Source organism: Marmota monax, unplaced genomic scaffold, assembly GCF_021218885.2.
Source record: "Marmota monax isolate L192 unplaced genomic scaffold, Marmota_monax_Labrador192_F-V1.1 WCK01_AAM20220418_F8-fsc00205, whole genome shotgun sequence".
Classification (NCBI taxonomy): domain Eukaryota; kingdom Metazoa; phylum Chordata; class Mammalia; order Rodentia; family Sciuridae; genus Marmota; species Marmota monax.
The window spans coordinates 727,016-869,197 of record NW_026692417.1 but is presented as its reverse complement, the minus strand read 5'-3'; the positions used below and the strand labels follow the sequence as shown (position 1 = coordinate 869,197).

Here is a 142,182-nt window from a genome sequence, read left to right as displayed (position 1 = left end):
AATAAAATCAAAAGTTACTGCAGACAAATATTGCACAGAGAAAACTCATGTTTGTGTATTTGTTATATTTGATCCTCTTTGAAATGGCCACACAGTAAATATAAATAAATATAATTTTTACACCAGGGAATTTGCAGATTTTAGTTCAATCAAAGACACATTTTTGCCATGATATAATTATCCTGAGTTCCTTTTGCTCAACATGAGTTTGTTAGGGGCTGCTTTTCTTTTGAGTATTAGGGATAAGAAATACCAGTTGTTGTCTTCAAGGGAGGATGAATCCAGTTTTAACAGATGCCCAGTTTAGGAAATACCAAACACAGCCCTTTCAAACAGAGTATTGAGACATGGATTTTAAGATGTGTTAGATGATAATGGAACTAGACTATGCTCGCTTTTAGATTAATAACTGCCGGAGGAGCCAAGAATGTAGACCCAGCAGCACCAAGCCAGTATTTGGGTAAAACAACTTTACTGTTCTAAACCTCAGTGTATTTGCCTATAAAATGGGAGATTCTGACTAACCTGTGCCTATGGTCTCCTAAGTGGTTAATATCCTTGTGATTCCATGGACAATATTCTGACTGTCTTAAAGGCTATGTGGATTTCCACTTTTCCTTCTCCCCAGCAATGCTCCTGTCTACAAATTCAGAGTAGTGGCCCACACTCCTAGAATTGGAGAAGGTGGCATCTTCTCAGAGTTCAGAGGTACATGGTCCAGTCTGTAGCTCAGAACGGATCCAGCTCAACATAATGCTCTAGATCCTTATATTTTCAATTTAGATCTTGAGTGAGTCCCTGCTTTAATGTCTATCTGTAACAAGGTCCTATCATCCCCAGAATCTCCTTTCAAAGCTTCCATTCTTTCTTAGGACATTCAGCTCTTTTTCTTCTTTTAAAGGTGAGATAGAATAATTTTTGGTCATCTCACGCTCTCGGTAAACTTTTCTGGACCTCCTTTCTCTATTTTTCCTTCATTGTCTGCTGGCAGAGCCTGGTGAACTTTGTGGATAACCTCTCCTTCTGGGATGCCCAGCTTCAGGGTAACAATATTGCCTGGAGTTTGGCTGCTAAAGACTGAGGACACATCCAATGTGGTAAGATCCCCATGATCTTTCAATGCTCTGAGAACCTCTTGTTAGAACTAGACCTTGAGGTCTCATCTTGCCTTGGGACATAAGAAAAGACAGGATGCAACTTGTGTGGAGTTTTATTGGCTACAAACCAGATGCGCATTGATGGGAATCCGAAGACCGTAGTTAGGAAAGCAGAGTTTTTATCTTGCAAACTCATATTTTTGTTTTGAAAAGTTCAACAGTATATCAAGAGCATTATGAGGAGAAAAAAAAGTTTCTGGAGTTTGATAACTCCAAGGATACCTTTTAAGACTCACCCATAGGTAAGGGCTTTCCATAGGGGGGAAATAGTTTTTACAACAGGCAGAAATTATATTGGTTTCACTCATGCTTTTGGATCTCATTCACTTGAGAAAGAACTATTCTTCCATTGATGCTCTCCTGGGTGATGGCCTTGATCTTTGGAGCTGTAGATGCTGAAGGAGAGAGCACCAGAGAGGTCACTGCCTTGTTTTCCCCCATTTGAACTATACTCATTTTCAGTCCCCTGCATGCAGTCCCTTGTGCCTTCCAAAATAATCACTAAACAATATGGTGGGCTCTGCTGCAGTGAACAGGGATCTCACCAAGGAGGATTTTCCCTCCACCTTCTGGGAACAATATCACTCTCTGGAGATCAGGACTTTCATTCTGCGTGTACCTGATATGGAAGCTCGTCTCTGGCCACGAGCATCTGAAGAGTGCTTTCTGTTTGTGCAGGTTTTGTAGCTCTCACAGTACAGATTCTGTGAGTTCACAGAGCACTAAATGCCATTTTGGGATACGCATTTTAGGAAGCATGCCATGTGATTCCGGGGAGTGGCGGGGTGAGAAACTAGGGCTGATTATCATGGCCACTGTTTTCAAAGCTATTTCTTATTTGAATAAGTACCTCACTGACATTTCAATAAAGCAATTCTAGACCACTGGGAATAGCTGAAATTCTCAATAGAGACACACCGGAAACTTTTGCTAAAATCAAACTTTTCCTACAGCAGATTGGGTTATCCCACCAAGTACTGAGTTTCCCATCCCTGGATGTGCGGAAGGAGAGGCTGAAGGACCATCTATCAAATATTGCCAAAGGGCAGCCATTAGACTAGCTGTTCTGAGATGGTTAGTCCAACTCTAAGGAATTGCTCACATCTTAGAACAATTTTATCATGAACTAATTAGAAAGTGCCACTTGCTGCAGACTGGGCAGTCCTGAAACTTTTCTGAGAGGTATTAATGAAAATCTGAGAAAATAGGGTTTCCAAGTCAAAGATGTTTTGGACTATTGAATTAAAGCAAACCTTTTTGATACTTCTTTTTCTTCCTTGTTCCTTTTTTCACCTCATAGCAGTCCCTGTCCCATCTTTAACATACTGAAATGCAACCTGACTATTCAAGAAGAGGGTGATGGTGCATAACATGCCCAACCTTATCTGGCCATAGAACATGTCTTTCATAATACACTATTCAAACCTCACGGAGCACTAGTGTTCAACTGAAGTGAGTTTGAGAAATGATGTCTTAATTTCCTAGGAATTTAGTAAACAGACTCCATCACTTAACAGAGACAAAATACTCTAAATTATTCTTTTACTCTACTTCACTGCTTATAAAGAACTTTGCATATACTGATTGAGCATCCCTTATCTAAAAATCTGAAATCTGGAATGAGCAAAAATCCAAAACATTTTAAGCACTTGACATAATGCCACAGTGGAAAATCCCACACCATAAAACTTTGTTTGGTAAAACTTACTTAAAATATTGTTTAAAATTACCTAAAGACCATATGTATAAAGTATATGTGAAACACAAATGAATTTTGTGTGTAGACTTGAGTCTCACCAACGTATCTCACTATGTATATAGAAATAGTCCAAAAAAATATGAAATCTGAAACACTCTTGGTTCCAAGCATTTTAAATAAGGGATACTCAAACTGTGCACTTGTTGAGGACATAGGAGAGTTCCCTTTGTTTTGTATTACTTAATTTGTTAAGGTCTTTGATAATTCCTGGCTATTTGGGAGCCAAATAAAAGTTGAACACGGGACACTTGGGAATATACCTGAGGATCATGACAACTTAAAGAGTGGATAAACATTCATTTTAAAAAAGCAAATTCAAACAATGAAAGAATTCTTTTTACCTTTCATGCTTGATTTCGATTCTTCCATCATCCTGTTAAAGTGAGAAAGGTTAAAGCTCACATTAGTATTAATAGTGGTCATAAAACCTTGGGATGAACCAACTTCCGTTGCCTGCTTGTAACTTCTCAACTCTTTGATGAAGGTAATTGAGCTCCACAGTCTCAGGGTCATGAGTTCACGTGAGAACCCTCCTCCATCCGGAAGGCAGTTGCCTGCCCGCAACCCTGGGGTCTGGACAAGTCTTCCAAACCATCTCCTCCCTCCTTTCAGCCTGCTGAAGTCCTGGCCTCCACCAGGGTCTCTTCCAGAGTCTCAAGCCAGGAACCCTTGAACTTCTCAGACTGGGCAGTTTAGTCCAATGACATTTTATTTATGTATTTTGAAAACCCCCCCTTTTTTTTGGATGGTGGTGGGGGGTAATAAAATGTATGTGTCCCTCACCCTCTTTCCTTCTCTCTCTCTCTCTTTCTTTCCTTTAAATTTTGTAGTACTGGGGATTGAACTGAGGGGTACTCTACCTCTGAGCTATATCGCCAGCCTATTTTATTTCATTTTTGAGACAAGGTCTCACTAAGTTGCCCTGGTTGCCCTTGAACTTGTGATCCTCTTGCCTCGGCCTCCTAAGTTCTGAGCTTACAGGTTTGTGCCACTCTGCCTGGTTTGTATGTGCCCTTTTTATGGCCAGCTGTTGTTTCTTGGATCTGCCAGACACATCAGATTGCAAATCTAGATATCTCTTTTATCAATCTTTTCCTGCTTTCAGACTGAAACATTCTCCCTTCCCTCTCCTGTCCTTTTAAGCCAAAATGTGTGCTTTCCCACTGGGAAACACAATAGTTCAAACCATGGCTTTTTTTTTTTTCCCCCTAGAGACTTTAACATCCTCATTGAAACTGTTCTGAATGCAAATCTTAGCACCCAGGGAGCATTACTGACTAGTTCCCATTTGTTGCTTAATAAAACAGAACCTAGGTATCTAGAACATAGGTATCTTCTAGAAAAAGTCAGCATTAGCCCTTTTCCTCTAGTAGCCAAATGTGCACACACATTTGCACACATGGGTACCACAGGCCTTTTGCACATTCCTCTCCCGCCAGCCTTTGCCTCACCCGTTGCTCTCCCCATCCAGGAGCTGGCGGTAGGTGGCAATCTCCTTCTCCAGGTGGGTTTTGATGCCCAGGAGCACCTTGTATTCACTGTTCTGATGCTCCAGGTCGTGGCGTAGCTGCATCAGCTCCTGCTCATAGTGGGAGATGATCTGCTGCATGTCCTGGAGCTGGCAGGAGTACCGAGACTGGGTCTCCGACAACATGTTTTCCAAAGCAGATTTCTGAAAGAGGAAATGATAGTTCTTTTGCTAACTGGCTGATGACTTGATAGATCCATCAGCGTGGGCCTGTTGAGTATTTAGCATATGCCAACCAGTCTGCTAGGTGTCCTGGTAGCTGCTGGGGACACTGAGGTGAGAATCAGGTTGACTTACAGGTTTGGGGCTTGGGTGTTGGGACTTTTGAAGTCATTTTCTGTCCATAAAACCATTTTACCAGGGGGTCCTGGCCAGTCCCCTGCACTCCTGGATGGGTGATGGTTTAAAGTTCAAATTACAGATGAACAACAAATAATGCTTTTGGATGAACATTTCCCAAATATTGATGCAATATTACATGGGACAAGCTTCTACATAGGAAAAAACCTGTGTTTTTCTAACATTCAAGCTAATCGAAGTGTCCTATATTTTAACTTGGTATATCTAATAACTTTGGTCTCAAGTAATGCTTTCTGATTCTCACAGTGGTAAAAAATTATCATTTTTGAGGAAATTTCAGAACTGCAGAATGAAGTTTCTGGGCCAGATTATGAAAGGCTGAACTGAAGTCCATTTTTTGGTTTGGATTTAATACCGGCTCTTCTGGAGCAAGTTTAATCTTGAAGAGAAAATTGTAACTGCATTGGATTCTCCCACTTTAATGGCTACTTAATTTTCAGGGGGCCCTTAATGCTGCCTGGATAAGAAACCATAGGTTTCTAGTGTAGTCACTCTCTCTCCTCCCGGAGCGTTATTTCCTTCCTTCTTCTCTGTCCTCAAACCTCCCTTCTCTCCAACCTTTCTTTCAGTCCATGAACTCACTCACTTCTCAGAATCCTTGAGGAGATGAAAGCACTCAGGAGAGCACTCCCAGAGTCTCCTGCCGTTACTTCCAACCACAAACGTGAATCTGTGTCCAGGGACTCACTTTCCTCCTGTTGTGATGCATGAACTACTTGTGCTCCGTGATCTCCGCAATGGCCCGCCATCTTGCCTGTTAGATGCTATTCTCTGCTCTGTTCGATTATTCTCACCTTATATCAGATATCTGCCTCCAACCATCATCCAAACTAATGGAAGTGTCCTATACTATTCTTCTGTTGTTCTTCACCTACAGCAAAGTTCTTCAAAGAGTTACCTATACTAACTGAAATGAAATTCCTGTCTGTCCTGCTCCAAGGTAGCATACAAAGTCCAGTGCCATCGTGATGCCTCTCCCTTCTGCCCTTCTCCCATTTACTCCCTTAATTTTCTCTTCTCTTCTTTTCATTCAGTCCCTGTAGCCACACTGACTTCTCCACTGTTCCTCCAACCTATAGGACATACTTGTGTCTTCGGCGTTTGTTGTTCCCTTCACCTGGAATACTGACCTTAACCCCTCCCATAGCTACATAAACCACCTCCTTATGTCTTTCCGGCCTTTATGCAGCCTGTCACCCAACAGTAAAACCTTTCATGACTACCTTGCTTAAAATGGCAGCTTTCCTCTCTGCCACTTCTAGCATGCTTCATTTCATTGTTGAGATTTTTTTTTCCACCTAACAAGTACCTGTTTTGATGATTTGCCCATTTATTGTCTGGATGAAGGGTGCTGACTCCTTCATTACCAAGTCCTCAGATTTTAAAACAGTATCAGATAGGAGAACGAATGACAATGGTCTAAATGCTTCTCTGACCTCAAGAGGTTGTGGTGAAATGATGTGGGTTAAAATGTCAAGAAAGCTGCAAAACACCATGCCCCACATACTGCTGAGCTCATTATTGTCATCTCAACAGTGGCTATTTTTAGGCTCCGCTCACCATCACTGATTCATAAAACGTGACTTCATTTACCATGTGCACCTGTGAGACAAATGAACTAAGTATGGGCTCTTAAGACGGAGAAGAGAATGGCACTCTGGAGTTACATTGATGAATGATCAGATTTCAGTAGGCTATGAAGGGAATCATAGAATTTTGAACGATTATGACCCCCCTTACAATGCATTTTATGAAACTATAAAGATGATAGAAATGACTTAGACATGGTAACTTATAGTTTGCTGGGTGATAAGACAAATACATAAAGAATAGAGCAGTACTTTGGAGTTGCCAAGCCTGGATTTGCGACCTATCATGTTGGCATTGGAATTTCTCTGTGTTAGAGTTTGGGGGGTTAGCCTGGTTCTAAGTGGAGAGAGCACTGATAGAGATTTTGGGGATCTGGAGTCCCTATTCTTCTAACACCACATCGTTTCACCACTGTTAATTTACGAGTTGTTGACCAACTTGCTTAACTGCCTAGAGCTTTGGCTTCCTCGTCTCTAAAATGGAGATGCTAAGACCTACCTAGAAAGGCTAATGTGAGGATTAACAGCACTTAAAATAATGAGGCACCTAGCCTGACATCTGGCACCATCTGCACACTATAAATGAAGCTCTTATTATCATTCTCATCATGAACAATTTGGATGGAGAGTAGAGAGTGAGAGATGTCCCAAGGGGAGTGGGGATGTTGGGGCCCAGGAGAGAGGTGGAGGAAGACTTTGAGGAGGAGGTGGTACAGGACCCAGGTTTTCCTAGCTCCCACTTACCCTGTTGTGCTGTGTCTGCAGGTCAATCTCTAGGGCCTGGAAAGTGCGCTTCAGCTCGTGGATGTCACTTGGGCTGCCCTGCACAGCAGCTGGACTGCCTGTCTCTTGGGATAGGGCCGTTGACTGTGAGACCAAACACAGGCAGAGGCATCAGCATGGGGGCCACGTGGAATTGAACCTCTGGGGAGTCTGGACACCTTTCATTTACCTGTTCTTTAAACCAAGTATCCAAGTCTTGATGCTTCTTCTTTATGATAAGCTCATATTCCTGCCTCATATCCTCCAAGACCTTGATCAGATCTTCTCCTGGAGTTGTATTCACCTTCACATTGACATTGAAGTCATTTGGCACATGATGATCCCTCAGTTCCTGTTTAACAATAGAGAAAAAAAAATCAACCAGCTATGCCAACCAGAAGGCTGGAATTTGTGTTGATTGGCAGAGGTAAATGGATCTTGAAAACATTTCAGCTGATGTGGTTGCTACACTTTTGCGGGTGTGGTTTGATTTCTCAATTATCGTTGATGACAAAACATTATTTACTTTTTCCCCCTAATAATTTTATAAAATAAAGAATAGCACAGACAGGTAATCAAATGTCTTCTGTAATTACTGACTTAATCTCTGTTGGAAAATATTTCAGAAACAATTATGCCTACATAAAATATTAGTTCCTCTGCAGGAATTGTTCATTGGTGAAGTGATTATACAGCTAAGCAATGGAATATTCTAGGTTTTAGACCAAAGCTTTTGGGAAGCAGTTCAGTAACCAGAAGGTGGAGTTCAGTAATTGAAAGGTGTAGAGGCTTCTAAGATCTCTGTGTATGCTTCTGTAGGATTTCCTAAAAGCCAAGCAGCTGTAAGAAAGGTTTAATTAATAATCATCGTCTAACCAGCTCTTAGGAAACTGGGCTCTTTGATGTTCGGAAGCAATTTTGTTTGCCAAAAATGGGGATTGTTTTTCTATCATTTTATCAGTCTCAGGGACTTGAAATGAATGGTAATTCTTTAAAAGTCAGCTAAATACTTCCGGAAATTGGGATCCTTAATTTTTGCCATTAGTCATTTTACTTTGGTTCATAGCAGAGTCTCTTTATTCTACTGTCCCAAATTTGCCGCATGTTTGGCCAGTAAAGTTCAGCCTCACACATTCATTCTTACAGTATCATATTAACAAAAGGGTCAAGGTAAACATTGTGTGTTAACAAAACTGTTGGCCAAGTCATCGTTAATTTTGATTGCATTTTGGTGGTTGTGTTTGACATCTGGGTAGGTAACCTTGAAACTGGAAAAATGAGGTACTCATATGATTCTTCATAGTTATTTGGGCATAAGGTCAACAGGACTGGCATTCAGGTGGTTTCCTCTTTGGTTATCGGATCACCTTGAACCGTGCAGGGAGAGAGCTCAGCTGAGCACTGGGGGTCCCTGGGCAGTCCTACCTGTTCATGGTACTTCTTCATAAGGATGAGCTCTTTCCTCATTCCCTCCACCTCCTGTTCCAGGTCTGTTGTGACAATGGTCAGATCATCCAAGGTCTTTCGGAGGCCCTCAACTTCAATTTCCAAGTCTTTCTTAAAGGAGTGTTCATTTTCATACCTTTGGTTGGAAGGAAGGGAAGAACACACCTGTTGTTGGAAGGCCATGGGCTTGGTAAGGATCTGCCTTCGTTGAGACATGAATATCTGACTTTTTAGGTTTAATCAGAACAAATGAATGCACACAGGATGTCCTCTGTATGTCGATTTCACACTCCACTTTTCTATGATAGTGACTCAATGTCCATTTTTTTTATTGAGTAAAGAGAAAAGAATAATAAACCGCCATACGCCCACCACCTATCTTGAGCAATGGTCAGTATTTTGCCAACTTGCTTCATCTATATTAACTGCTATAGTTTTTCAAAGTGAATTATAGACTTACAGACATATGACATTTTTAACCCTGTATGCTTCAGAATGCATCTTTCAAGAAACCTTTCAAAAGTAAGCATAATAACATTATCATACTTAAAATGAATAACTCTAGCATCACCTAATTCTTGGTTCATAGTCAGATTTTTCCCCTCTATACTGTGTTTTATGTCTGGTTTGTTGAAACAAAGGTCCATTCAAGTACTGTACACGGCATTTGTTGTCATTTCAGCTTTTAATTATAACCCAGTGAGATTTCAGGTGTGACTAACGGCAAGGTGAGTTTTCCTTTTGGAAAGGAAATAAACAAAACCCCACAAAACCCTGTGAAAAAGGAACTTACTTGAGACTGAAGTCATCCACTGCCATTCTGGCATTGTCGATGAGAACAACCATCTGAGCATTGGTCATCTTGCCGTCCACTATCTGGAAAACACGCCCCAAGACTTTTTTCAGTCTGGCAGACCCACAACTGACAACTGCATTTCTTTTCTTTTCTTTTCTTTCTCTTTTTATTTTTGGCATCAGAGATTGAACCCAGGGGATGCTTTACCCCTGAACCACCCCAAGCCCTTTTTATTTAATTTTTTGAATTTGGAGACAGGGTCTCACTCAGTTGCTGAGGCTGGCTTTGAACTTCTGATTCTCCTGCCTCAGCTTCCTGAGTTGCTGGGATTACAGGTGTGCACTACTGTGCCTGGCTCTGACAGCTGTATTTCTGCCCTCTCATTTCCTGGGTTTGTGACTTGTCAGCAGAGACAACTTCTTTTTCCTCAGTGGAACAATGAGAATCAAATCAGCACATATTTACTGAGCACGGACTAGGTACAAAGCACAGATGATTTGTACAGGACAAGATCTGCAGCTGGTTTCGCCTTTTTTCACATTGAGTTTTGTCAGGCTGGGGTTGGTGCAACTGTTTAAAGAATGGTTTTGGAAGAGGAAGGATGGAGATTGTTCAGAATGTCTTTCAGCTTTCAGTGTGATGAACAGGTCTTGTGGTTTTGCTTCCGGTCCCTCATGAGGAGATGTTAAAAACAACTTAGGCTCTGAGTTGTTTCTTATTGTGAATATTAGCTCCACTCTCCTGAAGCACAATCAGTGATGATGATTTTAGATGCCCATCATTATTACTTGTGATATGTTCACATTTCCCATCAGTGTTATTGAGCAACACTAACCCTGATTTTAAATGCATTCATTATCATAATCACATGACATATTTTTTCCCCCCAGAGGGCTAAAGCCACGTACATAATTTGCAGGCATGTGTCCATGTTTTTAGTGTAGTCCATCATGAGAATGCCCCACTGGTAGCTATTAAAACATTAACTGAACTAATTCTTTACCAGCTAATGAAGATGCTTAATAAGCTTCTCTGGGGTTAAAGCTTCCAGTTAAAGACTTTCACTAGATATTTAGATAGATTTTGTTTGCTTTAAAAAATGTTGTTGGAGGGGCTGGGCTTGTGGCTGAGTGGTAGAGCGCTTGCCTAGCACGTGAAGACACTGGGTTCGATTCTCAGCACCACATATAAATAAATAAAAGAGCTACTGACAACTAAAAAATATAAAAAAAAATTGTTGTTGGAGGTGTTTGCTTGGACAATTGTGATATAGTGTGTTATAATCATAGAAATAGTGAACATTTAATGTATGTCACTGTCCTTGGGGAAATGGAATGGAAGATAACCTCATTTTTCCAAAGTATGCTACTATTTTGGTACCAAGTGTTAGCCAAGTATTGTGCCCAAACTGGTTCTTTCTGTCTTTCTGACCACTCATGTGGTCTTGGGTGAGACATTTCACTCCCTGTGCTTCAGTTTCACAATTTGTTAAATAAGAAGTTTACACTACAAATAGGTGACCTTACTTGCTCTAAACTTCTACAGTTTAGTTGGAGTCAGAGAATCCTGTGAGATTTCCATTGTATTTTTACAGCTAATCCCTTTATTTAGAAAGCATTTTCTTAGGACAAAACTACACCTCAATACAAAGGTACCTTTTAAAACTCTGGTCCTATTGAAAGCTCCACTGATTACTTGGAATTTGGGATCATGAATGGACAATAGGTGCCTTCAGAAGTGGTGAGAACCCGGGATCTGCACTCCGAGTGCAGACCTGGGATTCTGCTCCAGCACCAAAGTAAGTTTGGCTGAGCCTCAGTTTCTTCATCCATAAAAATGGCAAGAATAATAGCCACTTCATCAAAGAGTCATGAGAATTAAAAGGTATTAAACAAAATAATGTTGTAAAACAGCATATTCCGGGCATATTACATAGACACTGAAAAATTAGCTGTAATGGAATTAGTTCAGAAAAATATCAATTGTACAATTTTCTTTTTATAATTTTACAACTTTTATAATTAGAGTCGATGTGTGCATCGGACAAAGTGTCAAGTTTTATGAGTTGCGACACATCCTCCAACTTTTGCTGTTCGTGGTGGACATTGCCAGGCTGGCTCCTCACTGAATTTCTTTTTTCCCTTTGTGGGATTCCAAATGGTCCTATGATTTTTTCTTTTGCTCTAAAAAAGGAAACTGCAGATCTTTCTTTGTCTCCCGTCCACAGTGCTCCTTTGTCACATCCTTTTCTTCTACGACCCTTACTCTTTGCATTCTCTAAACTCATGCAAAATGAGGAATAACTCCATGCCCCAAAGCCTGGGATCCTGAGGTAAGCCTTATTTCCTGTGTGTTGATTTATTCTATCTGACATACTCCTAGGACAACTAGGAAATTTTGCTTTATATATAACACAGAATCAGAAAAACTAAAAGACCACAGGCAGGTTTATTTGACTTTTCTGAGTTAAAGCAATAATATATTCATTGTAAAACCCACCAGCTAGCATTATCGTGGTTCATGAATGTAGGCTCTGAAATGTACTTAATATAAAACAGATTGAAAACTATTTTCCACGATCCAGGCTTACTAGATATGGTAATACAATATGCCACTATTTCTGAGACATCCTCCATGGTCATAAATGGATGAGGATGGATTGAGAAATAATACATGAGGCACAGGTTTTACATTGTATGTTGTAATAATCACCTGGCTTCTCCCCAAAGCCCTGAGTTCATTCTTTTAAAATCTATTGGTGTGCTAGCATAACATTGTTGCTCCAGGGTGTGTGATCTCCCAGGGAGAGGAAAATAGAATTTTTGTCCATAAACCAAAATGTTAAATATAGCACCATTGAGAATCACTCAGGAAGTTTTATGTAGACTATTCCTAGGAGTATGTCCCATTCTGTGTTTTAAAAGGATTGGATTAATTTTTGAATTCAACATCTTATAGGCTTTTTGAGTAATATTTAACACTCCAAAGTGGGGCAGAGTGCTATATCTACTCGAGTATTTCATTAAATACCAAAATAGTGCCAAACTCACGTTACTGTGGGATCTCTTTGGGCCAGTTTCCTCACTTGCAGATGGGGTAAGTCAGGACAGAAAGCATTGCTTTCTTCAAAGCTGGAGGAAAATGCATCTTCAGAAAAAGTCCAGAAAAGAGTGGAACTTGAAGCTGAAGAAGCTTCCTATTTAATCTTAAAACCCAGAATTCTGGGCCATCTGAGGGTGGACTAGTTGCTCCCTCCTCATAATCACACCTAATCACTTTTCTTGATTGTATTCTAAAGAATTTAAACACTCAGTCTCCGTCTCCTTCAGTTGAAATAAAAATACCTGCTTCACCGAGCTGTGATGATTAAATGAGATGCATACAAAATGTTTTGAATAATAATGCAAATGTGATGAATTTTACTTATTAGTAATATCTAAACATCAGTTTTGCATGAGGTCGGCTAGGCAACCCCAGGATGACAAGGAAATCATGAAGCCTTTGCAAACAGATCTGAGTTAGAATCCCACTCTGCCTCTTGCTAGCAGCTACTTCACTTTTATAAGTTTTAGTTTCCTAACAGAGCTCTGTCAGAATTAAATCAAATGACATGGACAATCCCATCATTGCAGAAAGCCCTTACCACAAATATGTATATCAAACACTCAACACGATGCCTGGGGAACAAGAAGTGCTCACTAATTGTTTCCCTCTCTCCTCTTCCTTTCCTCCCTTCTCTCTTCTGTTGGCTAATATATTATGTGCTCACATTTCTTCTGGGACTCATGTCCTCAGCTCTCCAATGGCAAGTATCTTCTATTCCCTCTCTTCTCAAACCAAAGCAACTTTAATAAATGAAAAAAAACATGAGGAGGACTGTTGAGTCACCTTGTTTTTTTTGGTAAAGACAACCATATACTATATAGTTAAGGTAATTACACAGTCAGTTATTAGGCTGATTATTCAATAATTAGGGTTCATTACAAGGACAGATTTATATTATCTTGATGGGTCCTTTCTACATGCTTGCAAGGATGACTGAGTGTTGGGAAATAACATGGTATAAATATCGGGAGCCTGTGATGCCCTTCCTGGGGGAGGTTAAGTCATGATCTTACAGGGATTTTCTGGGACTGTTTTATATAAGAGGGAAGTTAAGCAGCTTTAAAAAGAATAACCGGTAAGATGACTGGGTTCCCTCTACTTCTAGCCAAGTGACCCAGAACTCATGAGTTTGCTTTTCTGATGTTTGTTTGACTCGTTATTTACTTATTGAAGAATGTCCATACCCACCCAACTCTCGTATTTTAAAAACTATGCCCATTTTACTATTTTCTCCTAGCAATATCCTATTCTCCGAACCATGAGTAACTTTATCATCTAGCAACCCCCTCCCCTGCAAAAAAAAAAAAAAAAAAAAAAAGAATATTCAGGGACGTGACGATGATATATCTGCTAGTGGAGTGACGGCTTTTAGGCATGATCTCCAAAAGAATGTAACTCAGCTTTCTGTCGGTGGATCGCCACACTGTCGCCAGGAATTTGAGGTGGAGCAGAACTGATGTAATGAGAAAGTAAATATTCTCCTGTGCCTTGTGTATGGAGCGTGCAACCTGCATACCAGCCCTTATCGTTACGGTGCCATTGTTGATCATAAGTGATACAGCACGGGTGGCTGGCTGCCTCATTTTGTTTTCTTGGATTTTTTTCTTATTGTGTGAAATATCAGAGTCTCACTTTTTAAAAAGTCTATAACACTTCTGTTATTTTGTCTGCTTCATTTTCTACGTAACCGACACATAGGAGATCATTTATACCAAAAAGACTTTCCCAAGTCCATATTTAAGGTCTAATAAGAAGATAGCCTCAAATATCTTTGTGAGCAATTGAATCACTGCTACTTTCTTGGAAGTTGTCTTTTGTGCTGATTTTTCCTTGCCCTGGCGGTGAAGCCCCACCTGGAAGCTGCAGGGTCACACAGCACCTTACCTGTTCCTGCAGGTGGCTGATGTTTTCCTCATATTGGGAGTAATCCTTCTGGCTGTCAGGGTCTCTCTGCTGATGCCACTGCAGGATGCAACTCTCCAGCTTCATGTTGGCCTCCTCCAGGGCGCGCACCTTGTCCAGGTAGGAGGCCAGGCGGTCGTTGAGGTTCTGCATGGTCTCTTTCCCATTTCCACTTAGGAGGGACCCACCTTTGCCAGACCCCCAAGACCCTCCAGGAGGCAGGCAGCTTGGTGTGGCGAAGGAAAGGGAGATGTGGGCACCCCCCGCGCCACCGTGCATGCTGGGGGCCCGGGGGAAGCTCCCGGGCCGGGTCCTGGCACCTCTGGGGCCATGGAGAACGGCTGAAGGGGTTTGGCTAAAGCTGCGGCTGGAGTTCATGGTCCCATCTGTGTTTGGGGCTGGGCTGGGCTCTGCTCTGTTCTGGTCCCTGGCTCCACAGAACTGAGCCGCCCCAGACAGCCCTGGATGGTTTTATGCCCTTTGCTGTGGGAGTTCCCTTCTCTGACAACTGTACCAGCAAGATCATATCATTGTGCAACATGTGTTTCCTCTTGGTCAATCCCAAAGTGCCCTCGGGCCAGCACACACTGTTGTTGTTTAGAACCACATCAATATACCAGTTTGCTTCCTCCCTTCCAGTTGAACCCGGGAGGTGTGGCCCATGTCATCAGGTGGGTATTTGTCTCAGGTGTCCTTCTAATCTCCCTGAGGAATTTTTCCTTTGTCCCATTCATCCGAAAAAGGCCAGATTAAAGCCCACACTCGGGGTATTTGGTAGGGTACAGGTTTTCTTTTTTATAAAGGAGACATTAAGAGCGCTGGCACCCCCACACACACCCAGATAAACAAATTACCTCTAAAACAAGAGTGAGAGAGATTCATAAAGGTGGTTCCAGATTGGAACTGAGTCTCAAGTCCTAGGAAAAAAAAAAAAAAAAAACTACGCATGCTGAGGAAATAGAGATGGCTCTGAATATCTGATTCCTTTGTGACAGTTGCTGTTTGATGGAAAGTAATTTCAAAGGAATCACTCTTCAGAACAAACCTTCAATTATAGTCGTAATTAATGAACGAATGACCGAGCCTTCCACTTCCAGTTGCCTTTCATCCCAGCGCACCTCTAAACCAAACAACTCTGGCCTCTGCCCAGGACTTCCCTTGAACCCTGGGAGGAACAGCTGATGGCAACTGCCTGATAGGCCTGTCCCTGGCTGAGCCCTGGAAGGGTTGGCGTCTGTGCCTCTGTGACCTGCAGAGGGGGTGGCGGAAAGCAGGAAGCATGCCTTGGGTTGTTTGAATGCTTGGGGAATCTGCCAAGGTAAAGGTTAGGAATGAACAAAGACGTAGTCTGGGGGCAGGCGCGCTGGGCTGGTTACTGGTGACAAGATTTAAAAGGGACTTAAGAGTAAAGGGTTGGCATCAGAAGAGACGTTAGTGTTCCTGGTTTCTGTGCCACTGATTTTACAGAAGAGGCCAACTGAAGCCCAAAGGGGGATATGTCAAGGGAAATGTTCAGTTAGTGGTAAAGCCACAGTGGGATTCTGCCATATGGTGCTGTTGCTGGGTCGAGTCACCACGGGGTCCTGTATGGCACTTCTCTTTCACAATGATAATGGGACTTCCCAGGGCACGTAGCCATTTGCTATTCTTTATTTAATTGTTACAACTCTTACTGTAGCCAGGCAAGTGTTATTGTCCCCATTTTACAGACAAAGAATCAGGACTCATAGAGGCAAATGATTCAGAGCTGATTTGCAGGAACAGTATAATGAGCACAGAAATTTGTAGGTGTCACTACCTTGGTTTGTGCCATCCCCTCAGCCTTAAAAGTCACCAACCCCTGCTTTCCCGGTAGTTCAAGGGTTACCGCCTTTAACAACCATTTTCTGAGTTCTCCTGCATGATTTGGATGACCCTTATAGTAGGATACAGCCTCATTTGGATCCAAGACCCTCCAGTGGAGGAGATCCACTGGGCCCAGCCACCTCCTGTGTCTGGACTGGGTCCAGCCCTACTCTTCACCGACCACTGTGTATGCCACATTTGTTACATGCCTTCTGGAAAAGCTTCAGTCTTCCATCTTCTAAGCACCCAAGTCTAGTTTCTTGGGGCTGTTTTATAAATGGTTGCTAACTCTGTCATGATCTTTTTGTGATTGAGGTTTTAACTCAGGACCTCAAATGCCATCACTTCTTACTCCTGTTAGGAGTGTGAATTACAGAATCAGAGGGAAAAGCCTCTCTCGGGAGTGCACAAGTCATCCACCAAGGCCATCTTTCCAATTGGAAATAAAGCCATCAAAGCCCACAGCTCTGCGCCTCCTGCTCCTGCAACAAAACCTACCAAGGAAAGTTCTCTGGATTGTCCTCATCTCACTATATACATGATGGACAAAAAATGTAACCATGACTAAAAGAAGCTTGGGGAGTGACTGTGGCCACTTGCATCTCTGACATGAGGAAAAGACCAAAGGGAGTGGTTTGAATTGTGGTTTTTAACATCTCCTGCAAAACTCAGGCCGAATTTAATCCCCATCATTAGGGGTTAGGAGGTGGGACGAGGTGGGACCTTTAAGAGATGATGAGGTCATGAGGGCTTTGTCTTCACGGACGGATTAATCCATGAATTAATGGATTAATTGGTTAGTGGGTTATCTTGAGAGTGAATCTATCATAGAAGCCAGTCTGGCTCTGGCTCTTTGTGTGTCCTTCTTGCTATGTAATAGCCTGAATTGCCTCAGGACCTTGCAGAGAGTGCCTATGGATAAGAAGCCCCTCCCCAAACACGGCCTCTCAACTTGGGACTTCCCAGTCTCTGGCACTGTAAGATACAAGCATCTCAGGTATTCTGTTATAGCAACAGAAAACTAAGACAGGGAGATATGATAAAAGTAGAATAAATAAGGGAAACACAGAGATTGTTGGAGGTGTGGTAGGAAGTTATGTTCTGATGGACATGAAAGGTTCCTGATTGCTGGTTTTAACTCAGGGTTGTGGTTGCTTCTGACTCCTGTTGCCATGGACCCAGCCTTATGAAGGAGAATAGACACCCCAGTCTGTGCAAGGGTCAGGCTGAACTCCTAATCCCTAAACTCTCACCAGAATCCACAATGAAAACCCATTACCTCCCTGATCACTACAGGCGTGTCTGAAAGGCAGTGACTTATTAGCCCCATAAATTGGCCCACATCTCATTTTATGTTAGTGTGTGGGAGTTTTGATTTATAGGAGTAGACCTTGAGCAAAATGTTTCTTGTATTATACAACAGGACCAGGGTGGGGAAAAACTAGTGGTGAAATTTGAGAGGACTGGGAGAGACAATCTTTTCTAGTTCTATTGCATAACAATTTTCCTTTTAACTTCTAATGTGTGGGATGCCATTGGATTTTAAAAGAAACAAAACCTTTTTTTTTGTTTTTTGGTAAAAATAGTAATGCTTATTATAAAAATTCAAGCAACATATGAAAGTGCAAGAGAAAAGACTTAAAAACAAACACACTGATTCCTCTACACAGACATAACCATTGGCAAAATTTGGTGAATATCATTTCAGAGGTACTCTCTATATGTCTATTGCAAGACACATGCATAGCTAGAACAACTTTAGAAAAATGAGCTCCTACAGTTTATTTTATTTTATAGTTAATTAAAATTTTTAACTGACAAGAAATGAAAATGAATTCATATTAGTTAACTCTTTACTATAGAAGTTTAAACTTTCATCACATTTCTTTAAATTCTAAGTTTTTAAGAAGAGTAAAATGATCTATAAATTTCAGTATTTGTTGACTCTCAGAACTGGAAAGAACATTAACAAGTTATTTGTTTTGTTTTCATGTTTACCAGCAAATTTTTTATTGATTTTAAAAAAATAAACAACAGCGAAATGCATTACAATTCTTATTACATGTATACAGCACAATTTTCATATCTCTGGTTGTATATAAAGTATGTTGACACCAATTCATGTCTTCATACATGTACTTTGGATGATGATATCTATCACATTCCACCATCCTTGCTAATCCCCTGCCTCCTCCCTTTCCCTCCCTCCCCTCTTCCCTATCTAGAATTCATCAATTCCTCCCATGTTCCCCCCTCCCTACCCCACTATGAGTCAGCCTCCTTATATCAGAGAAAACATTCAGCATTTGTTTTTTTTTTGGGATTAACTAACTTCACTTAGCACTTCTCCAACGCCATCCATTTACCTGCAAATGCCATGATTTTATTCTCTTTTATTGCTGAGTAAAATTCCATTGTGTATATATGCCACATTTTTTTATCCATTCATCCACTGAAGGGCATCTAGTTTGGTGCCACAGTTGAGCTATTGTGAATTGTGTTTACCAGCAAATTACTGAGCCTATTTTTAAACTATGTTGAAAGAACTCAAAGGATGAAGACTCCCACTGCATTTTCAGTGGATGTCCAACATTTAATCATGATTTTGTTCAATGAGCATTTTGCCCATAATATAATTTTAAGATTTTCTTTTTTTTGCATTTCTGAAGAATTCCAGCTGTTTCAGAATCCAAGTGATATCTCTTTGCATGATTTTCCTGTTAAAAAATTTATAATTTTCACATTCAATTGATTTTTCTGATGAATCGAGGTGTCATCATGAAAAGGGAGTAGGTATTTTGTAGGAGAGGTGGGGTGGTGAGAGAATAAATGGGGACATGAGCAGGTGTATCAGAGGAGTCCTGTTGGCAGTTAGTTGACATTTCCTGAAGCACCGTCTGCCTTTTAAAGACATTAAATCCATCACAGAAGCATCTTATAAGCACCCTGTTTTTTTATAGTGACAGAAGAATAGCCAAAATAATCCCCAAATACATTTTTACTGTGCATGACATTTCAGAACAGATGAGTAGTAGATCTTTAGGCCAAATTGCTACGTCATTATCCTATGACTTGGTGGGTTACATAAAAAGATAAAACATTTATAGAAATAAAACACAGAATCTGCAGCAATACCAAACTGAGCATTTTTTTGTGTGTGCTTCAGTTTATCAAACTATGGCCAAGTTAAAAAAAAAGACTAACCAATTTTCTCATATTTGTATTTATCCGGGAAAAAAGAGATGACAGAAGATTTGAGTTGATTAGTGTTACACTATACTATAAATACTATAGTATAGTATTTCCTAGGAGGAAAAGGGTCAACTTAAAGTTGCTTGCAAATAGTTTTAGTATATAGGAAATTTGGGTAAGTCATATGTTTCAGGAAATTTGTCATTATCTTCTAGATTTTCCACTTGACTGGAAGATAAATTTTCAAAACAGTTCCTAATGATCCTCTGGATTTTGACAATGTCTGGGTGATACCTTCTTTTTCATCTGTAATTTTGTTGAATTGCATTTTCTTTCTTTTGGTTAGTATGGCTAAGGGTTTATCAATCTTGTTTTATCTTTTCAAAGAACCAACTCTTTGTTGCATTGATCTGTTGAATTTTTTTATTATCAATTTCATTAACTTTGGCTCAAATCTTAAGTATTTCCTGCCTTCTTCTAGTTTTGAAATTAGTTTGTTAATACTTTTCTAAGGCCTTGAGATGTGAAATTAAACTGTTTATTTGGGATCTTTCTGTTATTTTTGTTTAGGTGCTCAATGCTATAAACTTTCTTCTCATAAGTGTCTTCATAGTGTCCCTGAGATTCTTGTATGTTGTATCTCTGTGTTCATTTGTTTCTACAGTTTTTAAATTCTTCCCTGATTTCTTTTCTGACCCATTCCTCATCAAAATATGTTAATCAATCTCCATGTGTTAATATGGTTTCTGTTAGGATGCAATTTTGATTCTTTTGTATTTGCTAACACATGCTTTGTGTTCTAAAATATAGTCTAGTTTGAAGTGAACTTCCTTGTTATCCCAGTGACATTATTCATGTAACTAGAAAATAAATCCTAGAATTCATATAGAAGAATAAAAGCCCTAGAATAACCAAAGCAATACTGAACAATAAAAGTGATGCTGGGGGCATCACAATACCAGATCTCAAATTATATTATAGAGTTACAGTTACCAAAACACCATAATATTGGCATCAAAACAGACATGAAGACCAATGGATAGAACAGAAGATACAGAGACAAACCCACATACTTATAAGTCATATGATCCTTGACAAAGGTTCTGAAAACATATATGGGAGAAAAGACAATCTTTAACACATGGTGCTGGGAAAACTGAATGTTCATATGTAGAAAAATGAAACTAGTTTTCTTTCTCGCACCCTGCACAAAAATTAACTCAAAGTGGAGCAAAGACCTAGGAATTAAACTAGAAACACTGGTTTAATTTAAAACTTCTAGCAACTGCTAGAAGAAAACATAGACTCAATACTCCAACATATTGACACAATTACTAGCTTTCTTAGTAAGACTTTTTAAAGCTCAAGAAATAAAACCAAGAATCAGCTGGGCGCAGTGGCATACGTCTGTAATCCCAGTGGCTCAGAGGCTGAGGCAAGAGGATCGTGAGTTCAAAGCCAGCCTCAGCAATTGTGAGGTGCTAAGCAACTCAGTGAGACCCTGTCTCTAAATAAAATACAAAATAGGGCTGGGGATGTGGCTCAGTGGTTGAGTGCCCCTGAGTTTAATTCTTTGTACCAAAAACCAACCAACCAACAACCAAAAACCAAACCAAACCAAACAAACAAACAAAAAAAACCCCAACCCTCTCTCCCCACAAAAAACCCTCCAAGAAACAATAAGTGGGATGATTTTAAATTAAAAACCTTCTGCACAGCAAAAGAAACAAGAGCATGAACAGATCCTACAGAATGGTAGAAAATCTTTGCCAACTTCAACAGGAGATTATTATCCAGAATATACATAGAGCTCAAAAAACCCCTTAACACCCTCCCCCCAAATAACCCAATCAATGAATGGGTAAATGAACTAAAAAGACATTTCTCAAAAGAAGAAATGAAAATAGTCAACAAATGTGAAAAAATGTTTAAGATCCCTAGCAATCAGAGAAATGCAAATCAAAATTATACTGAGATTCCATCTCACCCCAGTTAGGACAACAAGCATCAAAAATACACATAATAATAAATGCTAGGTAATATGTGGGGGAAAAGGTACATTTACACATTATTGGAATGGCAAGTTAGTACAACCACTTTGTAAAGCAGTTTGGAGATCTATCAAAAGACCAGGAATGGACCTGCCTTCTGACCAGAAAGAAGAAAAATCAGCATCCATATCAATATTTATAGCAGTAATCAAATTATGGAACCAGCCTAGGTATCTATCCTCAATAGATGACTGGATACAGAAAACATGGTGTATATACCCAATGAAGTTTTGTTCAGCAATCATGTCATTTGCTGGTAAATGGATGGAACTGGAAAACATTATGCTAAGTGAAATATGCCAGACTCAGAGTGAATGGCTGAGTGTTTTCTTTTGTGTGCAGAAGCTAGAGAGAAATAAGGAATTAAAGAAAAAAGGAGAGGATCTCATAAAAATAGATGGGAGAACAGTGGAGTAGAAGAAGGAGCGGGCAAGGGAGGAGGGATGGGAGAGGGGAGGAATAGAAGAATGAAATGAACCAAACAATGTCATATGCATGTATGAACCTATCGCAGTGAATTCCACTTTTATGTAGGACTCTAATACACCAATTAAAAAATAAATCAATTAGGGGCTGGGGATGTGACTCAGTGGTGGAGCAGTCCCCTCGCATGTGCAAGGCCCTGGGTTCAATCCTCAGCACCACATAAAAATAGATAAATAAGATAAAGGTATTGTGCCCAACTACAACTGAAAAATAAACATTTTTTTAAAAAAATAAGTCAATTAAAATGGTTTAAGATCATATGAAGAATTTTTATCAAATGGTCAGTAATGATACAGCAATGGTAGGGATTTTTCTTAGTTTGATTTTTAAAAGCAAGAAAAAAACTTGAAAAGGGTCAACAAGACCTTATAAGTGAACACCAACGAATAGCACTGGGGAACTTTAAGAGTTAGGAAATTAGAAGAGGCAAAGATATTAGAATAATGGAAGAGAAAGCAGATATCAATCCAATAGGATCTGTATTCATAGAATCCAGTAATTGAAGTCTTTATGAAGGTCCAGATTAGTACAGTTCTAAGTGACGCGCGCACACACACACACACACTCACACGTACACACACACACACACTCAAGAAAGATGCTTACTGCACATACTGAATGGCAAACCTCTGCCTAGTAATCTCACCACTTATTCAAGGCTCTGGCTGACTCATCTCCGATTTCCTATCATTTCCATCTTATGGCAGGTCCTCTATAAGTGTTGGTTAAACTTGGTCTTGGAAACTATATATAGCAGAGATGGATTGTGTGGATTAGACTTGATGAGATAGAATGAGAAGAAAATGAAGATGAGTCTGAGCATTCCCAACTGGGGGAAAAAAATCAATGTAGTACTTTCATCTAAGCTGAGGTTCTATCATGGAAACCAATGGGTAGACCTTGAGAAGTTCGTCAAGCCTTTAAAATTACATGCAGAATTTTTCTCTGCCTGTCGGTCTTTCCCTGGGTTTTTGTTGACTTCAAAACAGTACAACATTGAAAAGGTAAGGATCCAGTAATGTAAACTTTAAAGGCTCCTTTCTTCTGTTGGCCTTTAATTACCAATTAAACATTTAGGATTTTCATGTTTTATAGGAATACAATATTGACCATGAAATAAGCCACTTTTGCAAAAATGTGCTTCACGCACTTCATTTTACTGGCAAAGAAATAGAAACCAACAGAGAAGAAGCAAGAGCACTTGGGTAGAGCTGGGATGCTTGCCATCGTGCTGAGGTTGAACTCTTTATTCCCTCTACCCTTGCTTTTTTAAGCCTTAGAAATGATGCTTTATGTTCACTAAAGTTTTTACTCTTGTGAGATATTTATTCAAGCACCTGTTTATTTGCAAATGGCCAGCTATATTTATGTTATTTTGCTTGACTTTTGGTACTGGGGATGAAACCGAGGGGCATTTTACCACTGAACCACATCCCCAGTCCTCTTTTATTTTTTTTAAAATTTGGAGACAGGGTTTTGCTAAGTTGTCGAGGCTGGTCTTGAACTTTTGATCTTCCTGCCTCAGCCTCCTGAGTCTCTGGGATTCCAGGTGTGCACCACTGTGCCTGGCATGGCTAGCTCTGCTTAAGATATTTTTGTTGCTTTTTCTTCCTACCTCCAAACTATCCATTTTGTCTCTAAATCTATGGTTGATTGAACTCCATAGTCACACACATAATTTGAATTAAAACCTTCTAATTTAGTTCTTTTAATTATTAATTTTACTGAGTGATTTCTGGGAACACAGAGGCTAGTAAGACACACCCTGCTTTTAAGGATTCTTTAGTGTCTGGATTGAAGGGTTTCATTTGCTTTGCTCTCTTTTCTTTTATTTCACCCTAGTTTTAGTATTTGCCAAATTGCCTGCCATATGAGGGCTTGGTCCATGGTGCTCAGCAACAGGTCTTCACCCATTTATACCTTAAATTCAGAATTCAACTTGCACCATCATCAACAGAGAAAGCCTTCTTTTCCTGGTTGTGGAGGTCTTTTCACCTGTGGGCGATGAAGTCATCATTTGAGTGACATATTTGTCACTCTATACCTGGACCTCGCCTTGGAAGAATAGACGGGCCTATCCCATGATACTGGGAGCTGAACCTCTTTTATCATTGCTGCCTTCACAAAAGGAGGCCCACTCCTTTCCCTCTCCCAGTTTCCTTCCCAGCCGACACCAAATGCTTCTGGGAAGGCAAGCCATGTTGCAGCTGGATAACTTTTGCAAAAAGACACCCTGCCTTAAGCCTGGCTTTAGAAAGACCCTTACGTCCTTTTGTGCTACCTTGGCCAGCCACCAGGCCTATTGGGGTGATTTTGTTCATTCGAGAGGACAGCAGAAAACCAGATCCCCATTAGTGGGTGGGGAGTGCTCTTTCTGCAAGTCTGAAATGGTTTTCCTCTTCTATGGTCTTAGTCCAATGTACGTGATAGGTAATCAAATAAATCCCTATACAAAAGCTGCTGTCATCCATAATCCTTGAATCAACCTGCATGTTAGCTTTAGTGTTCACTGGGCGTTACTTTCCTTTTCTTTTGTCACATTTTTGAGTAACAGTCGTGTTGGTTGGCTGAGGTGTCATCTCATGCAATTTGCTAAAATGCTGTCCTTGTAGGTTTTGCCTTTAATCTGGCATTCCTGTGGTAGCAGGGCCAGGGTATCGAGGGCTGTGGGAAGGTCCTGCCCCCACGGCCCTGCCATTCTTCCCTAAGTGACAGTTGTTGGTGTTTCAACCATTTATTTGTTTGATTCACCAAAATGTTGCTTATTAAAGGTGAAACCTTAATCTCTGGTTCACCCGTTCATTCATTGGTTCAACATTTTTTGAATATTCATTCTCAGTCACTGCGCAGAAAGAGCAAGGAGAAAAGCCAGATGAGATGAAAAGCCAGCAATGCAGGGTTGTTCCAGGCCTTCTCAGGCCTGTTGTTCACTCTGACCTTCAACAGAGCACTGAAGGAACATCATGGAGAGGTTCTGAGCAGGAGGGCTGAGCCACCAGCATACTGATTGTTCAAAAGATAGCCTTGGAGAAAAATCAATGAGGACAGGAGTATGCATTTGGAGACAAGGAGGAGGCTACTGCACCTGTCCAGACAGATTGTGATGGTTTACTTAACATTTTTTAATATATGTTTTTTTAGTTGTCAATGGACCTTTATTTTGTTTATTTATATGTGGTGCTGAGGATCGAACCCAGTGCCTCACAGATGCCAGGCAAGTGCTCTACCACTGAGCCCCAGCCCCAGCCCCTACTTAACGCTTTTGGTAGAGGAATGGCATAATAACACAGGCACGATGTGAGAGTGGTAGCTTCGCATTAATTATTTTCCTCCTGTGAAAAATGTCAATAATAAAATTCAATTAATTATTTTTATAATGTGTACATGCTGCAGTTGTCTGTTTGACAGGATTGTATAATAAACACAGTGTTAATTATGCTCCCAAGACTGTATCCATTTGATAACATTCCCTGATCAGTATGCTTTGAGATGGGAAGTAATCAGATATTTTGCTAAAGTGTTCTTTTTGTTCAAGGTTCTCACCTTATTTTATGAACAAGTAACTATTGTAGACTTTTTTTTTTCTTTTAAATAGATGAATGAATTAAAACAGCGAGAAGAGGAAAACTTTCCTGAGCTTGTCCTGTGGCAGAGGTGTGGGGGAGCCCGGGTTCCAGGTGACTATGGGCTTCCTGTTTTATCTGTGTGTTTGTGAAGGTTCTCTGTGTGTTTATAGTTCTTGCACATTTGCTTCTAAATGCATCTTTTCTTTCCTTGAGTGTATTCTTTGGTTACCTATTTCACTGCTTATAAATCACTAATCATGGATTGACTTTTATTTTGAGAAACAGTTTTATGATTTACATTTCTCTCTTTTGGTTAGGAATGCTTGCTTTTCAAAACTCTGTACTTCTAGTTTCAAAGATTTATTTTCTTTTTAAAAACCACCTCCCTGATGACTGCTCTACATCTAGGTTGCAGAGCAGGATTCTGGAAAGAATTTGGAACTGGGGGCTAAAGTTACTGCTTTGCCATTAACCCACCTGGAAACCTTAACCTCTCTGGTCTCAGTAGTCTGATCATAAAAATGATAATACTAATAATATTCCCTGTAATTTTACAGGAAAGATTATCTGTAGGAGTTTATGTCTTATAAACATAGTTCATGTAAAGGTCAGTGTGGATTATGTTTGTTATAGTTAAAGCTTCATCCCAGGGTTTCATAAACTGACTTCCAGACCACTCACGTATAATCGAATCAAGTCTTTATTGAAGCACACTGGTGGTGGCTGACCAGAACATAAAGCTGTTCCCCTGATCAGCCCTGAAAAATTGTAAGGGCACTCCTTATAAGCCTGAAAACTGCAAAAGGGATGTTTGGGGGTCCAGCCAATGCAAGCAAGCCAGGTTACAGAAGCAGGACAGTGCAGTCAAGCAGAGGGAAGCCTAACCAATCACAGTTAGCCCAGTCACCCCAGTTACAGAAACAGAGCCCCATTACCCTAGTTACAGAAACAATACCCCATTAAGTAGTTTTGTGTTCTTAAAGGTTTCTGTAGCAAAAGGAAAAGAACATCTTGCCCCGGTCATGACCCTTCTACTTGGCATGGTTGTTCTACAGGATGAAGTCATAAAACAAAATGGAGTCACATTTGCTTCTACTATCACATGTTGATGCATGTTCTTGTTATCAGACTTAAGTTCAAATCCTGACTCTTTCATCTACGACTCAACTCCTTACTCCTCAATTTCTATAACTATGAACTGAGATTAAACCTCATCTCTTATAATTCAATGGTAGAGCACTTGCTTAGACTGCACCAGGCCCTGAGTTCAATTCCCAGCACCAAAAAGAAAAACAAAAACTTAGACAACTAATTTTGAGTTCCGGCAATGTTCATTGTAAGCTTCAGAAACAAAACAAAACAAACAAATACCAAAACAAAACATCATCTGATGGTGTGAATTAAAGCAGATAATCTATGTGTTATACTCAGTGGTTTGTTAGTTTCCTACCACTGTGACAAAACACCTGAGATAATCAACATAAAAAGACAAAAGTTTTACTTTGGCTTATGGATTCAGTCCATGGTCACTTGGCTATGTTGTTTTAGGCTTGTGGCATCACAGTATATGACAGTGGTAACACATGGTGGGGGAGGCTGTTTAGCTCATGGTGGCCTAGAAGCAAACAGAAAGAGACTGATGGCCCAATATTTTCTTCAATGGAATACTCCCAATGATCCTATCTTCCAGTGGATTTCAGAGGTACCACCATCTCCCAGTAGCACCATAAACTGGCAACCAAGTCTTTCACACTTGGGCCTTTGGGAAAATCTCCAGACCTTAACTATCGTAATGGTACTATTATTAAATTTTTGTGTGTGTATTACAATATCTATTTGTTATATATTTGAAAAAACTAGGAGAGATAAACTTGAAGGCTCCAGCATAAAGTAATGATAAAGAGATGGGAATGCTGATTATTCTGATTTGATTATTAACATTGTATACATGAATTGAAATATCATATTGGAATCCACAAATGTGTCTACTTTTTTTTTTCTGTGGTACTGGGGATTGAACCCAGGGCCTTGTGCATGTGAGGAAAGCACTCTACTAACTGAGCTATGTCCCCAGTCATATATATATGTGTATGTGTGTGTATGTATGTAAGTATAACACACACACACATATATATACACACACACACACTTATTATGTGTTGATTAAAATAAAATAAAAATCCCATATTTTTCTTTGTTCTGGACTTGAGTATAAATTGCTGGGAAGATATGTTTATTTTAAAATTGTGGGAGCCTTTTAAATTCTCACTTTTCTATATAAAATTGTATCCTTAGTTTCAAATTTCTTTGTTTTGGTGTATTTTATTCTTACTGTTTCTATGTTCTCTGTTTAAAACTATTTTTATTTTGGGATGAATACTATTTACACTTGGAGAAAGTTACCAGAGCATTCCATATGGTATCTTAAGTGGGGCTTAGGGTGGAGTGGAGCACAGTGAACCAGCCCTGCAGCTCTTCCCTAGCAAGATTTGACTTTGCCTTATTTCTTCTGAGCAGGTGAAATCCATTTCTGCATGACCTTTGTTAGATCTTACTCCCATTCTCTCTGTCTTCCTTATTTTCCCATGGACATGCCTCTTTATTTTCCTCCCCATAAGTTCTTTCCTTTCTGTCCCAGAATTATAGGAGAGGTCAGCGGAGAGTGGCCAAAATTGGCCTGAGGGACAGAATCCTAACAGCTAGATGTCTTTCTTTCACACTGAGCTCACAGCAAGTCAATCAGTGAATAAATTCTTACAAAGCGCACATTGGTTAAAAAAAGAAGAGGCAGTTTTGCTTGATGGTTAAAAAGTCAGGGTCTGGAGTCCCACAGTCCTGGACTTGGAACCTGGCTCTGTAAATAACTATTCGCACGTCCCTGGTGAATTATGAACCCCTTGTACCTCATGCTCCTCATCTGTCAAATGAGTAGCTCTGTAGAAAATGCACAGAGAGCACATGACACTTTGGCACAATGTAAGTGCTCAGTAAATGTTAATTGTTGTTATTGTTGCTATAAAAAGATGATCCCCAGAAGGTTATAGAGTATGTTTACATCTTCAAACTATTAGTTAAGGTATAGTCTTAAATATATACTATCCTTACATCAATTGTATTCCCTGAGGCTTAAAGTACAACACAGAAACTTAATTGGTTGGTGGATTTAAATACCCATGTCCTTGTTACCGGGCACATCAGTCTTCAGGTTGAGTCTTTGGTGTTTTACAAAGATAATATATGGAGTGTCTCTTTCTCTCTCTCTGGTTTTCGTTTGGTTTGTTATAAGCAAGTGCATTAGGTAGAATGATGGTTTCCCCCAAAGACATCCACATCCTAATTTTCTAGACCCTCTGAATAAGCTATGTCAGGTGACACAGGAGAATTATGGCTGTAAATAGAATTAAGGTTGCTAATCACCTGGCCTTAAAATGGGAAGATTATCCTGAATCATTCAGGTGGGCCCTTCCTCTTTCTTATTCTGTCTGTACCCCAGTGCAATCTCAAATGTCTTTAAAAGCCAAAGAAGAAAGTGGAAAATTCAGATCACGTTGCAGGAGATGTGAGGAAGGCAGAGCTCAGTCTACTGAGATTGCTGACTTGGAAGATGGAAGGAGAACATCGCCAAGCATGAGGAGCAGCCCCTCGGAGGTGGACAAGGCAAGGGAATGAAGTCTCCTCTAGGTCCTCCTCCAGGAAGGAGCATAGCCCAGAGGATTTCAGCCCTGTGAGCCCTGTGTTATGCTTCTGACACAGAGAGCTGAAGGATAATAAGTAAATTTGTGCTGTCTAGAGCCACTCAGTTCCTGGTAGTTTATAGCAGCAGTAGAAAATTAACACAGCAAGTGCATGTAATGGGAACTCCAGCGATTGGTTTTTGCTGAAGATTAAATACAGATGAACAGAATATTTTTCCATGTCATTGGTAAGACATATTTTCAACACACATATTTAATAGGAATCTTTATTAGTAAAGCAGCAAAGATAGTTATAGTGAATATAGTTCCTAAACCCTAAATTAGCCAAATTATAGGTGTTTTTAAATTTGCAAATTAGTTTATATAATAGACTTCATAAAATCATAGAGTTTTAACTCACATTGAATTAAACACTTAATTTTTATGGAAAATAAAAAACATTACACTGAATTAAGGCTGTTCCTGATAGTCCACAACACCTGGGTGCTGTAATTGGACAGGATTGAACGTCTTTCAGTTACAGCCCAAGTCTCTCGCTCTCCCCTGATGGAGTCCTTTGTCCCCAGCTCTTGAACTTCTCCATGGACCTTCCTTTTAGACTGAGCTGCCTGATCCCCAGGTTTCTTCATCACTACTGTTCACTACACAGGCTTCACATCATCAATATGGACAGATGGTGATGCAACGGGGACACTGGACATGGCCCCTGTGGTTCTGCAGCTACAGGACATTCTGCTCCACCTGGATGAGCTTCCAACGGCCTCTCGGCTCTTCCCACTCAGGGCGACAAGAATAGAACTATTTTGCTTCTTCCTCTTCCTTGTTCTGTCTGTGCCTCGTTCACAGACAGTATCGTCTATTATCCTAAACTTAACACGTTGGATTTCACTTCTGATCTCCATTCCATCCCTGTAACAATCTGTAGCCGTTCTTAACAGGGATCCTGGGGGTGGACTTTGGATATCTCATCCTATCACTCTTGTGGCCTGTTACTCATGGGAGAGATCAAAACCAGAAAGTTGCTTGCTGCTTTGACAACCTACCATTGTTGATGAAGCCGCAAGTTGTCCATTGGAAACAAGGATACCCTGCAGCTATCATTCCAACCCTGTGCTCACCGTGAATATGAGTAGAAGTGAGGCCTATTCTTTCTTGATGTTTCTCCACGTAAGACCTCTTGGTTTTACATCTAGTGGGGCAGAACTATACAGTGCCAATATTCAAACAATAGACTTCACATGAACCCAATGACATGAGTGCTGCAGTTTGACCAAGATGAGGTGGAGATGCTATCTAGTTAGGTCATCTGGTCTCCAGGGCAGAGCTTCACAGGGGGATACTCTTTTGTGAGGTCTGTCTGCAGGCTGGTGGGTTCAGAGCCCTATTTCTATTGGTGCACCAGAAGCAAAGAGATTCTCAGGAGCTGACTCACAATAACCTGACCTTTAAGTGCCAGAGGGAGGATCCAGAATGCAAATGTGCTAATACCGAAAGATGATCCATTCTGCCACTATAGAGTTTCCATTTGCAAACCAGAGCATCTTTGTTATATCTGAGAATTATAGAAACCAAATTGAAACAGGAAGGTTTCTGGAAAAAATAGGACCAGAAGAGAGATGTGAGGTCTTAAGGAACGAATCCTGAAGAGCTGCTCTGGCCCTACATGTACTGATGTGACTGTGTTCAGCCCTGCTTCTTCCTGGATTGGGCTATATATATAAACACTACTGAGTTGTGTCTTTAGGGCTCATTTTCTTTAGAACTCGGTGACGAGCCTTGATTCTTGAACTCTTTATGTCTTTGATCATGCTACAGACATGACATAATCAAACTTGAGTGATCACATTAATGACTGGGCATCTGGAGTGTGGTAGATAAGCATTGGTTCAAGTTCTGACCTTACCATTTATGCACCATGTGACACTGAGCAAGTTACTTCTGTAAGCTTTGGTTCAGTGGCTGGTGAAGTGTGAATCATAATAGTATGACAGGGAAATTGTGAGAGTGGAGTGCAATTATTCATGTGAAACCCTTAGTATGATGTCTGAGCCAAAAAGTTCAATGCATTTTTGATTGAATAGAAGAAGCCCTGCTCTTCCTAGTTCTGGCCTTAGAAGGCACTGTGGTTTCTGCATGTGTCTGGTAATTCTGATCATGAGTTGGCTGTACCATGTTAACACTGAGAGTTTTGTAGAAGCCTTCCTGCTGGTTTCTCCGCGGACCCCTAACCAGGCCCCAGGGAACACTGGGGCCACAAAGGACAAAAACAATAAATAAAATGTACTGGTAGAAGGGCCAGCAGTCCTATCTGAATTATCCTGTCATTTGCGTTCTCTACAAAAATGATCCTTCCTGCAGGACTGATGTCAAGCTGGTCTCCCTCCTCCTCTTGGTGCCGTCTTCTTCTTATTGGCTGCCCCCAAAGAGCAAAGGTTGATACATTATGGAAAGGTCCTTTCCAACTGAGTTCCATGACATTTTGGAAAACAAAAGTCTTTGACCTGCATGTGGTTTTTTACTTGGGGCTATTGTATGACTCCATTTTCTATTAAAAAGAAAGGTTCTAACCTTGATCTGGTGCTTTTGTTTGCTATTAAAACAGCTTTGGATGACTCCTGCCATTTACAATTGGCTCATGTGGAATAACTCATTAGCTCGAGTGTGATTCTTTTTCCAATTGAATGTAAGCTTCTCAAAGCAGCACAATGGCCTCTTACTACCAGTGTTACTGGGTGCCAGTCCTGCTCTTGGAGCTTTGCAGTCATTAATTAATGTCATCATCAAACCCTACGAAGCAGATGCTATTAATAGCTCCATTTTGCAGATGAAGAAGTGGAGCTATAGAGGTTAAGTCATTTGTCTAATGGAAACCAGACAGTGCTGGTCTACATTTAAGTATTTGTTCTCAATCAGTACATGATTCTGTTTCTTGGCCAGAGGGGGGAAAACAGTTCCTTTTTTTCTTTTTTTAATATAGTGGAGATGGAACCCAGGGATGCTTTATCACTGAGCTGTATATACACAGTCCTTTTTATTTTTTTTATGTTGATAGAGAGTCTTGCTAAATTGCATAGGGCCTCACTCAGTTGCTGAGGCTGGCCTCAAACTTGTAATCCTTTTGCCTCAGCCTCCCAAGTTTCTGGGATCATAAGCTTGTACCACCAGGCCTGGCCTTTTCTAGCTTTTTTCTAATGCTTTAGTTCTGGACTTTCTGGATCACTTGATGGAGAAAAGGAGAAAATTATACTCTCCCTTTTCCCCTGAAAAAACAAAGTCCTGTTTGATAGGTTGTTGTTTTATCTGCCTTCTACCATCAGACTTCTCTCTGTAACCACAGAGGCCATCCTACAAGGCAGGTTTATGTATTTCTCGAACAGTGACGGTAAAGGAGGAGGGCACTTATTATTTTTTTTTCTGGTGGGTTAGTGAAAAACGAGCCAACAAACAATCCGCAGCTGACACGGAGAGAAGACACTTGTACTCTTACTTAGAGTTGGGGATAGATAGTTCTCTAAAACCAGCTGCATAAATTGAAAGAAATGAGCTCAAGATAACAAAAGATAACAAAAATCTGTTCAGAAACTTTCCTATCATTGACACCTTCATTGAGAAGTTTAATAAACATTGGCATTTTACACATTTTTTCTTACGTGAATGTTAAATGGTGGCTTATGGCTTAAAGGTATTGGCTAAGAAAACTCTCCAGATATGATGCTCAACCTGAAAGGTTAATGGCAATTAGAATAAACCTATTCAATGTTGCCAAACAGGGTTGTTCCCATTTGTACGGGGTGCGTGGGTTGTCCCCGGTAAGCCTGTGACTCATGTATGAACACACTGACCAGATATTTCCAGCCAGCCAAATAGGCCAAGGATTCATTTCCTATAAAAGACATTTGATTATAGTGTTGAAGCAGGGAACGCTTGGCCAGGCTTTCGTGCACCGACACTAACCCACGGCTCCACACGTCGCATGCCTCAGCCTCCACCCTGATGTGGATGGTGCTACTCCCTCCTCTCCAGGACACTTCCCCTTTCTCCTGAAACTTTGCATTTTTCTCCTTCCCTTTCATTTAGAGGGGACATTTTCTTTGAAAATAACTTTTAATATGAAGACTTTGATTTGAAATCAAAATGGACGGAATGAAGATGAATCTCTTCAGCCATGGACAAGTTCATGGCTCCCTAGAGGAAGATGCATCCCCCCATTGTCTGATAGGTAGAAATTATGGGAATTAATCCTAACAGCGTACAGTAGTGGCTTCTCAAAAACATCCATTGACACCATTTCCTTGCCTTTGAAAGGCACTGGGGTGAGGGGTTTGGAGGATGTCACTTTGGGTGTCATTTCATCTTTGCGGATGTAGAAGATTAGACACAATAAGGTGGGCCCCATGACATTAGCACTTACAAGAGAAACTAAGGATATCAGAGCTGGAGAGTTCTGTGATGAGCACTCAGGGCCCAAGCACAGGGAAGCCAAGTGATGCTCCCGAGGACTAGAACCCAAGGTCACTGTCGGGTGAAAAGAGAACTATATTTTCTCATCAGTCATCATGGTTCATGGTTCAGTTACCTTTCTCTCTGGGCTCTCTGGTTTCTCTATCTATGATATAAAAAAGGTTATGAGCTGCCAGCAAAATACCTAATACTAAAACTCACTTAATCTCTGCATTTTGGATGAAGAGAATGATTAGTGGCAATAGCCTAAAAACTTCTCTTCTTGATGGCATCTCACTAGAAGTAGTGACAAGCAATTACAGAAGAGTGCTTTGAAAAGCAGTCATTGCTATTGTGGATCATGTCTGTTTGGGGAGACTGATTGATTATATGTCAGGTGTTAAGGAAAACAAAGTACTTAAAATTTAATTTCATTATGGTGTGGCATTTGACGAATTATTGAACTTCTCTCTGTCTAGCTGTTTCATCTGTTTAATGGGACTGTTAATAGTAGCTACTTCCTGGTGGTGGTGTGAGGGTTAAAGAATTAACAAAGTTTGTTAAATTATTGATTATTATTGATTAACTCCCTTTCATAAACAGGCAGATTGACATGTAGAGGGGGAGCTATCTGTAAATGTGATCATCTATGAGGCTAGTGACAAAATCTAAAAGAGACACTCAAAAGGAAGGGTGGATGCTGTATACATATTTGGAAATATTAGAATGCATCCCATTAATATGCACAATTTATATGTATTAATAAAAAAAGATGAGAAAAAAAAGATGGAGTCATCCAGATCTTTATACCAAAAATCAGTTGTCAATTATAAAGCAATAGCTTTGAATGCAGTGTATGCTCCTCTGTTGGGGAGTTTTGTTAAAAATTGGACTCCCAGGTCCCACACCTGGTAATGCGAATGCAGCAAGTCTGGCATACCTCTCAAGGATCTGAATTTTAAAGCTCCCCAGGAAATGTGACTGCAGGTGGCTTCTGGATTGCACTAGGGAAGTCCAGGAGGGAAATCGTGAAAGGGATTACCGCTAAGGAACTCTTGAGGAAAAGTTTCTAGGCCGTGTTGGAATTGATGCTGAGAGGTTAGCATGGAGAGGCCACTTGCCCTGTGCCGGAGGAGCGGGCATGGGGGCAGTTAAAGGGCAAGAAGCAAAGGGTGGTTATCTGTGTATTTGGGAGAGTTGGAAGCAGCTATGACATTAGGGTGAATCAACATGAAGAAAGACAAAGTCTAGAAAAAATATCTCCAAAACATCTCTTTTGTTTAGAAATGTAATTATGGACTCTCACAGTGAAAAGCAGAGAAAGGATTTGAACTCAAGCTTCAGAGACCATGGTGTTTCCTAATTCATGGCTCTTTTGAGCTGTGCTAGAATTATACTCGTAGGGAATCCTTTGTCTCCCACAAGCCTCTTTTCTACTCCAGCTGCTGACCTATGCTGAACTATGTAAAAACCCTTTAACTCCCTCCTGTGGCTATATAGGATACTTATTTAGTTTCCTGGTAAAATCCAGACTCACATTGCCTTGAAAAGATTTGGCCACATGTAGACAAGGTTCTGCAGATGGGTTTACATTCTCTTATTCAAAGAAGACAATTCAAAAATCTATAAGCCCTTGAGAGGCCCATTCCCTCGTGACTGTGCAGTTCATAAAAACTTATTTTTATTACAGAAGGGATGAGGGATACTTTGCTCTGAGTGGGTAGAAGATGCCAAATTTCTGGGATGAACTGATAATGGCATTGCTGCATCAGCCTAAGGTTAGCCTGAGTCCACTGACCCTTCTATCTAGTTGGGATCAGAAGCTCAAAGCAGGTTGAGCAGCTCTGACCTCTTGCCAATTAGTTTTCCAGTAAGTGTTGATGGTATGTATCAGGATCCACCTGGCTTGCAATGCTTAGAAAGGAGGAAGATGGATGGAAATGACATATGTCTGGCTTTTAATTTAGGGAATAAGGACTGCTTTCTGCATAGCACCACCACTTTGCAATATTCTGTCATTATCCCACTTAATCCTATCAGCCACTTTTTAGATGGGGCCCAGGTTGTAAAGTTCGTTTTACTCAAGATCATACATACAAAATGGGTTGAGACTCTGTACCATGGTTTCTAGTTCAAGTTCTTGGCTCTTTTCCATATTTCCATCCTGTAGTCTGAGATAATATGCACTTAAGTGCTGACTGGAGGTACTTTGCTCATTTGGATGAGAAATCATCAATAGAAAAGAGTCCATTCTGGGAATTCTGCATTCCACTAGGTTAGTGTGAGTTGCTACTTGTCTGGAGGAAGTAAATCTCTGAGCTGTGAGTTACTGTAAACATCTTTGATGTGGGCACCAGGCATCAACTGACATCTGATACTTACCCTAAGAATTTAAAAAATGCTTTATTGAGTAGAATTGTAGGCATGATCACAAGACATCTTGTTTTGTCCCCCACCCTCCGAAGCTAAACACTATTAAAACTCTCAAATCATGACTGGATAAATAATTCATGAAGAAACAATTTTAAGAAGATAATAATGAATAAAATTATGTCCAGAGCTGTAGCTAATAGCAAAGCTTATTTAAGATCACATTTGTCTAGTGCTTTTCATCAAACAGCAGTATTACATAAACAATTTCATTTGCTCTTCACAACAGCCCTGTGAAGTAGGCAATTTCTTTCTCTAGGAAATGAATCTAAACTGTGCAGGGTCACAGTTGGGAAATGGCAAGTTTAGAACACAAGGCCTTTGGGCTCCCCATTATATGTTTGATTTGGAATTATTTGCTAAAACCTCCAAAAACGTCTCATTTTTGCAGGGAATGATTTACATACTCTGAGCTCTGCTGTTAAGAAGCTATGGTACTGGCTAGTACATAAATAATACCTTCTCACAGTGGGGTTCCCTGGTGCTTTCAAGTAGCAATGATTCACTATTGATTTTCTGCAAAGCTTGTGAATATCAAGTCCATTTATCTCTGATGGATAGATTGAAGCAGGAATCTAAGCTATTTTTTCATGATCACCCATCGGGGGTTATGTCTTGAGAGATCCAGCTACATGGCCCTTCTCAAACAATCAGATCAAACTCCCATTCCCTAAAGAATAGAAAGAGAAAGAGTAAACATTTAACGAAAGGACCCAGTTTCTTCAAAATTATTTTTGAAGAAATAGCTCTAGATTCATTCATTCCCCATAACTATTTCTGATTCTCAAAGAAAATATTTGGAGAAGAGCCTAATGGTTCACAAAGTTTTAGAGAACATGGACATCTTCAAAAATTTCCTGGGGAGGGTCAAGTATGTCAGTACCTATAAACAAAAAACTGAGGCAGCAGAGTTCAACAGGACCTGTGATTATCTATTCAAGGAAACTAAACATCAAAGATATTTTTTTCCTTATTTACTCTGTTTTTGTATAGGCTTCTTTCTATAGCCACAAAAGGAGCTTGGAAGGGAAGGTTGTAGCTTTTCACCTTAGTGTGCCAATGGCCAAAAACAATCCTGGAACTTGTCTGACTGGCTCCAAGGAGGCACATAAGTAAATAAGGCCTGAGTAAACAAAAGAAAAACCTGCCAGTTCAACACCTGGGGAGTCAAGCATCATAGGCCATCTTCCCCGAGGAACTGGCTAATCCATTCCCACCCTTCAGATGAATGCAAAATGTCCTACCAGAGAAATGTAATTTATTATCACGTTGGCAGCAGCGACTTAGGGAAGGAGTGGAATAAAAGACACTCTATCTAGTGATGGCGACCCGCTGTAGTAGTAAGAGACTAAGTACCTTAAGGGCCTGGGGAGTTCTTAAACCTCTCTGGCAGGAGCAGGTATTGGCCTTTCTCTCATGAATGGGGGTCCTTTGCATCCCCTTGGGCCGTTAGACTTTGGCAAGTCTGGGGATGAAGCAAGGCTGCACATGTTCATGAGAAGAAATGACCTTCCCATCCTGAATCTCCTTGGTGATGGTGCATATTTTAACCAGTATCCGGGACGGGGGTCCACAGACGTTGTACCGCTTGAGTATCCCATTAGGGGCTGAGGATGTGAAAACTGGGGCGGTGCATTCCACGGTGCTGGGCTTGGAGGATGTGCAAGTGGAAGGCTTGCATTGGGTGGCACACGGGTTACAGGGAAGCCTGAGGAGAAAACAGAGTTTTACCTATGATTGAGAAAGAGCAATGATGGCTATGAAGAAAAATGGGGGTGGGCAAAGTTTTCAACAACTTGTCCCTCAAAATAAGTGCTTCCAAGTGTTTATTCATTTTCTGTTGTAGTCAGTGGAAGAAAAAAAAAATCAGGTCAGATCCATTGGAAAACAGCATCCTAGCTTGAGAAATATTATGTTAAGTAAGCTTCCGATATGGCCAATGTCAGAGCATCACGGGACTCATACTGCAAGGGAGTCAAAAATTGTGGTGGAGTCCAGCTCTGTCACTTACCAGCTGGTGACCTCAGGTAGCTCAGTTAACGCTCCTGAGCTTTAGCTTTTCATCTGCAGAATGGACATAATGGGAACTAACCTCACAAGATCAACAGTTAAGGATCAACAGATAAGGAACAAGTTGAGGAACAGAAATGAATCAGATATTTTTCTCATGGGAAGCTAGTCACATTGCTAGTGGTGATTTGCATCCCATCTATGGGATCTTTAGATGTGGAATCTTCAAAGTGCCTTCTGGGCCTCTATAAATGAATAGTTTTTAGAGAATTGGAGTAGTAAACAACTAACAGTAAACACCTTTTGTAATACATGATCTTACTTTGATAACAGGAGGCACTTTGAAATATTAAGGTGATGAAATCAGTTAACATTGTGCTAACATGATGGGGACATGCCTGTTTGGAGAATGCTGTGAGCTGGGTGCAGTAGCGCATGCCTACAATCCCAGCAGCTTGCGGGGCTGAGGCATGAGGATGACAAGTTCAAAGCCAGTCTTAGTAACTTAGGCCCTAAGCAACTTAGTAAGACCCTATCTCAAAATAAAAAATAAAAATAAAAAGAGCCCAGTAACCACCCCCCCAAAACAAAAGCACCGTGAACAGAGCTCACTGATGTGATGAGTTGGGGCAGGTTGGTGTCCTTTGCAGTTTCATCTAAGCATGCATTTGTGTTCGTCTGGACTGAGTGACTTCAAAGTGTTCATATTCCAGGTGAGTTTTTAATGGGTTTGTTAGCTTATCATCATTTTAAAAATACAACTTAAAAAAAAAAGATGCTGAAACACACCTGTGAATATACTGCTATTGGCATTAAGAACCAGCAGCTGGATGCAGTAGGGGTTTCAGCTGGGGCGGAGTTTCCCCAAAGAGACCAGGGTTGTCTTGTTTCAACTTGGCAAAGTCAGGCATTCATCTCAGTGGGTGGGGGGGGCAGTCTGTAACAGTGGCTAGCAATGTACATCTTTGGGAAAATCCCTTTTTATCTAATAATTTTTAAAACTCTAAGAAGCAAAGGAATTAACTTACATACTGGTTCTTCAGAGCAACTCAGTTCAGCCTATACCTCAAGTTTGGACTAGGTTATAATTGTAGTCTCGCAGGGTACAGCTTAAGACAGTCTGCATTCAGAGCTTCCCAGCACAAGCAAGAAGCTCAAAGTGCAGTCCCCTGGATACCTGTGGCAGTACATACATTGTGCATTTTAGCATTTTTTCTCATACAAGTTGTTTTCATTTTACTTACTTGCAGTCTGAGCTCTCCAGAAGGCTGCGGTATGTGGCAATCTCACACTCCAGCCGGGACTTAATATCCAGCAGAATGTCATATTCCTGGTTCTGTCTTTCCAGGGCACTGCGGATCTCTGCCAGCTGAGCCTCCAGGTTATGGACCAGACTTTGGATCTGGGCCAGCAGGGTCGTGTAGCGGGCCTCAGTCTCTGTCAGGATGCATTCCTGGGAATCTCTCTACCAGGGAGGAGGAAAAGAAAAGTAGGATTTACAATGACGACTCCTTTAAGCCCAGGTCATTGTTTAAGTCATTGAAACCAATGATTTCTTTGTGATACTGGTAATGGATCTCCAAGCCCTTTTATTACCTCCTAGCCACATAAATCTAAAAGCAAAATGACCAATTATATTAAAGCTTGTTTTCCTTTATCATCCCCCCACACATACTCTTTGTATTTATTTCTCTTCCTCTTATTTTTGGACCACCTGATAATCTCCTACCACATTCTGCTACTTGTAATAGAAAAAAACAAATTCAACTCATTGCACACCCAGGCATTAAAAATGCATCACCTCCCAGTGACTTGGGAGGCTAAGGCAGTAGGGTCACAAGTTCAAAGCCATCCTCAGCAACTTAGCAAGGCCCTTTCCCAAAATAAAAAATAGAAAGGGCTGGAGATGTGGCCAGTGGTTAAATGCCCCTGTGTTCAATCTCCAGGACAAAAAAAAAAAAAAAAAAAAGCATTATCATGAGATCTCATTCAGTAAGTTCTTATACTGAAAAAGGTAGTGAAAAATGTTTAACCATAGACATTTCCCTCACTGGATCAATTCCTTTATGTAAAACAGAAGTTGAAAGTTGGATGAGTAAAGTTCTTTGATTGTGTAAACCTATGAATAATGGTGGGATTTTTAAGTTTTAGTAACCAAATATTTATACTCCAGTTGTTTTTTTGTTTTGTTTTGTTTTTAGTTGAGAAAACTGAGGTTTGAGAGGTTAAACAAGTTGCCTAAGATCATATGACTTTCAGGTTACAAAACCAGCGAAGGGCCAAGTCTTTGTAATACCTTTCATAGTTGGTCATTTCAGTAATTTCTTACATCAGAGAAGCATTGTAATGAGGCGGAAGTGGTATTGGCTGTGGAATCTGAATTGTGGGTCAGACTCATTTCTTCTGCGACTTTGGACAGATTACTTGCTGCCTTACAATCTCGATGTCTTAATGTGTCAAATAGGAGAGAGGACATTTATTTTAGATTCTCCTTGGGAAAATCACCTTAGCTCTTAGAACCTCATCAGTCAAGTTGGATAATAATTATACCACCTCCCTCATAAGATTGTTTTATAATTCTAATATGATAGCTTATAAAAATGCTTTGCATATATAAAATGCTTTCCTAGTGTTTTCCAAAGTGTACTCCATTATTACCATGAAAAACTTAAAAAAAAAAAAGAAGGTCCATAGTAAAACAAGTTTTGGAGTGCCCAATACCATATACCCCCTTTTTGGAGATTTATGGTGTATATCAGCTTGTTAAAGGCTTATGGGAAACCAGTATGTTTAACCTTTGTTTAATTGAGCATTTCCCCCTTTTTTGACTAAGAAGTCCTTTCTTAGCCATAGACCCTTTAACCAACAGAGGAGCTGTTCCGAGGGGCAGAGTTTGGGAAGCACTGTGGCAGACACACAGGTGCTGCTGCCATCCTTGCTGAGCTAGGCTTGGTTAGCATGCTGGGTACCATTCGGTGCTGGGCCTGTAGTTCCACCTCCAGAGCATTCACAGTACGTCTCAGTTCTGCGATTTCCTTCTGGGAGCACTGCTGCTGTTGAGAGCTGGTCACCACTTGTTGATTCAGCTCCTCCATCTGAAACACAAAATCCACGGGGATTTTGGAAGGAAAACACGACCCACGAAGGGCCCTTGGAAACACATCAGCTTATTGCTTTTTGACTTTTCTACTCTGCCTACCTGGGTGTTGAACCATTGTTCCACATCTTTACGGTTTGTCTCCATGATGGACTCATACTGACATCTCATTTCTTGTAAAATCTGGTTTATGTCGACAGAAGGGGCTGCAGTTACTTCAATGTTGAGTCTATCCCCAAGCTGCCCCCATAAGGAGTTGATATCCTATGAAAAGAAAAAGAATGTGAAGTTATTTGGTGAATAGATGACCTTCTGATGTCTTTTTTTAACAGCAAGAATTCAGTTTAACTGCATCGATCTAAATTACAGTCCACAATAAAGGAATCAATGACTTATAGTAGTATCCATATGCCGTAAAATTATTTACAGCTATTTCAAACATGACTATGTATTCAAATATGTGCAAAATTAAAAGGAATTGACTAATAAGATTAGAGTTTCAAAAAAATCTAGATAAATTCTAGGGATGGGTAATGGAGGTAGCAACATAGAGGTGAATTGATAACGAGAGCCCATAGTCTCTATGATACATATATGGGCTTGTACGAGTTTGACTTGTACCAATTATAGGGAAATTGTAACATCAGAGGATTTTCTATCCAAGTGGCTCCAGATATTGTGTAGCAGCCAATGAGTTTGAGATACATTGAATCCATAGTGCATGAAGGAGCAGTTGGTATTATCAGGGCTAAAAGCCTGAGTAATATCTAATGGGAATGCCCTTTGTCAAGCACAATTCAAAGGAACTCATGCTCATTTTAGAGGCTTAGCATGTATTGACCCTCTTGATCTTTTTCTAACCTCTTGGTGACTGTTTTTGAGGCAGAGTAGCTCCTCCTTCAGAGACTGCACTCGCGCCTCCAGGTCAGCCTTACTCAGGGTCAGTGCATCCAGGATCTTCCGTAGGCTGTTGGCGTCGGCCTCCACGAGCTGGCGTAGGGACACCTCAGCTTCATAGCTTCAAAAGCCAGACATGAAAAGAAAGGCATTAAAAAGAAGATGGTGCCAATCCAGCCAGGCAGAACTCCCTTCCATGTTTTTCTCTGGGCTTCTCATTCATTCTATTTCTATGGAGAGTTTTATTCTCTTTAGAAGTGAAACCATCTGATAAATATCATTTGATACATATCATACTTAGTTATTATGCCTAAATTAGTTGGCCAGAGTGATGCTACAGTGCTATTCTTGGAGATGAGGGCATTTATCCTTCTTCCTCTGCCCCTAGAGGCAATGCAGTGTTAGTAAGAAGATATTAGGGTTAGGGGTCAGGGACTTGCGTCTACATTTTGGCTGTTTGCTTTTGTATAGGTAACTTCCTCATTACACCAGTTTTCTTACCTTAAACTGAATAACAGCATATTATCTATTTTACTAAGCTGTTACGTTTTTACTAAACTATTTTACTAAGCTGTTATCATGTAACCAGCTGTTAAGCATGTAATCAGATAGTTCTTATGTTAGAACTGTAGGTCCTACATATACAGGTGAGGGTTACCAATCTTAATTATTTACTGAATTTTCAGGTCTCTTTGGAGCTAGTGCCAACATGCTCTGGAGTAGGAGGCTTAGTAGACATGGGAATAATCGTACTGGGATTGCTTAGGTCCGACTCAGGGGTAAATTTTGTCATTGTGACAGTGCTGGGTGGGCTTACTTGGCTCTCAAGTCATCTGCAGCCAGTTTGGTGTTGTCAATTTGTGAGACCAGCCTGGAATTCTCAGCCTTGGTACACAAGATCTAGAATTAAGAAATTGTACACACAAATGAGACAAACACCAGGATCTCCTTCTTTTAAGAACCGAAGAGGTTGTGTGTGTTTCAGTGAATTAGGGGAAGGCAAGTTAAACTTTTTATAAATCTCCAGAGCTATGTTCAAGAAGCTTGGGAGATTTTAGAAAAACAGAGGTTTTGTTATTTTCCTAAAAGATCAGCAAAAAATTACATAAGTAAGAACTTTTGCATATGTTTTTCTGTTAAAAATATAAAATCTATCCCAAATATGCCTAACACACCACAACCCATTAGAATATGAATTCCATGAAGGGAGGGATATTTTTAGTTCACCCACATTTTTTTTCAGAACCTAGAACAATGTCTAGGTGCTCTGAAAATATTTAAAATATAAAACTGAATGAACCCAGATGTGTAGTAACAGCAGCATATCACTCCGAATAAGAAACTTAGGTATCGGAACAAATGATTTGAATAATGTAAAGATGATAAAAGGAGCATACGAGGAGAAAAAGGTGGAATGGTTCCAACACGGATTAAAAACTAAACTGTTTAGAAACTTACTAAGGAAAAATTTATCTTTTAAGAGCCCTGCTTTCTTATTTGTATCAAAGAAATGGTAACCACTGGTTGTGAACCTGATTTGGTCCTGAGCTATCTAGTTATAATGGTAAAGCCTATCTCTGGCAATAGGAAAAACTCTAAAATCTGAATGTTAACTCAAGTTGACAATTAACTCAAGAGCTTTTCTTATTCTTCAATAAACTTTTTTTTTTCAGCATAAAAAGAACTAAAACCGCTAAGGCTTAGCAAATAGCCATTGCTTGGAGACCGTCGATTCACAACTTGGTTAAACAGATGGCTGGATCTTACCTTCTGCTGGAGCTCCTCGATGGTGGTGTAGTAGGACAGGTAATTAGGACACAGGACAGGGAGCTCTTTGTCACACTCTTCCTGGATTCTACACTCCAGTTCAGCGTTCTCTCGTTCCAGCATTCGCACCTTTTCCAGGAAGTTAGCAAGGCGGTCGTTCAAGATCTGCATGGTCTCCTTCTCGTTACTGTTGATACCTTCACCCATCCAGCTGCAGTCATCCAGAGACGGATGGACACAGAAGTTGCTTATGAGGTAGATGGGGGTGCAACAAAGGCGATGAGTGGATTGGCAGACCTGGCTCTGGGGAGTTCTTGGTATGTGGCCAGTTGATTGGCAGCTGTTGTTAGCAGACATGGTCCTAAAATTTGTAATCCCAGAGCAGTTTTGGGGTGGGGTTGAAGAAGAAGTAGTTGTTCTAGATCCCTCGGTATCCACAGCGTGTATCCAGCTTCAGTTGGTCTCCTAGTCTGTGGTCACTGGCTCAAGCACCCTCGACTGAGTCTAAATCCCAAGCTGTTGGCTGTCTCCTCTTTGAAGTGCTTATATAGCCTTCCCTAGAGGTGGTGTCACAATAGGTGGGATGTTTTGCTTTCTAATGTTTATATCAAATCCCATAGGAACACCTCATTAGTCTGCTTTTTACTTGCCTGAGAAGAGTTACTTGTCTCATAAAATGGTGCATTTAGGCGGTTACTAAGTTATTACCCATCGCAACTACTACGTGTCATTGGATCCAGAGCTTCACATTGTATCTTCAAAAGGAACTGTCGTCACAGTCCTCACAGCATCCATTATTAAGCAGGTGTGAGTATATTAGGTTCATTAAATCCTCGTTGACCTCACCCCCTGGAATTGACCGGGAAGAAGTCCTTCCTTCTTTTCCTTTCTTCAGCAGAAAAAGGGAAACTATGAATATCTAATAATAATCAGTGAACTTAGAAAATAGGATTTTATCTTGTTCTGTCCAGCTGATTTTTCCACTTTCATTGTTAGGACATGGTAAACATGGATTAAAATGTTAGTCTTAGATAGGCTTTTCAATTTTTTCTTTTCTTTCAGTGCTGGGGATTGAACCCAGAGACTCGCACATACCAAGCAAGCACTTGATCACTGAGTGACATGGCCAGCCTTTAAATCAGGCTCTTTTTAAAGGTCATTGGCAAATTAGTGTTTTAGCTTTCTAGGTAGAGTTTGAATGTTAACAAGATATTTCTTGGAAGAGACTAATTACTTTTTGATTATCCAAAGCCCACACTTTATAGCACTTTTAGTGCTCAGTGTTTGCTGGGGTATACCATTATCTTACAATTATCACTGCTGTTGGTTTATGTTTGATGTTTAAATATGATCTGTAGGGAGGTATACGTGTTCTTTCTGAGTATTTTCTTTAAAAAGTTACTTGATTCTGAACCTTTATGGGGGCTGGAGGGGAGAATCCTTCTCTTGTCTTTTTCAGCTTCTAGAGGCTGCCCATGTCTGCTGGGGTTCAGACAGGTGTCTTCCAAAGGTCAGCCTTTGGTGCTAGTGGGAGGTGATTCAGATACGAAAAAAAATGAATCATAAATGTGTTCAGAGAAAATGCAAGATAATTATTTTATGAATATGCAGTCAGAAGGCCTTTCCAATAGTGACTCAAGATGGCACCTGTAAGAGGTGGGGCCTCCTGAGAAAAAGCTAGGTCACTGGGGGCATCCATTGGAAAGGATATTGGGACCCAGCCTCATCCTCTCCCTCTTTCTTTGCCTCCTGGCTGCTATGAGACAAGTAGTTTCCTCGGCCAGATTCTCCCACCACGATGTACTACCTCACCGTGGGTCCCAAAGCAATGGAGCCGGTTGACCATAGACTGAAACCATGAGCCAAAAATAGGCTTTTCCTTCTTATGAATTGTTTATCTCCAGTGTTTTTTTGGACAGTGATGGAAACTGTACACAACATCTTTGGCTTGTGACCCACTTCCATCTCCAAAACCAGTCAGGACTCCTCCAGTCCTTCTCACATCACATCATTCAGACACTTCTGCTTCCCTCTTACACATTTAAGGACCCCTGTGACCACATGGGGCCACCCAGATAGTCCAGTCCAATCTTCCTCTGTTGTCCACTGATTAGCAACTTTATTTCCTCTTTGCCATGTAGCCCCCTAATTTTCAATAGCATCCACACATATGAAATATGTAGGAATAAATTTAGTTAGAAAGGTATAAGATTTATGTAAATACTATGTTAACATAGACTGAAGGACAGAAACCTAGAATAAATAGAAAGATACATCATGTTCTAAAATGGAAATACAGTATTCATCATTATAAAAATATCAATTGTCTCTATGTTAACTTCAGTCTCAATAATGTATTAAGATCTTCCCAAAATAGATGTCATTTTTTTTCAACTAGACAAGATCATTCTGAAATTTTATGAGGAAAACTGAAAAATATGAATAATTAGGAAAATTCTGAAAAAATAGTCCTTTCAAAATATTAACATATATTTTGAAACTTCGATAACTAAGATAGTACGATATTGATGCATAAATTGTTGGGCAGACCAGACCAAAAGAATAGACTTAGAAGTCTAGAAAAAGACTCCCAAACAGGTTGGGATTTAGTATGTGATAAACAGAACACTTATAAACAAAGGGGAAAATGTAGACCTTCATCTGTGTTCTGGGGATGATTCCACACCACTCTCCAGGGTGCAGGGAATGTAGGAATAACACCTCATGCCTCATAGCAGGACAAATTCCAGGTGGATCCAAGACTCAGATGTGAAAAAATGAATGTGTTCAGAGAAAACACAGGATAATTATTTTATAATTTTGCAGTCAGACTTTTCAAAATTGACTCAAAAGTAAGAAATCATAAAAACTGGACAAATGTGACTACATAAAATAATATTGATTGAACACAATCGATAAAATTAGAATACAAGATGAAAACCCGGGAAAGAATATTTGCAATGATATTACAGAGAGTGACCAGAAAGAAAATACAAAAGACACTTAAAATAAGAAATAGTGCTTAATGTCACTTGTAGGAAGGAAGATGTGAATTTAAACTATACGGAGGTATTATTTTATTTTACACCTTTCACATTAGAGAAAAATAAAAGGTTGTCAACAATCAAAATGTTTGGGAAAAATCAAAGTTTGGTAACAAATGTATTGCTTGTGCATAAATTCATGCAATTACTATAATGTTACTATAATTAAGACAGTGTGATATAGACATAAATATTGGCAAATAGATCAAAGAGAAAGAATATAGGGTCTAGTGGATTTTTTTTTTTTTTTTTTTTTTTGGCAGTGAGAATGAGCCTAGGGCAAGTTAGGCAAGTGTCTACCACTGAGTGACATTCCCAGTCCTTTTTATTTTATTTTATTTTAAAAATTTTGAGACAGGGTCTCATTTGCCTTGACCTCAAACTTGTTGATCCTCCAGCTTTAGCCTTCTGAGTAGCTGGGATTCTAGGTGTATATACATTGGGTGAGTTGATTTTTGACAAGTTCTCAAAGCAAGTCCATGAGAATGAGAAAGCCTTTTCAACAAATGTTGCTGAATCAAATAGGTGATTGATCGCATAGGAAAAATCACATCTTGATCTCGACCTCACCAGTATTTAATAATTCTTCTAATTCGAGATGGATCACTTATGTGTGAAGTTTGCAAGTTTAAAGTTTTTATAAGAAAGTATAGAAGACTATATTTATAACCTTGCACTAGGCAAAGATTTCTTAGCACATGGAGGACACTGTTAAAAACAGATTGGACGTCATCAAAATGAAAAACTTTTGCTGGTCAAAATGAGTAGCTAAGAAAGCAAAAAGGCAAGGCATAGATTGGGTGAAAGTATTCTTTCTCTCTATATTAACATAGAATATAATAAAGTTATTATATAAAAATTGATTTAAATCTCTTCTGAGCTTCTCAGTATATTTATATTGAGAGTTTTAATCTCTTTAGAAGTAAAAGCAAGGACTAAATTTATAAATATTTATATATAATATATATACATTTTCTATCTATCTATCTGAACACACACACCTGACAACAGAGGACTCTTCCCAGGACCCAGCAATTTCATTCCCAGGTATCTGGCCAAAAGTAATGAGTATATTCTTACCCCAAAGACTCATACAAGAATTCTTATGGCAACTACATTCTTAATAGCACCAACATGGAGCTAACCCAAATGCTTATAAACAGGACAGTGGATCAACAAGCTGTGACATATTTATTTAGTGTGGACTAGTACTCAACAACAATAAAGAATGAGCCACTGCTGCTCACAACAGCATGGAAGAATCTCAGGAATGTACTGAGCTAGAGAAGCCAGGCACAGGAAATACAAACAGTGTGGTCTTCGCTTACACCAACCTCAAGGGCAGGAAGACTTGTCTGCAGTGTTGGGCATCAGAACAGTGCGGGAGGTGGGTTGACTGGAAAGAGCATGAAGGAAGGTTGAAGGCTGATGTTCTACATCTTGACCTTCTATTCTGCTTTGATCTGTGTGATGATTATAGGAGTGCGGGTGGGCTTCAAACCTCACAGGACTGTGTACTTTCAATTGATGCATTTTATTGTATAAAAATTAAACCTTAATAAAGTATAGTTAACCTTAAAATTAAGATCTAATGCAACAGTGTAGCTACGTGAAGCTTCACTATTTTGTTCCTATGCTTAAATTCTAAATTGATCAAACATTGTCATGAAAAATGGAAAAATCATGAATGTGCTAAGAGAAAATGTGGAATTCTCTTGAAATTGCAGAAAGAGGAACATCTTTTCAATAGCAATTCAGAATAAAGGAACCATAAAAATTGATGAATTTGACTCAATAAAGTAATAGTGTTTGAAATAGTTCATAATCTCAAAAATGTATAAAAAAGACTGGAAGGATATTTGTAATAATGTTAAAAGTCAAATGTTTTACATTTTATGGTTATTAATAATGATAGCTATTTTCTTCTGTATGCCTTTATGTGTTCCAGAAATTGATTGGATCATTTTCAGAATCAGGGAAAAAAAAAGACTGAAAATCATTCATGTTCCTGTATCTTTCTATCTTTTCACTTTCCTTCTCCTCTGGCATCTCACAGGTAAGGTTGTTTCTTTCTTTTGCTACCAACTTCTTTATTTGTACCATTGATTTGATTCCTTATGATTCCTTCAGGGCCATGATTCATGAATTATTATTACTATTATTTTTATTTGATACCGGGGATTGAACCCAACCACTGAGCAACATCCCCAGCCCCACCTCCCCTTTTAATATTTTATTTTTGAGACAGGTTCTTGCTAAGTTGCTTATAGCCTTACTATATTGCTGAGGCTGGTTTTGAACTTGTGATCCTCCTGCCTCAGCCTCCTGAGTCCCTGGGATTATAGGCATGGACCACTGTGGCTGGTATGTTTAATGAATCATATTCCCCTTTTCTTGCCTCTTTCATTTCTTCTTTACTCTTGATCAATGTTTCTTTCTCTATATGCATGTTTTCCCCTAAAATATGTCTTATCTATAACTATGAAACACTTTCTGCATGAAGACAGCTTTTGCCTTCTTTTCATTACTTAACTTTTTGATAGAGCAGTGGGTGACCTTTATTTTTCCACTGCCCACTCATTTGTTAATTTTTTTTAAAGAGAGAGAGAGAGAGAGAGAGAGAGAGAGAGAGAGAGAGGGAGAGAGAGAGTTTTTTAATATTTATTTTTTAGTTTTCGGCGGACACAACATCTTTATTTTTATGTGGTGCTGAGGATCGAACCCAGTGCCGCGTGCACGCCAGGTGAGTGAGCTACCACTTGAGCCACATCCCCAGCCCCATCATTTGTTAATTTTTTGGCAATCTGGCTATCCTGTGGCCATTGCACATGGTTTATCTTTTTTAATTTTTAAATTTGTTTTAGTTAGTTATACATGACAATAGAATGCATTTATGCACTTGGATATATCCTACATAGATGGGATATAATTTCTCATTTTTCTGAGTGTACATGTTGCAGAATCATATTGGTCACACAGTCACATATATACATACAGTATTGTCTGTTTCACTCTACTATCTGTCTTATACCTACATCCCCTCCCCTCCCATCACTTCCCTCTACCTAATCTAAGGTAATACTATTCTTCTCTAGTGCCCCCCTCCTTATTGTGAATTAGCATCTGTATATTACAGAAAACATTTGGTCTTTGGTTTTTTGGGATTAGCTTATTTCACTCAGCATGATATTCTCCAACTCCATCCATTTACTGGCAAATGCCATAATTTCATTCTTTAAAGCTGAGTAATATTCCATTGGAAAAATATATATATTCCACATTTTCTTTATCCATTCATCTATTGAAGGACACCGAGGTTGGTTGCATAGTTTAGTTATTGTGAATTGAGCTGCTATAAACATTGATGTGGCTGTATTACTGTAGTATGCTGATTTTAAGTCCTTTTGGTATAAACTGAGGAGTGGTATAGCTGGGTCAAATGGTGGTTCCATTACATGTTTTCTGAGGAATCTCCATACTGCTTTCCATAGTGGTTGCACCAGTTTGCAGTCCCACTTGCAATGTATGAGTGTACTTTTCCCCCACATCCTTGCCAACTTTTATTGTTGCCTGTATTCTTGATGATTGCCATTCTGACAGGAGTGAGATGAAATCTTAGTGTAGTTTTGATTTACATTTCTCTAATTGCTAGAGATGTTCAACACTTTTTCATATATTTGTTGATCCATTGTATTTCTTCTTCTGTGAAGTGTCTCTCTGCCTTTGGCCTGGACAGAGCCTTCTGGGAAAGGGGCTGTGCAGGACAGAGGAAGAGGGCTTTTGGGATGAGGGTTAGAGAGGGAATCTGCCTCCACAGGTCCAGCAAGGGCTCCATGAATGGCAAATAAAGCCATGTGCTGCAAAAAAGGAGATTTCAGCCAATGATGCACTGAATGTGTGATGGTGGTCCTGCAAGATTATATTGGAGCTGAAAAGGTCTATTGCCTAGTGACATTGCTGCCTTCGAAATGTCAGAGCACAGAGTGTTCCTCATGTGTTTTTATGATGCTAGTGTAAAAGACCTACTCCATTGTTAGCCTTATAAATTATATTACATACAATTATGTATAATATAATAAACAGCTGTTGCTGGTTTATGTACTATGCTGTACATTTTATCATTATTTTAAAATATGCTTCTTCTACTTACAAAAAAAATAGTTTACTGTACACAGTATGCTGTGCTGCATTGGAAGCAGCCTCAGATCTCACATTGACTGCAACTTTTCATTGCATCAAGGGACCATGTTGAGTGATTGCCCAATATCCTCTAAATTTGTGTAAGCACCCTCTATGATGTCCATGCAATGACAAAAATCTCCTAATGACGCATTACTCAGAATGTATTCCTGTCGTTAAGTAGCACACGGCGATACTGAATACACACTATGAGGAGCAAGAGTCCCATGAGTCATGGATACTTCTTGCAGGTAAGGCTCAAGGCCTGTTTCTCATGGGAGTCCTCATGGTGGGCTGTACACAAAACCTAGACTACAACACTTTTGTTGTTGTTGTTGTTGGCTGTGAGTGGTGATTATAATTTTTATATAACACCAAGTGCTAAAATTATTGGCATCTTGTTAGGTGAATTATTAGTGCCATGAAAATATTATATTCTTAACCAAAGATTAGGACTTTCCTAAATTCTACTGAATGAGGTCTCATTATTCTACCAGGAAGTGCAATTGCCATTTCAACACTTGACAACTCAGAGGAATGCCTACTACATATATCCACATGGAAAAAATTGAATTTTCTGCAACCTGGAAAGCTTTCAATGATTGAAACTCTTGCTCTACTTATAATTTATTCTTGGTTTGCCATCATCATCAATTGCTTTGTTGTAGATTGGATAAAACTAAAGTATGGGGAATGAGATTGATCACATTATGTTATATGCATGAATGAATATGGCATATTGAATCCCACTATTAAGTATAATTATAATGCATCAATAAAAAAGGTAAAAAAACACTACATAGTATACAGTGATGTAGATTCATATCAATAATAATTTTGATCCATAGTTTTCCAATAACCAAACTTAAAACATATATTAATTGGTATATAAATAAAAACACATTATATCACTATTAAAGTAGAAATATATCTAATGGCCTTAGTATTTTAGAAGTTTTAAATTACTGCTGGAAGGTAGAAAGGAAAGGTCATTTGGCTTGTCCAAGTGAAGTATGATCAACACAGTTTTGCCCCCAACCTTAAAATCATTAGAGTGGGTACATAACCCAAGAACATGTCAGATTTGGAATTAACCTGTCTTTAATGTAATCTTTATTATAATACTACACAAAGATAGCTGTAAGGAAATATAAGAACTCCCTAAGTGGTCATCTAATATTAAAGAAATTTTCCTATTTTGATTCCACTTTGACTTTACATAAACCTAGGCTGAAAATAATTCTGACTGACTATGTACAAAAAGATAAATTGACTATGCAAAATATCATACGTAATGGATGGTAGCTGTGGTATTTTTTGATAAGAAGCTTGAATAAAGTTCATTGGAAATGGATATATGTGCTGAAAAACTGTTAAAGAAATACTTTTGCTACAATCTTAACACCAAAATAAACCATGACAAAGTCAGAGAGCAGGAGTAGACTGTACCTCAGATACAGCATTAATCTCCAGGATATATAGAGAACTCAAAAAAAATTAACAACAAAAATACAAAGTAACCCAATTAATAAATGGGCAAAGGAACTGAACAGATACTTCACAGAAGAAGAAATACAATTGATCAACAAATATATGAAAAAAATGTTAACATCTCTATCAGTTGGATAAATGCAAATTAAAAGTACACTGAAATTTCATCTCACTCCAGTCAGAATGGCAATTATCAAGGCTACAAGCAAAAATAAATGTTGGCAAGGATGTAGGGGAAAAGGTACACTCATAAATTGCTAGTGGGACTGCAAAATGGTACAACCACTCTGAAAAGCAGTATGGAAATTTCTTAGAAAACTTGGAATTAAACCACCATTTGACCCAGTTATCCCACTCCTCAGTTTCTACCTGAAGGATTTAAAATCAACATACTATAGTGCCACAACCACATCAATGTTCATAGCAGCTCAATAGCCAAGCTATGGAACCAACCCACGTATCTATCAACAGATCAGTGGGATAAAAAATGTGGCAGATATACACAATTAAATATTACTCAGCCTAAAGAAGAATGAAATTGTGGCATTTGCTGGTATATGGATGGAGCTGAAGACTATCATGTTAAGTGCAATAAGCCCATCCCCAAATACCAAAGGCTGAATGTTCTCTCTGACATGTGGATGCTAACTCAAAATAAGTGAGGAGGAGAGAAGAATAGAGATTCACTGGATTAGACAAGGGAGAATGAAGGGAAGAGAGGGAGGATGGGAATAGGAAAGATAGTAGAATGAATCAGACCCAACTTTCCTATGTTCATATATGAATACATGTTTAGTGTAAGTCCACATCATGTACAACTACAAAAATGGGAAGTCCATATATGTATGATATGTCAAAATACATTCTACTATCATGTACATCTGAAAAGAACAAATAAAAAAATTTAAAAAAAGAGAACAGGTGGCAGAGATGCCTGCGAGATTTATGTGGTGGAACCTTTCAAGTGACTGGGTTTTATGATTTTGGTAGCACTGTACTATCATATTTTTTCCCAATTTAATTATTAGTGGAATAATAGTGTTTGAACAGTATTTCACGGGTTTATTTATCTGGAAAAAATTTATTTTGAGTATTTTCACAACTTTTTAGAGCAACAGAATGATATGTAAAAATATCTAACATACAATTTTAGGTCTGAAGCTTAACTTTGCTTTAAAACTGTATTAACTTATTATTAGATGCTTTATTTCTGAGTACTCAGGAGATAGAAATAGAAAAATGAAGAGAATTTTTCTTTAGTTTGCTACTGATTTTTTAAAAAAAACTTTTAAATTTTGAAATAAAGATTCATAAGAAGTTGCAAAGAAGGTACAGCAAAATGTCACATGTACCTGGTTTCTCCCAATAGTTAAATCTTATTCAATTATAGCACAATTGTAAAATCAGAAGATTGACATTGAAACACTGTGTGCTGAGTTCTATATAATTGTGTTCATATTTGTAGATTCATGTGGTTTCACAGCAATCAAGATATGGAACTAGTCAGTTGTACAAAGACCTCTCTCATTCTACACCCAGTTCATTTCCATCCCTATGATTTTGCCATTTGAGAATGTTATAGAAATAGCACCATACTGTATTGACTCTTTAAGATTTCCCCTTTTCACTCAGCCTAATGGACATTTCAGTTGTTTCCAGTTTGGGGCTCTTCTATTATGAATAAAGCTAATTGTGAACAACTATGTAGCTTTTCAAACTCTTTGCTTTCCCTCTAACCTGCATCTTTACATTGGAAATGGGTTTCTTGTGCAAAGTTTCATGCAGTTTGGTCATGCTTTTTCATCTATTCTGCCAATCTCTGCCTTCTAATTGATGTATTTAGGCCATTTCTATTTATTGTAATCTCTGTTATTTAGGGCTTATGCTTACATTTTTGTTTCTGTTTCTCTGTTTTCTTTTTTCTGCCTACCCTTGGGGTTGAATGTTTTAGGATTCCAGTTTGATTTATCTACAGTATTTTTGAGCATATCTCTTTGAATAGAGTTTTTAAGTAGTTGCTCTAGATAATATAAGATATATGAATAACTTATCACAGTGCACTATTGTTGGTATTTTTATCAGTTTAAATGCAGAAACCTTATCCCTTTTACTGTACCCCATTTTAATACAAACATCTTAACATTTTTCTATACATATATTGAGAACCATTTCAGGTGCTATACTTTTGCCTCAACTATGAAACACAATTTATAAACCTCAGAAGAGAAGATGTATTTATATTATTCATATTTTAATTGTTATTTTTTCTCCTAATATTCTAATATTCTTTATTTCATCATTGCATTTGTGTCCAGAGGACTCTTTTTATTTATTCTTTCAGGGTGGGTCTGCTGGTGGCAGCTCCCTGTGACTTTTCTTCACCTGAGAATATCTTTTTTATCATTCTTTTCTGAAGGATGTTTTCAGAGGGCTTTTCTTTCAGCACTTGAATAATTTTGTGGCCCATCCTATTGGTTTCTAGGATTATGGTGACAAATCTGCCATCATTTAACTTGTTACCTTCTATGGTAAGTTGTCATTTCTCTCTTACTCCTTTCAGGATTTTTTTTCTAATTAGCTTTAGTTTTCAGAAAATTGTCCTGGTATATCTTGGTGTGGATTTCTTTGGATTTCTCCTTTTGGAGGTTGGCTTAGTTTCTTGCATCTGTAGGTTTTTGCCTTTTGTCAAATTTGGAAAAATTTTAGGCTTTATTTCTTCTAATCCATTTTGTGCTTTACTCTCTTTTTCCTCCTCTTAAAGTTTCTGATGACATGAATGTAAGATCTTAAGATATAGCCGGAGTTGCCTGAGATGCTTCAGGTTTTTTTTTTTTTTCAGACTGTTTTATCTCTGTTTTTCAGATTGGATGATATCTATTATTCTATTATAAAGTTCACTGATATTTTTACCCCACTGATATTTTCATTCTGCTCTTGAGTCCATTGACTGGGTTTTATGATATTTTTCAGTTAAGAAACTTCCATTTGGCTCTTTATATCTTCTACCTCTTTGCTGAGAATTTTCTACTTTTTCATTTGCTACAAAAGTTCATTGAAGTATTACTTATTGAAGTATTTTTATGATGGCTATTTAAACATTCTTGCCAGATAATTCTAACATCTTGTCATCCTGGTGTTGGACTCTATTGATCATTTTTATTTTTCCTTTTTAAGCTAAGTTTCCTGATTCCTAGTATGAAGAGTGATTTTTGATAGAAACCTGCATATTGCGGTGTCAGGTTTTGAGACTCTGGCTGTTGCTTTCGGTCTTCTGTTGCAGCAGGTCTCGCTGACATTGCTTTGGTAAGGGAAGGTGGATGCTGCTTCACACTGGCAGATGGGAGTAGAAGTCCAGGTCCTCCACTTCACCTCCTTTGACATCCAAGGGGAGTGCTCTGCACTATTGCTGGGAGGTATAGACTTCAGGCTCCTCACCTGGTCTCCCTGGATAATATTCCTGGATGGGCTGGACAGGGTGTTTCATTACTTCTTTAGATGTGGCTTCCGCTGATACTGCATGGTGTGGCCTTGTTACTGTGACTTTCCAATAGGCCTCCTTTGACATCACTCAGTGGGGAGAAGTGCCTCACTGCTTCGAGGTGGTATTAAGTCCAAGGTCCCCAGAGAGTCTCCACTATACCTTGGTGGCAGTGGGTCTCAGAATCTTGTAGTGGGAGTGAAAGTCCTGAATCTCTCCACTCAGCCTTCTCTGTCTCCACTCTAGTGGAGGAGTTTGGGTGCCCTGCTACAGCCTGGTAAGGATGGAAACCTACACTTCTTCCTTGGCCTTTCCTGGTGGGGGTTGCAAAATGATTTTTTTTTTGGTGGGGGCAGTGTGTGGTATTTGGTTGGGTAGAGTGGCAATTATCTAAAGTTTTTCTGCCTTGCTAGGTGACCTCTTTTCTGGTTCTTTAGCTAGTGAGAGAAAGCTCTTCTTGGGCATTTTTTTTTCTCTTCATCTGTACCTTTTGGTGGTTCTGGGTGGTTGGTCTCTGTAGCTCCCACTTTGGGATAGAAGAGGAAGGAAATCCAGGGATCACATCATAAGTGTGGTTCCTTGAACCTCAATATTATCCACTTTCCAGAGTTCTTCTTATAATTGTTTTATATGTATTGTTGAGAGTTTTTTTTATTGTATTCAGGAAGAGGACTAAAGAAATGTATGTGTATCTACTTCATCTTTCTGGAAGTGAAAATTCTCGTCTTTGCTTTTTAAATGTATGAGAATAATTATTCTTAAAACCTAAATGTCCAATAACACAGCAGTGTACTGTATGGTATGTTATATGCCTACCAAAATGATGGCCTCAAGACAATTTTATTTTTTTATTAGGATTGAAAAATACTTAGATAACATAAGTGAAAAAAAATGTATGCATATGTAAATAAGATTACAACTAAGTGGAAAAACCAATTATAAGGATGGACTTGAAGTTCCCCAAAATATTGACAATGGATGTTTAGGGAATGGAATTGTGAATGTTTTACCCATTAATATGCCCTGCCAAAAATTTTTTTTTTTGATACTGGGGATTGAACCCAGGGGTGCTTAATTACTGAGCCACATCCCCAACCCTCTTTTACATTTTTTATTTAGAGAAGGGGTCTTGCTGAGTTACTTAGGGCCTCACTAAGTTTCTGAGGCTGGGTTTTGAACTTGAGATTCTCCTGCCTCAGCCTCCAGGGCCCCTGGGATTACAGGTGTGCACCACTGCATCCAGCTTAATATGCCAAATTAAAAAAAGGAGAACCTAATACTTTTACAACTAAAAATAAAATAAATGTAATTTATTATATTTTATTTCTAAATTCCCTCTGAGACAGAGACATACAACTGTCTTTGAGGACATGCAATACTTCACATTGATTAATCTATTTGTATTTGACAGAGTTAAACATATTTTCAGCCTGGTTTTATGCAAATTCAAACCACAGTACTGGGTTTAGACAATTCTCTTGCCATCTAGTGGCTATTATATCCATGGCAACAAGCCACCCAACTGTACTTAAGGACCCCTGGGTTCAATTGCTGGTTTAAAAAAAAAAGAAGAAGAAGAAAAGAATTGCAGAAACTTCTGTCAGCAGTCTCTCAGGCCAGGGGGCTGTTTTCAAGTACTTACATGTTAAAGGAATGAGACACATTTTATTTGGAGATTAGCAAGAAAGCTTTATGAGCTCTAAGAATACCACAAATCGCTTAAAGGAGAGGAAATGATAAAATTTACACCAACGCTGCTCACAGGATTTGGGAGCCTTCTGACCTTGTGTTTCTGGTCTGGATGGCCCATCTCCTTCCTCAGACACTGCTGGCTTCCATTCTTCCATCTACCATTGTTGGGTGTTTAACGTTCAAACACAACAGTTTTCAACTGTACAAATGAGATATGCTGAGCACGGCTCACAAGTGTTGTTTGCAGTGGATATTGTAGAACAGGGGTTACAGGCCAGCCTGGGGAAAATCAATTTTAAACTGGGCTTAACAAGGAAATCTTGGTACAATGTAACTTAGACATGTTACATTTTGCCCCATGAATTACATTCTGTAGAAAATTCCTTACGGCTTAAACCTGTTTCATGGCAAGACCCAGAATGGTACTTCACCTTCACCACAGCAGTGGCTGTTGAATAGTATTTAATATATTTTCTTTATTTTGCAAATGTCTTCGAATGCATGTTCCAGATTTCCCTTTAGTGGAAAACGGGCAAAGTAATACCCCCAGCATGAAATGTCATATATAAAATTTATCCTGCTTTAGAACATCAAAATGTTTTAGGACATATCCACTGTCATGTGCTTAGCTTCAGGCACTTTTCCTCACTCTTTAAAGAACCCTTGGCTGGCCCCGTGGTGCATGCCTGTAATCCCAGTGGCTCTGGGCTCTTGAGGCTGATGCAGAAGGATTGTGAGTTCAAAGCCAGCTTTAGCAAAAGCGAGGTGCTAAGCAACTCAGTGAGACCCTGTCTCTAAATAAAATACAAATAGGGATGGGGATGTGGCTCAGTGGTTGAGTGCCCCTGAGTTCAATCCCTCGTTATCCCTGCCCCCCCTCAAAAACAGAACCCTTAATAGATTAAGGAGGTTTGACCTTGGCCTGACCTTGGGGGAAACAGGATTGTCTATTTTGGCCTCTTTGTGACTCAGGGAGATTTCATGAGTGACTGTGGAACTTGCCTGCTGTCCTCGCTGTCCAGCAGGCCCCGGTACGTGTTGATCTCGCACTCCAGCCTGGCCTTCGTGTCCAGCAGCACCTCGTACTCCTGGTTCTGCCGCTCGAGGTCGCAGCGAATCTCTGCCAGCTGGTTCTCCACGGTATCAATCAGGCCTTGCATCTGGGCCAGCTGGCTGCTGTACTGGGCCTCGGTTTCTGCCACAGTGCATTCCAGAGATTCTGTCTGCAGAAGGAAAATATTGTCAAGAGGATCCTGTCTACAGTCTCTGGGGCCAGGGGCACTGTTTTCAAGTCCTTGCTATGCCCTCTTCTAGTTTTATGACTTTAGGAAAATTCGTCAGCTTCGTGGAGCCTAAGTTTCATTCTGTCTAAAATGGGGAATGTGAAGTTCCTACCTCATGGGAAGGTTGTGAGGATTACATGAGATAATATGTGGAGAGCACTTAGAACAGTACCTGGAACCTGTAGAAGTACCTAGGGCCTGTAGAATCATCAGCTATGAATTCTACCTCTATGACTACTGCCACCTTGGACTTCCTTGTGTAGCTTAAGGAAGATTGCCAGGATTTGGGAGGAAAACCTTGAGTTTAGACTCCTGGCAGGGAGGGATGGTATAATGTGGTTAGAAGAGAAGAGGCTCTGGGTTTGAAACCCTTGGATTTAGCTTCCTCTTAGAAGTGGAAGTGCAGGAACTCACACATGCCTGTAATCCCAGCGGCTTGGGAGGCTGAGGCAGGAGGATTGCAAATTGAGATCAGCCTCAGAAATGTAGCCAAGGCCCTAAGCAACTTAGCAAGACCCTGTCTCTAAATAAAATATAAACAATGACTGGGGATGTGGGTCAATGATTAAGGACCCCTGGGTTCAATTGCTGGTTTTAAAAAAAAAAGAAGAATTGCAGAAACTTCTGCAAATTTTTTAATTTGAGCCTCAGTTTTCCTCATCTGAGATTGGGTTAGTGAAATCTAACATTATGGTCCTATAACATTATGGTGAGGTGTAAGCCGCACTGTGTCTGTCATCAAATGAATGCCTGCTATTATCCACGTAGGCATTCTCTTGGGGCTTAATGTAGCACACACTGTGGTTGGTACTTGACTGGAACTGATGCCTGTGACCTTGACTGCGTGGTATTCTTGTGGCTTGGGTGAGGTGGGGCGGGGTGCAGTAAAGGGTCAAGTTGAGGTGTGGATCCCAGGAAACTTTGCCATAGTTGTAGGATGAAAAGTTAGAAAACTATTCTTTGTTTTAGATGTGGTGGAGAGCCTGAAGAATTGTCCTTGATTAAAAGAGTAAAAATCCATTGTCCATTGTCAGGCTTAATTGGTTAATTGCTCACTCTGCCCTGACTCCCTTCTCTTCCTATCTCTCGAGGTGCTGTAGGATTGTGCACAGGCCCAGAAGGGAAGGGCAGGTACATTAGTGGGGCAATACAAGCTGATGACATGTCACCTTTGCTTCCAACTGGGTTGACAGTGGTACTTAGGAAAGGCGAGGAAATGCTATCCTTGTAAATTGGAGATCCAGACTGCCCCACACACTGTTTGTCTCTCCCTGGGGTTGGGTAGAGGACATAATTTCTTAGGGCAAAACTGACCCTGTGTTTGCCTTACGCACCAGGTTTTGCTGGGCTTGCAGCTCAATTTCCAGGGTGTTGGCTGTGCGTTTCAGCTCCAGTATCTCTGTCTGGCAGCCCTGCAGCTGCTCCACGCTGGACTGCTGCTGCTGATTCAGCTCTTCTGTCTGAAACACAGGGCGGGTTAGAGAACTCCAGCAAGGCACAGCTCTGGAAGCTGACCCTGTACTGCTGTGGGTGCTGACCTGAACGGAGAACCATTCTTCCGCGTCTCTGCGGTTGTTGGCCAGCACCGTTTCATACTGACTTCGCATCTCATCCAGGACCCTGTTGAGGTCGACGGTGGGGGCAGTGTCCAGCTCCACACTGAGTCGGTCTCCGAGCTGTCCTCGAAGCAGGTTGACCTCCTGAAAGCAGAGGTGGAATAAAGGATGTCACGGAGTGGTGGGGGAGGAAAAAGCTAATTGGACAACTAATGCCATCCCATTTCGGTTTTTGCTTTTGTGGATGAAGGTGTGGGCTTTTGAATCGGGTTGCCTGGGCTGACTCTCTTTTTGCTTATAAGTACCTCTGTTTCTTCATCTATAAAATAGCTGTAACAATTATCTCCTTTCCAGAGGGTTATTGTGAGATATGGAAGAGTTAAAGTATATAAATAACTTCTAAAGTAAAGTATATAAATAAAGTATATATAGTATATATATAGTAAAGTATATAAATAACTTCTAAAAATCCTGGCACATAGAAAGGTCTCAATAAGGGTTAGTTCTTCTTTTTTAAAAAATTTTCTTAATATTTATTTTTTAGTTGTAGTTGGATACAACACCTTTATTTCACTTGTTTATTTTTGTATGTGGTGCTGAGGATCGAACCCAGGGTCTCTCAGTGCCAGGCGAGCACTCTATCCTAAGCCACAACCCCAGCCCCTCAATAAGGGTTAGTTCTTAATCACTAAGCATTGTTCAAAGAGAAAATATATTTTGTTACATCAGTTTTTCATTTGTAAACTTCATCAATATGAGGTAACATACTCTTTTATAATTTATTTTATAATTTAAAAAAGTTTTAAAACACAGAATATTGAAAAACACGGGTCCAAATATTGCATGTCTCTTGATCCCCTTTTCAGAATGGGACTTCACAGTCTATTATCAGCCCAATTTTCATACCAAGTGGATTGGAGTTAGGGGTGGCATCTAGCTGCTAAGGAGAGCCACTTGTGGGGTTGGGGTTATTCACTCTCTCCAGAAAAGCAATGGAGAGGAGGAGTTGGTCTTTATCTCTGGAACTGGCCAGGGGTCATGCAGCATGTAGTGATGCACATCTACATTCAGACCTGGAATGATCAGATGCGTATGAGAGAGCCTCAAGGAGCTTTAGTCCAGTTTAAGCAACATCTGCCCAAGTTCAACTTAGATACATAAAGCTGGGTGCGTTAGTGCATGCCTGTAATCCCAGTGGCTCGAGAGGCTGAGGCAGGTGGATCACAAGTTCAAAGTCAGCCTCAGCAACTTATCGAGGGAGACCCTGTCTCTAAGTAAAATATTAAAAAAGGGCTGGGGATGTGGTTCCGTGGTTCAGTGCCCCTCGTACCAAAAATAAATAAATAAATAATAAACTAAAATAATTCAGATACACGAAACTTATCAGTTTAACTTTGTTACTCTGAGTCCTTCAGCCATATCACTGAAGGACTCAGAGTAACAAAGTTAAACCATTTTCTCACCTCTTCGTGACTTTTCTTAAGGCAAAGGAGGTCTTCCTTCAAAGACTCCACATGGGCCTCCAGATCAGATTTGCACAGGTTCAGCTCATTCAGGATTCCACGCAGGCCACTGATGTCCGTCTCTACCAGCTGGCGAAGAGACAGCTCACTCTCATACCTGTTATAGCAAGAGAAAAACATGAGCACTTACCTTGCTATGCACTGAACAGTGTTGGGTACACCAGTGAGTGAGGCAGGGGACCCGGGAGTCACTCGCCATTACATCCTTCACATCCCAAATAATGGTACGTTCAAGATTTTAAAGCATTCTCAGCTTAAAAATATTATGCAGAAAACATTTTGGGGGAGAGCTAGATAGAGGTAGAAGGCAGGTGGGGAGAGAGATCTTTCTATTATTATCAAATTAAAATTCCACTTACTTTGACCTAAAATCATCAGTGGCCAGTTTGCAGTTGTCAAGCTGTACGGCAAGTCGAGAATTCTCCGCCTTTGTGCATAAGATCTGAGAAGTAAGTTGTTATGTAAGTAAATGCTTCTTTGAAACCTGCATATCTCCTCCTTTAACAATCATGCCTTTCATTATCTTATAAAAGTCTTTGTAAGAAGGTATCCGATTGATTGGCCTGCTTTTCTTATTAGCCATGTGACTTTGTGGAGAAAAAAAAAACCTCAGTGCCAATTTAGCAACAAAATATAGAAATACAAAGTTTTATTTTTTAAATGATCTAAGACTTTCTGCAATATTCCTTGCTAATTGAAAACTTAGTTTTTTTTTTTTTATTAGTAGTTTGTATCATGACTCTATCCCCATCCTTGATGGTAGAAATTCATCTGTAAAAGAAGAAAATGATTGCTAGATGAAATTCAACTAGGTGACATCATTCGACATCTGTGTGAAAAAGAATATACATACACAGTGTCCGTTGTACCGTGTTATAGACAGAAGTGATTTTAGATATACTGCATTCTCCCCCCATCCTATAGATGATAAAGGTCAAGTCTACAGATGTGACTTTTTTTTTAAAAAATAGTCACTCAATTTTGGTGACCCCACCGGGGCTGAAACCTAGGTGTACTGATTTAGTCCAGTGCCCTGGTCTCTGTACTCCATTAGCTCTTGGAATTCTGCCTTCCCTTGGTTGACTTCCATAAAACAGCCTCTTCTAGTGCAGGGATACAGCAAAGAAGAGTCTGGAAAGATGGAGCATGAGAGATTTGCGACACCAAACCTTCTGTTGGAGGTCTTCAATGGTGTTGAAGTAACACTGATAGTCCGGGCACACCAGGGGCGTATCTGGCTCGCACTGCTCTCGGATCTTGCATTCCAGCTCGGCGTTGGTCTCCTCCAGGCTGCGAACCTTCTCCAGGTAGTTGGCAAGTCTGTCGTTCAAGAACTGCATCGTCTCCTTCTCATTGCTGTTGAACACCCCGTCCTCACACCAAGCACAGTTCCCCACCAGGCACGGGCTGCTACAACTCCCAGCCAAATAGCAACCGATGGACAGGTGAGACCTGGACAGGAAGCCTGGCGTCTGACATCTGGATGTAGCCCCAGCAGTGGCAGTGGGGACACAGGGGGAAGCAGATGCACAGCTGGAAGCCCGGCCACAGGACTCAGAAGAGCAGCACTTGGGGGAACCTTCAGATCCATCGGAGGTCATCCTTTCAGAAGTGAAGAACAAAGATGGGTTGCAATACTCTGGTGTCCTTGACTCCAAACATCTCCTTCCCTCCCGAGGCCTTTATAGAGTCCCCCCCAAATGGGTATTTACTGACCGCACCGGATGTTTTCTTTATCACTGTTGGTGTCAGTTTTCATACTAACGTTTCATTATGCTGTTTATTTACTGAGGAAGAGTTTTATGCCTCATAAAAGAGGGATAAGCTTAGGTTACTAAATCAGGACTTACCCCACGTGCTGCTAGGATAAAATACTTATTTCAGTAAATGGATATAGGAGGCATTATTCTTTTGACAGAATAAGGAACAAAAAAGAAAGAAAATTTGGCCAATCAGTAATTAGAGATACAACTTGTTTCCAATAAGGAAAATAATATTCCCACAGATTTTGATCTGTGCATTGATTGCTGGTGTTTACTTTTAAAATCTATATTATAACTCACCAAATGACATTTATTTGTGCTACCACCATGAAGATGATCACTCTTACCAGTTACCTTGAAATGCTTTTTGTGATCATAAAGTGTGTCCTTTACATGGTAGAAGAGCAAGGTATGTACTGGATTTCGTGTGTGTGTGTGTGTGTGTGAACCACAACTCTGTGTATGAAAATTGAAATGTCACTTTATATAACTAAGGGGAACAAATTGTTATCAAGACATGTAGTCTTGATAAATCTTTGATTTCCCGAAACTTGCCTTCTCCCAATATCCTACATCTCATTTTTAGATGGGTTATACTAATTTTTGCTGTGTTTCTTTCTTTCTTTGGGGCTGGGGATCAAACCCAGGGACTCGCTTGTGCTAAGCACGTGCTCTATCACTGAGCCATTACCCCAGCCCTTACCTGCGTTTCTATCAAGAGTGAAACATAAATTCTAAGTTACCATCTTTTGGTGCCCTGGGAAAACCTCACTGCTTATACTTCCAAGCAGAGATAAGGAAATCACAGAAGTCTTATGTGCTGAGATGTGGAGTCTGTTTTCTTTACACATGAAGGCCTCAATTTTATGAAAATTAAAAATACTGGAACTTAGGAATGAAATCTGTAAATTAGATAAAATTCCTCAAACTAGCAATTCTATTGGATAAAATCTCTGATCCAGAGGGATTAGGCAGTAGGGAGACTTGAGATGTCAATTTTTTTGCATTCTTTCTTGAATTTCATCTTCGTAAAGCATAATTGATTTCACTTTGCTTGGCTTCAGTTGTGGATTTATTTCATTTTCAAAAGTCCACAGGGAAAATTGCCTCTGGAATCTCTAAGACTTTTTTTTTGTATGTGGTATTGGGGAGTGAACCCAGGGGCATTTAACTACCATTGAGCCATATCCCTAGCCCTTTCTAACAATTTTTATTTTGAGACATGGTCTCACTAAGTTGCTTAAGGCCTTTCTTAAATTGCTGAGGCTGTCAAACTTGTAATCTTCCTGCCTCAGCTTCCTGAGCCACTGGGATTACAAGAATGCACCATCACACTTGGCTCTAAGACTTTTATACAAGGGATAAGAAAAACCCCATTAATCTGACAAAGTTAAATTATTTATTAAAGTTAAGTTAATTTATTTATGAGCCAAAATAAATTTAATTTTCACCCTAACTCTGAGCACTATTTCTCTGTAGCCACTACTGGAAATGAAGCAATGAAAGCAAATGAACATACATAGGTAGCTTAAACTAGTCTCTTAGAATTGAGCAGAGATGGGTTTGAATGTAGTGACTTTCTTTACATTTCAACACATGCTAAAGTTTTTACAGGGCCTCATGGTATATTCATGTTGTTCTGTAAAGGATGTGAGTTTGAGGATTCAAAAACATTTGAAAATCACAAATCTCTGAAAGAAAATAATAATTGTATAGTAACCTAATGAGTCAAAAGAAAAATACCTTTGAAGAGAGCCCATGTATTGGCTGTCCATCATATGTGAAGTATTATTTTAAAATAACTTCAGGCAAAAATAAGAAATATTTCCCTTTGTCGAGCTAACTTCTAATTAGAAAATGTGGTTACTGGTTGTTGTATGTGTATAAAAACAGAGTAGGACTATTTATTTTGGTCTTGATTAATTTGGTCGTGTTGCGGTAATGATCAATAGTGGCAGGCTCATCTTGCAAAGTGGAAATTGGCCAGGATTCGTTTCTAGAGTGTAACTCCCTTGGAGGAGGAGAACACTGGGAATAGAGGAAGATAAGTAGAAGCCATGAAAGGTCATGATAAAAAGAAATGGTTATTTCATTTGTAATAGGCTCTCATCTCAGAACACCACCAACTACCAGAATCGTTATTCTAAAATACAAATCTAGTTTTGGTTACTCTCGGCCTAGGAGGTCAAAACTTTCTATCTCAGCAAATAGGACTTTCCTTAACGTGGGGCCAATTGACCTCTCCAGGCTCATTTCCTGACCATCTCACGAACCTAAGCTCCAGCCACTCTTCAGGCTTGTAGGCACTTTTCTCCTGCTGTCAGTTTCCTGGATGAACATGCATGTCAAGGCTCAGCTGAGGTGCTGCCTGGTGAGCCGGGGGCTGTCCCCAGATCACTCTGCACAGGCCTCTACTATAGCAGTAGCCATGTTACTTTTTAAAATCCTGATGCATTTTTTTAAAACAAGTTTTCTTTTAAGACAGGTGTATCTTATTTGCCTTTTTGTCCTAAGCCTGGGACATAATATATGTGGGATATAATAGATTAATAAATGTTGGCTAAAAATATATCCACTTAGCTTAATGGAGGCTTCTGTTTTGAGATATATATCTATATCTATATCTATATCTATCTATCTATCTATCTATATATATATATATTTATATATATATATATTTTTTTTTTGCCACAGAAACCGACAGTAGAGGACAAGGAAAATTGGTGTAGGACAAAAAAACACTGTCCACAAAAGGTACCAAAAATGTACTTTGGTCAGTCTTTTTAACAAATGGTGCAGGGTAGACTGATAGCCATAGAGAGAAGAATAAAACTAGGTCCTCATCTTTTACCCTGAAAAAAAAAAAGTCAACTCAAAATGGATCAAAGACCTAAGAATAAGATCAAGAACTTTGCAACTGCTAGAATGAAACAGAGGAAAACATTCCAACGGGTGGGGGCAGGCCAGGGCTTCCTCAACAGGACTCCTGAGAAACTGATGTGACTCCATTTTTGAGAAACCAGCTTCTACCGCAGAGCAAAGCCTGTCCTAAGGAAGGGGGTGTGACCCTTGTCCTTGGAAAAACCCACAGAGCACTCCTAGGTACATACCCACCCTGCTGAGTTGTTTATCTACAAATAACAGGAGAGATCTGTGGGGCCAGGTGTCCCTGACTCAGTCAGGCTAGGTGAGGACCCATAGCAACCCCCTAGCAACCACCAATCAGCACGAGACAGGGAAAATACCTGGGATGCCAGATGACCCCCACAGTAGTTTATGGTGGTTGATAAAATGTTGGTAAACCATGTAGTTTAGCACCAACACCCCTCGTGGCCTAAACCAATCAGTTCAAAGGAATCCCCCCTCTTGTACTAATCAATCATCCCTACCCAACTTGTTCCCGCCAGTGAATGTGCTAATCAATGTTAAGAGTTGTTGTTTGATTTTCCCACGGTATGGAATGATTTGCTGTGTGATGTTGTGACGCATAGAGTATCCCCCCAAAACCTATAAAATCTCACTGAACAAAGGACCGGGACTCATTCCCTGGGACTGCTGTGTCGGAAACAGTTGTGAGTCCAGGCTCGAGCTTGCAATAAAGACTCTTGTGTGATTGCATCGATTCGGCTCCTGGAGGTCTATTGGGGTCCCTCAAATCTGGCATTACGCTCCTATAGCTCAGGACAGAATCAATGGGACAGGATCAAATTAAAAAGCTTCTGCACAACAAAGGAAACGTTAGGATGAAGAGAAAACCTACAGAATGGGAGAAAATGTTAGCCAGTGACTTTTCCAAGAAAGAATTAATCTCCAGAATACATAAAGAATTCTAAAATCACAACACCAAAAACAAAAACAAACAAACAACAGCAACAACAAAAATAACCCAACCAATTAATGGGCAAATGACCTCTACAGACACTTCTCAAAAGGAGAAGTACAATGGCCAACAATTATATGGAAAAGAAAGTTCAATATCTCTAGCAATCAGGGAAATGCAAATCAAAACTACACTGAGACCAAGCACAAGAGCTACATCTCTAATCCCAGTGGCTCTGGATGCTAAGGCAGGGGGATCCCAAGTTGGAGGCCAGCCTTAGCAGCTTAGCAAGACCCTGTCTCAAAATAAAATATAAATAGGGCTGGGGATATGGCTCATGATTAAGTGTCCCTGGGTTCAATCTCTGGTACACAACAAACAAACAGACACCGAGATCCTCTCAGGCTTGGTGTTAATTAGACTTAGGTGGGTGTGATTTGGTGTGTTCCTTATTCAAGATAGTCATCCTATTCTTTTGGTGTGTTCCTTCTGGAACATCAGTTGATGCTTGAGGTACTTGGAGAGCTTTTCCCATTCTAGTTAGGCTGGAAATTCAATGTTTATTAATAGAAAATGACCTCTGGTATCTCCATTCAGTTTCTAATCCATAGCAGCAGCTCTCTGCTATGCACATGGAATTTCATCCTGCACACATGCAACTCAGTCCTCTGCACAAGACCTTTTACACAGACTTCTGCACCTACCAACAGACATCTTCCTCCTCACAACAGCTGTCCAAACTCCATCTAGATTAGATGTACTTATCAAACTTGACTTATCTGGACCAGAGAGCTCAGTGTTCCCTTTTGAATTCTTTCTTCTTTCTCTGCTCCAGGCTTAGGTGGTGACATAACCCCATTATCTAGTCTCTCTTTGATACCCTCTTCTCCAAAATTTTTTGAACACAGCTTCACATCAATTTGCCCTTGACTGTGTCCTTCCCCTTTCTCTCCATGGCAGCAGTCTTGATTGTTCTCAACTATGTGGTCCCACAGCACTTTACTAATGCAACTGCTAGACAGAACACCAAACTTTTCATTATAATACAGCAATAGACAGTTAATAAATAATTGTAAACTGTGTGAAGGAATAAATGGTCATGGTGTATCCTGCAAACCTGCTCGATAGTGAGCTCATTTTTGGCAGGGACAATTAAGCACAGGATACATGAGAGATATTTGATAAATGTGAGTTGAATGAATAACGTGGCCATATTGTGAATATTTTCTCATAATTACATCAAGTCACCTGGATTAGTTGATTTGGTTTGTCATAATTGGTCACCAGGTCATGTTTAGTCTTTCCCAACCTATCGTAAAACATTTTTTGGGGGGAGAGAGGACAAGTCAAGAAAAGTATACTCTAAAGTATGCTCATCAACCAGACCATCTTAGATGCATCTTTAGTTTTCTTAAAATAGAAAGGACAACAAAAGCATGAAGTATGTCCGTACTACCACCATTTTGAGTTTTACTGATGTTCCCAGTTTTTCTTCAAATGCCAACACTGGGAGTTGGGGAACACATTTAATAAGTTCACAGAAACAAACAAAAGTAACTGTAGACATTTGTGCTATGCGAGAGACAAAAAATTTATTACCATGATCATGAGGGAGTCCTTCAATTTACAGAAAGACACCACCCAAGACTGGAAACAGAATTCCCAAACACCCAAAGAAAGGTACACTTCAATATGGAGGAATCACACAACTTTGGGAAGCTATAGGCTTCCACCTATTCACACTGCCCTTGGCTCCGGATCGTAGCTACATGTTTATTGAAAGTCCCTTGACTTTTTTTTTTTGGTGGTGGTGATGGGGTGGCAGTGTCATCAGTGATCGTGCCAGCCCCGTTCCAGTTTTTAAAGCAGAGTGAGCTAGTTGCAGGTGCTGAGACAGGTGAATGCTAGAGCTTCTAGGTTGACTCTCTGAATGACAGGCACTGAGTAAAGCAGACACCGGTCAGCAGCATCTTGGGACGCAGGGGTCACAGCTGGGCTGAGTGTAGGTGGTGAGGTTGATGGTCTCCAGGTCTGGGGTGGGATAGGAGGAGTTGAGAAGGAAGCAGGTGGGCACACAGGGCTGAGGGATGTGGCAGGGTGGGGGGCAGTTGTCACAGCAGGTTGGCTCCAGTTGCCAGATGGTGTGGGGGCAGGTGCTGGGCAGGCAGACTCCACAGCGGCAGGACTTGTCTGAGGAGCAGATGGTGGTGGCAGGGCCGGTGGGGACGCTGCAGCAGCGGGCAATACAGCAGGACATGGTGTTGGGGGTCAGGTGTGCCTTGGGTCTCTTAGGAAGGTGAGGTTTCTGAGGTTCAAATGTCTCCTCTCACTTTGAGGCTCTTATATACCCTTCCCAGAGGGTGTGGGTCCAATAGGAAGGCTTCTTTCCTGATTCTTGCTTATGTTAGTGTTCCCATTATCTAGTAATTGGTTTGACATTTAAATGCCTGTAAAGAGTCCCTATTGTCTTAATTAACTTTTATTTGAGTTCATTGCTAAATATGAACTGATTACTCTTGCTATTTGTCACTCGAACACAGCTTTATGAGGTCTCACCAGATGCTTCAGTACTATAATTCCAACACCCGCCTGCTGGGGACATGGCATGATCATAATCTGCAGCATGTGTGTTTTTTTCTGTGCTGCTATTAAGTTTTTATTTTCTGTACCTTTATCAGTATCAACTGATTTAATGAAGAATTATTGTTTTAAAGAGATAAACTTAATTTTAGTCACCTTCTTTTACCTTTGAGGCTTTGGAGATCAAAATTGTCTTAACATGGAGAGATAGGTTACTGAGAAATATGAGAAAACTTAAAAAAAATATTCATCATTTTAGTTTTTTTAACCATAAAATATTATATCATATCAAAATTTGGAAAACATAAATAAACAATAAAGATAACAGCTCATCCACAATCTTATCATCAGGAGAAATTACCTGTTAATGTTTCATACACATATATGAAGCAGATCATTTTTGTTTATGTGTATTTATCCTTTTATTACATTACTGGAAGCATATTGTATGGAAAATATACATGTAAACATGTATATTTTTAATATTTTCTATTTACATGTATATTTGATGTTACTTTTAATACTTCCTGATATTCATCATATCATTGTAAATTTCTTAAGAATTTCATTTTATTAAACCCTTAGGTTATTTTCAAGTCTTCTCTCTGATAATTGTGGCAATAGAGAATGACCAGGTATATAAATCTTTGTGTACATTTCTGATTATTTCAGAAACAGATACAATTACTAGGCAGAACTCTAGGGGCAAATGTTAATTCACACTATTTTAAAGACCAACTCCTGATAGTCATTGCCATTCTACTCTCCACCATGGCTCTGAAAATCTGTTCTTTCCTATTTGTCTTTTCCCATCACCTGTGTTTGAGAATATTGTTTCCCTATATCTTTAATATTTTTAAAGTATTTGTCAATGTATGGGTAAAAAATGAAATTCCATCATTGTATTTGTATTTTTTTTCATAACTAGGTAAGTTCAAACACCCTTCATAAGGTCATTTAACTTTCTATGGAGGACTGAATTGCCTTGAGGGGAAATTGAATTTTTGGCTTATGTCTATGTACACTAAGTGAAAGAATAACTTAAGACCACAATGCTAACACTCAAGTAAAATTGAGATGAAGGGAAAGCAAACTTATGGGCCTGAGCTAGATTAATAGGTTGACATTTGATTTTCATTCTCTTTTTTTCTCCAATATAATGCATTTTTCTCCCCAGATCACAGGTAGCTATAGAAGAAAGACCTGGATTTTAGCGCCAGTGCATTATTTAGACTTTAGTCATAATTCAGTGTTTAAGAGTGAGCATGAGCTCCTGGATAGTATTACCCTGACATCGCAAACCATTTCCACTCAGCTTGGACTCACTTGCCCTCCCAGCCATGGTTCTTCTCCATTCTTCCTGTCTCCTCCTTTAGGTCAACCTGTGAGGGTCTGAAGGTGAGCATGTCTGTATGTTTTGCAATTGGAGCCATAGACCCAAGAGGACTGCTTTAGGAGCCACAAGACCTCTTCGCTGGTCCTAGTGCTACTGGTCCTCTCCCCGCATCTTGTTATGGCAAGTATTTCACTTTTTAAAGGCTCATCTCCTTTTTCCCCCCCTCTGCAAAATAATAGCAATAATAGCTATATTCCTCCACTTAGAAGATTATTGTGAGGTTCACATGAGATAAAAAGGGTTAAGGTCCATGGATAACCATAAAGCATAATGCAAAAAATAAATTATCACCATCAATGAAGTCAGTTGCAGATCAAATTCAAGGCAAAGTAAAGATGAAAGGAACAGTCAAAAGAAGAAGAGAAAAAAAAAAGAGCTAAAGAGCAGCCCTGGGTTTAATCCCCAGTACTACAAAAACAAAACAACCAAACTAACCAAACAGAAACCCCAAAACAAAGAGAACAGTCTTATAGGAAATAAGAAACATTAACCTAAAAAATGCACATCAACTAAATGAATCAATTAATATTCATGCCTACAAGAAAAGAAAGTGGTTAGCATATAAATTAATGAATCGAAAAAAATTTGAAAAACTTCCCTATGGCTTTACTTGAAAGAGAAGATTCGTGACTTCTCCTGGTGGCCCAAGACTTCCCCAATTTATTTTTGCATGGATATCTGCCAAGTTGCATAACCTATTACTCAGGACTGATAAATATTTCACTCACTATTTGAAAATTAATTCAATAAGCATTTATTGAGTGATTACCGTGTACCAGGTCCTGTGATAAATGCTGGCAATGCAAGAATGAACAAAATAAACATTATCCCCATGGAATTTATAGTCTGATGGAAAGGTTTACCACATATAATGTATTATTATAAATTGCTGCTATTAAACATTATAAAATGAAAAATATTGGGCTCTAAGAGCAAACAACAACAACAACAAAAAGGAATTAATTTTGATATTTTAAGGAAACATTGCAAAGGAAAAGTGACCTGCAGACACAATTAGCATTTCATGGGATAAAGATATCAGTCTCCTATTCAGAATGCAACATGACTTCAGGCTCACCATAAAAGGTTAAAAGCATTGTGATTGTTTATGTGGAACATCAAGCTTCTCTAATTATAAGTAAGACTGAAGATTGTAGGATAGAAACAGTTATAAAGCTAATAAGTGTAGGCTGATCAATTCATCTCTTTTATTGAAAAGACTTTCAGTGTTTATTAAGATGTGTTTTCTCATATATGAAAATAAATAAATAAATAAATAAGATATGAAGTGCAGGGGGTGTTTTAAGGCAGTGACACTATTCTGTAGGATACTGGAATGGTGGATACATGACATTATGCATTTGTCAAATAAAAAATGCATGGAACCTAAGAAAAAAAGAGAGATGCATTTTCTCTGCAGTGGTCTAAGAGACCTGGGAATTACTCTTCTTTGTTTATAAATGAAGATAGGGAGTTCAGAAAGGCAAGGAAATTGGCTTTTCATGGCCTGCTGATTAACTTGTTAAAAGCTAAATATAGGATCTGTCAGGACTGAGCTAATTTTTAGGTGGTTAACAATGGAAGTTTGAACAATGTGTCAGAGATACAAAACATATTTTATTTCTAAAACTAAAAGTTCTCCTTTTTCTTTAAGCTAATATAAGAGAAACAAGTGATCCTTGAGTAAATGGTAGATTTTTAGCACTTTGAGAATCTACACTCTCTCTCTCTCTCTCTCTCTCTCTCTCTCTAATACCTTGTGCAGTTTCAATTATGCTTTCCTATAGTCAGTAGTGGTATCTGTGACAGTGAGGACAAATCAAAGATTGATTATGGAAAGAAACAGAAGCGAAAATATAATTGGTAATCTCTTGCTTTCACATCTTTCATCGTTTCAAAGTTTCAGCTGAACCCCCCTGGCTCTGGGGGTCTTTGTCTCTCTTTTGTGCCTCACTGTCTTCTACCCTTGGATGCATTCCCAGCTCCTGTACTTTAAGACCAAGCTCTCAGTGCCTCTGTGATTCATTGAGTGGCTCTTCTTTCCGGATCAGAGGCTCCCGCCGCCCCCCCCCCCCACACACACACACTGCTTATTCACCTTTTCATGCTTTTCCTGGAGACATCTTGGAGGATTTCCCTGCCTACTACTGCTCATCCCCGACACTGCATCACCAAATCTGGGTTTGGGTTACTCTTCCTGTGTGCTGTTATGGTCCACTGCGTCCTTGTCTCATCAGGAATCACAGAGCATGGTAACTGCACTCATATGACCTATATAGTCCACGTGTGTTGTGCTTATGGGAACTTATCAGTCCGCACCAGATTTGGGAGAAAGTTGAAGGCACTTTAGGTGATAGCACTTCTTTTGTGTTTATACTCCTAGCATGAATGCAGGACTGGCATAGAGAAAGCACTCAAGAAATATCGGCCAAAAGATTGAGCAAATGAACTGAACCTAGATTTTTAGCATTTTGTGGGCAGTTTCCTAGGTTGTGTCTCTTCTACCCCATGGCTTCTAAGTTCCGTTCATTCAAAGTTGAGCTACAAAGAACCTATGAGACCCTCAGAGTAATCCGTCTCTGAAAAGATTGACAGTCACTTCAAGGACATTTAAAAATGTGTTTATTTAAAAGTGTTTGCTTTGCCTCTTCCTTGCCTTGTCTTTGTTTCTCCCCACAAACATTCTTTTGATTTTTTTCCTCAATGCTTTTTCAGATTTTGGCTTGTGTCTTTATATGTTTGTTGTGTGTGTGTGTGTGTGTGTGTGTGTGTGTGTATCATGGATTATACATGCACTACATTTATTATTTTACATATATGTTACTTATGTATTGCATATAAACATTTTATATCTGTACATACATACATCATATATATGTGTGTGTGTGTGTGTACTTTCTAGTTTCAGAGAAAGATAATGTGCATGAGAAAAAAAATTAAAGTAGGCTGGTGAAATCAGTTAAGGCATTACACCAATGTTTTAGCTCTAGGTGTCCATTTCACAAGCATTGACATTCTAGCGATAACTTTGACAGAACTTCTGTGCTTATATGGTAGCAAATGGAGATGTGTTTCTAGTGCGCTGCTACTAGAGTTGATCCCTTTAAGTTCTCTCTAATGGAGAATGAAACTGAAATAGATATGCCCACTAAATCACCCAGAATGCCTGCCCTTTTATTTATTTGTTACCCAGGATTGAACCCAGGAGTGCTTAAGCACTGAGCCACATTCCTATCCCCTTTTTTGTGTTTTATTTTGAGAAAAGGTCTTGCTAAGTTGCTTAGGGTTTCACTAAGTTGCTGAAGCTGGCTTTGAACTTGCAATCCTCCTGCCTCAGCCTCCAAGCAGCCCATTTTAATCTATGAGCCAATATAGATTTTTCTATTACAGTTGGATGAGATTTTGTTAAAGAATCTTACACTTTTTATTTCTCTTGCATATTTTAAATTGATGTCATAACTTTCTTTGGTATTAGAGTCTTTAAGATGTATGTGGTGGAAGGAATTCTGCTTTAGAGTCAGATAAACCAGGGGTTAAATTCTATTTTTTTTTTTAGTAACTAACTTCATAAGAAGGGTGAATAACTCTTAAAGCTTCATTTTTCTCATCTATTATTGCAGTTTTTTTAGATTCAATGAATTAATACATGTGATTCATCTAGTAAAAATCAGGTAAATAAATGTTGGCTCACCCCAAAATTATTTTTATCTGAGTAAGAGAAGGCAAACATAGAAGACAGCCAATTAAAAGTTAGTAAGCCATATTAGCAAGCTAGTTCCAAACATTCCTTTAATTGTAACTTTTTAAAAATTAAAATAACCATCTTATCTTTATTTTTACTATTTTGTTTTAGTGGAAGAAATATACCAAAGCCTCTAACATAAATAAAGAACACATGTGGCCAGGGAAATAAAGTTTATTAGGAAACCCACCAGTAGTTTCCTTTGCCTCTTTGAAAATACTCAATACAGGAAATAAGATCCAGGAAGCAACATGACGAAGAAAACATAGTTTTAAGTCTTAAAGAATTCAATAGCATTATGATAACAGAAGACATTCACATGCTCAAATGAACCAAATGGTTATCTGGCAAAATAACCATAATTAATTTTCTTGGCTTTCTTTCCATTAATGTCAAAGTAAGGTTTCCATATCTGGGCCATCTGGTCTACCTTAACATCTGCTAAACTACCAAGGCAAGTGAAAACTGGCTGGGCAGCATCTGGGGGCTTCCTTCAGTATCAGACACTGAGCAAAGTGGCCACCGGTCAGCAGCATCTTGGGACGCAGGGGTCACAGCTGGGCTGAGTGTAGGTGGTGAGGTTGATGGTCTCCAGGTCTGGGGTGGGATAGGAGGAGTTGAGAAGGAAGCAGGTGGGCACACAGGGCTGAGGGATGTGGCAGGGTGGGGGGCAGTTGTCACAGCAGGTTGGCTCCAGTTGCCAGATGGTGTGGGGGCAGGTGCTGGGCAGGCAGACTCCACAGCGGCAGGACTTGTCTGAGGAGCAGATGGTGGTGGCAGGGCCGGTGGGGACGCTGCAGCAGCGGGCAATACAGCAGGACATGGCGTTGGGGGTCAGGTGTGCCTTGGGTCTCTTAGGAAGGTGAGGTTTCTGAGGTTCAAATGTCTCCTCTCACTTTGAGGCTTTTATATACCTCCCCAGAAGGTGTGCGTCCAATGGGAAGGCTGTGTATCCTTAATTTTGTTTGGGTCACTCTTTTCCATTTAAATTCTGTAATCTGTTTGGTATTTTCTTGTCAATTAAGGGCTCCTGCCCTTATTAAATTAATCATGTTTTTGACTCATTGACTTGTCATTTTTGTCACAAGATCATCACATTTTATCTTCACAGGGTTCTGGTATGCTAAACCTTGCATGGATTGTGGGTAATCAGTGCACCTAAGAATTCAGCTACAGTTTTAGGGGTTAAAGTCTTCTTGTTTTTTTTTTCTGCCTTAGGTTCACATAGTATGAGTAACATGATGTGCTTTCTAATTACTAATTTTAGAATAAGCAATTCAAATAATTGATTGGGCCAATTTAAACTCAATAAAGTCAGTAAGAATATGGCTACATATAGATGAATATTTCATCTGGCTATATGCATCTCAAACATAGTTGCTTTATTTACTGATGATATAATTCAGGTTCTAGTGAGAAAGCATGAAGAAAGAATGAAATAGGGTTAAATTCACTTTCATTATTTTAAAAACATCTATACTGAGTTTCCAAAGATTGTGTTACTGTTTTTATTTATTTTTTTTTAAATAGTGTCTCTGTTTTCAAAGTTACACCAGTCTTGAAGTAAGTCAGAGTATAAAATCATTGGAAGGAAAGATCCAGCCAGCTGCTATCCTCTGTGAAAAGTACTATTAAAAGAAAACTATGTTGATTTTCATTGATTTTTACATTAGTGAGATACATACAGGGAATGAAAGAAGAAGCCACACATTTCACAGAGTAGCAGTGGGTTTAGAAGGGGATCTGACCCCATGCAGTTGAGAACTATGGTATTCCTAGAAATCATTTTGTCAAACAGGACTGACTTCCTGTTCAGCCTGTTTATTTCTTGGATCTTCAACGACACTGTAAATTCCTTAAGGAATTCCTTATACAACATTCTTCACTTCAATTGGCCTTGATGTGCCTTCCTGGTGGTTGGCAGGTGAGGTAGTTGGAATGAATAATCTCCAGTGTGTGATATTCTATGAATCCAACATCCTCCCACATCTCCTTGTGATCAGCCCAAACCCATTCAGTTAGTGAAATCTAAATGACATAATTTTTTGGATAGAAAATGTTTATCGAATAAACACAAAGTAGAGATTCTTTGGTGAGTTGTTTCCGAGAGGCTCTTACCAAAACCAATATATGATCAGTTTAAAAGAGAAGATGACCGAAAAAATATCTGTGGAAAATACTAAATGTCATCGGGAAGTGAGTGTCATCCATTATTTGTAAGAAGAGCCTGTCCATGTTAATTAAGTTGGTTTAGGTTTTGCTTAAATATTGCATTTATCCCAAGTCACATCATATAGAAATGAAGGCGAGTCTCTTAGGTACTTTGTACCTACCTCTGCGACCTCCCTCAGATTGTTTCTTTGGCTTAAAATGTCCTTCTCTGATCCTGTTTCTCAAATCCTACTCATTCCTCAAGCTTCAGCTCACGTTATCTCTTTCATGAAATCCTTCCAGATGGTCTCATTCTTTTCTCTGTTCTCACACACTGTGCTGCCCATCTTTTCACTTAGATCTATTTCATTCTGCTCTGTACCATAGTCTCCCTTACGTTTGCCTTACTCTGCTGCAAGATCCTTGAAAGTGGGAATGGTATCTTAATCTTGCTTGTCTCTTTCAAGTACCTGAACCCATCCTTGGATCCCAGTAGGCATTTGATAAATATTTATTGAATTGGATTAAATTACACATTAGAATGTGAGTATGTTGATGTCCATGTTGATGAACTTCTCTGCCTTTTAAAGGACACATGTGAGCTTATTTAGATAGGCAGGAGAAAAATAAAAATTTAAAGTAGGCGATGACCTTGGAATTTAAAACACATATCTTGTCACCCACGTGGTTTTCCTCAGATATCAACGTATCCCTGTACAATTTCCTTTTTGGCTCTGAGATTTATGTTGATGTCATCAGAAAGTGTAATTCTGCTGGGTATATTTATGGCTTCATGATGCATGTGTCAAGAGTCGGGTAATTATAGCATTAAACACTAAGACAGTGCATGTTTTGGCAAGTAGTGGTGTTTATTTAGTTTTAAAGTAAGGACAATCGGGATAGCATTTTCCCCCCATTTCCTTGAAATCATTGTTCAAAATTGTGATACAATACTTCTTCAAAATCAAAGGCACAAGTTCAGATCATCTTCCATAGAGCTTAGTTAAAGGACATTTGCTTAAACAGCTCTTATGATTATTGAAGTTCCTTAGGGCAATGTAGGCAAATTCATTCATCTTTTCTTTCTTTTTATACTGGGGATTGAACCCAGCGATGCTTTACCACTGAGCTACATTCCCAGTTGTTTTATTTTTTAATTTAGAGACAGGGTCTTAATGACTTGCTTAGGACCTCACTAAATTGCTGAGGTTGGACTCCAACTTATGAAACTCTAGCCTCGGCCTCCCCAGTCTCTGGAAATACAGGTGTGCACCATTATGCTCAGCTGGGCAAGCTCTTTGAAACATTTTTGGCTAGCAGCAAGAAGGTTCACACTCACAAGATTGGACGTAGGTGATGACAGAGATCCCATTCAAATTTGGGGTAGGGTGGCACTTGTTGAGCAGCCAACTTGATGGTACATAGGCATCAGGCATGCAGCAGGACGGGGGGCAGGTGTCACAGCAGGTGGGCTGAAGGAGGCTGATCTTGTGTGGGCAGGTGCTGGGCAGGCAGATCTCAGATGGACAGCAAATGTCAGAGGAGCAGATGGTGGTGGCTGGGCTAGTGGGGACATTGCAGCATCTTTGGAGACAGGAATCCGAGCAAGACATGGTGACAGTGGATCAGGTTGGTATTTCGTTGCCAAGGAAGGAAGAGTTTTCTTCTACGAAGTTGTCTCTGGTGGGTCTTTTATATCCACCTATTTCAGGGACTTGGCTTCTATCTATCTGAATGTTTCCTTATTGTTGTTTGCATAAGCCTACACAAATAACTCACTAGGTTACGTATCTGCCATGGGACGAGTTCTCCTTCAGATTTGTTTGGTTGTATTGCTGCATTCAAACTTGCTTCCTGTTGCCATTTCAAAATGGTGTCAGTACGGTTCTCCATGAACTCGTTGACACGTTTACACATCCATATCTGCCCTGGCTTTCCTCTGTTCTACCAAACAGAATTTCTTCTTACAGGTGATCATTGTAGAGTGTGAAGAATCTAGAGTGATATTTCTGAGATAAGGAATGACCCTTCTCAGATTGTGTATCCTTGGTACCTGTGGGAAGTCAAAACCTGTGGTGCTTTTTTCTACCAGGTTCATGTTGGTGTGTTTTCACAAATTTGAGGGAATAAATGAATATTGAAGATACACCAACACATGATCCAAACATCATTTAATTAAGTACTTGGTAGGGGAATGGAGTGAGTTTTAGAGCTAGGTTTGAATTCTGATTATGAGTTGTAAGACCAAGATCAAGTTCTTTAATCTCCATGGGATTCAGTTTTTTTTAAAAAGTATATATATTTTTTTAGTTATACATGGGCACGATATCTTTATTTTGTTTATTTATTTTTATGTGGTGCTGAGGATTGAACCCAGGGTCTCACACGTGAGAGGTGAGTGCTCTACCACTGAGCCACAACCCCAGCCCCTGGGATTCAGTGTTCTCAAATACCAACTTTGGGGAAAAATAATAATTACGGATTATAGTTTTATTGCCAGGGTTAAATAAATATTAAATGAGATTTACTTATGTAAATCATTTTGTGTGGCCTGAACAAGTGATTCAATATATGGCAGGTTCTTCTGTGGCTACTATAAGAATTCCCATAGTAGAAGATAGTATGAAAGAGAATTGAGGTCATCAAAGAAACCTTAATGGAAGATTTGGATTAAGTTATTTTTGATCATAAATACTTAGAAAAGAGGTAAGTAAGTGCATTATAGGCAAGAAAAGCAATAACATCTTCTATGATGCTATCCCATCCCCTACTCTCAGCCCCTGCCCCAGACACAATTGGCAACTCCTACCTTTGTGACTTTGGTGAACCCCATCTCCACCCATAGCACTTTGTACATACATTGATTATCTTTGCTAGATTGCAATCCCCTGTAAAACAGGGACATTATCTAATTCATCTTGGTATCTCCAGTGCTAGCATAGTGCCTTGATTATGGGGTGGAATCTGGAAACTGGAATATATAGAATTAATATTTAAGGAAGGCAGTCAAATACTTACAGCTAGCATTTATTACATGATTTTTGGATCAAGTTTACCTCAGGAAAACATGCAAGCAAGGTAAACTCATACATTTCAACAGAGAGAATTTTAATATAGGGAATTTGTTAGCTAGGTATTGGAGATCTGAAATAACAAAAAAGGAAAACTGGGGTAACCCAGAAAGCAGTGACCCGCTTGAGGGTTGGACAACGAAGAGAAGAGGTTAGGGCTATTTGAACCAAGAAGCTTGGAAGTGGGCCTGCAGAGCTGGGCTCTGGTTCTGGGTACTGCCTGGTGTTGCTCTTGCCTCTGAAGCTCATAGGGAGGCCCCGGAGGGCTGGGCTTTGGACCTTTGCAGGGAAACATCGCTATTTTGTGGATGTTGGTGTTTCTCTGAGGTGCAATGACACTGGTTTTCAGAGTTCCAAAAGAAGCTAGAGACTAGAACCATTGCTGCTGTCAGATAAATGATGGCTGCTGGGGCAACAAGACTCTTCTTCCTTCCTTGGGACTTGTAGGCTCCTTCTAGTGCCCTCTATAGGTAGAACCTTGTAGAAAATCAGCCAAAGGAGTCCTCACCCCAACATCACAGAGCAGAGTATAAAAAGGTGGACTTAGAGAGTTTGATTATTAGCACACATTGTCCTCACATGCAGAATTTTTAATTGCATATGTTTTAATTAATTTAACCTGCCCTACAGATTTATGAGGCACGATTTGTTTTTAATCTTATTTGACAGTTGGCCAAATAAATGATAGAGGTATGATTTAAAGCAAGACAGACTTTCAGAGAACATGCTCTTGACTATTGTATCGAAGGCATAATTATGACTAGAGTGTAAGCTACGTGTTTCTTTAGATCAGTAGCAAGTAAGATTGGGTGATAATGACTGTCCCACATTATTCACGGTCTTAACAACCACCCCGAAGAGCTGAGCCTTGATTCAGTAAAAACAAAAATCTTGTATTGTTATCACGTTTTGAGCAATTCCATTTAACCAATATTTATCAGGCCAGAACCTTGGTCTGGCAAAGGTACAGATTGAGCAGAGGGAAAGGCATAGAATATTTAACTCAAGGTCAACTGGGAGACTGGCAATGATCAGGGTCTAGATTATTCTAGAATGAAAAGAAAGTCCTGGATGCCAAGAACAATTTGAAGGAAAAGTGAAATGCCTAGGTTTTCTATTCCATTGTCAAGAATAAACAATTATTAACTTGAAGGGTAGTTTGTTCTACCTTGGTCTAGGTTTTATTGATGCTCATTGAGAAAACTGAAAATGTGTTTGGGTGGCCAAATGTTCTGCATTTCAATTCAAGGTCAATGAGCCAGCCAGTGCTCCTGTCTGACATCGATAGTCAGTACTTAAAGTCTAGCTTTAAAATTATTTAAATATGATTTATTCTCACTTTGGAAACACAAAGAGTTTTTTCTTACACTCCTTGACTACGCTCATCTTGTCTTACACTATAATTACTCAGAGCAAGCCAAGTTACTGTGTACAACCAATACACAATTTGGAGGGACAGCAGAGAATGTGCCATGTGGCATATGAATAAAGAGAGCCATGAATTCTCCTGAATAAAGAATCACGTGTGATTAAATTTCTCTTTGACATGTTGATGTCTGCAGGGCAGATAGTGGACACAGAAGGGATTTCAGGTTCAGGCAATTCTAAGTTTAGTATTCTTTCTCTGTCACTTAGAATGTGTGTAACTTTTGGAAGGAATAGTCTTTCTTTAAATATTTTTTTTTTTAGTTGTCGATGGATCTATATTTTATTTATATGTGGTGCTGAAAATCAAATCCATTGCTTCACACATGCTAGGCAAACACTGCACCCCCTGAGCCACAACCCTAGCCCAGGAATAGTCTTTCTCAACCTCAGTTTTTTTCACTTATAAGTCGGGGAGAATAATGGTAGTTGTGTGATTTTGTTAAGGACAGATGAGATTCTGCATGTAAGGCATTACTAGGGCATCCAGTGGAGATGTCAGTTTTTGCTACTGAAAGCACTAAAAGTAGCAAGGTGGAATGGGGTTGTTGAGAGCCATGGGGTACTTGTTATATAGAGTCTTCTGGGTGATCTGGAACCCAGTTTGTTAACACCGAAAATGATTTCTGAGATGATGTGATCAGCCGGTCCATTTGACTGATTTAAGACCTGAGACCCAGAGAGCTTCAGTGACTTGCTCAGGGTCACAGAGGCAGCCCATGGCAGAACTAGAACTAAGACACACATCTCTTGGGTTCAGGTTTTTCTTTTTTAAAATTTTTTAACTAGCTAAGGGCTCTTGCCTGCAAAATGTTCATAGAGGTAGTAGTAATAGCACACTTGGAGGAGTTATTCCTTACAAACTTGACATGGTAAGAGTGGCTACCTTACATTGATCCTAAATTCCACAGTGATACTTATAAATGTATTTATGAACAAAATGAAGGAGTTAATATATTTTTATTGAAGAAATACATTTGGGAAAATACATATTTCAAAAACGAAAAAAGATGGCTTTTGGATTCAAAGCTGGGAACCACTGTGTGCAGTGATGGTGAGAGTCTGACGTGCGCTCTCACCATTAGTCTCAATGCTGTGGATGTGGCGGTTTCTACTCTGCTCATTTGAGCTGCCCAATAATCCTGAGAAATAAGAAGGACAGAGAAGAATAATAAGAAAACGGAGGCTCTGGGAAACCAGGAACAGAGAGTAAACTACTGTAATAATGAGGCCATCAAGAGTCAGAGAAAACAGCTGCCCCAAAGTCCTAGGGTAAATTCAAGAAAACATACAACTAGATTACACTCTGAGTCCTTCCTGAGAAGACCTCACTGCATTTGGATTTTTTTTTTTTTAGGCAACTAAAAGTTTTGTATCATATAAATTTGATTCTAAGAGGAATGGTATGTTTTTGCTTTCAGAATTAGGAGACTGGTATAAACAGAATACTGCACTGTGGTCTGATATTTTAAATATATTTCGATGACAGGATTGGTAAATGTCACTTGGACTGGTAAACTTGTAAGCAGAGTTATGACAAATGCAAGTCATTTGAGGGCATAAGGGAAGCCAAGGGCAGCAGAGCCCCACTAGGTCTAGCCAGCAGAGTTATCACAGGAATGTGATACATGGTTTTAATCCACTTGTCCAAAAATCAGTTAATCATGTTCATTCAGAACTGATTTTTCTGGAAGACAGCATATATTAAGAAAAGGATGTATATATATATATATATATATATATATATATATCTTCAAATTGTTTTGTGTTTTTATCTTGGAATTTTATGAGGACTCTTGACCAAGGGAGTGAAAATTATTTCTGCATGCCAGCACAATGATCAACGTGTTTAGTCAATTAAGGAAGAAAAATCAATGGAAGAATCAATGGAAACTAGACTTATCAAATATTTTAAAAATATAATATTTATCTCTAGATTCTAGCATAGTGCTGGGCACAGTGGAAGTCTTCAAAAATATCTATTAAATGAAAAGAGCCTCTAGAAGGACCTTCTGAATTTTTCACTTTTCAGCCCATTCAAAAAGAACCAGTATCTCATTTTTCAATGAATTCCACCATTACAGCTCACATTCCTCTGGGGTGAATCCTGGGTTCAAGCAGAGATAGGCATTCCACTTTCCCTGAGAGGAAACAAAGAAATAGACACTCACAAGGCTATATTTGCTAAGCCAGAATGAAGTTTATTAGTGAAGAGTCAAAAATGGTTGTTTCTCAAAGAGCAGTGAAATCGCCTAAAAGAAAGAGGTCTCCCACTAAACCAGAGAAGCCAGGTGGTAAGAAGTCGGGCAAATCCTTAAGACTCGGCCCTGGCAGCTGGGATTGATTTAGCTCTGATGTAGGCAGGAGCAAGTGCTGAAGGCCAGCTGCTGTGGATGCCGCTGAGCAGCCATGTCACTGCACCTGTGGAAGACTTGGCTTCTTAGCAGGGCTCACAGGGGTTTTCACAGCCACGCTGAACGTGGGTCATCAGGTTGATCCCGCTCAGGCCAGGAGTTGGGTGGGAAGAGTTGAGCAGCCAGCAGGTTGGCACATAGGTATCAGGCTGACAGCAGGGTGGAGGACAGTTGTCGCAGCAGACGGGCCGAAGGAGGTGAAGCTCGTGGGGGCAGGTGCTGGGCAGGCAGACTCCACAGCGGCAGGACTTGTCTGAGGAGCAGATGGTGGTGGCAGGGCCGGTGGGGACACTGCAGCAGCGGGCAATGCAGCAGGACATGGTGTTGGGAGTTGGGTTTTTGTTGGGTTGTTGAGAAGTGTCTAGGTGTCTCAATGCTCCTCTCCTCTGCCCTGGCTCTTATATACCCACCTTCATGGGCGTTAGCCTATTATCCAAATTTTTTCCCCATGCTTCAGTTTATAGCTCTCTCCATAAAAATCCACCTAATTACTTAAGTGTTTATTACCTAAGACAAACTCCTAACCCCATAAAAGGGATTTAGGTTGTTTTGTTGTCAAATTAGGACTCTTCACATTGGACAGGTGTCACTGCATGGGAACTTCATTTCAGTCTTCAAAGGCTCTGGGTCATTATCTCCTAATCATTGCACATTGCTAATAATGGCGTGGTATGCTAGGTATCTGCAAATCTTCACTGTGAGTTTTTTTTTTCTTCTTTCTTTTCTTTTTTGGGTGGTGGGGGGAGGTCTCCTTTTCAGATGGAGAGGGAAGTAGGTTTTTTGATTGCTATTCTATTCCCAACCAAAGATTCTATGTAATAGTTTAAGCTTCTGACTGAAAAAAGTGATGATGATTTTTTTTTTTTTTTGCTTTTTTCTTTGCAACTCCAAGAAGCTCAAATAAGACGAATGGATGGAATCTATAGAGAAACAGATTTTGGTTCTGCAAAAGGAGGCACTCCTGCCAGCTGCAACAAGTCATCTCCTCTCTATCCCCTTTATACATGCTTTAGTGATAACTTGTCAGGGACACGTGGATAGGTGTGAACACCTGCATGGGTGATAGTGCCCAGTGCCCTTTAAACCTCCATTCAACCACGTATGAATTAAGATTATTTATGATCAGAAGACTATTTGTATTGGGATATTTAGAGGTGAAATAGTGCAGTATTGGCCAGAGTGAGTTCCATGAACTCTATTCCAAGGGACATGAAAGGGTTGTTTTAACTTCTTGGGAAATACTGAGTTTTTCATTGGTGGGTCTCTCAAAGCCTTTACTATGCAAACATTCTCTGTGACTTTTCAGTAAATAGATGGAACATGTGTCTTCCCCTAAACTTACTTGATCACGGACTCCTTGGCACTTGTTTATTTTCATAGATTAGCTTCATAGTTCAAGTGTTCTCTAGAGCACTAGAACTTCATAGTTCAAGTGTTCTCTAGAGATTTGGCAATATCTTAGAGACTCTCCTGTCCAGGAGAAAAGAGACATTTCCAAATTGCATCTGATCTACTAAAACCTTAATAATAATTTTTTTAAAAAATAAATAAAGTCATAGCTTAGTATGATGTATTTGAATCCCTTTAGACTGGGGAAACTATTAAACCAGTAAAACCTTTATAACTATTTACTTGGAAAAGCTTAAAAGTATGTACATATTGATTTATCTTTGGATAAAAAGGCTCAAACTCTAAGGGCAGAGAAATAATACAACATAGAGGAACTAGAGGCCAAAAGACATGTAAATGGACAAGATTGTGGTTCAAAAAATGGTTATCATGCAACTGATTTCATTTAGGATTCTGACTTTCAGAATAATTTTTGCAGTTTTGGTATCCTATGCTGGAATTGACTATCTCTTTGTCCAATCAACTGCTCATTGATTGAACATCTCTTGGAAGTCAGGAATTATGCAAAAAGAAGCAAACAAGAATCTGCCCTCAAGGTGTCATCAAGAAGAGACAGAGAAGTTAAGCCAGCAAATAACAACCAAGGATTGCGTGTATATCCAGTTTTCTCCGTTATGATGTGAAAGTTTAGAGGTAGGAGCCACTGACTACCTGAAAATTTTAGGGAACCAAAGGGAACATATTTTGGGTGGGAGTGTCTTGATCATCAGGTAGAAAGGAGCAGGAAGGGGATTTTGTAAGTGAAATAGCTGGAGAAATAAAAGGCCATAGGATCGGGGTTTGCTCATGGGTTGGTAAAAAGTGTTGATTGCTTGAAGCACAAATTCTGGATCTGAGTGAAGGGAGCCTTTGGAATGATGTGAAATGAAGTTGGAAAAGTTCGATATGAAGAATCTGTACTATGCCTAGTATCCCTCACTCAGGATTTTGAACTTTCCCTCATAGGCAATGTGCATTCATTAAAGCTGTTAGAGCAGGTATGTGAAGAGTAGACTTGCCCTTTGGAAAGATACTACAGGTTTTGAGCTGAAGCTCATTGTCATCATCATGGTCACTTCTTAGGCTTTAGCCACCATGCTGAGTGCTTTCATACAGCGTTTACAACAAGCCTGTGATGCACGCAATGGCTTGATCCTTACTGTTTTGCAGACCAGGAACCTGAGCATAGAGACACCAAGTGACCAGTGAGTGAGTAGTGAGCATTTGAAATCACAGTCAGTGTGACTCCAGATTCCATGTTCACAATCATTTCATCCTCCCTTGTACTTTTTTTTTTTCTGAATAGAGAGAAATCTTAATTCATTTTTAGTTGAATATGAGGTTGGTGGGAAAGTTGAGGCCAGGTTACATAAAGGAAGTTGATCTTCGAGCTCTTTTTCTTAATCAAAACCATCTGCTGTACCAAGGAGACACCCAAACACAGAGATAATGGTTGGCAAGATTCTTGGGTATTCTAGGGGACTGAAGAGGCAGGCGTGATGCCTATCTTGGAGGGTAGTGTAGTTTGGTGGGGATGAGAAGAAAAACTTAGCTATGATTTTTCACCCCGTCATTCAGTTTTGGGGAACCACTACTTGGGTGGTATATTAATTTCCATAATAAAACTAATATTCTTGTTTTTAAGATTACTGGAACACCATCCTCCACTAACACTTAACACTAAGTGAATATATATCATGTGCTAGGTATAGTGCTCAGCATTTAGGTACTGCTCCTTCCTCCTGCCTCAGGACTCTATAAGATTACTATGCTCTTATAAGATTACTGTGCTCTTACTATGCTCCTTTCCCAGGTGATGAAACTGAAAGTAAAGATGCTGAGTAATTGGTTCTAAAGTCACCCAGCCAGCTCTTCAAACAGATATGGCTCTTCAAACAGCAGGGGCTCACGCTTACAAATAAAATCAGTACTTTACTGGAATTCCATTTAATATAATTGTAGATTATGTTTATTCTTTTTCTTTTTTCATTTATTATTTCATTCAACAAAATGCCCAGTAGCATGCCAGACTGCTCTGCATAGAGCATCAACTCTTCAGAGAAGGTCCTTATTGTCAGGGTGAGGGAAAACAATAATAAACAGAGGCATACATAAGAGCTTTAGAATAAAATAAAACAGGGTAATGTGTCAAAGTGACAGGGAAGTAGGGCAGGGGTGTGCCTACTTTGGTTAGGGTGACTGGGGGTGTCTTTGACAGGTGGCTGGAAAGAAGGAGGTGAGGTCAAAGAGGCTGGCAGATGGCAGGTAGTTTTTGTACATAGTTTAGATTTTATTCTAAAGGCAAGAATCCACTGGATGCTTTTTAAAATTTTATATATATATATATATATATATATATATATATATATATATATATTTAAATCAATATAATAATTGTACATATGTAGGAGGTACAGTGTGTTATTTTTTTTTTTTAGATACCACAGATTGAACCCAAAGGTGAGTAACTGCTAAGCCACATCACCAGCCCCTTTTTATATTTATTTTGAGACAGGGTCTCACTAAGTTGCAAAGGGTCTTGCTGGCTTTGAACTTGAGATCCTCCTGCTTCAGCCTCCTGATCTGTTTGTATTACGGGTGTGCGTCACTGTGCCTGGCTTACAGTGTATCATTTCAATACATCTTCAATGTGTAGTGATCAGACTTGGGCAATTGGCAGATCTATCACCTTGGATTATACATCATTCATATGTGTTGGGACTATTCTAAATCATCCCTCCTAGTTATTTGGACATCTCCAATGACTTGTGGTCAACTCTAGTTATCCTGCTGTACCACAGAACACTGGAAGTGATTCCTCCCACCCTGATTGACTTAAAGTGGGGAGTGATGTGATTCACAGTGTAAGGAAAATGGAGTGCAGCAGAGCCCATATGGAGACAGGCCAAGAGATAGGAGGAGCCCAGGTGACAGGATGAGTGGCGATGCCAGTGGTCCATGAACTGATAAGAGGTGGCAGAGCTTGGGAGACTTTATTGATCCTAGAGGTGATGTCATGCTGATGGAGGGGATGTGTGGCAACACAGCCCACAGATCAAGTCCAGGTCCAATTTGCTCAGAGGTGAGGGGGGCCTGAGGAAAAAAGCTGTCATCAGGGGTGGGAAAGACAGTGTTGATGATGAGTCCCCTTGGAACCTACAAGGTGAGCAACCTGAAGCCCACAGGGGAGCCGAGCTGCAGTGGGGACTTGGGAAGCTCCAACAGGGAGATGGAGATTTTGCTTACCGCGTGGTTCTTGGGCTGAGAATGAGATGATCCCTTTTATGTGCATTAGTCAGGCTTGTTGTTGTGCCTTTCTGACACCCATCTCCCATCGACTCAGTGGATTTCTGGGTTGCTGCTGGGCAAACCCTCCCACGGCAGCATCTCCTGAGTCAGCAGGGAGGTTAGGAGGCTTCCCACTCCAAGGCCACTCCAGGTTTTTGAAGCCTGTTACAGTGCTTCATCCTTCCCGCAAGCAGGATGTAGAAACCTTTCAAGTTTGTCATCCTAATAAAAGTGCCTTTGAGTAAAAACATTTGGTCTTTATTTCCTGAATTGCATGATCTTTTAACTTGCTGGTAAATTCCTTTATATAATGGAAAGAAAGCATGTCTGGTATCAGGCTGTCATTGACATCCATCTCTCTATTGCAGAATGACCACTTTGCTCTTGGCCAGGCATGCAAGGAAAGAATCTTGGGCTTGGGTTAAAGGGTGGACTTTGGATTTTTTTTTTCCCCCTTTGCATCAGAACATGTTTTTCCAGTTTTGCAGATATAGTCAAGTCTGATAAGACTCTGGCCACCTTATTATCTTGCACTGAAAATTACCCTCAAGTTGGATTCCTTTAAAATGGAAGTAGTGGTGTTTTCCACTTGAGGACACCTTATATTCACCATAGCTGTAGGTGTGTAACTCTTTTACCCTGTCTCATGTGGACTTACAGGAACTCTTTGCAACATGTGTTCTATCACATGACACATGGAATCTTTTTGCAAGTTGTTGCTTAGCAGCTTCTGCTGGCTGGAACCCTCGGTTTTCATTTTAGTTCTTACATATTATTGTACATTATAGAGTATATAGATTGTAACAGAGAATGATATAGTTAAATAAAGCTAAAAAAATATGTAAAGTCAACTTGGTGGGAAATGGACATTCAATAAAATTTAAGTGTCTAATATATGCCCAGCACTGGGAAAATAGATTTTTAGTTATTTACTATGTGAAATCTAATATCAAGTTATATAAACTTAAAGTTATTCGCAGTACACTTAAGAGACTTAAATGCTATCTTTTTAAACATTAACTGATATTATAACTTCAATATATTTTGAGTTTAGTTTACTAAATATATAGTTAGCTCTATAGTAACAGCAAATTCATATAACATTTTTTAGATAAAGGATATGGTTCTCAGTGCTTTATATGTATTATGTCATTTAAACCTCACAACTACTTTATGAGGCTGGTATTAAAGTTATCATCTATTTTAAAGATAAGGGAAACTGAGGCATAGAGTGGGTAAGTTGTTCAAGGTCAATAGCCAGGAAATGGTGAAACTGGTCTTGAACCAAGGCCATCTGGCCTTAGTGTCTGTGTTCTGAATCACTGTCTGTTAACCTATCATCCCACGATTGTTGATTATTTTTCAGGAGAGAATATTGGTTCATTTAGCCAGTCTTCACTGAGCACCTGCCTTTTGCCTTGCACTGGGAGGAGGTTCAGGACATGCGAGGACAAGCAGCTCACAGGTGCACGCGCAGATATCTTGGCATTTGTTGGCATTCACAGGGTACACAGGTCTCCAAAACAAGGCAGAGGAGTGGGAGTCCAGTGGCAGGGAACAGCAGCAGTAAATACACACAGTAGAAAGGAACAGATTGTCTTCGAGAAGCAGTGGATAGTGTCTGAAAAACAAGCACGTGAGATTAAAGGTACATAGAGAGGCTTGACTCCCAAGAGGAGGACTCTGAACCCTGGGTGGTCAAGGAATATGTTTTTCTAAAGCAAGGAAGCTCTGCTGTGAATATGGCTAATGTGATGATCGAATCAACAGGGTGTTTAAGGGATTTGTTAAATTATGCATTAAAATGTTTAATGCAGTGCCTGGAACATGGTAAGTGCTCCGTAAAAGGTTCTAGTAGGTGTGGTAGTTATTTTAAATAAGCCAACAGAAGCTGGAGCTCTTCTGTCATTTCCAGATATTCTCCAACAATGAGACGATCTGGGGTTAAATTCAGGAGTTTAGCTTTCCAATCTCTTAAGTCTTCTGCCTGGGCAGAGTCTTCATGATACTCTGTCCTTCTCAAGTACCTTCTGCCATGTGTGGCCTGTTTGGGGAGGTGGCCATCACAAATGCCCTGTAGGATTTATTGCCCAGAAGGGCTGGAGGCACTTCTCTATTAGCTTGAGGATAGAATTTCCCCCCTATATTGTATTTCTCATTAATATCTGTGATTTAGGGCTGGGGACATAGCTCAGTTGGTAGAGTGCTTGTCTCAAAGGCACAAGGCCCTGGGTTCAATCCCCAGTGCCACCAAAATACACACACACACACACACACACACACGTATATATATCTGTGATTTATGTGGAGATGAAATATGTTTTAAATGCAGTTGGACATTTTAGCTGGAGAACAGGAGGTAATGGAACAGCATGTCATTGTAGTTGGTCTGTGTTCCTGAGAGGAAATTTGACTTCTTGGTTAGTTGGGAAGAAGTATGCAAAGAAAGAAGACAGCAGAAAGGAAGGGGCACGATATGAGGAAAAAGGCCCATAAATATTGACTGTTTGGGTTTTTAGGAGTGTAGATGTGTGGGATAAAGATGGACCAATCCTCCAAATGGAGTGAAATGTGCCTGTGAGCAATCTCCTTCCTGTTTCCTCAGCTATTTTCCACACATGATTATCTGGCTATTACTACCCTCTCAATAGCCCAAAGGTTTTCTGCTCCAAAAGACGTATTTGAATGAAGAGGATGTATAGGAAAAAGTGATTTATTGAGTACCTACTACGTGTCAGGAAAACGATTATTAATGATCTCATTTGATGTAGCATTATTGGGAGGTACTGGAACCCTTTATTTGATAAATAATCAAAAACTCTGGAGAAGACACAAGAATTGTTTAAGGTCTCAGTCTGTCAGTGATTTAAATTTGGTTCTTTTGATTACTTTTCAGATCCTGCCCTCTATCCTTCCCTCAGTGAAAAGCATCTTTAGGGTGATCAGAGTGTACAAGCTATACTCAATACAACATAACAAGATGGATTTATTTTGCTTAAATAAACGTTAATGCATGAAACAAGAGTTTATTATTACCTCCGTTCTGAGCTCTCATTTTTATTCTGAACCTCTGTGTAGTTCTCTTGCACTTTGATTTCTTTGGATCACTAAAACAAGTGTTGCAGTAAAGTGTAAAAACACTAACCTCAGAGTTTCCTGATGCTTTTTTAAGAATTCTACTACATTGTCCCCCATCCCAGTGGAGAACCTTGAATTCTTTCTGCTTTAAGCTCTTGATCTCCAACCCTGTCATTCCTCACTCTTCTCAAACTTCCTAACGCTTCCTGACCTCAACTTCTTCATCCCACAATATTATTAACCCGCTAGGATTTTTTCCAGGTGTACATCTTTTGAACAAGTGAATACCAATTATAGAAAATGTAATTATAGTTCTTTAACTCTGGCCCCCCTTATGACCAAGATTCCTCTCATCCTTTTGGGAAAAGATTTGATTGGTCTCATCCAACAAAAATAAATACTACATTAAAAATTCAAGAAGGCCAAAATCTTGAAAATTTGTATTTTAACTATTAGCCCATGAAAAGACAGGAACTTTGACTTCTAGGGTTATGTAGCGTATCAATCCTATTTCTATGTCTCATATTTGTAATTCAGGAACAGAGTTAAAAAAGAATGAAGTGTCTTATAGGCATTTTTGGATTTGTCAGCAGAAACCCTACTATTATGTATAACTATAAAGTACTGATAAAACCAAAAAAGAATGTAATTAGAAATGAATACACCCTACGTGTACTAAAACTTACTGCTTTGGATTAGTCTCTTTCAATCTCACCAAAATGATTTTACTTACCTCTTAAATCTCCAGACTTACCCAAAGCTTTCATGCTTTAGGTCACGCGATGAGTCACATTTTCTTTCTTCAAGAGTTTTCAAAGTCCCTTTGTATCCTTGGGCTTTTAATATTAGTTTTGCTAATATTAAAAGGTGTTTACAGCAGCACAATTCACAATAGCTAGAATGTGGAACCAACCTAGATGCCCTTCAATAGATGAATGGATTTAAAAAAATGTGGCATTTATACACAATGGAATAATACTCAGCACTAAAAAATAACAAGATCATGGCATTTGCAGGCAAATGGATGGCATTCAAGCAGGTTATGCTAAGTGAAGTCAGTCAATCCCTAAAAAACAAATGCTGAATGTCTTCTCTGATATAAGGGGGGTGACTCAAAATAGGATAGGGAGGAAGAGCATGAGAAGAAGACTACCACTAAATAGAGAAGAGAGGTGGGAGGGAAAAAGAGGGAGACGGGGAGTTGCAAGGAAGATGGAAGAACCTCATTGTTATACAGAATACATTTATGATGTTGTAATGAGAAAAAGAAAAAAAAGTGTGTCACATTAGATTGGATAGAGAGAAAGGATGGGAGAGGAGGGGAGGAGTAGGGGGGATAGGAAGGGCAGCAGAATAGAATAGACAATATGATTGATGTATGTACATTCCATGTATGTATTATATGGCAAAATACATTCTGCTGTCATGTATGACTAAAAAAAATTAAAATTAAAATTAAAAAAGGTGTTTACTTGAATAATTATGATGGAAAGCAGATTTATTCTATTAGAGTTATGATTTGGGGGATGTTAGTAATCAAGTCTCCCTGGTGTAGCCCACTTCCCGAAGAGGATTCTGAGGGAACTGATGGAACTTTTGTAACCACAGAACTCAAGGTGCTGAGCTTCCTACTTTCTCAACCAGATTCTGTCTGACCCAAAATGTTCGCTTCTCTGGCTTTCACCCTCCAAAGCCCAGAGATTCATATTTTCTGGCCATATCCAACTACCGTAATTAATCAGAGTCCCTAAGCAGAAAGTCTGAACAAATTGTTCACTGAATAATCTTAAATTTTAAAGGTAATAAGAGTATAACAGGACCCAGGGAGGAGACAAGTACCACACCCATTATTTGGTCTGAATGAATTTTATATGAAGGGTGCTAGTTAGCTAGGTGATAGAAAGGGTTGAAAGGACCTTAAGGTATCACAAATGTAGGAGCTGTTGTCGTTTGAAAGGGAAGCTTTAAAGCCTGAGCTGTCAAGGGAAGAGGGAAGTCGGTAAAGCTTCCCAAATGCCAAGAGGGACAGGGGTTGCCCTGTACAGAGGAGGACAGACTGGCTGGAGTTGATAACAGAGGGCGCAACGAAGCTGTTCTAGGAGTGTTGAGAAAACTGCAAACTGAATCCCGGGGTCACCATGGCAAGAGTCTGCCCTTGCTGGAGTGAAGCAGTGTAACTGGGATGACAACCCACTGGCCTAGAGTTAAGCAGAACCAAGCAAAAAGGAAGGAAAAAATTCCTGCGTCCTCTTCCAGGCCTGCGGCTTTCCTCTCTCGCCCCCTAGCGGCAAAGCCGAGCAGAGCCGCTGCAGAGCGGCAATGGGTTTTTCAAAGCTCAGTACCCAAAGGGCACAGAGTAAAATTGTCAACCCCGCGGCTTGGCAAAGAGCCATCCCTAGATCTGAATCTCCCCCACACCAGTCTTGACTTCCAGTTCCTTAATTTCTTTGTCTCTACCTGAGTTTGGGGATCAGCGTTGGATCATATTTCAGTTTTTCCTTATGTGTTGAATGACTAGAAACAAACTATTTAACCTCTTTTAGGTTTGATTTACTCGTCTACCAAACCGAGATAACAAAATCTGTTCCACAGGATGGATGTAAGTATTAACATTAGGCTCACCGGAAGTTAATTTAGTCTGTGGTCCAGCATTCGGAGCAAAGGGAAGACAAAATGCACAAGGAGGAATCATATTCAGTTTGTACAATCCTTGCTTCTATGGTTGGTTCTGAGGCTGTCCTCCATATTTATAACTCTTCTAACACCCATCTCATACTTTCTTTACCTTTAGTCAGGACCTCCTGCTGTTGGGGTTCTTAACCTTGTAGGTGATGTAAACCTTCACTCCTGAAAAGGCCCTGCCTGTTTTGGTGTTAGTTTCCCATTAACTTTTACCAAGCATCAAATTAATGCCCTGGTTTCCAGATATAGCTCTTTCTCCTCCATTGTGTAGCAGCAACCCAAACTTTCTTTTGGGAGTCAGGATCAAAAGCCAGTGGAGTAACCTCCTTCTTTCTCTGTGGTTCAGGGACACCAGGAGCCCCCAAATAGCTAGGTGGAGGTCTTAACATCTAATTCATTGTTTTCCCTCTTGGTGGAAGCCTCTTCCCTTCCTAGGAATCGAGACCTCAAAATCAGCAGAACACAAAGTTGTGGGGCAAAAAGCAAGCAAAAAAAGAAAAAAAAATCTGCTTCTGGATTGCTAGGTGTAATAGAGCAGTTACTTTCACTTCCACCCTTCAATTCTGGCTGTGGCAAATAAGGTCTCCTATGCTGGTCTTGGATTCAGAGCCTATTCTACACCCTGCAAAGAACCATATCCTTTCAGTGTGTCACCTCTCCACAGGTGCCATAGCAGTCTTTGGGAGGCCATTGGGCCTTTTCATTAGGATAGCTGCTTTGGGATAATGATGGATGTGTTAAGACAAGTTAATTCCACATATATGGACCTATTGCTGCATTTCTTTTGCTATGAAATAAACTATTTGATCATAATCAGTGCTATATGGAATCACATCATGGAAGATAAAGCATTTCTTAAGCCTAGATGATGGTGCTCTCAGCCCACGTCCATATCCAGAATGACTCTTCCAATTAAGTCCGATGTGTCTTTCTTCTATAATGGCAGAGAGTGAATGTAATCAACTTACCAGAAGCTGTGTAGCTGGTCCACCCAGAGGATGTGCCCAATGAGGAGGTCATTGTTAAAGAGTGCCTTTGGCAGATACTCACTGATAGAAGAATCCAGGTCAACAATGAGGAGGGGGAGTCTATGTTGTGAGGCCCTAGCATAAGCTTCATCACTGCCAACATAGCCAGTTTGTACACAGTCCACTGAACAAGCACAGATATGACTGGGAGGGGCTGATTGACATATATAGAACATGCCATTTTGTCTACCTGATTATTGGGAGCCTCTTCTGCTGGGGCTGCCTTTTGGTGAACATTCACTAGGAACAAGTGGACCTTCATACTCTGTGTCCATCATGAGAACCATTTGAAAGCAAACAACAACAACAACAACAACAACAACAAAAAAACGGGACAGACCTCAACAGACCAATGATGTTTTATTAAGCACTGCGGGGGGGAGGGGCACATTTTCAGGAGAGAATATGGCAACCGGTTACAAGAGGGGTCTGATTTGTATAAGGTTTAAGTAAGACTTGAATCATAGCAGAATGCTTGGGTTGGGCAATCAGGGAGAAGAACAGTTGTGCAAGTTCAAAGCCCAGGTCAAGGAGAGTAGTTGTGAAAGTTCAAAGCTCATTGTTTTCCTTCTCTCCCTGGGACTCATTGTCCTTCTTCTCCCCTGGGGGTTGTTGTTCCCCTTTTTCTCTAGGGGTTGTTGTTTTCCATATCCTTACCATCCATTTTCAAATGTCTTCCCTAGACCTCCTTGACACGGATATGGTAATCCTGTTCCCGAGTCTCTGGTTGTCCAACAGAACCACTAGCAATTACTTAAGAATTGCTGTGGATCTGTATTTCTGGGAATCTTTTAATCCAGACAATTTGGAAAACCAAAATATCACTTGGAAGTCTTGCCCAGTGAGAGGATTTCCCTCCCCAACTGTTCTTCAGGGCCACTCTTGAGTGGGTTTGTAATAATGAAGCTATCCATTTTCAGGTGTTTCCAGTATTATTATTTAGAAACTATCTGTAAACTGTTTATTTTTCCTTCTCCACAAACTGCTCATAAGGAATTACCTGTGAAACCAAGTATGTGAATCAAGGAAGGGGAGACAATGTGGTTAAGGGTGGTGGCGAAAGAGTTTGGGCCACTGCTCATTCAACTTACTTGAACCATTTGGATATGCTCGAGCCTCATCTCGTATAATATTTCCACTCGGATGCACTGCTCTTGTGCACACTCAGCCTTATGGCTTGGTGGGCCAGGTGACAACCAGTTCATCATGAGAAGCTCAGCTTGTAGGTCATTCTGTCTGTTCCAGAAATTCTGGATCTCTTGTAAGCCAGAAGTAGTTTATTGAAAGGAGAGTAGTTCTTTTCAGAAGAGGCTTTTCTCGAAAGCCCCATAGGTCTGCTCTGGAATTCTTCTCTTGGTGCTTACCAGAAGCTACATATGGTAACTATATTTTTCAAGACACTTGGAACATCACTGGGTCTGCTGGCCTGGAAGGCTAAAATGAAGTAACAGTTTGCATTGCACCTGGGCTTGTCCTCAGTGCCTTCCCTTAACTCTTGTTCCCTCTAAAAATCAGCAGCATTTTGAATTATCCTTAAATAGGTTGAAACAGCACACTCAAGAATACTCAAAGACCATCAGGAGTTGTGCTTTCTAAGGGACAGCATTCTTTTCTTTCATCTTTGAAAATATCATCATAACATTTTCCAGACAACTGGGCCTTTAAGAAACTTCACTGAGGTGGTGAGCTTAAATTTTTATAGTTTTTTTTTTCTGTTATCCTGGAGTTCAGATATGCTTTTCTAAGACATTTGATGTACTTGCTACTTCCTTTTCATGAGATTTAATCAGCATGATGTCATCAATGTAGCAGACAGATTATGATGTGGTGTGAAATGTCAAAATGATTAAGATCTCTTCCACGACTATTATGACAGAGAAGGGTAGTTGACATAGTCCTGAGGAAATCACTTGGAAGGTTACTATTGGTCAGTCTAGGTCAAAGCAAAGTACTCTGATGTCCTGATATGGAGAATATGGCATTCTTCATGTTAATGACTACATACCAGGTGCCAGGGGCTGTATTAATTTGTTCCATTAAACACACTGCATCTGGCTGGGCTTGGTGGCACACACCTATAATCCCAGCTACTCAAGGAGGCTGATGCAGAAACACAAACATACAACAAAAAAAACTACATTTGGAACATCAACTCCCATTGGGGTTACCACCTGAATCGGTTTAAGTTAATGATATGCAATTATTCTCCAAAATCTATGTGCTTTCTCTATGGGACAAACAACTGAGCTAAATATGGTATCACTATCCTGACTTTTTTCAGGTCTCCTATAATGGCATCCATCTTCACAATTCCCCCAAAGTTATAGTATAATTTTGACTTTACTATCCTTGTATTGAGGAGCACTTCTGAGGGATTTCTTTCTTGGCCTTTCGCCAAATATGGATGTTCCAATTTAGAAATTCACACATTAGGTAACCAGCCTGCGTCCACTATGATTCAGATGGGGATTTGAATCCGATCTTCCCTGGCCACTGCAAGCCACCACTTTTGCTGGTAAACCAATGGCATTTTGTGTCACTAGGAATTAGTGTCAACTCAGTGTTTTATAAGTACTGTGATGGCAAAATTTCATCTCCCATGGTCTCCAGCCCTGGTACCATACCCATGAGTATATTATGTTGCATGACAAAGGGGACATAATATCATTAAAATTGCTAGCCATTTGACATCAAGATAGAGTATCCTGGATTATCAAGGTGGACCCAATACAATCCCATGAACCCTAGAAAAGCAGAGCACTTTCCCAAGATGAGGACAGCAAAGAAGTTAGAGAGATGTTTGCAGAGGGAGAAGTGGGAGAAATTAAAAATGTAAAAAGGACATGACCTGCCGTTGCTGGATTGAAGATGGAGGGGGCTTGGGGAAAATACGAGACGAAAATGAACAGTGAGCTTGGAAGAAGACCTGACCCCCAGATGAGAATCATTTAACTGACTTTTTAATTGTGCAACCCTTTGATTACATTTAGTATCCCATTTGGGGCAATATAAATCAGTTGGTACAGAAAATAAATGATTTGTTTAGAGCTTTCATTAACTCTTCTGTAGGTTTCTGATTATGACTTTACTTTAGATGCTAAGATCTTGAGTTTATCATTTTCTGTCTGAAAGCACTACAGTGTAGAAGGAGAAGGTGTCCTCCTTAGAGGCCCTGATAATCATCATGACTGTCCTAAAAGTCACACAACCATCTGGGCTCCCAAGCCATGTGTTTCAGTAGGTGATTTATTAAAAACCAAAGTCACAACTGTGATGCAATTGCATGCAATGTGTCCTGTTTCCTTTTGACAGGTTGTTTAATACTGTGTCCAAACTCAGGGACTCTACCAAAGTAATCACCAAATCCCCTCTCCACTTTTATTGGTACTGTGGATAGAACTCAGGGGCACTCAACCACTGAACCTCATCCCCAGCCCTATTTTGTATTTTATTTAGAGACAGGGTCTCACTGAGTTGCTTAGTGCCTCACTTTTGCTGAGGCTTGCTTTGAACTTGCGATCCTCCTGCCTCAGTCTCCTGAGCTGCTGGTATTACAGGCGTGTACCACCATGCCCAACCACCAAATCCCCCTTTAAAATTTTTTTTTTATTAGTTGTTGTATTTATTTGTATGTGGTGCTGAGAATCGAACCCAGTGCCTCACATATGCTAGGCAAGTGCTCTACCACTGAGCCATGACCTCCAGCTCCCAAATCCCTTTTTTGGAGGTCTACTTTCTGGGACCACTCCTGGCACCAACTTTTGTATCAGGTAAGAAGAAGAAAAAAAGGTCCAGTAAGAAAAAGAAAAAGAAATGCCATTTATTTGAATAGAAAAAATTTAACATAGAGAATTGTTAACTAGCTCAAGAGTTATTAACTAGGTAATCAAAAGAATAAAAAGAAGACTAAGTTATCACAGAACTAACCAGTACAGGAAAGTCTGCAAACCTACTGGGTCCACTGTGATTCAAATGAGGACTAAGATTCCAACTATCCATGGTCAGTGATCCTTGATTAAAGAAGTGCTCCCATTTTTACTGTGGAATTTACAATTTATGTCCTTTTGCCATCCATGAACCATGTATGTACCTCTTTTTGGATGTGCTATGTAAGAGCTTACTGCAGACTATTGCATCACATGATAGCTAGAAATGTTCTAGGTTTCAAGTTTTGGAAACCTCAATGAATATTGGCTTGATTAAATAGAGCTTACTCTTCTCACAGAAAGGCAGCTGCTAACATTGGTTAAGATGCTGTTCCAATATGTCAAGATTATTGACTTTTCCATTCTCTTGGTATGTTGTAGCTCCATGCATCAGATCTGTAGCATGAAGAGGAAGTGGAAATGTAACCAATGCATGTTCCTTTTATCTAAAAAGGAAGGTTTTTCTCTGAAACTAGCTGACTGCTCTTTAGGTCTTGAGCACTGCCCTGTGTCTCTCTAGTTCTGCAACTTTATTTATTTTTAATTTATCAGCTTGTATTTCAGTGTTGAATTACAGGCATCTTTGGGCATGGTAGGCAAAGCACTTTTTTATTGTTTCCATTTTTTTTTTTTGGTGGGGGGTACCAGGGATTGAACTACCGAACTACATCCCCAACCCTTTATATGTTGTCTTTTGAGATGGGATCCCACTAAGTTGCTTAGGATCTCCCTAAATTGCTGAGGATGGCTTTGAACTTGGGATCCTCTTGCCTCAGCCTCCTGAGCTGCTGGGATTATGGGCCACTGTGAGCCACTATAATCATGAGCCACTATGCCTGACTCCATGATTTTGCTTTTATAGAATGTCATGTAGTTTGAATTATATAGTATGTAGACTTTTCAGCCTGGTTTCTTTCACTTAGCAATGAGCATTTAAGATTCTCCCATGTGTTTCATAGTTTAATAGCTCATTTAGTTTTAGCACTGAATAGTATTCCATTGCATAGATGTCCCACAGTTTATTTATCCATTTATCCTATTGAAGGGGTTTATTTATCCACTTTGGGGCAATTACAAATTAAGTTGCTATAAACATTGACATGAAGGTTTTATGTGGACATTAAGTTTTCAGCTTATGTGGGTCAATACTCAGGAGCATGATTGCTGGATTGTGTGGTAAGCATATGTTTAGTTTTTTTTGTTTTTTGTTTTTCCTACTACCGACTATAACTCCACCCCTAGAACCTTTTCTTCTTGCAAAACTGATAGTCTATTTCCATTCAACAATTGCTCAACCTGGCCCTGGCAATCACATTCTACTTCTGTCTCTAGGAATCTAAGAATGTCACATAAGTGAAATCGTACAGTATTTGTCTTTTTTTTTTTTTTGGTGACCAACTCATTTAATTTAACATAATATGCTGGAGATTCATGGTGTAGCATGTTTCAGAATTTCCATCCTTTTTGAGAGTGAATAATATTCCATTGTCTGTACACTCTGTTTTTCATTTGTCCCACCTCTCAGTGGGCATGTGGTCTTCTTCCATCTCTATGTGTAGTTTTTTCTCCCCTGTACAATTGTTGGCCATTTGTAATTCCTTTTTTCAGAAATGTCTGTTTGGATCATTTGCCAATTCTTTTGATTGAGTTATTGATTGATTGATTGATGGATGGATTGGCATGGAGTTTTTAGAGTTGTTCATGTATTCTCGATATTAACATTCTGTTGGAAGAGTAACTGGTAAACATTTTCTCCCATTCTGAAGGTTCTCTCTTCATGCTGTTAATTGTTTCTTTTTTGCTATGAAGAAGCTTTTAATTTGATGTCACCCCAGTTATTGATTCTTGTATTATTTTCTGAGCTAGAGGAGTCCTTGTAAGTCACTGTCTATGCCTAAATGTTGGAGTGTTTCCCCTATGTTCTCTTCTAGCAGTTGCAAAATTTCTGTTCTTGTTCCTAGGTCTTTGATCCATTTTGATTTGACTTTTGTGCAGGTTGAGAGATAGGACTCTAGTTTCAAACTTCTTTTATATATGGATATCCAGTTTTCCTGGAACCCTTTGCCTTTGCTCCAAAATAAGTTTTTGGCAAATTTCAGATGATTGTACCTATGTGGGCTTATCTGTGTGTCTTCTATTCTATTGGTCTATGTGTCTGTTTTTATGCCAGTACCAAACTGTATTTTGTCACTATGGTTCTGCAGTATAATTTGAGCTTGGATATTATAAGGACTCTAACTTTACTCTTTTTGTCCAGTATTTATTTGGCTAGTCTAGGTATTTTGTTCTTCCACAGGAATTTTCCATTTTTTTCCCTAGATCTGAGAAGAATATAATTGGTATTTTGATAAAGCTAGTATTGAATCTAGTGATCATTCTTGGTAGTATGGCCATTTTTAACAATATTAATTCTGGTGTCTTCTTTTACTTCTTTTTTCAGTGTTCTTTACTTTTTCTTGTACCGGTCTTTTACCTCTTTAGTTTAACTTATTTTTAAGTATTTTATCTTTGGAAGCTATTGTGAATGGAATTATCTTGATACCTTTCTCAGAAAATTTATTATTGGTATATAGAAAAGCTCTTAGTTTTTGTATGTTAATTTTTAAAATTCTGCTGCTTTGATGAATTTATCAGCTCTGGAAGTCTTCTTCTGGAGCTTTTAGGGTCTTCTGTGTATAGGATTATATCATCCACAAACAAGACAATTTGGTTTCTTTCTTTCCTACTTGTATCATTTCTATTTCCTTTTCTTCCCTAATTGTTCTGGCTAACATTTAAAGTACTAGATTGAGGAGGAGTGGTGAGAGTAGACATCTTTGTTTTGTTTCTAATTTTAGAAGAAAAGCTTTTCCCCATTCAGTTTTTCCCTTTTAAATATGATGTTGGCTTCTGGATTTGTCATATATACCCTTCATGAGGTCGAAGCAAGTTGCTTCCTTCTCTCCCTGGTTTCTTCAGGGTTTTTTTTCATGAATGAGTGTTGAATTTTTTTCAAAGGCTTTTCCTGCATCTATTGAGATGATTATGTAACTTTGATTCTTTTTATGTGTGTATTGTGTTTAGTGACTAGTAGTATATGTTGAATCATCCCTTGCATCCTTGGAATGAATTGAGGCTATTTACATTCAGTGTTATTTTCTTCTGTCATTTTGATTTATTTCCAATGTTTGCTTCAATCCTGATTCTCATTTGCTTATCTACTCCTGTAATGATATTAATCTTTCCTGAGATTAATTCCTTTTCTGAACTCTCTTGGTTGTTTTTATCTTCTTCTGTGAATAGAATTCCTTTAAGCATATTCTGCAATCCTGGATTAGTAGTCATGAATTCCTTTAGTTCATGGAAGATTTTTATTTCTTGTTCATTTCTGAAGGATAGCTTCACTACATATAGAAATCTTGGTATTTATTTTATTTCAGGGCTTAAAATATACCGTTACAAGCCCTCCTGGAATTTAGGTTTTTGATGAAAAATTTCATATTATTCTAATTGGTTTTTCCTTTAAATATGATCTGGCATTTATATCTCTCTTGTAAGTTAAAAAGTTTCCTTTGTTCTGGATTTTTTACATTTTAATTATAATGTGTTGTGGAGAGATTTTTTTCTGGTCTTGTCTATTTGGGCTTCTGAATGCCTCCAGCATCTGAATGTCCATTTCATTCCCAAGGTTTGGAAGTTTTTCTGTTATTATGTCATGGAGTAGGTTATCAATAGCATTAGCCAGAGTCTCTGATCCTTCCACAATACCGGTGAGCCTTAAATTCCTTAATGCTGTCCCAGAGTTCTGGGATATTCTGATCAGAGTTTTCAATATTTCTCTTTAGTGTTGTCTGAATGCTCAAGTCTATCTTGCATTCAAGTTTGAGATTATATCTTCTACTTGGTCTAATCTGTTGGACAAACCATAAACCAACATATATTTACAATACTTATTACCGGGTTGCCCTTTAACTCTACTAAATGAGAGAAGTGGGTAAGAAATAATATAAAATAGGCTGAAAAGTTAAGCCTTATTGATGGATATTAATATTAAATTGTATTGGAAGAAGAGGGAAATAAAAAAAGGAAGAAAACGGAGGGAAGGGAGACAGTAGACAAAAGGGGGAAAGAAAAATGGATGAGAAAGAAGGCACGGAGATTAGAAAAAAGAAGAGAGGTACAGAGAAAAAAAATCCAGTTAATTGAAAATAAAACCATAAAATTATGAAAAAAAAAAACCAAATAGTGAGGGAAGACACAACAGAATAGTGCACAAAATAGCACATGAGGCAACCATCAAAAAGAGTCAGTTTTCCCTTTGCTGAGGTATTTAAAAGGGAGACTCTTTTTTTTCCCCAGGGCTTTGATTTTGGAGTCCCCCAGCTATGAGGAGGTTTGTGGGACACAATTATAATACTGTTTGTGTAATTTTTTTTCAACTATGACCCAAACTGGCCAAACGTGTTAGTGTAGTCTGTTTGCTGAGCTGTGCCTCCTCTTGCCTGCCAGCGAGTGTTGGGGAGAGACGCGTGTTTCAGAGAAGTCAGCCTCAGTATCACTGTTTTGATATCTAGACATGGGGGTGTGGCTCTGGTAGGCCAGCCCTGTCACCTGGGTAGCCTATATTCTGATTTGGACTGCACGATACCCCTTGTTTGGAGAGCCTCTGTCCATGTGCTAGGGAGAGGTATGTGGGAAGTGCCCAGGTCTCATCAGCAGATCCACCAGTTGCTTCCCAGTGTGGGGGACAGGACCAGGCCCAGGGTGGGATGCACAGATAGCAGCTTTCTACCCAACTCAGACCTAGCTCACTTAAACCCCTGTTGGCCTTGCTCCTTTCCACAGAGTTCATATTGCCAATTTCATAGGAAGGTGCCTTTCACTTTGCTGTGTGGGAGATTAAAAATCTCTCACACAGAATTCTCCCACACAGAAAGTTTGAACAATAAGATTTTTTCAGCTGGCACTGATTCCCTATTTTCACTGCATCCGCTGGGAAGTGCCAGGACACACTCCCACACTTCAAAGTATCTGGGCCTGTTTTTCTGCTCTCCTTGTGGTTTCTCTGGACAGCAGAGCCTACTTTTCTTAAACTTGCTGGGAAACTTTCTTTCAGCTGGTTGCTGGGGAGCCTCCCCTCCCGCTCTGAGCCACTCACTGCCCACCTGATGCTGCAGCAGTCCATTTCTTTGATTAATTCTCTTCCTATCCAAAAAAACCCATATTTCTGGGTCTCACCTGGCTGCTGGCTCTCTGAGCCACATTCCGAGGCTTTCCCCCATCATGCAGCTACATGCCATTTTGATTGAATCTTGGGGAGCAGTTACTATATGGTGGGTTCCTCTAGCCTGTCATTTCCCCGCAACCTAAGAGCAAGTTTAGTTTTGTGAAAAAGTGTTGAAGTGTCTTCCAAAGCGGCTGTGCCGTTTTTCATTCCCACCAGCCATGAACCAGAGGTCCTGCTGCTCCACATCCTCACCAGCATTGGGTGTCGTCATTGATTTGGATTAAGCCATTCTAACAGGTGTGGATCCGACTCTTTTCTACTCATTCTTTTCATTTGGAATAACTTTCAAACCTCATCTCAAAGATTACCTCCTTTGTGAAGATTTCCTTGATGCAGCCCCCATTGCACAAGCCCCTACAGGTCTTAAAGTGAAGTGATTTCTTCTTTTCCAGATCCTATTTAAGACCCTCCCATATTCATTGCAGTTCACAGACCCTAGGCATTAATTTCCACTGCATTGGCACTCCAAAGCCTTTTGACAATTTCTGCACATTCCTGAGGTATTACTTTTTCATGATCCCCTTGCTCTATATAGGTCCTAGGCTGTGATCTTCCCATGACATCAAACCAGACAAAAGACTTAGCTTGTTCACTGTTTTTTGCAGGAAAGTTGACCCATCCCAAGGATTAATGGGGAGGGGAACATATAGCAAAATTCCTGACCTCCTGATTAGATCAATCCTCTCTTTGTTTTTCTCCTTATTACATTTCTAGATTAAAAATATTCTTCCCTACCTCGTACATTGTTTCACATCCTTCTCTTGGGCTTTTGGGGCTGCCAACATTCTCTTGGCTTTTGGGGCTGCATGTCCTGTAGGGATACACCCTATTGGATGTTGTCCTATCAGGGCATATTCACTGAAAAGTATCTATTCACCCAAGAGGGATTCTTCTATGAGTTGCTATGAGAACACAATTTACCTCCTTATATTTTGTATAGCTATTTTCATACTTATTTTTTTTCTGGATAATAAGGACCTCAGGGATAAGCATTCACTCTTCATCTTTTGCCATCATCCCTGCTTTAGAAGGGGCGATTACTATATTTTTATTGTTAATATGTGATATGTTATATATTATATGGCTTCATTCTCAAAAAGAAACAACTGAATTTTTTCAAGTAGATGTTCTTGAATTAAAAGCAGTGAAACTACTAGATGTAAAAGTAGAAACACAGACCATGGTTTCTTTGCCCAGTATATAACCTTTATTAAGAAACATCAGAAGACACAGTGCCACAGATATAATTGAAATAGCCAACAGGCAAGATCATTATGATCCAAAAAACAAGGGAGAGGTCTCATGCTGAACTGTAGAAAGGTTCAGCTGACTTCTTAGAAGCTGGATGTTGGGTGAAGACCTTCCTTTCTCTCTGATGACATCTTAGGAATGTCTCTTGGCATACTCTGGTGCCTTGGCATTGTAAAATAATTGCAGGCAAACAAGATAAATATAGATCATAAAGCAAGGTGGGAAAATAAGCATTGTAGATAGTTCTCAAGGAAAAACTCCAGAATATGGTGGTAGTTTTCAGTCTTGCAAGAGGATCAGAAATATCATCATGCAATTTGATGAACTGAAGATGGGTTCACAGCATTTTTCTGTCCACAGTGAAGATTAATGTATTCATTATAGAATAGAATCAGAATGGTGATTCTCAGACCCTTGATAGCCCACACAAGAGAAAATGAAATAGAGGTCCAAGAACATCTTAGTGGTTCAGGGATGGTCAAGAGGATGAATAGTTCAGAGATGCTGCATCCTGGGCAATCAAAAATCAGCAGGCTGGCTCTTAACAGGTGGGCTCACAGCAGGAGGGTGGTGGGCAGCTGGAGCAGCAGCAGGCTGGGCGGCAGCAGGACTGTCCACAGTAGGATGGGCGGCAGCAGGAGGCCTGGGCATGGTGCAGCTGGCAGCAGGTGGGGGGTGTGCAGCTCACGACGCAGCAGGGTGGCAGGAAGGTGCCCTCCACGCGGCAGTCTGGGCGGCACCACCTGATGCGGTAGCTCACGGCTCCGAAGCCACCCTCCTGGCCAAAGCCTCCTCCAATGCCGCCCCCAATGCCACAGCTGGACTCGCAGCAGCTGGGCTGGAAGCAGCTGGAGCCACAGTTCCCACTGGTGGAGCAGCTGGGGAATCCGCAGAAGCCGGTGGAGCAGCAGGCCATGGTGTCAGGAGTTGGGTTGAGAGCTGGGAGTTGGGTTGAGACCTGGGTTGGTTGGAGGAGTATCTGAGTTTGAGAGGTGACTGCCACATGGGGCCTTTATATATCTGAACCAGCAGCTGTTTATAAAATTCTTAACATATTTTTCTTGTTTTTGTTTAAATTTGTTCCTTAGTGGTCCTCTGATTGGCTTGCATTGAAATATTTAAGACATATTATGGGCAGCAGTTTGGAAATTACTCTGTTTTATAAGGTTTTGGGGACTCGTCATATCAGCCTTTTGCTCTTTAAAATATGTTTGTGGTTTCCCGTGTTCAAAGACTCCTCCCACTTTAGACCAGTCAGTTGACACCCTCATTTTGACAGTCCTCATTCCACGTGACTGTCTGTCCAGACTTCTAAAGCTTAGGGTAATTGTGTTATTTTTAGGTATTATTTTTTTCACTCCTGGATATATAGAATGAATTCCATTGAGTTTAGAACCAGGATATTTGCTGAAATGAAGTAGTACTTTGGTCACATAGAGTTAAAACTTCCACCACAAATACTCCAACATCATATCAAATTACCATTACAGTTCCTTTGATTTCTACTAATTTGAAATGAGTAAATACTATTTGTGTTCCAGGCCAGAAAACTATTTTATTTTATTTTACTTTTGCGAACCAAACAGCTTACTGAAAAGAAGGTATCCAGCTTAGCCTCTGGTAGCATCTTAATAAATGTTTTTTGAATTTATTATTGATTCAATAAATGTTTATTGAGTGGGTGGAGTAAAAGGCATGATTCATGAATGCCCTGCACAACTCATAAATTATTAAACAGAACTTTCAAGTTGTAACACCTGTGAAGGAGACTTGTTATTTCCTGTGAGAAGAGACTGGGAAATGTTGAATTATTTTTATCTGAATTCAATAGTTGAACTGACATTCAGGAAAAAAAATGTCTAGGAGTTATGATCTTTTGAAGAATGTACTGTCATCTGCTTTATATTTCCTGCAATGCATCTTCTGTATGATACGTCACTGCCATCAATTAAATGATAGAGGTAAGTGCTAGGAGCTTATAAAATAACTTTGAAAAAATTTTTAATGTTTTTCCTGTGTTTGTGTGTTTTTGTATTTTTGACTATTACACTCAAAAGCTTAGAGAAGAATTCAAAAATTAAATGGTAAAAGCTATTTCTTTTTGTTCTAAGTTTGTGTTCGCTTCTTAAGAGAACAATATTTGCTTGGGTTACAAATTATGCATCATGACATAGCTGTTTCAGGTTTCTAATGCAGCTGTCTGACATGGTGATGGTAGAACTCACTAGGTATGCTGCTGATCTGCTTGTTGTGTCATTTAGACCACAGATACCTCTTATACGTACAGTAAATGAAGGTGAATATTGAGAGTTGAAGTTTGGAGACCAATTTGAGAGTCTGAGGAATGAATGAGACAGGCTAAGGCATAGGAATTAAACCCAAATGCTCTTAGAAAATAGATAGTATCTGATAGATATTTTCAAACCTATTTAGTAGGTAATACCATTTCTTTATGTTGGGCATGAATGAAGGAAAACACCTGGTATGTTAAATGGGAGAGATTAGAGAAGGTTAGACATTAGAGAGATTAGATATCTAGGTAGGAACTCAAAAGCTTTGATCAACCCGAAAATTTCAGTGGAAAGTGGCTCTCTTGGTCTAGACCCAATCTTGGTAGAGTACAGCATGAAAAAATTTGAATAACTATGAAGAGTAATGAATGGAAAATTTTAGTAATAGATGGATTTAAGCATAATTTAACTTGCATTTAATATTTCTAGCTTAGCCTATATGTTTATCCCCAAGGATTATTATTGGAATGCAAAAGGAGAGTGGTCTCCTTGAATTCCAGTTGTAGGTGAACATGCTTAAAGGTAGAAGAAGGACATAAGTCTGTTTGCTTTGGACATTATAACGTTTTATTAGAAGTCACAGTGGAAAGCAGGTCTGAAGATGTGTGGGGATAGAGAAATGGGGAGGAGTGCTGAGGTGTTGTTGGATGAGGAGCTTCCCCATTCTGGAGACCTGTTCAAGCCAGGCAGGGTCTCCAGTGCATGATGATCCATATGTGGTTTCCTTAGGGGTCCTGACCAAGAGTTCCATTATTTAGGAGTAGCTTAGCAACATCATGATACTTAGCATCCAACAAATGGTATACTTCTTCAGAGAAGAACATAGTTTTCCCTTGTTTCCCCTTCCATTTTTAAGTAATCAGCAGGTTGGCTCTTAACAGGTGGGCTCACAGCAGGAGGGTGGTGGGCAGCTGGAGCAGCAGCAGGCTGGGCGGCAGCAGGACTGTCCACAGTAGGATGGGCGGCAGCAGGAGGCCTGGGCATGGTGCAGCTGGCAGCAGGTGGGGGGTGTGCAGCTCGCCACGCAGCAGGGTGGCAGGCAGGTGCCCTCCACGCGGCAGTCTGGGCGGCACCACCTGATGCGGTAACTCATGGCTCCACCCTGGCCACCTCCAATTCCACTCCCAGAGCCACAGCCGGAGCCACAGCAGCTGGTCTGGCAGCAGCTGGGTTGGCTGCAGCTGGTCTGGCAGCAGCTGGGCTGGGAGCAGCTATCCTGGCAGCTGCTGGGCTGGCAGCAGCCGGTCTGGCAGCAGTTGGGGCGGCAGCAGCTGGCGCCACAGTTCCCACTGGTGGAGCAGCTGGGGAATCCGCAGAAGCTGGTGGAGCAGCAGGCCATGGTGTCAGGAGTCTGTCTGAGAGCTAAATTGCTAAGTGATTTTTCTGAGTTTTGGTTGTACCTACCTTCTAAACCCAGCCTTTTATATAGTCCCCTGAGCTACATGTTTACCTAACGTTTAGCATCTTTTCTTGTTGCCAATTGAATTGTCAGTGTTTGATTGGCTCATGCTTGAGTTGTTTAGAAAATTATAAATAGCATTTCAATTGTCCGATCTGGGCAATGTTCAATTAAGTCTCATTATGTGTCTTTTTTGCCCTCTAAACTAAGAGAAGGTGCTTCATGGAAGCCAATCCCAGCAGCACCTCCTTATGTAATTCACATGGCAGACTAGACTTGGGGCACACACTGCCCTGGCTCACTTTGTCATACCTGTCCTTCTATAACCTTTAGACACAGTTTATCTGAACTGAAAATTTCTTCCTAAGTTGACATTCAATCCTGATTATGACTTCATCAACAAATTGTTCAGATTCGAAAAGACAAATGATATTATTGCCATCAAAACATGAGCAATCTCTTAATTCATCAGCATCCAAACCAAGTTTGCCTTTCTGTGATCAGCTGCAAGTTACAGGGTCCTAGAACTGTATTTTTGTATTCTTGCCTTCAGTCACCAATGCGCATATTACCAACTGAAGCCTTTAATGACTTTTACCTGAAAATTGTTTACTGGTTGTTCAATTAAAAATATATGCCACATGCTAATGATAGATACATATTGAAACAAGTCAAACTTTACAGATTAAAGACAAATTAATATTATTTCCCCCACCCCACACAACACCTTTTCCAAAACTAATACACCAAGATAATCAATATTGGCACTTGGTTGTATATTCTTTAACACCTTTACCTCTGCTTCTGCAATACACGTATGCACATACACACAAACATCTTCTATTTCAGTGAAGTTTGGGTCTAATACACATTTAAATTAGAAAATTTTAAAAACTATCCATAGTGAAAATCTTTTGACCATTTATCTGACAGTTTATTTCTGAGTACTCTATTGCACTGGTCCATATGTATGTCTTTATGTAGTTCTACAATGTTTTAATCACTGCAGCTTTATAATAAATTTTAAAATCAGGAAGTGTGAGACTAACCTTATTCTTCTTTTTCAAGACTGTTTTTAGTATTTTGGATCCCTCATGATTATATATGAATTTTTAATATTCTATTTGTGCAAATCACCACTGATATTTTTTTAAAAATATTTTTTAGTTATACATGGATATAATATCTTTATTTTGTTTATTTATTTTTATGTGGTGCTGAGAGTGGAACCCAGTGCCTCACATATACGAGGTAAGTGCTCTGCCACTGAGACACAACTCCAGCCCACCACTGAGATTTTGATAGAGATTTCATTATGTCTGTAGATTTCGTTGATATTTTTATCTTAACAATATTGTCTTCCAATCAATGAACAGGGAAATCTTTCATTTGCATCTTTTGAAATTTATTTCAGTTAATATTTTGCAGTTTCTGGTGTACAATTATTTCTCCTGGGTTAATTTATTCCTAAGTGTTTTATTTTTTTTGATGCTATTATAAATGGAATTGCTTTCTTACTTTCCTTTTCAGATTGTTCATTGCTAATGTATAGAAATTCAAATGATATTTTGTGTGCTGATTTTGTATTTGTAACTTTGCTAAATTCACTTATTGGTTGTAGTGTGCGTGTATAAAATCTTTAGGGATTTCTACATCAAGGATTATATTGTCTCTGAACAGAGATAATTTGCTTTTTTTCCTTTTCAATTGCTTTGGCTGGAACACCCTGGACTCTTATAAATCAAATGGATAAAAGTTGGCATTCTTATCTTGTTCCTAATCTTAGGGGAAAGAAGGGTTTTAGTCTTTCATTGTTGAGTATAAGGGAAGTATATTATTTTCATATGTGGCACTTATTATATTGAGTAGTTTGCTTCTATTCTTAGTTTATTGAATGTTTTTTAAATTATGAAAGGGATTTGAATTTTTTCAAATGCTTCCTTTGATTGTGTATTCTCTCTTTAATTCTGTTAAAGCAGTGTGTTACATTGATTGATTTGTGTATGTTGAACCATTTTTGCATTCTAGGATAAAGTCCTATTTGGTAGTGATTTTTCAATCCTTCTAATGTGACATTGAACATTGTTTGTTAATACTAAGTTAATGCTTTTTCTATGATTATTCATAAGGGATTTTTTTTTCCTTAGAGTGTACTTAACTTGACTTTGGTATAGTAAGGCTGATTTAACAGAATGACTTTGGAAGTGTTCTCTCCTCTTCAATTTTTTGGAGGATTTTGAGGATTGGTGTTAATTTTTCTTTGGTAGAATTCAACAGTGAATAAATCTGGTTCTTGGATTTTCTTTCTTGGGAAGTTTTGATTACTGATTCAATCTCCTTGTTAGTTATAGGTCTGTCCAGATTTTCTCCTTTTTTCATGGTAGGTTGTGTTTTTCTAAGAATTCATATATAGATTTGTGGACCTATGGATAAGATTTATCTATGTTATTCAAATTCTTAATATATCCTATACTTGTAACTCATTTTAATAGCTATACAATTTTCCAGAGGCTGATCATACCAGAATTTATTGAATCATTCCCCAACCAATAAGACCTCAATCATTTTTAGTTGGTGAGTTTGAATTTTAAAATAATAATAGAATTTGAAGCTGAAAGAGACATTAAATGGGCCAAGCTTTAGGTGATTAGGGGACTGAGATCTTCACTGAGAAATCATTTAATTCAACTAAGTGAACTTTGCAAACTGGTTCTACAACTATGTGACTGTGTGAGCCCAGAAAAGTCACTTAATCTCTCTGAACAATGATTTACTCATCTATAAAATGAGATGATCTCTCAGACGCCTTCCAGAGCTAAAAATGTGTAATTGTTCTACTAAGTCATCCATTCCTTAAGGGCATGATCCCTAAGGCCATGTCAGATTCACCTTGGTTGTCTACATGGTGCCTCTATACTACCTTGCTTGTAGATGCTCAATAATTGCTTGTGGAATGCAGACTGAAGGAATGATTAGCAGTTCATGGTCCTGATGAAAAGCTGAATTTGCATTTTACCAAAGTCACTTGTAATTTTACTTTATTTATTTTTTCTCAGCAAGAGCTATTTAGGTTGTAATATTGAAAAGTGGTCAGTAGTTAGAATCAAGGGGGAAAGAGGATAGAATGTGTCTCTGCTACTGTTTTGTCATTCAGAGGTTTTTCTTTGGATTGGATGATTCTTTGACTATTTGTTACCTTTGTTTATGCTTTCTAATTTTCCAGTTCTCATTAACATTGAAATGAATGAAGTGTTGTGAATTTAAACAAAGTGCTATTCTTTATACATATATAAAAAAAATACTTTCAGTACCCTCTAGTTTAAGTCCAGGGAACTGTGAATTAATCCTGAACCTTGTCTGAAAAACTATCTAAACACATGAAGCATTTCCTGACACTTAGGTTGGAAAGTGTATAAATATGTTGTGTATGTGTATGATATACAAATGTGTTTATATATAATAAATATGCATATATGTGTATATATGTGCATATATACATATATACATAATATATATTTTTTATATACATATATACATAATATATATTATGTATATATGTATATATATAATATTATATATATTATGTATTATACAATACATAATATATATATATATATATATATATATATATATATATATATATATTATTCTCACTTTCTGTTTAGGAAATGGGAAAAAATTTTTGGAGTAAAATACTCCATCTCATTGGGACTGTATTTTTTTCAGTTTTCTCCTCCTTATATTTCTCTTGCTCTAACTTGTGAGATTCCATACAAACAGAAAAATGTGCTTTATTAGCACATATTACCACTGTTTGAAGATGGTCTGAAATTTCATCCCTCTTGCAGTGGCTCCACAGAAAATTAAGCTTCATTTTCTTAACTAAGCTTCTCCAGAAATCTTCACCATAATTGATCTTAGGACTATCAGCAGAAGAGTCTCTATAGAAGAGTTCAATAAGGTAAACTTTCTATTTCCTGTTGCTCTATCTTACTTGGCCTCTGGCCTGGAAGAGATCAGCACTCCAGGTGCTGAACGCCCCTTTACTAGTTTTTCACAAACATTTATCCGGTATTGTAGTTTGTAGAAGTGTGTTTGCAAATGCAAAGTGTGATTAAAAAAAAAAAAAAGACAGGTCTCTGGCCTTGAGCTGGAGCTTCACAGAGATGTTTACTTTTCTAAGATAAAAGAAAAAAATTACTAATTGGGTAACTGCATGGTAACAACTGGCAGGAGGAGAGAAGAAAGGTTGACTTGCCCAGAACAGTGAAAGAAAAAGCTGCTTTGGGGTGAAGTTCTGCAGACTGTGAACTTCTGAGCCCCTCCTCTTACACGCTGGGTATAAAGTTCTAAACTGCCTCTCCTCAGGGTGCAGAAGGATTGATTGGTTACAGTGAAAGCTTTGCCCTCTGAACCTGACTATAGCCAAGTAAGCCTACCTTTCAGTTTTCTATTTGGTGTCCTGCCTCGCCTGTCCCCTGCAACACTGTGATTGAAGAATAAGTCATGTTTAGGCTCTAGATTCTATACCTGTCTTATTTGTAAAAGCACTGTGAGAAGTCAATGTGTGGTGACAGAACCTAGGACATTTCCGAGACCCTAGGGTAATTGACTTTACTGTGTATTTTTATGGGGCTTAACATCCACCATACTTCATCACATTTCCTAACAAGAAGAATAGTGTGGGATAAAAAAACAGATTGAAATCTTCCATGTGACTTTGTGTGAAATATCTATCACAAACACAATAAAGAAAAGAGATTTTTGCTGCACCATTAGATATAATTTATTAGATATTGGCATATTCTTCTTCTTCCATAAGAGGAACAATTTGCAGGATGGTGAAGTAGCAGAGGGGAAAGTATCTGAGAAGAAGAGATAGTTCTTCCATGGGCTCTTCCTCAATGAGCTTCGGAGAGTGTGGTCAAATATCTGCAGAAGATCACAAATGGTTTTCCCATTTCTTCAGTCAAATCTGTGTTTTCCTCAGAGGAGAGATCAAAGTCTTTCTGGAGTGAAAACATAGTTCTGTGAGTCCCAACTATTTGGTAACCCCCATAACAAAAGCCAAATAAAGGGTCAAGGATTTGTTAGTGTTCCAGGAGTGGTTGAAGAGATAATTAGTTCCTGGCCTGAGTGCAAACTTGAAACTTCAAGTTGAGAATCAGCAGGCCTGCTCTTAACAGGTGGGCTCACAGCAGGAGGGTGGTGGGCAGCTGGAGCAGCAGCAGGCTGGGCGGCAGCAGGACTGTCCACAGTAGGATGGGCGGCAGCAGGAGGCCTGGGCATGGTGCAGCTGGCAGCAGGTGGGGGGTGTGCAGCTCGCCACGCAGCAGGGTGGCAGGAAGGTGCCCTCCACGCGGCAGTCTGGGCGGCACCACCTGATGCGGCAGCTCAGGGCTCCACCCTGGCCACCTCCAATTCCACTCCCAGAGCCACAGCCGGAGCCACAGCAGCTGGTCTGGCAGCAGCTGGGCTGGCAGCAGCTGGGCTGGGAGCAGCTGGGTTGGCAGCAGCTGGGCTGGCAGCAGCTGGGCTGGGAGCAGCTATCCTGGCAGCCGCTGGGCTGGCAGCAGCCGGTCTGGCAGCAGTTGGGGCGGCAGCAGCTGGCGCCACAGTTCCCACTGGTGGAGCAGCTGGGGAATCCGCAGAAGCTGGTGGAGCAGCAGGCCATGGTGTCAGGGGTTGGCTGGAGGATTGTGTTGCTTAGAGAAGTTCTTGAATTTTAGCAGTGACTGCCACATGGGACCTTTTATAATCCTTGGTCAGCTTCTCTTTTCCTTATTCCCAAAGTCTTTTCCTTGTTTGTGTTTAGATAATTTGCCTCTGAATGCTAATTGTCCTGTTCCTGAGTTATTTGGTCAACCTTCTTAAAGCCTTTAAAAGTTGATTTTATTTGGCTTTCAATTAGGGTTCTGTATCATGGTGCAGTAGTCACTAGCGTTCGTTGAGAGCATACCCCTAATCCCTCATGTTTGTTAAAATTTTTCCATTGCCCAAAGGATAATTGACTAATGCTGCTCACCTTTAAGGAGTGTCAATATTACTCAAGTTTGACCCTTATAACTGGATACTGGGGTCTCCCATGGGAGTTCAATTCCTAGCCGATGGCCCCCAATGTTAATGGCTGCTCCTTCTCTTTCTCATCTTCACTTTAGCTGTGAAGCAAGACTAGATTAAACTGGTCAGAAAAGGGATGCTTTCTTTCATACTGGGAAATGTGAATGGGTTGTCATTTGTAACATTTTGGGAGTGCTTGTTATAATACCTCAATGTTCCAAATACCTTATATGTATCAATTCACTTAATTTTCTCAGCAATCTTATGGGGTGGGTATCACTGCTACTCTGATGATCCAGGTGAGGAAAATGAGCCACAGACAGATTTAATTAACAGGTCCAAGGCCACACCAAGGTCACAATGTGAAGCTGGAATCTGACCCTCCACTCTCTGACTCCAGACTAAATTGTGAACCGCAGTAGCTAGTTCCCATTCTTCCCCGCTCAAGTAAGCAGTTGTTCTAAGGAAAATCGAAGGGGGGAACCCAGATGTGAAAACTTGCCCTCTTTCTTCCAGACATTTTTGAGAGTGAAGAGGTATTAGCTTAGCATAAATAATAACAATGTTAATTAGAGACTTTGCTAGAGATTTTGTTTATTTTTTAATAGCTTCATGAACATGTGCCAAAAGTGTGAACTTAATTGTGACTGTGCCCAATCTTTTATCTCAGGATATTCTATAAATTTAAATGGTTTTAGTTGCATAAAGTTATATTCAATATATTTACAATGGAGTATGTGTCAGTTGTTTGTTAGAACTACAGTATGCGGGTCGTTGTAGATGTTAGAGACTAGTCTACCTTCATCTGTTGCCACATTCAAATCATATAATTTTTCCAGCCCATTAAAGATGAAGGTTTCATTAGGGTGAAGTGAAAGGTGACCAGGCCTCCATGGAGCATGGGCTGTACTGCAGAGAAAGGGAAGTTCAAATGCCAGCCAGGGGCTTTGAACCAGAATACCGAGTGCTGTTCTGTTTGTCCAAAAATGAAGGTTTTGAGCAGAGGTCATAAACTATTCCCAAGTCAGAATTAAGACATATTTGAAAATCCCGCATCCTATTTGAAATAGAAGATCATGTTCCTTGTGAATTTCTGGCTGCTTCTTAAGTTTCTTTGACGTGCTATTCTTTCCTTGGATGCTTAAAATGCGCTTTAAGTCATTGTCACACTTGTAGGAGCTATTGAATTTATATCTATACTTGGCAGAATCTTTGATATTCAAGAAGATTTCACCAGCTCTATGAAGATGATAAAAAAACCCAGAAGAAGGGGGTTGGAAGGGGAGTGGAGAGGGACAGGAAAGGGGAGGATCAGTGGAATGAGTTTGACCAAATTACACTGTGTGCCTGTACCACAGTGAATTCCACCTTTATAAACCCTATAAAGTACCAGTTTATAAAGATAATTATATAGGGGGAAGGCCAAAGAAGTAGAGAAGGGGAAATAGGGAGGGGAAGAACAGGAGGGAGGGAGAAGGTACTAGGGACTAAAATGGAACAAATTATATTCCGTGCATGTATGGTTATATCGGAATGAACCCCACAATTATGTATAGCTATAATACACTAATAAAAAAATCTTTGCTTGCAAAAAGTTTAGATATTTGAGGAGTTGAAATACTTTATTGATAATAGCACTGTAGACAGTAAGTGTTGCACTTCGGATTTCAATTTCTGGGCTTTTCCGCCACGGTAATGCTTTCAACATCTTCTTCAATTTAACTCAGTTTCCATGTTCTGATTTTGAATTGCCCTTAGGGAATTATTATGTTTTTCTTTTTTAGTACCAGGGATTGAACCCAGGGGCACTTAACCACCGAGCCACATTCCTAGCCATTTTTACTTTTTTTATTTAGAGACATGGTCTTGCTAAATTACTTAGGGCCTTGCTAAGTTACAGAGCCTGGCTTGGAAGTCCCAATCCTCCTGCCTCAGCCTCCTGAGCCACTGGCATTACAGTGAGAATTCTATTCCTCAGCAACAGAATGAAAACTAATCTGATCATTCCCTTACTTCCCCTCAATCAATCAAGAAAATGAGAATTAACTGGCATCTTTTCTTCTACCACTTGAACCCATGTCTTCTTGATTGGGTCCACGGAAATAGAGGAACAGGTCACAAGCATTCATGGTGTTACAACTCTATTGTTTTTTGGGGGGGTAACATGCCAGTACCTTGACATAAAAGATTTTTAAAAATTACTGTGCTTATTCTCTTTGGTTTCATTACTTCTTTCAGGTTGAGAGGGCTCAGGCCATTCCAGTACCATAAGAAGAAACGACATGTTTGGGGCTGCTATTTTTGACCATTTGACCTCTATTTAGGAGAGACACTAATGTTTTGAGTTGTCTTTTCTTTGTGTCTTTCTTTATGTCAGCTTGGGAGCCTGAGGCAAAAGGACTGCCGGTTCCAAGTCAGTCTCAGCAACTTAGGGAAGCCCTTAGCAACTTACTGGGACCTTGTCTCAAAATAAAAAATAAAAAGGGCTGGGGATGTAGCTCAGTGTTTAAGTGCCCTGGTTCAATCTGTGATGCCGCAGTCTGGCTGGGCACAAATCACCAGCCACTGAAGCAGGAACAAACTTTATTTTTAAACTGCAGGAAAACACTTCACACAGCTCCCAGGGAATCCTCCCGAATGCACGAGGCTTGTCCAGGAACCCCCAGCCGGAAATATCTCTCCCGGAAATCCCTCCTCCTGCACTTCCCCAACCAATGGGAACTCTCGGGGAATCCCCGGAAATCCCCACGAGAACTCCAAAATAGTGCGAGAACTCAAAAGTTGCGGCAGAGGCCGATAGTAATGCCTCGCCTGTCAATCAATCCTGTTGGCAAAATGCCAGGGGCCATACAGACTCGGCCGTGGCTCTCAGCACTGTGATGCCAAACCCAAAAGGTAACAAAACAAATAAAAAAAGAAGTTAGGAATAATGTTTTCTAGTTACAAATTTTAGGGGTTCTTCCAAATCCTTGCCTTCCATTTTACTAGTTTTCTAATCCAGTTGCATCTGCCTCACTTAGACTTCCAAGGAATAAGATCTGGGAATGCATCAACCAAGGGAGCACACCAAGGGCATCCTTGCTCCTGTTCTGGTGACCTGGACTGGACAGCAAATAAACTTCAAGTATCTCCTCTCACCTACAATTTTTTATTCCAAACCAAGTATTAGAATCTTTCTCAGTTCACCTGGATGCCAACCCAGCTCTTTTTGGTGCTTCTGAGCTAAAGCCCTTCTAAGTGAAAGGTACATCAATACTAAACCTTTTTATCCTAATGAGAGACAAGAAATCTGTGTATGAGGGGAATTGAATGTTGACTGTGCTATAGAGCCACTAAGTGCAGAAATGCAGGCTGTGCCCTGATGTGGGGTTCTGTCCATTCTGAGGAAGGAGCACATTGTTCTTCATACCAAGATGCTGTAGGCTCCATAAGCTGCATGCCCAGGTATGACGTGGCACCTTCATACCTTCATACTAGATAAAAGTGGCACCTTTATCTAGTTCTAGTAAAATTGTATGAGTGGAGGTCACATTCCTTCAGTTACTGTAAATTGAGGTGAAATTCACATAACATCAATTAATCATGTTGAAGTACATAATTGAGTGACATTCAGTGCCTTAATCTACAACCACCACCTCTCCAGTTTTAAAACTTTTTCATCATCCCAGAAGAATACCCCATGATCTTTAAAGTAATCACCTCCCATGTCCCTTGACTCCCAGTGGTGGCTCGCCATGTTGATTTTATGACCAAAGATTGTATCCTATGGAATGGGAACATTGTGTATCTTTTATTTTATCTTTACCTTATTTCAGAACACTTTCTGGAAATTAGAAAAAGAGTGATATCGACAGTACATGGTCCAACATCATATTTTCTGTTTCATAATACATGAGAGGATTGCATACATATTGTGAAAATATCAGTTGGTACTCCCTCTCATCATTTTCCAAAGCATGCTTGGAATAGCATTAGAGAGACAGGATATTAACAAGCAAAATATGAGCAGAGGATTTCTTGGCTAAATCAATTTGAGAATGATGGCTATAGAGATTTCTTTATTGCAGGTCACCTCAGTCCCTTTAATGACACTTGGTTTTCTAAAGTGCTACATATGTATATATTAAACATATTATGTATATATTATTATATTACATATATTATATATGTATTGTATGTGTTAAATGTATTAATACTTATAAATTTATATTAAATATGTATTAATGTATTAAATATATATAAAACTTTATAATATGGTATACATTAAATACCATATAGTCTAATATGCTTTGTGTATATTAAATATATATAATATATAGTTTAATGTGCTTTATAGACCTCAAAGATGGTGATGAAGCATGGAATATTGTTTGATCATTCAACATTTTTTCCCCCTTGGGACATCTGAAGGGATTGACGGTATGGCACTTGTTTAGGAAGTTATCTATTTGTGTATGAACATGCTAAGTTGAAATAAGTCAGACTCAGAAAAACAAGTGTCATGTGTTTCCTCTCATTTGGAATCTATAAGGAAAAAGAAAAAGAAAAGAGATGACGTGAAAGCAGAAGGGCGACCACTCGGGTAGAGAAAGGGGTGAGAGAGAGAATTCATGGAGGTCACGGGAAGTCCAACTGATTGAATTATGATATATATATATACATACACACACACACACACACATATATATATGTACAAATATGCCACAATGAGACTCATTAGTCTGTATAATTAATATATACCCATAAGAGATAAAAAATAAAAAAGAAGTGGTTGTCCTGGTAAGTGGAGTGACTTGCCCAAGAAGTCATGAATTGAACTGGGGGCAGGGACAGCACACCTGTAATCCCAGCTACTCAGGAGGCTGAGGCAGGATGATAAAAAGTTCAAGGCCAGCCTGGACACTTTTGCAAGACTCTTTCTCAAAATAAAGCTTAAAAAAGATATAGCAGTGGTATAGTGTCCCTGGGTCTAATCCCCAGTACCAAAACGAATGAACAACAAAGAAAGAGGAAGCCATGGATTGTTAGTTACAAAGCTGGGACTAGAAATCAGGACGCCTCTACATCTTATGGTGATGTTTTACAACCTTGTGTTTATGATCTTCCCCAGTTTGCATTTGCTTTTGTATACCTTTGATGTTGAAAGAGTTATACACCAACTCAAATGGATGCATGGATGGGTTTAGCAGCACCTCAAAAAGCTGAATCACAAGAACTTCCTTTTTCGCAAAACTGATCTTTTCTAATACTGAGCCCACCACTTTGTACATGTGAGGGCATTGGGAAACAGTTGCTGACTACTGTTGTGTTTTTATTTATTTATTTATTCTACATAAATGCATTGGGTTCTTTTAACTGTATACTTTGGCTGAAGAATATTGGGCCATTTACTAGCAAAACAAATTAAAACAAAAACCACTTTCAAAGATCGTTATGAAAAGAATAAAAATAAAGAAAAACTATAGAGCTTTGTAGAGATTTTGAAAAAACCCATATTTAACAGATTCCAAAGAAAATAAAGTTCTATCAACGACTCATCATTGAAAATATGGCTTTTATTAAATTCTAGTCCCAAGAAGCTGTTGAAACAATTTAAATGACATTTATAGTAAAATATCACACATCCCTTTTCAGATTGTAGGACTTCTGTTGATGCTAAGGTCTATGAGAAGTTTTTGATCTTCCACCGAGAATGAATCTACCTCCTAGGAAATCATGTACCTGTGTGACAAGGAGTTGTGAGCTGGGTTAAGGGTATTGGAATTCAGAAATTTGTTGGAACTCTTCTTTGGTTAGTTTGAAGTGCCATCTTCTTGATATTCTTCTCAGAAGGAAGTTTTAACAGGTGGGCTCACAGCAGGAGGGTGGTGGGCAGCTGTAGCAGCAGCAGGCTGGGCGGCAGCAGGACTGTCCACAGTAGGATGGGCGGCAGCAGGAGGCCTGGGCATGGTGCAGCTGGCAGCAGGTGGGGGGTGTGCAGCTCGCCACGCAGCAGGGTGGCAGGAAGGTGCCCTCCACGCGGCAGTCTGGGCGGCACCACCTGATGCGGTAACTCATGGCTCCACCCTGGCCACCTCCAATTCCACTCCCAGAGCCACAGCCGGAGCCACAGCAGCTATCCTGGCTGCAGCTGGTCTGGCAGCAGCTGGGTTGGCTGCAGCTGGTCTGGCAGCAGCTGGGTTGGCAGCAGCTGGTCTGGCAGCAGCTGGGCTGGGAGCAGCTATCCTGGCAGCCGCTGGGCTGGCAGCAGCCGGTCTGGCAGCAGTTGGGGCGGCAGCAGCTGGCGCCACAGTTCCCACTGGTGGAGCAGCTGGGGAATCCGCAGAAGCGGGTGGAGCAGCAGGCCATGGTGTCAGGGGTTGGCTGGAGGATTGTGTTGCAAAAGGATGTTTCTGAGTTATGGCTTCTTATTCCACCTCGGGCTTTTTATAAGCCTTAGCCAGTTCCTCCGTTTGTGACGGCATTTTTATCTTATTAGTCTTTAAACCAGTTTTTTTAAGGGCCCTCTGATTATTCAAATGCTGAGTTACTTTAAACATATCTCCAAATAGGTTTTTCCTGATTGCTCAGCTAATGCTCACTAAATGTGTTCGTCCTTGGTGGCAATGTTGATGTTTCATTTTCAAACAATGCCGTAATTCCCACTCAAGTCTCATGCTTGTGGTTGTGGCATCTGACAAGGTGACTCTTTACCTATACGATGTTGTGATTTTGAAATCATATTCACCAGAACTAAAATTTCCAGAAAAGAACTATTAATCAAGGAATGCCTTCATGTAAGGCCACTTAGATGAAGGCTATATTTATATTTTTAGATTGGTAAGATTATAGTCTCTACAATAAGCTAGGCAGAAACTCTGATAAACTCCACATTCATAGAAATTCATAGATCGCTCTAGATATTGCATCCTTTCAATTTCTGGGATCTCTCCTAAACTTCAGATAGTCATACTTGAGAAAACATCTATAACTCAAGAGGGTGGATGGAACAAAGCTATTCCGTTCCACTTTAATAAGAAATAGGATAAAATTCATATTCAATAACTGTGAAAAATCATAAAATATTTGTAGAGAAGTTTATTCAACTCCACAAAAGGTGAACATCATTGCTATATGGATTGTTTAGATGCATTTATTTCTCAAAGGCAGGATTTACTTTCAGTTTAGGTCACTTTATGTTACTACATATGTGTTTTATAAAATGATATTGGACCAAAGAGCATGACAATTGGACTTATGAAAAGGAAACAAAGAAAGAAAAAAGTTTTTTCTTTTCTTTTTTTCTAGATCACAACAGAAGACTGTTTAGGAAATGAATGATCAATTGTACTTAAATAGTTTATAAATTCAAAAGCTTTAGAATAAATTTCAGCTGCTTTATAGTTTCTTATAGTAGACTTTATTATTTGGTAACTGTTAAAAAAACAAAAAGGCAAATTTTAGCAAAAGTTTAAGCAACTCCTGGTAGTTGCCAAAAAAAAAAAAAAAAAAAAAAGAACATGGCTTTTCACTGTTTAGGGTTACATGAAAAAAAGTGTTGACCAAGAAAACATGTTGCTACCTGTGATACGTTTATTCTTTCCTTCCAATAATAAGTAGAAGCACACAGTTTTTATGAGATATCAGTTTGTATATTAAATAGAATTACAGTGGAATATGATTCATGCCAGTTCATATTATGGTAACCGTGTCAGTAGGTATGATTACATGTAATCATTGAATAGTGGAGGTTAAAGATAAATAAATCATCATTTCCAACCTCTTAATATTGTAGGTGTAGAAACTGACATCTGTTTTGTTTGGGGGAAGACCAGGGATTGAACTCAGGGGCACTTGACCACTGAGTCACATCCCCAGCCCCAGCCCTATTTTGTATTTTATTTAGAGACAGGGTCTCACTGAGCTGCTTAGTGCCTCACCATTGCTAAGGCTTTGAACTCATGATCTTCCTTCCTCAGCCTCCTGAGCCGCTGGGATTATAGGCATGTATCACCATGCCCAGCCTGACATCATTCTTAATATAAATAGCATATTTGTTTAATTTTACTGTTCACAGAGCACTAAGGATTTGCAAAGAAAACAAGATCTTATTTGTCTGTCTCATATCTTGCTCTAGTGCACAAATCAGTGTGGTATCAATAGGAAGCAATAATCAAGAAAATGTGTTAACCATATGGCATCAGAGTTCTAAATTGGAACACTGCTCTTGTGGTATTGACCACTTCTACTTTATTTTTTAGTTTATTCTAGAATACTATTGAGTCTGGGAATAAATACGTTTTGGAAAAGTTGAATGACTTTCTGCATTGCTACAGTCTGTAGCCAGAAGAATTGGGTATAAAATTCCTACCCACTCTTTCTTAGACCACTTCTTTTTTCTTTATACCACGCTGATTTCCAGTATTAATTAGCATTAGTAAAACTTCATGTCTCCTGCTTTTATTTTGAATATTTTAGAATAGCTCAAGAAGAGAAATATGGGATGATGGGAAGAATATATTGTGGAGCAGTGATTTTAAATTCATAGTAAATAAATGCAAATATGTTAAAATTCTTTGGTTTGCAGACCAGAAGAGTTTTCCTTAGAAATGCAACATATCACATTTGGTTCCCTAATCATTCCATGTTTCCTGTATCCAACTTAGTGAATATGCTTTCTGGGCTTCCAATCTGTCATATTCATCATGTGTTCTTAATCCACAGCCATCATCTTAATTCAGCTCTTATGTCACTTGCACCAGGGCAATAGCCTCCTGATTAGTTTCTGTATTTTTTTTTTAAATCTGTGGACTTGACCTCTGTCATTTTAAGGAGCTTCCATAGACTTCATACCATCATGTCAATTCCTGCCCCAAAGCTTTCAACAGCCCCTTAGTGTTTGCTTACCCACTCCTTTGACTAATATGTAAATCATACACATTTTTCAAATTTTTCTTATACTATCACTCTACATATATCCAGTGCTCCTAACCTGACTTTCCTCTGCACGACTCTATGGTACCTCCCTCTGTAATTTTGCCCATAGTTTTGGTGCCCTTCCTGGATGCCAGAACCTTAACTCATAGAAAACTCTAGCTTCTTTCAATCTTTCTTGTTCTCTCCAATCAACAGTGACTTATCTGGTGACACTGTGTAGTATATTTTACTTTTATTTTTTCATACGATACTCTTTTGTCAAATTATGGTGGATTTCACTCATCCCCATAGAAATGTTTTAAAGAGAGGGGAACATTTTTAGGTCAGTTTTAATGTCTCTGGTATACCATGCAGATGGTAGGCAACCAGCACAGTTTTCACTGAGTTGAAATTTAATGTAACATTTAGCATTAGTAAATAAAGCCAAAGCAGCATTTGTGAGGCCAAAGAAGTCAAGTTTATTAGAAAATAAGCATCCCCCAAGACCTTAGATCCAAGATGGAAATAAGGACATTACTTCTATTCAGAGACTTGAGATCATCCCAAGTCTTAAGAGATGAGCTCAGGTCTCCTTTCGCAGGCAGGTTGGTTTAGGGTCTTGGTGGCTCAGGTCAGGAGTTTGTTAGGTAGAGAAATGGAAATTCAAGTTTCAGAAGGTTGATTGCTTGCTCGGGAGTCAGCTCACTTCTTAGCAGCAGGGGTTGCAGCAGGAGGTCCTGCAGGTGGTGCGGCAGGGCGCAGGCTGGCAGCAGTGGGGGCGGCAGCAGGGCGCCTGCACACTGATGGGCTGGCAGCTGGTGGAGGCCCAGCAGCAGGGTCTGCAGACCACGGCCGTGCAGGACGTTGGGCAGCAGGTGATGGGGCGGCAGCAGCCTTCCTGCAGGCCACAGGGGTCGCAGCAGATGGGGCGGCCGGTGGGCTCACAGATGGGGCGCGTGTAGCGGGGCACACAGGTCACGGGGCGGCACACGGTGGTCTGGCAGGACACGGGGCGGCAGCAGCAGGGGTCGCGGCTGCAGCAGGGCTGGCAGCAGCCTCCACAGCTCTGGGAGGAGAAGGAGCCACAGCAGGAGCCGGTCATGGTGGAGTGTGGGCTGGAGTAGTGTTGAGGACTTGAGAGGAGTTGGAGGTTCTCAGGTGTGATGTCTTCTTCCTTCTCTGGGCCCTTTATATACCCTGGCCAGGTGCTGATGACCCTCTTGTTTGTCTTTTGACCAATTAAGTGGACATTTTTTTGACTAATGGTTCCTTGTGACATACTCATGATCTCATTGAAGAATTCTTGTTGCATCTCTAAATATGAATGTATTCACACGGTTCATCATGAAAACCTAACATTCATAGCCATTTGGGATGTGGCCACTCCCTTTTAATTGATAGATGATTGTGTATCTTTATGGGGAGCATAGTATGATGCTTTGGTACATTTTTACATTGTGTATTGATCAATCCAAAAGACAGGCTATTCATATCTCAGACATTCACCATTTCTTTGTGATGAGAAATTCAAAATCCTCTCTTCCAACTATTTTTAATCACATAATGCAATACTGTTAACTATATCTATCTTCAGTCGAATGGAGTACCAGAACTTAATTTTCTTCTCAGGCTGTGACTTTATACATTTTAACCAACATCTTTCCTTATCTCCCTCTCTTGATTGTTGCTTATTGTGAGGAGATAGGACCCAATGAAACCTGGATAAAATGGTCCCAAGGAACCTCATTTTATTAAAATAAATGGAATAGAGGAATACACAGAACATTGACTAGATACCTGTTCTCCAGCAGGTTATCTGAAAACACTTGCCTGTGAATCAGACAGGTGTTAGACACATGCTTCCATGCAATTCCTTGGGGATATATTTGTTTATCATTTTATATAGAAGAATATGTATAGGATGGGAGCTCCTATAAAGAAAAGCAAATGTTTATTTATTGAAATAAGAGATCTGAGACTTATGTATTTTTTTTTCTTTTCTTCAGTGTAGGCTATGTGTAGTTCTGGTTTTTCTGTCACAGGTATTGATTTTTATCTCCACAACATGACATTGTTTATTGATTTTTATCTCCACCATATGACATTTTTTTTTTATATTTGCCTTTTACAACATAAGAGTTATATCATGGGAAGGTTTTGCTTCCTACACCTTGACATGGGTGTTATGACTACCAAGTGACATTTTGGAGGTTTTCTCATCCTACTTTGCAAACATATTATACAATACACTATTGAGGGGAGGCAGGTGGGATATTGCCACCCAGTCATCCCGCTGTGGCCCTGCTTGAAATGTGATGGCCATACTTCTTTAGGAAACATCAGCAGGGGCAGTGTAAGGACTGCATGACAGGGCAATCTCTACTTTCCAGCTTGAACCTTCCTATTATTTGCCAGTAGCATCTGGATCACTTTAGGAGCATTTCCACCATTCAAAAGAATGTAGCTTGGGCCCCAGGATCTAAAGTTTCCCAAATGGAATTTCAGATTTTTTAAAGGAATGTAAATTGACTGAACACATTCCACAGTTGAGGAGACAGGGGAGGGAGAAATTAGGCAGTCTCATTGCTAATGACCTTTGACGCTCATGCTTCACATTCTTGCCTTCATTCATGAACTTTTTTTTTTTTAAATAGTAACCTAGATAAAAAGTTAGATATTCTATTCTTTTCAGGACACAATACCTCATAATCAATTTTCATGTTGCTCTGGAGTTTTTATGAATACCAACCCCCCCACCCCATGGGAGCCTCTTCAGACAACACATAAAGTTATCAGGGCTAATTTCTCTATTGCAAATACTTCTCATCTAATGTCGTTCCAAAGAGATTTTTCTTTCTCATGTATGAAGATCCACAAAGATCAAGAATCTGAGAGTCACTCAGTAAACTGTCCCAGTGTTTACTCCCTTAACACATTTTTCCCACCGCAGACCAAAATTCATTTTCAGGCAGAGAACATGTGGCTCATGTTCCCAGTGTCCACACTGTAGGGTTGAGGGAGGTGGGCATTGTGCTTTGACACTGGAGGCAAGTCAGCTGTTACTTTCTGAGGCCACTACAACCAGGCAACACTCATTTAAACCGTGCCACATGCTGGCATATAATAATGACCCAAGTACATGTCAGGATTGTCATGAGGATTAAATGAGCTAATACTTGCCAAGAACTAAGAAGTGACTGACAGTGTCTTATATTTATCAAATTAAAAAAGTAATTTAAAAGGTCACATCCTTTTTGTGCCTGATAAACTCTAAATTTTGCATTTAGAACAAAACCCAACGTGCTTAATATGGCACAAAAAATTCAAAATGATCAGTTGTCTTCTCAGTCACTATAGAAATACACATTCAATAAGATTATTCAGTGACAAGTTTCATGACTAGCACAAAGTAAAACTAAAATACCTGGAAGGCAGATATAGAGTTCTCTGTCAATCTCTGCTAAGTGGAATCAGGTTGTTATTTTGATAACAGGAAACACAGATATCAGAACCATGGATAGAATAATGAACTCTAGATAGGGCAGAGGCATGGGAGGGGAAGAGAGGGGGCAGGGGGTTAGCAAGGATGGTGGAATGTGATGGACATCATTATCCAAAGTACATGTATGAAGACACACATTGGTGTCAACATACTTTATATACAACTAGAGATATGAAAAATTGTGCTGCATATATGTAATAAGAATTGTAATACATTCTGCCGTCATTTAGTTTTTAAAAAATCAATTAAAAAATATATAAGTTTTACTGAAAACTCCACAGCCCAGCAATGCAGGGTGGCATCTTAGGGACAAAAATCTTTTTTTTTTTTTTTAAAGCAAAACAAATTTAGACAGGTTGCTGGTGGTGGTAGAAGATATTTTTGTCATAACAAATCATAGGGCTTTGTTAATTAACTATAATATTATGAATACATTTTAATGTGTGAAATGTTATCTTGTGTTTTAGATTTGAAGAAATTTTTGTCATAACAAATCCTAGGGCTTTTTAAAATCATTATATCCAACAACAACATTAAAATAAATTTTAATTTGAAAAATATCATCTAGTTTTCTGGATTCTTGGTTGCCTGTACAAATGGATAAAAACAATTGTATATTTAAGGTGAATAGTTAACAACTTTTATTTTTTTTATTTCTATTTTTTTATTATTAGTTTTTTTATTATTAGTTGTTAGCAACTTTTAAACAATACTTATTTGGGGGCACAACAATAGAGCATTGTGATTTCTATAGTGGAGATGATCATAAAATGATAAAAGATAAACTCAAGATTTAATAATTTGGTCACATTTTGAAGACATCAGAGAAGTCCACTACAAATAACATAGTGATATACCTTTCTGTTAAACAAAGAAAATTTGTTAGTAATACAAACAATAGCTGTCTAATTTATCTCCTTTAAGTCCATTTAGATTTTTATAGGTAAGTTTTTCAAAGTAAAACATAGTCAAGGGAAATGTTTAAATATTTTTCCCAAAATAGTTATAACTGTTAGGTAATATATTCCATTAAAAATAAAATATATGTGCATTTAAAAATTATATAATTAAGAAAAATCTAAAAAAGAAAATGAATACTATCATAAACTATGGTTAGATTTTGTTATATAATGCCACAGATTTTTTTTTTGGTAAGTACTGAGGATTAAACCTCAGCTGCTCTACTACTGAACTAAATTACCAGCCCTTTTTATTTTTTGAAACAGTGTCTCAATAAGTTGCCCTGGCTGGCTTCAAACTTATGATTCTCCTGTTTCAGCCTCCTGAATATCTGGGACTATAGGCATGTGCCACCACACCTGGCTGTTATAGGTAATTTTTCCTGCGTACACACATATAGACATGCAACAAAAATTTCCTTCACAATGTGGTTTTATACTTTATAGTTTGTTTATTTTTTCACTTAAATATATATGTGAGAAGCAATTGCATGATATTTCCTAATATGTTTATAATCTTCAACTGTTTTTTTACTATTTTTTATTTATAAAAATATTTTTATTTATATTATAACTATTTTTATTTAATTGCTTATATTATACATTATTTGTCATTTTTCTTATTTATATCTCATCTTTCCAAATAGACTATAACATCTTTGAAGCTGGGACACCATTTTATTCCTTTGTGTCCTCTCAGGGTGGTGAACTTAATGCCACATTCATAATAGATATTCAATAAACATGTGTAGATTGACATCCTTGATTCATTTTCTTGGAAAATACCACTAATGTGGAATTTCTGAACATAAAGGCAAATAGCCCCAGACAGCAAGTGCAGATATAGTATTCACAAGAGTCGGTGTTGTCAATAACATTCTCAAATCTCAAACACAAAAAAGGAGATTCTTTATCCAGGATAGCATTTACACTTGGGCACAAAGGAAAAAGAATGTCAAGATTCCTTCCTTCTCAAGCTACCAGGCCTTTGTGGTGTACCAACAGGGATCAGTTCAGTAAACAAACCCTCAGGCCAGAAATTAAGCGTCAACCCAGATTTGGCCTCCTAATGTCCTCCAATGGAGGACAATTCTCAGGTGGCTGATCCTAGAATACTGACTTCCAACTTCCTCGTCAGCTACAATGCTCTGTACTTGCCATGTACCATAATTATGAAACAAACAAACAAACAAACAAAAAACTACTTAGATTGTTTCAGAAAACAAATTAAGAAAATTATTCTGCATCGTGCCTTGAAAATCTCTGGATGATGACAATCTAGCAGAAGGAAGTATTACAAAGACCATGATTCTATGCTGAAAGTATTCAGTTTATTAGAAACAGACAACGTGATATAGGAGTTAGGTGAGGGTCCAAAGAGGACAGAGGAGTCTTCATCAGTAATTGGTCTGAGAAGTGTCTTCCGGACATAGCCAGAGCTAGTAGGAAAAGAGGAGGGATGGGCTTCTCAGGAAAATGCAGAGTGGTCTCTCACGATGCCCCAAAGGGCTATAGGATAGACCCACTCATCTCCCGAGGCTCCCTTAGTTATAATAGGCTCTCAGCAGCAGGGGTTGCAGCAGGAGGTCCTGCAGGTGGTGCGGCAGGGCGCAGGCTGGCAGCAGTGGGGGCGGCAGCAGGGCGCCTGCACACTGATGGGCTGGCAGCTGGTGGAGGCCCAGCAGCAGGGTCTGCAGACCACGGCCGTGCAGGACGTTGGGCAGCAGGTGATGGGGCGGCAGCAGCCTTCCTGCAGGCCACAGGGGTCGCAGCAGATGGGGCGGCCGGTGGGCTCACAGATGGGGCGCGTGTAGCGGGGCACACAGGTCACGGGGCGGCACACGGTGGTCTGGCAGGACACGGGGCGGCAGCAGCAGGGGTCGCGGCTGCAGCAGGGCTGGCAGTAGCCTCCACAGCTCTGGGAGGAGAAGGAGCCACAGCAGGAGCCGGTCATGGTGGAGTGTGGGCTGGAGTAGTGTTGAGGACTTGAGAGGAGTTGGAGGTTCTCAGGTGTGAGGACTTCTTCCTTCTCTGGGCCCTTTATATACCCTGGCCAGGTGCTCATGACCCCAGGGCACATGATCATTTCTTTGTTTTTGTGTATTTCTTCTGAATAAGTCCTCTAGACATCTTTTAGGTGTTTGGGTAGTCATAAAATTCTATTTGTTTCCCTTCTTTAATGGAGATTCATTATATTTTGCTATTTATAGTTCACATAGGAACTTAATGACCTTAACTTCAAAGTCTCCAATTATCTTTAGAATTTGATGATGCTTTTGCCCGTTGATGTTTGGATAGTACGAAGTAGCTGTCATACCCTTAGGGTTACTAACAGTGGAAGTTAATTAATTAAGTTTTGAGCATTCTTTTCTACTGCAAGCTTTCTGGGGAAACAAGTTGAGAATAATACTATAGAAATATTTTAAAAGCCAAGTTGTTTTTTGGGGTTTTTTCCCCCAGTAAGAGAAGAATTTTTCTATCTACTTTTGGAGCATTAGTCCTGTGTTATCAGTAGTTTCTGTCTTAGAAACATGCTCACTGATTTCTGGGCTTAAATCTTTCCAAAGCAAGGTGAATTTCTTTTTTTTCCCCCCAGGTTATCAAATGATAGATTCAATTTATTTATTGCATATTGGATATTCTGTCTTTCTTTGTTGTTGTTTTTTTTTCCTGTCAGTTTTGGAAAGTTGCATTTTTTTTTCAAGGAATTTGTTCATTTCATCCAAATTATCAAAAATATTTTTTGAGGTCTCAATGTGAATTTTATTATTTACAATCTTCATTGAATATCATTGAGTTTTAATTATGTTTCAAGCATCATGCTTCATGAAACACATGTGTTAGTTTATTCTTCATAACATTCCTTTGAGGCTGCATTATTTCCCATCTCAGGAATTACATAAGTGACTTGCATGTATCCAGTTAGTGTTTGAGCCCATGCTTATTCCAGAAATATCTGCAGGAACATTGTAAGCCCACAGAGCTGAATAGTAAGAGGTGGGAACCACATTCCCAGGTGTTAAGAAATATCTGATTTATTTAAGAATTTTAATAGTGTATTTATTTTAAAGCAATTGTTATTTGTGATATGACTAATTTTTAGAGTCATCTGAAAAGACTACGTGTTACTGATATCCTCAGGATTTGGAAGAATTATCTGCTGCTCAGCCCTCTAAAAATTCTAAAACACGCCCTAATGAGATAGTATAGTTGGGCATAATTAAATAGTCATGGGGCACTAATAGAAAAGCCATCAATATAATGCAAAAATCAAAGAACCTGAATTAATTCGGATGAAGGTTGCCATCTTCCAATGTGATAAAACGTCTGGGTAGTGACCCCAGGGGAAAGTGATCTCAGGCCCCATCTTGTCTATACCCAGTGTCTCCAATACCTCCTTGTGTGTGAGGCTTGAGCTCATTTCTGCTTACAAAACCAGCTATGATTTTCTATTGTTTCAAACTGTTAGGACTTGTAGGAAAATATTCCATGATCCACTCTGTAGACTTTACATCTTGATTTGCTTGGGTCTGACATTTTTTTCTGTACAGCTAGATCTGGGCTTGGAGGTTCAAGATTTTTCCTTCTTCAGAACCATGTTGCTTTCACAGTCCCTGACAGGCTTACTGGGACTTCTACCAGACACTGTGGTTGACCAGGGCATGGGGTTATCATGGAAAAAAATTCAATAATAATGATGAGTTTGGGAGAAAACAAAGCATTGTCTATCTGAGAAAGCACTCTAAGGTAAGGAGTCTCTAAAAGCTCAAGAAGGAAAAATCTGAGAGGAGGAAAACAAGTATAGTTAGAGAATTTTAAAAACGCTGATCAAGAACATGTAGAAAGAAATTTGATTTGTAAGCCTATCCATTGGTGAACTATTAGACCCTTAATAAAGAGAAAACGCCATACTAAAAATGTAAATATTTTGAGTATATGTATGTATGCACATTCCCCAAACTCTTTCAGATTAGATGTGGGGAACTCAAAACATCGATTTCAGGGGAACAATCTTGATTAGTCGTCTTTGCCAGGCTAAATGTGTCTAACTACAAAACCGTATCCAATATGGATTAATACCTGCACAGTGCTATTTTTTAAAGAGTAAAATGTATGTCAAGTTCATAGTCAGGATGGTTCCATCCAAAGCTATATTTGTCCCTCTTTTCTCAGCAGCAGCAATTTACTGGAAGCAGAGTTGGCCGTGGAGGTGCTGTGAGAGCCATGCAGAGAATGGGAGAGTGGGTGCTTCAGCGTAGGGCATTCAGGGGTCGGGGTTTCCGAGTACTATTTGACATCCATCACTGCACAATTTTCTATACTGGGGAAGCAAATGCAACTGTACCTTAACCTTCCTTCCCCTTATTATGTGTATAAATCATTTATGAGTCACATTCACGATCAGAGACCTGCTGTAGTCCCATGGTTTCCACAAAATTTGTTGTATTGGAAGATGGAGGTACAGCACATGAGATGATCTGAATTATTCGATTTACCATTACAGACCTTGCCCCTGAACTGTTCCTATGTTATAGCACATTTTTTTTTTTCTTTTTCAAAAGGAGCTTTTGAAGATTCAGAACAATAAAAACAAACATATTTGCTTCCCCAGAAATAAAATTTTATTTATTTTAAACCATGCAAAATTCACAGCATAAAAATAATATCCTGGAAAAAAAAATACCCCGTCTGAGACCCTTGAGATAGTGGAAAAAAGACGATGAGTCAGTGGGTTAGAGCTTCATTCCAGAGAAACTTTGATCTTTGTTTATGCATTTTTTAAAAATATCCAGGAATTCAAATGTTGACAGCTGAGATTTTTCCAAAGCTTGTGAAGAGGGCCAGGATTTGCTGCATAATTATGTAGGAAACTAGGCAGTTACTGTTGAGCTAGGGGTTGAAGAACAGATGGTTGGGAAGGCTGCATCTCTCCTCGGATCCTGCAGGAGTGGTGAGAGTTGGTGCATTTTTCTTCACACCTGTTGATGTTATGTGTTGGGCAGCTCAGCAGCAGGAGTTGCAGCAGGGGTTGCAGCAGGAGGTCCTGCAGATGGTGCGGCAGGGCGCAGGCTGGCAGCAGCGGGGGCGGCAGCAGGGCGCCTGCACACTGATGATCTGGCAGTTGGTGGAGGCCCAGCAGCAGGGTCTGCAGACCACAGCTGTGCAGGACGTTGGGCAGCAGGTGATGGGGCGGCAGCAGCCTTCCTGCAGGCCACAGGGGTCGCAGCAGATGGGGCGGCCGGTGGGCTCACAAATGGGGCGCGTGTAGCGGGGCACACAGGTCACAGGGCGGCACACGGTGGTCTGGCAGGACACGGGGCGGCAGCAGCAGGGGTCGCGGCAGCAGCAGGGGTCGCGGCTGCAGCAGGGCTGGCAGCAGCCTCCACAGCTCTGTGAGGAGAAGGAGCCACAGCAGGAGTCACAGCAAGAGCCGGTCATGGTGGAGTGGGGATTGGAGTGGAGCTGAGGACTTGAGAGGAGTTGGGTGTTCTCAGGTGTGATGTCTTCCTCCCACTTTGTGTCCTTTATATACCCTGGCCAGGTGCTGATGGCCCTCGGGATACAAGGACGTTTCCTGGAGTTGTGGTTGCCCACTGAAACAAGAACTCTGGATTCAGTTCCTGAAGCAGCAGTTCCAGCCTGGGGTAGGATGATTTCCTTTCCACCTGTCTGCCTTTTTCCTTGAAATGAATATTTAATGATTTGTATCATCAGAAAAATTGCTTAGCCATCAGCCAATCCTTCCAGACCAGGTCATGTGACTGGTTGAAAGTTTGAAGGACCTAGTGATGTCACACCACACTTTCCTCTTGTTCACCATCTGTGATGAGGCTGTTCATGAATCACAGGCCTGGTTTCTGGTTGACTCTGAGACAAGGGGCAATTTTCTAAAAGACAAAATGACTCATTAAAGAAGATGTGTATTTGTTCTCCTATGGGAAAAATGATCCTGTGTTTTTGTCAAGGAACATATTACTTCTCCTTGTTTATAAGGAAACAATCACCAAAAATACTAGTGTGATTTAAAAAACAAATAATGTGAGTAGGTCTCTAATTCATAATCAACTTATGTAAACAGTGCTAAACTCTTTCGGGGTAGAGAAAGAGAAATAGAAATAGAGTAAATTCTGAATAGTTTCCTATCATATACTAATCACAAATATTAAAAAGGCAATACAAAAGTAGATAAAGTAAATAGAGGAGAAGAACTTTTCATGGATCAATAAGGTCCAATGAAATGAAGATTTTATTTATACTGTCTTTTGAATGCCATTTCCTGATTATAGTCTTGGATATACAATTAAAATTGGAGTTATTCTTGCTTTCTAGATGGGACATAAGCCCTCTCCACTAACTTATTCATGAATCTATTGAAAATATTTATAAAGGAATTTATTATCTTTTTTGTAGTAGACACTGGCTGTTGCCTGAGGTTTTGGTTGCATATGAGGTATGAAGGTATGGTTATAAAAAAAGACAAAAAAAAAAAAAAAAAAGACAAGGGGAATTAAGTGGGCTCTTGGCTGATAAACAGCTTTGTCTTTTAAAGGCATAGCTAAGAAGAATAAGGATCTAGAAAATAAAGGAGATAAAAGGTAGCATTGTCCCAATTTGGCTGATAGTCTTCAGGCTAAATTTGCCTCTGAGGTGTGTTTTGTTTTATGTGCTTATTTTCAATACACTTTTTCATTCACCATATCCCTGATTCTTGAGGTCTCTGAGTTTATGATCCTTCACAATTTTTGGAAGACCATTTAGTTAAATGATTTCTCCAAAGATCTTTGCAACAAAGAGTGGTTCTTAGAAAATATAAGTAAGCTTGACAAATTCTTAGCCAAACTAACCAAAAGAAAAAGAAGATCCAAATTAACAAAATTAGAGATGAAAAGAAAGATATCATCACAGACCTTTTTGAAATCCAGAGGTAATTAAAAACTATTTGAAAACATATTCCAATAAATTGGAAAGTCTAAAAGATATTGACAAATTTCTGGATACACGTGATCTATCTACATTGAACCAAGAGGATATGGAAAAGCTAAGCAGACAAATATCAAGCAATAAGATTGAAACAATAAAATAAAAGCCTTCTAACAGAGAAAAATCTGGAAAACAGATGAATTCTCAGCAGAGTTCTACCAGTTCTTTAAAGAATAACTACTGCCAATCCTCCTCAAATTATTCCATGAAGTGAAAAGAGAGGGAACATTCTCAAATTCATTCTATGATGCCAGTGATATCACCCTATATCAAACAAGATAAAGATATATCCAGGAAAGCAAACTTCAGACCAGTATCCATAATGAACATGGATGTGAAATTTCTTAATAAAATATTAGCAATCAGCATTCAAAAAAACATTAAAAACAATTACTTAAGCAAATTGTTTTCATCCCATGAATTCAAGGTTGGTTCAATATACACAAATCAATCAATGTCATCTATCACGTAAATAGAATTAAGGAGAAAAATGACATGAACATTTCAATAGATGCATATACAGCCTTCAACAAAATTCAACACCCATTCATGTTAAAAAACAGTGGAGAAATTAGGGAAAGAAAACTTATCTCAACATAATAAAGACTATATATGATAAATCCAAAGCCAACATCATACTGAATGGAGAAAAACTGAAAGCATTTCATCTAAACTGAGGAACAAGACCAGAATGTCCACTCTCACCACTGCTATTCAATATACTTCTTGAAACTCTAGCCAGAGCAGTCAGGCAAAAGAAGGAAATTACAGGGATGCAAATAGGTAAAAAAGAAGTCGAATCATCTCTGCTGATGACATGATCCTGCAGACAGAAGACCCCAGAATTCTAGAGCTATTAAATTAAGCAAGGTAACATGATACGTGATCAGCATAAAAAGATCAATAGCTTTTCTATACACTAATAATGAATCTGCTGAGAAAGAAAACAGGAAAACAATTCCATTCCCAATAGCCTCAAAAAATACTTGGGAATAAATCTAATCCATGAGGAGAGAGACCTCTACACTGATAATTATAGAAAACTGAAGAAAGAAATTGAAGAATATCTTAGAAGATGGAAAGACCTACCAGGTTTTTTGGATAGGTAGATTTAAAACATTGTCAAAGTGGCCATATTACCAAAAGTGATCTATCTATTCAGTGCCATCCCCTTCAAAATATCAATGATATTCTTCACAGAATTAGAAAATAAAAATTGTCCTAAAATTCATTTGGAAGAATATAAGACCCAGACTAATCAAAGAAATACTGAGCAGGAAAGCAAGTCTGGAGGCATCACAATACCTAACCTCAAACTATACTACAGAGCTATAGTAACAAAACAGCATGTTACTGACGCCAAAACAGGATATGAAGACCAGTGGAATAAAATGGAAGACACAGAGACAAATTCACATACAGTCTTCTAATCCTTGACAAAGATGCCCAAAATACACATCGAAGAGAAGATAGTCTGTTTGACAAATGGTGTTGGGAAAACTGGCTACCAATATGTAGAAAAAATGAAACTAGATTTCTCTCTCTCCTTGTATACAAAAATCAACTCAAAGTGGATCAAAGACTTAGGGATTACACTAGAAACACTGTAACTGCTAGAAGAAAGTACAGACTAACACTCTAACATATTGGCACAGGCATAGACTTCCTTAAGAAGACCCCTAAAACTCGAGAAATCAAACCAAGAATCAATAAGTAGGATCAAATTTTAAAAAGCTCTACACAACAAAGGAAACTATTAAAAGCATGAAGAGAGATCCTATAGAATGGGAGAAAATATTTCTCAGTTACTCTTCCAACAGGGAATTAATATCTAGATTGTATAAAGAACTAAAAAAACCCTTCATAGCCATGAAACAAAATTTCCCAACAATAAAGGAGCAAATGATCTATGCAGACATTTCTCAAAAAAACATAGATGGCCAACAAATGTATAAAAAATGTTCAGTATCTTTAGCAATCAGGTAAATGCAAATCAAAACTATCCTGAGAGATCATCTCACTCCAGTCACACTGGCAATCATCAAGAACACAAATAGCAGCCAGGTGTGGTGGTGCCTGCCTGTAATCCCAGTGGCTCTGGAGGCTGAGGCAGGAGGATTGAGGATTCAAAGCCAGCCTCAACAATTTAGCAAGATCCTAAGCAATTTAGCAAGACCCTGTACCTAAATAAAGTATAAAAAGGGACTGGGGACATAGCTCAGTGTTAAGTGCCCCTTGGGTTCAATCCCCAGTATCAAAAAAGGAAAAAAAAGTACAAAACAAATATCAATAGTTGCTGGTGATGATGTGGGTGTGTGGGGGGTGATGGGAAGGAATATTTACATATTGTTGATGGGACTGTGAATTAGTACAACCACTTTGGAAAGCCTTTGAAAATTCCTCAAAAGGTTAAAATGAAGCCACAATATGACCCTGCTATCCCACTCCTTGTATTTATCCCAAAGTACTAAAATCAGCGTACTACAGTGGTCCATGAAGACCAATGTTCATAGCAGTGTACGTACAAAAACTGACTTATGGAACCAGGCTAGGTCCCCATCAAGAGATGAATAGATAAAGAAAATGGGACAGACAGACAGACAGACACACACACACACACATACACACACACACACACGAGTCTTATTCAGCCATAGAGAAGAATGAAATTATATCATTTGCTGGCAAATGGAAAGAACTTGAGAATGTTGTGTCAAGTGAAATAAACCAGACCCAAAAAGTCCAAGGCTGAATGTCATCTCTCATATATGAACCTGGAAAGAAATAAGGGGAAAAATGTTGGGGGGAATATCACGAAAATTAAATGGGGAACAGTGGAGTGGAGGGAGGGTGTCAAGAGAAAGGGAGGAGGGGAAGGTAGAAGAGCCACTGTGGAATGAAATTGGCCAACACTTGCTTTATTCATGTATAAGTATCACAACAAATTCCACTTTTATGTATATCGCTCATGCATCAATTAAAAAAGAGTAAATAAATAGAAGGAAGACCAGTGGAGTAGAGGAAGGGAAGCAGGATGAAGGTAGGGAAAGGGGAAGTTCTGGGGATTGAGGATGAGCCAACTGTACTATATGCATTTATGTTTATGTCAGAATGAACCCCACTATTTGTCTAATTATGATGCACTAATAAAAACAAAGAATCCCATAATGACATTTCTCTTCCCATGGTTCTCTGCTGTGTGGACTCCCTTGCTGTCCCAATGAAGATCTACATGTGTTGGACAAGAGGTGTGTCCCTGGTCCTTATGGCATGGAATTTTTTTAGTCATATCACTCCAGCTCCACACATTTTGCAAGAGCATTATCACCAGTGGGAGTAATTAAACTTTAACAGCAGTAATAGTTATTGTGGAATTTTTGTGTTTGATTGAAAAAGAATTTAGTGATGGTGAGTTTGACAGTAAGACATGCCAATTAATAGTCTCAGGAGTTTTGTTGTGTCTGGAAGTTGCTGGAGGTTGCTGGATGTCAGGGAACTTCTAAATTGTTGAAATAGAACGTGCACTCCCTGGGGAATTCGCTCTCAGAAATAATCGTAGAAGTATTTCTTAATCATAAGAGTCAGAGATGGGGATGAGGAAGAGGGGAGGGAAAGAACAGAAAGACAAGAAAAGAAAAAGGTCTCAAATTCTTCTCACCATTTAGCAGTTTTCTAACTTAGAACAAATGACATATATCCTCCTAGCCTCATCTGTAAAGTGGGCATAGTCTTCAGGGCCTGGTGTTCTTCATGAGCTGGTTTATTATAAAATCCACACAAATGTGGAAGATAGAGAGATGGATAGCTTTGACTGAAAGAGAGAAACTATTTTAATTAGAAAATACAGAAAAACAATCCTTAGGGAAGTGGTGGAATTTGTGGATTTTTCCCCCCCTGGAATTAAAATATATTTATCTTTTTTCAGTGGTTTTGGTGTTCATCTGTCTAAAGTCAGGGAAGACTAAAACAGGTCATCTTTTGTGATCTCTTTCTCCTTTTTGTTGTTTCATTCCCTTGGATGGCTTAATCTGTCTATTAGATTCACGTATTATATCCAGTTCTTGTTTTTTTTTTTCCTGCTGCTAAGCTCTTGCTTATAAATCTTATAATGTAGGACTCATTCTTATGGATTTGTGGAGTCAATACTTAAAGACCGCTTTCATCCTGAGACAACCTTAATCTATTACCTAGTCAGATTTTTTTTTTGCCTCTTTTGCTATATTTATTGGAAAAATCTATTTCTAACAGTGGATGTGGACTATATTGAAAAAAAAATTGTTGAAATGTGGTTGGTAAAATCTTCCCCCTAATTTTTTCTGACTCTCAGGAAGATTGAATGTGTAATGGTTACATATATATATATATATATATATATATATTATCCAGTTTGATACAGTGATGTGCAGATGTACTGCGAGAACTAAACATGAATGGTACTGGGCACTTAGAATGCCCCAGGTGCTTTATGTGCATAAATTCAGTTAACTTTTTCCAGCAATATACATTGATTAAGTATTAATTTTCCCATTTTTCAGATAGAAAACCTGAGGGTCAGAGAAGTTAATTTATATGACTGCTGAAGTTTTTGCTTAAAGAAGTATACATTTTGGAATTCTTTTTGTGAAGACAATTTTCTTCCAATTTAGTTTGATTCAACGAGTAGAAATCAAGTACCTGCTGTAGTACTGAACTCTGAGCTCAGTACTAAACACCCAAATCAACCAACCACAGTCCTTTCCTTGAAGGCAGAGAAATAGATCATTTAGATACAGTGCTTTGTGGGGAGGGAGGTAAGCTCAAGATCTACTGGAACATGCGAGGAGCTCCTAACCTAGCCGATGTTTGTACAAGGGTGTGTGTGCACATGTGTGTGTGTTTGTGTGTTTGTGCGTGTGCACACATGTATTCATGTGTTTTTGCGGTAGGAGGTTTAAGACATGTCTGCTGGAGATAACTGATCTGAATCTTGGAAATGAATCAGAGTTAGGTAAGTAAAGAAGGTGGAGAGAATAGGTAGCTGAAAGAATATTTGAGATAAATGAAAGAACATGAAAAAGAACATGAAAAAAACAAAATCAAAATCAAAATCAAAACCTCAGGGAATGACAGATGCCCAGGAACTATGAGAAGTTCAGCGTTGCTTGAGGCAAAGCTTGGTGGGGAGTGAACGGTGAGACATGGATCTCAGAGGTGAGCAATGGACAGGCCACAGAGGCACAGAGGTCCTACCTATGGGGTCCCTGTGTGCCGTTCAGATCCTGGCACCGGGATCTGCAGCACCTGCCTGTCCTCCTCACCATCTCTGTCTCCTCTGCTTCTTCCTCTTCTCTTGCTTCCTCGTCATTGCTTTCCCTCCCCCTCTCCCATCTGTTCTTGAGCCCCTCTCTTCTTTCTTCCTTCAAGTCTCCTTTTTATTCCATCCAGAGGAGGCTCTAGAGGCCATCCTTTCTCACTTTTATTTAGAGGCATTTCTCCTCCAAACTGATCCTTGGGATTTCAGCCTAGTAGTGCTGCTTCAGTCTCATGTCTGCATTTTTTTTTTTCTTAACTGAGAGTGTGTTCATTATTTCTTGTTCTGGCAGAAGTTTTTGGATGACTTCTAGGGCCATGCTTTATTAAACCCTCAAAGTAGCTCAAATCTAGATCTTCCTCTGAGTGAATCACGGTCCTGAAATTCTGATGTGTATGAGAATCACGTG

At 39.5% G+C, this 142,182-nt stretch overlaps 14 protein-coding genes and 1 non-coding gene across 16 annotated transcripts; 1 reads left to right on the top strand and 14 right to left on the bottom strand.

The window, feature by feature from the left end:
- Positions 1-1,194: 1,194 nt before the first annotated feature.
- On the bottom strand, positions 1,195-14,857 carry Krt23 (keratin 23). The gene is made up of 8 exons (XM_046442692.2): positions 14,387-14,857; positions 9,395-9,477; positions 8,581-8,737; positions 7,346-7,507; positions 7,138-7,260; positions 4,368-4,588; positions 3,258-3,289; positions 1,195-1,552 (listed from the first exon to the last, which is right to left on the bottom strand). Exons 1-8 carry the CDS (start codon positions 14,780-14,782, stop codon positions 1,458-1,460), a joined length of 1,269 nt encoding a protein of 422 aa, XP_046298648.1. The 5' UTR covers positions 14,783-14,857; the 3' UTR covers positions 1,195-1,457.
- A 20,562-nt stretch (positions 14,858-35,419) lies between these two features.
- On the bottom strand, positions 35,420-44,385 carry Krt39 (keratin 39). Of its 2 annotated transcripts, XR_009226671.1 has the most exons (8): positions 43,881-44,385; positions 42,931-43,013; positions 42,078-42,234; positions 41,319-41,480; positions 41,089-41,214; positions 39,364-39,584; positions 37,466-37,817; positions 35,425-36,779 (listed from the first exon to the last, which is right to left on the bottom strand). XR_009226671.1 is itself a non-coding variant. In XM_046442878.2 (7 exons), exons 1-7 carry the CDS (start codon positions 44,235-44,237, stop codon positions 37,559-37,561), a joined length of 1,365 nt encoding a protein of 454 aa, XP_046298834.2. In that variant the 5' UTR covers positions 44,238-44,385; the 3' UTR covers positions 35,420-37,558. The 2 variants fall into 2 exon arrangements, 1 of the variants encoding a protein (XP_046298834.2); XM_046442878.2 differs by having other exon boundaries at positions 35,420-37,817.
- Positions 44,386-57,505: 13,120 nt separating this feature from the next.
- On the bottom strand, positions 57,506-63,780 carry Krt40 (keratin 40). The gene is made up of 7 exons (XM_046442877.2): positions 63,296-63,780; positions 62,486-62,568; positions 62,067-62,223; positions 60,586-60,747; positions 60,382-60,507; positions 58,767-58,987; positions 57,506-58,043 (listed from the first exon to the last, which is right to left on the bottom strand). The coding sequence occupies exons 1-7, from the start codon at positions 63,725-63,727 to the stop codon at positions 57,944-57,946; spliced, it is 1,281 nt and encodes a 426-aa protein (XP_046298833.1). The 5' UTR covers positions 63,728-63,780; the 3' UTR covers positions 57,506-57,943.
- A 5,483-nt stretch (positions 63,781-69,263) lies between these two features.
- Positions 69,264-70,012, bottom strand: LOC124091605 (keratin-associated protein 3-2). Its single transcript, XM_046442685.2, has one exon. The coding sequence runs from the start codon at positions 69,964-69,966 to the stop codon at positions 69,670-69,672; it is 297 nt and encodes a 98-aa protein (XP_046298641.1). The 5' UTR covers positions 69,967-70,012; the 3' UTR covers positions 69,264-69,669.
- Positions 70,013-75,378: 5,366 nt separating this feature from the next.
- On the bottom strand, positions 75,379-76,295 carry LOC124091604 (keratin-associated protein 3-2). Its single transcript, XM_058578735.1, has one exon. It carries the CDS (start codon positions 76,248-76,250, stop codon positions 75,954-75,956), a length of 297 nt encoding a protein of 98 aa, XP_058434718.1. The 5' UTR covers positions 76,251-76,295; the 3' UTR covers positions 75,379-75,953.
- A 2,596-nt stretch (positions 76,296-78,891) lies between these two features.
- LOC131424132 (keratin-associated protein 3-1-like) lies at positions 78,892-79,191 on the bottom strand. Its single transcript, XM_058578778.1, has one exon. The coding sequence runs from the start codon at positions 79,189-79,191 to the stop codon at positions 78,892-78,894; it is 300 nt and encodes a 99-aa protein (XP_058434761.1).
- A 5,068-nt stretch (positions 79,192-84,259) lies between these two features.
- LOC124091602 (keratin-associated protein 3-1) lies at positions 84,260-84,858 on the bottom strand. Its single transcript, XM_046442683.2, has one exon. It carries the CDS (start codon positions 84,806-84,808, stop codon positions 84,515-84,517), a length of 294 nt encoding a protein of 97 aa, XP_046298639.1. The 5' UTR covers positions 84,809-84,858; the 3' UTR covers positions 84,260-84,514.
- Positions 84,859-91,345: 6,487 nt separating this feature from the next.
- On the top strand, positions 91,346-91,418 carry Trnal-caa (transfer RNA leucine (anticodon CAA)). Its single transcript has one exon. It is a non-coding gene; the product is annotated as a tRNA-Leu (tRNA).
- A 14,730-nt stretch (positions 91,419-106,148) lies between these two features.
- On the bottom strand, positions 106,149-107,392 carry LOC124091601 (keratin-associated protein 9-3-like). The gene has a single exon (XM_058578734.1). It carries the CDS (start codon positions 107,310-107,312, stop codon positions 106,938-106,940), a length of 375 nt encoding a protein of 124 aa, XP_058434717.1. The 5' UTR covers positions 107,313-107,392; the 3' UTR covers positions 106,149-106,937.
- A 1,845-nt stretch (positions 107,393-109,237) lies between these two features.
- On the bottom strand, positions 109,238-110,093 carry LOC124091594 (keratin-associated protein 1-3-like). Its single transcript, XM_046442676.2, has one exon. It carries the CDS (start codon positions 110,024-110,026, stop codon positions 109,562-109,564), a length of 465 nt encoding a protein of 154 aa, XP_046298632.1. The 5' UTR covers positions 110,027-110,093; the 3' UTR covers positions 109,238-109,561.
- A 4,761-nt stretch (positions 110,094-114,854) lies between these two features.
- LOC124091593 (keratin-associated protein 1-3-like) lies at positions 114,855-115,798 on the bottom strand. The gene has a single exon (XM_046442675.2). The coding sequence runs from the start codon at positions 115,758-115,760 to the stop codon at positions 115,266-115,268; it is 495 nt and encodes a 164-aa protein (XP_046298631.1). The 5' UTR covers positions 115,761-115,798; the 3' UTR covers positions 114,855-115,265.
- A 5,866-nt stretch (positions 115,799-121,664) lies between these two features.
- On the bottom strand, positions 121,665-122,570 carry LOC124091592 (keratin-associated protein 1-3-like). Its single transcript, XM_046442672.2, has one exon. It carries the CDS (start codon positions 122,492-122,494, stop codon positions 121,985-121,987), a length of 510 nt encoding a protein of 169 aa, XP_046298628.1. The 5' UTR covers positions 122,495-122,570; the 3' UTR covers positions 121,665-121,984.
- Positions 122,571-124,762: 2,192 nt separating this feature from the next.
- Positions 124,763-126,417, bottom strand: LOC124091596 (keratin-associated protein 2-1). The gene has a single exon (XM_058578731.1). The coding sequence runs from the start codon at positions 126,351-126,353 to the stop codon at positions 125,751-125,753; it is 603 nt and encodes a 200-aa protein (XP_058434714.1). The 5' UTR covers positions 126,354-126,417; the 3' UTR covers positions 124,763-125,750.
- A 3,669-nt stretch (positions 126,418-130,086) lies between these two features.
- Positions 130,087-131,530, bottom strand: LOC124091595 (keratin-associated protein 2-1-like). Its single transcript, XM_058578733.1, has one exon. It carries the CDS (start codon positions 131,454-131,456, stop codon positions 131,064-131,066), a length of 393 nt encoding a protein of 130 aa, XP_058434716.1. The 5' UTR covers positions 131,457-131,530; the 3' UTR covers positions 130,087-131,063.
- A 2,556-nt stretch (positions 131,531-134,086) lies between these two features.
- On the bottom strand, positions 134,087-135,098 carry LOC124091688 (keratin-associated protein 2-3-like). Its single transcript, XM_046442876.2, has one exon. The coding sequence runs from the start codon at positions 134,939-134,941 to the stop codon at positions 134,507-134,509; it is 435 nt and encodes a 144-aa protein (XP_046298832.1). The 5' UTR covers positions 134,942-135,098; the 3' UTR covers positions 134,087-134,506.
- Positions 135,099-142,182: the final 7,084 nt, after the last annotated feature.

Bases quoted from the DNA above. Each gene is read 5' to 3' on its own strand.
- Krt23 (XM_046442692.2), bottom strand. From the start codon at position 14,782: ATGAACTCCAGCCGCAGCTTTAGCCAAACCCCTTCAGCCGTTCTCCAT. The intron at 7,508-8,580 runs GTAGGACTGCCC...ATTGTTAAACAG, and splicing joins TGAAGAAGTACCATGAACAG to GAACTGAGGGATCATCATGT. The intron at 1,553-3,257 runs GTAAAAAGAATT...TCTCTCCTTCAG, and splicing joins ATCGAAATCAAGCATGAAAG to CATCTACAGCTCCAAAGATC.
- Krt39 (XM_046442878.2), bottom strand. From the start codon at position 44,237: ATGTCTGCTAACAACAGCTGCCAATCAACTGGCCACATACCAAGAACT. The intron at 41,215-41,318 runs GTAGGCAGAGTA...TTTGTGTTTCAG, and splicing joins AACAATGGTTCAACACCCAG to ATGGAGGAGCTGAATCAACA. The intron at 37,818-39,363 runs GTAAGTAAAATG...TTTTCTCCTCAG, and splicing joins CTGGAGAGCTCAGACTGCAA to GCTTCCCTGTAACCCGTGTG.
- Krt40 (XM_046442877.2), bottom strand. From the start codon at position 63,727: ATGACCTCCGATGGATCTGAAGGTTCCCCCAAGTGCTGCTCTTCTGAG. The intron at 60,748-62,066 runs GTGAGAAAATGG...CTCTGCTTTCAG, and splicing joins TTAAGAAAAGTCACGAAGAG to GAGGTCAACCTGCTTCGAGG. The intron at 60,508-60,585 runs GTCAGCACCCAC...CCTGTGTTTCAG, and splicing joins AAGAATGGTTCTCCGTTCAG to ACAGAAGAGCTGAATCAGCA.
- LOC124091605 (XM_046442685.2), bottom strand. From the start codon at position 69,966: ATGTCCTGCTGTATTGCCCGCTGCTGCAGCGTCCCCACCGGCCCTGCC.
- LOC124091604 (XM_058578735.1), bottom strand. From the start codon at position 76,250: ATGTCCTGCTGTATTGCCCGCTGCTGCAGCGTCCCCACCGGCCCTGCC.
- LOC131424132 (XM_058578778.1), bottom strand. From the start codon at position 79,191: ATGTCTTGCTCGGATTCCTGTCTCCAAAGATGCTGCAATGTCCCCACT.
- LOC124091602 (XM_046442683.2), bottom strand. From the start codon at position 84,808: ATGTCCTGCTGCATTGCCCGCTGCTGCAGTGTCCCCACCGGCCCTGCC.
- LOC124091601 (XM_058578734.1), bottom strand. From the start codon at position 107,312: ATGGCCTGCTGCTCCACCGGCTTCTGCGGATTCCCCAGCTGCTCCACC.
- LOC124091594 (XM_046442676.2), bottom strand. From the start codon at position 110,026: ATGGCCTGCTGCTCCACCAGCTTCTGCGGATTCCCCAGCTGCTCCACC.
- LOC124091593 (XM_046442675.2), bottom strand. From the start codon at position 115,760: ATGGCCTGCTGCTCCACCAGCTTCTGCGGATTCCCCAGCTGCTCCACC.
- LOC124091592 (XM_046442672.2), bottom strand. From the start codon at position 122,494: ATGGCCTGCTGCTCCACCCGCTTCTGCGGATTCCCCAGCTGCTCCACC.
- LOC124091596 (XM_058578731.1), bottom strand. From the start codon at position 126,353: ATGCAACAAGAATTCTTCAATGAGATCATGAGTATGTCACAAGGAACC.
- LOC124091595 (XM_058578733.1), bottom strand. From the start codon at position 131,456: ATGACCGGCTCCTGCTGTGGCTCCTTCTCCTCCCAGAGCTGTGGAGGC.
- LOC124091688 (XM_046442876.2), bottom strand. From the start codon at position 134,941: ATGACCGGCTCTTGCTGTGACTCCTGCTGTGGCTCCTTCTCCTCACAG.